At 42.7% G+C, this 144,179-nt stretch overlaps 2 protein-coding genes across 3 annotated transcripts in view; one reads left to right on the top strand and one right to left on the bottom strand.

The window, feature by feature from the left end:
- The window catches only part of ITPKB (inositol-trisphosphate 3-kinase B), a 93,967-nt gene extending 46,251 nt beyond the window's left edge, over positions 1 to 47,716 (top strand). Inside the window, exons 3-8 of the mRNA XM_044436262.1 lie at positions 31,439 to 31,538; positions 33,290 to 33,503; positions 37,414 to 37,618; positions 40,037 to 40,138; positions 44,376 to 44,447; positions 45,070 to 47,716. Of these exons, the coding sequence (XP_044292197.1) occupies positions 31,439 to 31,538; positions 33,290 to 33,503; positions 37,414 to 37,618; positions 40,037 to 40,138; positions 44,376 to 44,447; positions 45,070 to 45,285 (909 nt within the window). The 3' untranslated portion in view covers positions 45,286 to 47,716. The remainder of the gene's footprint in view (positions 1 to 31,438; positions 31,539 to 33,289; positions 33,504 to 37,413; positions 37,619 to 40,036; positions 40,139 to 44,375; positions 44,448 to 45,069) is intronic.
- Positions 47,717 to 79,066: 31,350 nt separating this feature from the next.
- STUM (stum, mechanosensory transduction mediator homolog) lies at positions 79,067 to 132,416 on the bottom strand. 2 transcript variants are annotated; one of them, XM_044448268.1, is made up of 4 exons: positions 132,212 to 132,416; positions 86,815 to 86,994; positions 84,007 to 84,015; positions 79,067 to 79,605 (listed from the first exon to the last, which is right to left on the bottom strand). In XM_044448268.1, exons 1-4 carry the CDS (start codon positions 132,414 to 132,416, stop codon positions 79,565 to 79,567), a joined length of 435 nt encoding a protein of 144 aa, XP_044304203.1. In that variant the 3' UTR covers positions 79,067 to 79,564. The 2 variants fall into 2 exon arrangements, with proteins under 2 accessions (XP_044304203.1, XP_044304195.1); XM_044448260.1 differs by lacking the exon at positions 79,067 to 79,605 and adding an exon at positions 83,610 to 83,835.
- Positions 132,417 to 144,179: the final 11,763 nt, after the last annotated feature.

Below are 144,179 nucleotides of genomic sequence, written 5' to 3'. Positions count from 1 at the left end.
CTCTTCTCCCTCTAGTATTGCACCTTCCCTGTATGAACTGTGCTGTCTCACCTGCTGTAATGGTTCCTGGCCTGGTTCATCCATCACACATACCCAGGGCCTGCTTCAAATATCATGGCCGTCCATGGTCCAGGCAAACCATGGATAGTCATAAAAGAGTGGGAGTGAGCAAGTGTGCGGATTCCTGGCTGCTTGACCATCCCTGAAGCGAATAACCAGCTTCTAAAGTCTTGCTGGTATACCTAACATGAGGCAATGACACTGGAACTAATAAAGACCCCAGGAATCATTTCTGTTTGCAACTGCCTGCTTAAAGCTTCTTTTTGAGACTCTGTTTTGCAAATTCAAGATTCTAGAGAATTGGGTTTCAGTACTGCTTTCTCATGCTAACCCGGTTGCAATGTGGAATGTAATTCTCCCTGTAACTGAACAAACAATTGGGATCATGGCAAGAGTCACAAACCACTGAAGCAGAGCCATGCTGCAGCAATTGCCTGCTGTGCTGTTAAGTAGAGCCACTGAAGGCAGGCTTTGTCAAAATGTCACTAAGCAAGCTAGTAAAGCACTCTTTGCATCCAAGCACATGGGGAGACCTTAACAGGCTATGCTCAGACATGACAGGCAAGCAGGACCCAAATTAATCCTGACTAGGAATGTTGCCCCAAACTGTTCACTGTTTCTTTACTGTGGTGCCCCATCTTGTATCACTACGATCTGCAAGATAGGATGTCGTGTTGGCTCTATTGTTGTGTTGGGAAATTCTTCAGGCTACGTTCCACTGTTCATGCTCACCCCACGCATGAAGTATGGAACAAGCCATGTATGCCACATGTCAGTGTGGTCACCTGAAGCCCAAGGGCAACATGCTTGTGCTTGTTATCAAAATGGGAACCTTAGGAAGGCCTGAGCAAAGGTGAAGAGTGGGGAGTTGTTCCAACAATATTGTTTCTTTAAAGCTACTGTTTGCATTTCAAGTAGATTGGGGAGACAAACTTCTCACATACTGGATATCCAAAAACCTTGCCTATAAGTTCCATCCTCAAAAAGTCACATTTTCTTTGTGCCAATATCCTACAGCTGCCACCGCTGCCCCAGTAGTTAGCCCTTGGTAGCATGCCTGGGCTTAAGTGTCTTTCTAAAGCCCCCCTTCATTTAAGCTTGACTTCTTCAACCTGGTATTTTGGATTACAATTCCCATGATTCCTGACCACTGGCTATACTGGCTGGGCTGAGGAGAGTTGAAATCAAAAATACCTGGAGGGCACCAGGTTGGGGAAGAGTGTTTTAAACCTTTTCCCCATGTACCTTTGAGCACCCTACAACTGCCTTCTTCATAGAATAATAGAATAGTAGAATTGGAAGGGGCCATGAAGGCCATTGGGTCCAACCCCCTGCTGTTGCAGGATATCAATTTACACCATTCCACTCTTGTTACATGCCATCAAGTCATCCCCAGCTTAGGGCCACTCTATGAATGAGTGCTTTCCAAATGTCTTGTCCTTGGCAGCCCTGCTCAGGTCTTGTAAACTCAAGGTTGTGGCTTCCTCTATGAAGTGGATCCATCTCATATTTAGATGCCCCTTGCAAGCCAACAAACCATCCTGCATTCTCTTGGTCCAAGCATCTATCCTTTAGCTTTTCTTACCTGACCAAAGAAAAAGAAAGGGAATTGCAAAGGGATGCCAATGCAAGGCAAATTCTATCCTGCTTAACACCTGCATTGCTAATTTAGACCAAATAGAGGAGGTGAGACTGAATTTGTTGTAGGCAGCATGCTAATACACCATTTTGGTGCAGATTATTATCATAAATAAAACTTGCCTAATTCTCTTAACTTTGTTATACTATTTAGAGTGGCATTTTTGGCCACCAAGTACTGATAGTAGTCAGCTGAAATGTATCATCTTATGATTTTTGCAGGGCTCTTTTACTGTTGAAATGTGCCTACCGCTCTGAAAGCCAATTAAGAGTGTCTTTCCTAGTGAGTCTAACAGTTCAGAAATATGTGATATTTTGTGACTTGCGGTTTCTGTTATCTTAATAGCAAATCAACACATTTTATGTGCAAGATTTTCAATTTTTACTTTCCATTCCAACACTAACAGGTATACTAGATAAATCTCCAGGCAGCAGTCACGCTAGTCCGTTGAAGAAAAAAAAACAACAGTCTTGTGGCATCTTAAAGATACACACATTTATTGTAGCATAAGTTCTTGCAGACTCCTATCTTTCAGCTAGATGAAGTGTTATCCTGGGTTTAAAATATGTTTAGGGGAGCAAGAATTACAGATCTTGAAGTCACACAGATTTAAAATACAGTTAAGGTGATAATTACTTTAACAGCGCCCATTTACAAATCAGTTGTTGGGGGAATAATACAGACAACTTGCATTGGAAAGTTAGAGCACAGTTCTGTGCATATTTAGACAGAAAAAGGTCCTGCAGCTGCCAGTATTCCCCAGACTGTCCTGTTACAAGGAATCAAATGACTTTTTCTAAGTATGCATAGGATTGCACCTTAAGGCATGTGGTATAATTTTAAAAAACAGGTAGTATTGTTTAAAGTACCACGATATATCTACAGCTGCAGCTGAGAGTCAGACAACATTTTCACTTTCAGCTGTTAAAGTTGCCATGTTAAAAATAGAGCAGGTGTTCATTGTGATTGCATGTTAATACAGCATTAAATATATGAGTTGATTCAGGTGATTCAGCTATGAAGTTGGTATGTAGTCTTACAGGGAAGGATCATAGCTCAGTGGTAAGCACATACCTTCTGCAGTTAAGTTTGATGCTACTTAATCACTGGCCATTGCAAAACTTCCAGAGCATGAATGGAGTGCTTCTTCTGGTGTGAACCAATGTATATACTGCATTATAATATAAGATTCCCCAAGGTATCTCCTCTGAAGGGGACTTAAAACATAGCAACAAGGGAGATAACCTTGTTAGTCATGCTTTTCCCCAATATGGAATGATCTTCCCCTTGAGGCTTGCCTGGCACCTTCATCGTTATTTTTTCTGAAAACCGTTAAAACCTTCATCTCTCAGGCCTTCTTCTCAATTGCCAAAGCAGCTTATACTGAGATTTCTAATTAGGGTTTTCTTGTTAATAGTTTAAAATTGTATATGATTTTGTAATTTTAAGGTTTTATTTTTGTATAGAAATATTATAAAACAGTGGTATAAAGGGATCTCTCCTTTGTTGCTCCTCTCCATTATGGAACAATCTCCACAGTGAGGCCTGCCTAGCACCTATATTTTTAGCTGTTGTTTTTCCTTATATCTACTGATGACTCTAATCCTGAGCAACAGAAATGTATTTGAGCCACTATTGCAACAAATGCCTTCACAAAGGCAGCATACAAGCTGATTAAGATGCATAAATTTGCTAAATTAATGTCCTGCTTGTTTTTTTTACTAGCATCTTGGTATTGATTAATCTTTTCAATATGGTTAACTACCACTTATAGCTCTTCCAATATGGCTAATTGCCAGATCAGGACTTCATGGTTATGATGACAATAATGGGGTTTTCATATCATCTGCTCAACTCATATAGGAGGAACACATATGATCTGGTTTTCTTGATCTGAAAGTGGTGGAATTAACAACCATATTGTCATGGCCAGATCATTTCCTATTGGGATTTAGTCTCAGTTATTTTTCCCCTCTGCAATGAGAATGGCCCATTCACAGAGGCTAATGGAATCCAGTGGAATGTCGAGGGCTCTGGGGGATTTTCCTGATGGTACAGCTAGTGGTCCTGTCAAAGGTCACGCTGTCGAATGCTGAGTTTATTTGGCAGTAGACACAATTGTACCCAAGCACCCTCTCCTGAGCAGAGTCTTGCCTGCTCCTTGGTATAAGACCTGAGCTGAGGGCAGTGAAACAAGGGAATATGGCTAGAATGCACCTGGAGGAAAACTCATGCCAGATCTGACCAAATACAACTTAGAACTCATTATTAAGCCTACTTTGTGGCAGTGATGGTGACAAAAAGGGAGTTCTTTCCTACTACCATTGCACCTTCTTAGCGTTGTCCAACAGAGTTTTTCTGAGGGGTTTTTTGCCTGCTACAATCAGGGCTTGGGACCACAGTACCTGATGGAATGCCTCTCCCACCTTCAGTCTACCCAGATGCTACCACCTGCATTTGGGGCCTCTCTGACTGCCATCTTTGGGCAGTATAGAAATTTAAGAAATATAAGTGGGAAGATTTGTAGCATTACACTTTTAATTTTATGCACCTTCTGGATAGTTTTGGCTGTTAGATATGAAATGAATGAAGAACAGCCTTCTCTAGAAAGGCTTCGCTAGGGGATGCCTATGACTATGCTACTAGTTGTGTGATTGCCATAGTGAACTTGTATATATATTTACACCAGTTTCAATTACAAATATATGCAGTCTATTTACTTGTATAATATTTTTCCTTGATTTGCAGAAGGCAAATCTTGCAGTGGTTTACCGATGGTCTTGTTGGTCAGTGATAGAGGGAGGCTACTACCTAAAAATAATATTCTCAGTTCTTGGAAGCAAAAAATATATTGATTGAATGCAGCAGATGGAGATGTGCAGAGCAAATTGAGCATATATTTTCTTGAACCAGCTAGCTGTTAAAAACATTGCATACTTTTAAAATAATGTGGGGGAGCATTAAAATCACTGGAATAGTCGCATCTGTCCCTGCAAAGTGGCTGATTTGTACTAAAGTCACCACAGATTTCAGTTCTTAATACATGTTCAGAATAACCACTGCTGTTAACAATGTGCCTTTTGATTGCTGGAGGCAATTATCAGACCCAATACTACTTTTGACCCAGTTTTCATATAATGACCAGCCATGGTTTTTTAACCCATGGGTAAGGACCCGTGGGGGCAGCTGAGCTGCTTCCTGACTGCTTGTTGTTTCTGTTTTGTTTGTGGTTTACAAAACAACCCCCAAAGACCTGTTTCCTAAGGTGTGCCCTATGGCACGTAAACCTGGCAATTTGGGTTTTTGAGGGAAAATATCCTGGTGTTTTAACCTAATAACAACACATAGATTAAAACTCTGGGTGATTCTCCCTCAATAACTCAGGTTCACACATCCTGAAACAGAACCCAGGAATGGGTCATTGCTGCATAGGTTTGTAATCGGGAAACAAGTCAAAAGTGGAAAACAGTCTGGAGGCAGCGTGCTTGCTCACTGCCATGTGCTCACAACAACCTATTTATTGAGTAAGTAATGCATAGGTTGTTGTTACATCTGCACTGAGTAACTTTTCACACCTGGAAGTCTCCCCGAGATGCTAGGCTGGTCATTGTAGAGGTTGGAGGAAAAAAATCACCCTTGTTTAGATTAAGCAACACCATTTTTATTTTCTTGTAACCCTGTGGCTGTAGCTAATGGATTAGCTAAAGGCTCCAGCCTAGGTTGCAGTCCCTTAACAATATTGCATGCCCTTTAAATATCAGTATTAATGGCTCAAATGGCTCTTGCTGTATCTCTCACTGTTCAGAGGATGCATGAGCTTTTTTATAGGATTAATAGTGTTAGAGGAAAGTTTTTAGTTTCTTGTTTTTAAAAGCAAGGAGCCTTGTTGTTTACACAGGTGGAGAAATAATATTCAAATTTCTGTTTTGCAAAAAATAAAAATGAAAATACTACCTTTGATTTCCAGGTTTTACATGCACTACTTTACATATGACAAAAGTAAAAGGCATTCTTTTCCTATGCAAATCCCTGATGTCTCACATTTTAAAATCTCTCCAGGCACTTAGAACTATGTATTTTTATTTTTATTTTTAAATTGGGTGGGTTAAAGGTTATGTATTTGGAGCTGGAAGGCCTTTGAATTCATGCAGGATTTAACAGCTGATAAGGGAAGGAAATTCTATAATGTTCAAAGGGAGTTCATGGCCCCATCCCCACCACAGCCTCTGTTCGCACACCGCTACAACCTATTGTAGGTAGAAAGCCATGGCGGATTGGTTGTCCTTTCCACAAATGATTGGATTCGTTCCTGGTTGTTGGCTTCCTTCTCTTCCTCGATCATGCCATGGGTGTCCCAGGGGATAGTGCAGGAGTGAGTTGTGTCCCCCACCCCCCGCCACCATGAACCATTTCAGACTTCCTGTGTTTTTCCCCCTTTAAACATTACTTTTGGGGTGGGGGGAGATTGTAAAATCATCTGTCAAGCAGGCTTCCCTGATCCTCATTTGGATAGCTGCAAGCCGTCCTTTCAAATGGTTCCTGGAGTACATTGGAGGAGTTGCTCTGCAGCTGCCCAGCCTTTAAAACACACACACACACACACACAATTTATTGCAACAAAACAAAACAAAACAAAAAAGCTGCACTTGTACAACTGTGAGGATCTGAAGCCACAGCTGGGGCTATATCCTGAGAGCTGCATGCTGCCAAGGAGCATCAACTACCAGCTCCAAAACCATTTCCCATTCTTTAATTTTAATTAACACCTTCGGAAAGCACACTTTCCTGAAAATACAAAGGTACAAAAGATCTTTGACTTTAAAAAAACTGGGTTTGAGGGATTTACACCCTCCATTATAGCAAGAGCCTCATTTCTACCTCCCTGTTAGTTCCTACCCGGGTGCACATTTTGCACTTTGGCCTGAGCCTTCAGTCAGTGTGGAAAGGGTGCCCTACCCCCTTTTTCTGGAGGAAAGGGTGTTCTCACTGTTTTGATAGCTTTAAAAAGAACGTTTTTAGTGGGAAATGGGCAGTTTTGTATTGCAACATGTGCCCAGAATTCAAAAGCACACAGAGACGTATCTCCCAGTTTAAAGCCAGTTTGTAGTTGCACAAGTGTAACTACATTTTTCAAAAGCTTGTTTTAAAAAAGACTGGGCAACCATGGGCAGCCCTTCCAATATGCCGCTGAGGTGCACTGAAGGGATTGCTTATAGCTGTTGAAATGCGGATTGCAAAAGCTGACATGATGGCTGGCTTTCGTGTTCTTTTCCCCACCTCCCAGGGAAAAAGTTTAAAGGGAAAGAAAGCTGTGAGGAACCTGAAACAGTTCATGGTGGCAGCAGAGGTAAGCCAGTGCCAGCTACCCCAATGTGCCCCTTCAGCACGTCAGAGGCTGCAGGTATCAGTACTCATCTGGTAGCCCCATGGCAAGAGAAGTAAGGGCCTTTTGCTGCTCTTGCCATGAGGCTTGCTAGCCAGTTACTCACACCCTTGATGGGGTCAGTCATCCAGGTTCAGACAGCTTAACAACTGACTGTGGCTACCATGACTCCTACAACATGGGGTAGTTTTCTGCCCACACACAAATCACCCTGGAAAATTGGTCTGGGCTCATGCAACATGACAACCCATTGTGGATCCCAACCGATGTTGTGATGTTGCTTGAACACAGTCATTTGGGGTGGGGGGACTTTGACTCTCACGTTCTGTTGAGCTCTGAGGGACTGTATTCGGAGCTTTATATGCAGTAGAAGCCAACATCTTTTGGAGTAAAGAAATGAACCCCAGAGTTCTAACACTGCCATGTGAATCCTATATTTCCATCAATTCCATCCCCCTCCCAATTCTTTATTGATTTGTGTATCTTCGGTGATAAGATGTCCTCTGAGTTTCAGACATCGCATAACTAGCACACTTCGCACCAAAGAAATAAGTGGTCTTTTTAATACATCTAATGGAAAAATGGTTCCTGATGAAGCACTGCATATTTTCTGAAATGTGATGGGCAATAATAAAAGACTTTCTGTAGGCAGCTGAAAGTCCTTTTTCACTCTCTATCACTGGTTCCTCTATTCTAATATTTAATGGCCTGATCTTGCAGAATTTTCTAATTAGTGCAGTAAAGAAAGGGTCCTATTCCACAATTAGGGCACAAGGAAGGAAGGATGGAAGGAAGGTGAAGGCTAAGTAGTAGTTAGCTTCCATTAAGCACAATCTCATCTATAAATGGAGCTATGTTTTTAAAAATTAAGTGCTACTTGATGGCTTAGGAACTCATTTGTTCAGTAACTTAATTAGAATCCTAGAGTTGGAAACAACCTTGAAGGTCTCCTAGTCCAAACCCTTGCTAATGCAACAAATTGCTATTGGATAGTTATGCAGCCTCTGCTGAAAAGGACAGTGACCTTCCACCTTCAGAGGCAGCAATTCCACTGTCAGCCATCCCATCAAGAAGCTCTTGCTATTATTTAGCTAGTTTACACTTTATTGTAATTTGAACTCATCCTATTCACTGGCACAATAGCAACCCATTTTGTTCTATCACCTATGTGATAGCTCTTCAGATATGTGACTCCTAATTTCTTCTCCTGTCTAAACATGTTTCTAGTCCTTTCTTCATCTTTGCTGCCCTCCAGCAGATCTAATTAGTTAGTATCCTTCTTTAACTCTTTCGCTCAGTATTAGACACAATACTTGACATACGGTCTATGGAACAGAGTGGTACCATTGCTTCTTGTGGATGTCTGTGCATGCAGCCTAGAACTGCATTAGTCTTTGCAGCCCCTGCATTGCACTGCTCACTCAATGTGAGTGAGCAGTGTAATGTATTAAATCTTTTTCACATGTACAGTTGTTGATCAAGGCATCAACTATCCTTCCTTTGTATCCAAATTGGTGGCCATCACTTCTTCCTGTGGCAATAGTGATAGTCAACAATTCCATATTTTAACTTAGTGTGAACAAGTCCTTTCTGGGTGTATCTTGCATTTATTTCTGTTCAAGTTAATATTGTTTGTCTTTGTCTAGTTCTCTGTCAACTCAGCATCAACCCAAATCCTATTTCTGTCTTGTAAGTTATTAGCTATCCCTTCCAGGTTGGTGTCATCTGCAAATTTAGTTATTTGTTCTTTGAATTCTAAATTTGGTTTAGATCCCTCATGAGCAACAGCTATTACTTTAATTGTGAATTCTGCTTAGGTGCAATTCTGGTATTAGTTCTTTATTTGGAGAACAATATACTTTCTTAATGTATATTTAAAAGAAATGCACCCCCTAAAAGTGAAAGCAAGAGTATTCACTTTGAACGACGCCTGAACCAAAATGGCCCACTTCAGAGTTATTCAGGCCTCTTCTGAGGCAACCTGTGCGAAGCTGCAACAAGTTGTTCCTGAAACTTTGAGGCTGCTTTCAAAAATGCTTAGCTTCAATATTGCATAAGTGACAAAACACAAGAGAACAGGAAAAGAGAGATGTTGGTATAATTTTGTAACTGGCAGCTCTAACTTCCAACTAGGGAATGACTTCTCTTAGGCTCTCCACTTTTTACTTCCATTAACAGGTCTTTGGAGATGGATGTAGAAAAGCAGAGGTCTTGTGATCAAGACCATAGGTCTTATGATCAGTTCTCCCCATAACCTGCCCACAAAATTCACATACTTTTTTCATTCATCATAACACCCAAACCCCTACACCTATCTTTCTGAAATGTTGTAGGAAACTTACCTAGGACATTTCTCTGATACATCTCATGTTTGTGCAAATTATTCACAAAATCATGGAGGGAGTTCCATTTTTAGAGTGTGTGTGTGTGTGTAACTAAACTTTGAAGGTTTGTCTTAACCAAACTGTGCCTGAATCTATTTTAACAAACTATCCTCTCAGAAGGGACTACTATAACTCTGGATTTCATCCATTTCCCCCCAAAAAACAAGCATTAACTTTCCCTGTTCTGTCAATGGGAAGACACAAGTCACTTGACTTTTCTCAATATGAGGCTCTGTTTCTCATCCAGGCTCAAGTCAGTTGTCACCCAAATACAAACAATTCAGTATGTGAAGACATTTTTGTTATGGAAATGCTAAGGCAGCTAGATCTTGAGTCATAAAAACAGCTGTCTGGACCAGATGACTGGTCCATTCACTCTGTTCACATGGTGCTGCTCACAGGATCCTTTAATCAAGATGCGTACAAAGGTTCCACCTACCCACGCTCCTCAACAACTGCTGTATGCAGGCATACCTCCTCCGATAACAGAAGGAGCACATAGCCAGTAAGGCTTGTAGCCATTGATAGGCTTCTCCTCCACACATTTGTCCAGTTCTCTTTTATTGGTGGCCATCACTATTTTCATCAGCTTCATGGTATGATCCTGGGTTCTAGTATTATGGAAAAGAGAGAAAGATGTCTCCCTTTCCACCTTCTGCACACCATGCATAATTTAAACACCTCTATCATGTTTCCTCTTACTGTTTTTCTAAGCTAAATCCTCACCAGTTGTCAAAACTTTCCCGCATAGGGGGAATTGTTCCAACACCTTGATTGATTTGGAGATTACATGAGCGAAGCCACTGCAGCCGGGGGGGGGGGGGGGGAGTCAGGAGGCCCCTTCTGACTTGCTTTGTTTCTATGTTTTAGTTGTCCTCTGCACTATTTCCAACTCAATAATGTTATTTTTCAGGTGTGGTGACCAAGACTGTGTACAGTATTCTAAGTGCAGTCACATCAAAGATTTGTATTAAGGAGATCTTGGCAGTTATATTTTCTATACGTTTCCTAATTTTGTCTAACATACTTTGCCTTTTTTCACAGCAACTGTATCAACATTTTCATCGAGCTGTCCACCGCCACTCCAAGATCCCTTTCTTGATCAGTCTTGTTCAAACTGAAGCAGGACTCTTTGTAGTAGCGATGCAGTTATAAAAAGAAAATGGACTGTATAAGAAATCGCACTATGTCTCCCCTCTTAAAAACATTGATATGGCTTCATCACTTAATTTGCATCATTTCAGTAGTAGGAGTTTGGTCAACAAGTGCTGTCATGCTATGCACAGAAGCCATCCTTCTCAGGGTCAATTTATGTGATCAGGCAGTTAATGCCCTACAGGATCTTTGTAATCTCTTGCTGATCTCCACAGCGCTACAGCTTGCTTTAGGGACTCCTCCTGTTCAGGCTAGCAAGCCTGACTGAGGACAATGTAATGGAAAAATGTAGAAATGGGTAACTTAGCAACCGACCACTGCCGTGAACTTCTTCTTAATAGGCATACTTGCTTGTCGGCTTCTGCACAGGCTTGAAAGTGCAATTTGTGTCCCTCCTACCTAGCCACATTCACTGAGATGCCAAAGAACAGGGAAATACCAGGGCTTCCTGGTGTCCCAGCAGCAAGCTTTGTGCCAACAGCGAAGCACTTTATGAGCTATGCCAAGAATTTCATTGGCTTTCAAACGGGCAGAAAATGTTCAACAGCTGGTTTTTGGTGCAGTGGGTTAAGCTTCTTCAAAATTGCAGTCGCATTTCCTGTTTCTAACTTAACAATGCACATCATAACAGCTGAAGAATTGTTTAGATTGTTTTGTAGTAAATCTCCAGTAACAGGAAGTTGGGAACAATTGGGGAGTTCAGTGGTCTGTGACTTTCTATTTTTGTAGAAAAGGACATCTCTACATAATTGCAAACTTGCTTGGAGTTGGCAGCTTATCTCTACTTGCCATTTGGAGAAAAAGGTAGAAAATTCAATTTCCTTTCCTTTTGTTTTGTTTTGCTTTTTTAACTATACAAAGTGCTTTAAGGTGCAATCCTCGCATGTTAAGGCAGAAAAAAGTTCTGTAGTTCCCAGCACTCTCTAGCCGGCCATCTCTAGCCAGAAAAAACTGGGAGGAGTTGTAGGACTTCTTTCTGTCTAAGCTTGCACAGGATTGTCCGCTTTGTTATCTTCAGCCTCACAGCAATGAAACGATAAGCTGAGATAGTGACTGGTGAGTAGAGCTTTGTGGCTAAACAGGAATGCTGACATGGTTCTCGTAGGAAACCTCAATACTGTCTCCATTACATCAGCCTTCCCCAACCTACATAGATTGTACTACAAGTCCCAGCATCACCAAGCATTATGATCATTGACCATACTGATGGGATATGATGGCAGCTATAGTTCCATACACCTAGAAGGATCAGGTTGGGGAAGACTACATGACACCACTGTAGCCTGTGGAATATGAGAGGGCAGGTTGTGGCCCTGCAGATGTTTTGATCTACAACTCTCATAGCCTCTGGCCAGCATAGCTAATCCTGAGGGATAAGGTAGGCCAGACATATCTGCAGGACCACAAATTGCTCTCCTCTGTACTAGTGTAAGTCAGAAAGAGCAGGCATAAGCCAAATGCAACACCAATATAGCTTTGAGGACACTGTATAGATAGGATCTCATCTATAAAAAGCTTGGCCTTTTCAGAATATCTTGCTCCATTTTGTCCCTTACACTGTGCAGCCACCAACTAGTGTGACTGAAACAAATTGTTCCCTTGGAAATTGTTGCTTGGAAAGTGCCACATCAGTAAAATCAGAGATAGTAATCTGTTTCCATATCTGCTACATCTGCACACACTAGAATGAAATGGAAACAAGGTGATCGAGTCAATGTTTTTCACTTGTAAGAAGGACTTGAAGACACAGCCATTTTCCCAGGCCTTCTCTAATTTGCCAAAATGTTAACTTGGTGCCCTCCCTCCATATGTCTATATATTTATGCTGTAATCCCACAGAAAGGGTTTTGTAATGTAAGGTAGGAAGAAAATCAGAAAGAAATGACTTTGTTTTTGTCTGGATTGATTCAGTGAGGTAATGGACTGGATGTGGCCTAATAAATCAAGACTCAGTCCAGACAAAATTGAGAACCTTCTGCCTTGGGTTCCTTGCAAGAAGAATAATGGGGGATATAACTGTAATGTAGTAGTAGTAGTAATACTATTAGTGGGTGCTTTGTCTGCCACACTGGGTGGCATTCTGCCTGTTCTGATTGCATTCCCTTCAACGATCAGGTTCATTGTTTTGAGGAGTTCTTAAATTCAACATTGACACTGTTCAAACAACACCCCAAAACTAAGGTCCAGGTGGCTCAAAGTATCTTTTATCAACATAGGCTAATATATTAACTATAACCCTGTTTGGACAAATATAGTCTAGTTACAGTTATCCATGCCCTGGTAACTTCTCATTTGGAGCACTGCAATGCATTATACATGGAACTGCCTTTAAGAAAAGCTTGGAAACATCAATGGGTTCAAAACTGGCAGCAAGATTGTTAACAGAGACTGGCCAATATGATCATATTGATCAAATTAACCTTTACAGCCCTGAACAGCTTAGGGCCTTATCTATCCACATGTTACAGCATGGAGCCTAACCAGAGGAGATTTCTGGCCCTATTAAATGAGGTGGTGTGGGTGGCTACTAAGGAAAAGACCTTTTCAGCTGAGATATGCATTGACTGCAAGCTTTTTAAAGTTTCTGTAAAACATCTCTGATCAGTCCCAGTTGAAGATTGTGAGCATGAGAGTTGTTTAGGAAATGAAAAACTCAGCAACCACCCATCAAGAAGCCCGTGGTTAACCACTGTGTAGCTCCTGATCATCTTACTGATGCAGGTTCATACCAGGTGGGTGTTTGGGGTACTATCTCTATTCAGGGCAATTGGAAGATATTTACAGAAAATGGGACTATTTTACATGTAGCATGTATCTGCCTAGGTTGTGGATTAATTGCCACCCACAGTTTGCCACTGAATGCCACTGCCAATCCCTAACTCTGATAATGGTAAAATGTGCATTGACACATTTCTCTGGAAAGATTTTAACAGTGTTAATATGGCGAAAAGGTAAACTGTTAGGCTTGAAATGAGATGGTCTGTGTTTAGACTTTGGGTCTGGGCCTCATCCATCTTTATTTTCAGGCTGTTGATCTCCCTGGCAAAGGAGTCTAGATGGGTTTTCTGTCTGTTGACCTGCTGGCAAACAAAGGTGTTTTTACTCAGGCAGACTTTTGGCATATAAATTTAATCTCAGTCTTGTTGGTGACATTGAGCCCCATCTTTTGGTGAAAAGGAAAGGAGTAAATAAAAAAAAAAATACACAAATCAACAAATCATAAAGCTTTCTTGGTGGGATTGGGTCAGCCACTGTTTCTTAGCATGGCTTATCTCACATTATAAAATTGAATAATTGAATAATTCCTGTTGTTATGTTAGAAGGTCCAAATACAATGTGATTGGTGGGTAAATTAATGAAAATGGACACACCCTATTCAGAGTAATCAATTTTGTGTTTCTGATCTAATATTGCAGCATTGTTTCATGGATTTGCAAGCATCTGCATGTGTTTTGGATGCTGCTTTATTCATGTTTAAACATTCCACTTTCCTGTTTCCACTGACAGTTTCCTCTTAGAGGAATCATTTCTTTGATGCACAGTAAATCAGTAGAAGCTCTAGCAAAGTTGAAAATGCTGTTGTTGTAAATGACTTTTTAAAAGAGGCTTTAAAGTTCCAAAGTGTGAATCATTCCATGCCTTATGTCTGAATGGAATGCACAAATGGTTTCATATTTTTCAAACTTCAAATTCTTCAGGAATGCAAGAACATAATGATTTTTAAAATTTCCTGCTCATTTCTCAGATCATTCTGGGTAGATACCACTTTGACATTTGGCTTCCAAGAAAGTGTAAAGCCTCTGAAATAACATTAATTTCCCTTATGTTGAATATCTACATGTGTTTGTTTACTTTAAATGGCAAAGTACCTGAAAGGGGCATAGTAAATACTGCTTTCTGTGCTACAATGGAAAGCCACGGGAGCACTTGAAGTATTGTATGAGAACAATGCTGAGCTGTTTCTGCACCTCACCTGTTGCATTATATTTACAGACAAAGCAAGCTGTCCCCAACACCCACATAGCCTCCAGTGGCTATATTGAAGCACAGCTAGGCAGCTCTACTACTCTGTAACTAGTTCTGCTTTCTGAACTGTTGTGCATATCTTTGTGAGTGACTGCTGATTTGGCTCAAACCCAACTGGAAGGTTGATATTGGACTTAGCATTACATCCAGATGCCCATGCTCACTGCGCCCTTTCTATTGGAAAGATGGTCCTGGCCAACTTTGTACATGACCCTCATTTTTGAGCAATGAAATGTGTTCAAATTGAGGTGGCCCTTGAAGACTGTTCGGAGCCTCAAAGGTTTTGGTGGCAGCCTGGGTCCTTTCATCACTTGGGCAGCAAATAGATTTTAGTGGTTGCTAGTTAGCTTTCCAGTCACAGTAAAAATAGCAGTTTCTTATCCTTTAAAACCTAGATAGTTTAGGACCAGGTTACCTAAATGAGCATTTCTCCCACATGGGGAACTCATTTCCCGGTAATTGAGGTTGTTTTAAAAGTCACTCCTGAGTGCTATGGGTATCAGAAGCTTGACTGATGTTTACAAGAGTGGTAAGGCAGAAAGTAAATTAGGAAAAGCTGGTAGATCTGCGAACAATTAGCAGTATATTGCCAATAATTTTTGATTCCCAGTTGTTTAATAACAGGTACATAATGATTGGTACTTGGATGATCAGCTTGTGTGTCATGAGAACCAAGCCGGATTGGGGGTGGGGCGTGGGGACAGGCCGCCAGCTTATCTCACCGGACGCGGCCAAGCTGGGGACAGAACTGGGCCCCTCTCACCCCCTCCCTCTGACCACCTGCTGCCGCACTGCCATCGAGCCGGGGAACACCGCGGGGAGCTCCACCAGACCCCGGGGCCCGTGGCCATCACTGGACCCACCGGGGCCGGAGGACGCTGGCCGGTTGACGACGCTGCTGCCGGGGAGGATGCCGCCATCTTGCTGGCCAGCGAGTGCCGGGCGGCCGCCCTTGCTCCTCTGCCCCACTGGCGCTGGATGAGAGCCATGCTGGGTTGGGGGCAGGGTGCGGGGATGGGCCACCGGCTTATCTCGCCGGACGCGGCCGGGGCTGGCAGCCTCAGGCCGGTCACCATTTGGGAGCCGTTCGGGGGTCGTGTGGGGGCTGGGCTGGCCAGGGGCTATGTTGTCGGCCGGTGGGTGGGATTGCTAATTAGATTGGGATGTGTTGGTGGGTGTTTAAGTGTGTTTAGGTGTTTTAAATGTGTTTTTAGCTTATATTTTTAATGGAGTCATTCTCGGCTATGAATATGGGGTTGCCTGGGGAGCGCATGGGCACCGCCATTGGGGTGGTCATGGACAATGGATGTTATGGCGTTGGGGGTCTAACGTGTCCGCATAGAAGAAGGAGGGACAGATGGCTAGCACCTGTTCCTCTTTCTGGTTATTCCCCCAGCCTGAGGGTTCCAGGTAGTCCTGTCAACCACCTCCAGGGCCTGTTGCTGCTGCTGTTTAATGCCAGGTCAGTCCACAATAAATCTTCCCTCATCCATGACTTGATTGTGGATGAGGGGGCCGACCTGGCTTGCATTACAGAGACCTGGGGGGTGGGGAGACATCTCCCTCTCTCAGCTGTGCCCGCCCAGGTATCTGATCCAGCACCGACCACGCCTGGAGAGGAGGTGAGGGGAGGGGAGGGGAGGGGGGTCGTTTTGGTTTACCGAGCCTCTATTTTCCTCACGGGGCTTCCTGTCCTCTCAAGGCTGGGTCTAGAGTGCCTCTACTTGGTGTTGGGTGACCGAGACAGACTGGGAATTCTGTTGGTTTACCATGCACCCTTCTGCCCAACAGACTCCCTGCCTGAGCTGACGGAGATCGTCTCGGATTTGGTGTTGAAGACTCCCAGGATGTTGGTCCTGGGAGACTTCAATCTCCACACCGAGACAGTTCTGACAGGGGCGGTTCAGGACTTTATGCCCTCTATGGCGGCCATGGGGCTGTCTCAACACGTCATTGGCCTGACCCATGAATGTGGACACACTCTGGACCTGGTTTTCTCGACGGGGCAGGAAGAGGGTGATCTGAGGGTGAGGAACTTGTGTCTGACACCCCTGTCATGGTCAGATTACTTCCTCGTGAGGTTTGAGCTCGAGAGCAGCCTTTCCCTCTGTAAGGGTGTGGACCCGATTGTGCTGGTCCACCCCCGGAGCCGGATGGATCTGGATGGATTCCTGAAGACCCTGGGGGATTTCCCGGTTGATAAGGCTGGTGCTCCTGTCGATGCCTTGGTTGAACTGTGGAATGGGGAAATGACCAGGGCTATTGACACGATCGCTCCTAAGTGTCCTCTCCCACCTGGCAGAGCCCATTCATCCCCTTGGTATATGGGTGATGAAGCAGGTTGGGAGACATCTAGAGCGTAAGTGGAGGAAATCATGGGATGAATCTGACCGAACACACTTAAGAGCCCATTATCGGGCCTATGCTGTGGCGGTGAGGGCGGTGAAGAAGAAATTCTTCTCCGTTTCCATTGCCTCCTCACAATGCCGTCCGGCGGAGCTCTTTCGGGTGGTACAGGGGCTGGTACACCCGGGCCCAAAGAAAGATCTCATGCCACCCTCGAAGGCCTGCTGTGACGACTTCGCCAAGCATTTCAGGGAGAAAATCGCTCAGATTCATCACGAGCTAGACTCTACTAGTGAATCAGATTCTTCTGGGGAGGTGCCAATGTTGCCGTCTGGTCCACAATTGATGGATGAGTTTCATTTGTTGTGACCTGATGATGTGGACAAGGTGCTTGGGCAAGTACATCCTACCACCTGCTTACTGGACCCTTGCCCATCTTGGCTACTCAAGAAAGCCAAGGACAGGATTGGGACCTGGGTCCTGGAGGTTGTCAACGCCTCTCTAAGTGACGACCGTGTACCTGCCCCTTTAAAGGAGGTGATAGTCCGGCCAGTCCTAAAGAAGGCATCCCTGGATCCAGAGGTGGCCGCCAATTACAGACCGGTGGCCAACATCCCATTCTTGGGCAAGGTGTTAGCGGGTGGTGGCAGTACAACTCCAAGCACTCTTGGATGAAACTGATTATCTGGACCCATTTCAGTCCGGCTTCAGACCCAGGTACGGTACTGAATCTGCCTTGGTCGCCCTATATGATGACCTGTGCAGGAAGAGAGACAGGGGGAGTGTGTCCCTGTTGGTTCTCCTGGACCTCTTAGCGGCTTTCAATACCATTGACCATGGTATCCTTCTGGATAGGCTTGCAGGATTGGGTGTTGGAGGCACTGCTTTGCAGTGGTTTCGCTCCTATCTCAATGGCTGATTCCAGAAGGTGGTGCTGGGGGACTATGGCTCTGCGCCATGGCAGCTATGCCCTGGAGTTCCACAGGGGTCCATTTTGTCCCCCTTGCTATTCAACATCTACATGAAACCTCTGGGAGAGGTCATTAGGAGGTGTGGGCTGTGGAATCATCAGTACGCTGATGATACCCAGCTCTACCTCTCGTTCTCAACTAATCCAGGTGAGGCGGTGGCTGTACTGAACCAGTGCCTGGCCGAGGTAATGGGCTGGATGAGGGCCAATAAACTGAAGCTCAATCCAGACAAGACGGAGGTCCTGTTGGTAGGTGGGTCGGGCTTCAGGATGGGGGACCTTGACCTTGTCCTGAGCGGGGTTGCACTCCCTTTTAGGGACAGGGTTCGCAGCTTGGAAGTGCTCCTCAACCTAGAGCTGTCATTAGAAGCTCAAGTAACAGCGGTGGCAAGGAGCGCCTTCCTTCAGCTTTGGCTGATCCATCAGTGCGTCCTTACCTGGAGAACGACTGTCTGGCGACTGTGACACATGCATTGGTGACTTCCCGATTAGACTTCTGTAATGTGCTCTATGTGGGGCTGCCCTTGAAGATGGTCCGGATACTTCAATTGGTGCAAAATAGAGCTGCCAGGTTGCTGACGGGGACTGGGCATTGTTCTCATATAACCCCAGTTCTCCGTCAGCTTCACTGGCTCCCCACTGAAGTCCAGGCCCAATTCAGGGTGTTGGTTATCACCTATAAAGCCCTCAATGGCTTGGGACCTGGCTATCTAAAGGAGCGCTTGCGTCCATATATGCCCTCCCGCCCCCTGAACCCTCTGTGAAGGATATTAGGAGGGTGAGTATCCGGAGAAGGGCCTTCTCTGCGGTGGCGCCCCACCTATGGAATGTGCTCCCCAGAGAGGTCCGCCTGGTGCCGTCGTTATTTGTTTTTCGGCGCCAGGCCAAGACCTTTTTATTTAAACGATATTTTAATTTTTAATTGTTGTTTTTATTTATTGCCAAGATGCTCCAAATTTTTGATGTTATTCTATGTTGTTTATCTTCTTTGTAAGCCACCCCGAGGCTTTCTGTGATGGGTGCGGCATAACAATTGCTATAAATAAATAAATATACAACTTTATTTTGAATTCATTGATTTGAAATGATTAACCAATTGTGGAAAGGTATGATTTAGTGCTTTGCATATCTCTCTCTCTCTCTCTCTCTCTCTCTCTCTCTCTCTATATATATATATATATATATATAGTGTTATATATAGTGTGTGTGTGTGTGTGTAGTGTTATATATAAAAAAAAAACACTGAGTTTTATGTTTGAGTTTTTGAAGTACTTTACACATTGCCTCTGTGGGCTTTATAGACCCCATATAGCAGAGGTGAAACCAAGTCTGAGGACAGTTCTTTGCCTAAGGCTACACACAGCAGCCTTACAAATAAGTGCATAAGTTGTTAGTTCACTAAAACTGTCTCCACACATTAATGGTACGTGTTCCTGAAGAGAAAAAGAACCAGCTCTTACTCCCCCTTATTTTCAGCACAGTGAGGCAGTCAGGAAGTGATTGTTCACAGATATAATTTAGCGTATTTTGGCTGAGGAAAAATATGAACTAGGATGCTTTTTATCACCTCTTTGCTGTTTTCATGCATCAGCTCTGCATCTCAGATGGGTGCTGAGAAAGCAGCTCTCTTTATACACCATCCCCTCTTTGTTTTTAACATGTGTCACACTCTCATTCAGTTGAAGGCCTGGACTGAAATGAAGAAGAGAAGTAGACACAGAGGAGAAATTAGGTTCGTCATCATTTTCCAACCTGGTGCGCTCTCGATGCATGGACTACGATGCCCATTGGGTTTTATAAGCCTGCATCAGGCAAGCTGTTAAGTCAACTTTGCTTGGCTTAACTAAAGCTACTGTGACCATAAAGAGCTCTTTTCCACTCTTTATCAGCACTTGCAGTTTTCCATTCCCAATGTCTGCAAAACAATAAAACTTCAAATAGCATTTTAAATTGTTAAAGTGCTGTCCAAATCCTAATGTGTATAATCCAAATATAAACCTCAGGGAATTAAGCAGCCTTGAAAGGAATTAAAAGGTCGAGGCTGCTGAGCAGTACTCAAGTCTGTTTTAAGGTTTTATTTTGTTTGTTAAAATTAATGTAGAGATATTGGGAAAATCAGTTCTTCTAATCTGTTGTTCTGTACTGAGAAGTGTTTGGAATTTTTCTTTACAAATGAATGTTGGAGAACAAACACTGACACTCTGTGATATTTATTTTTTTGAAGTGAAACTCTTAAAAGCCCAGATGACTTTTACTAGGGAGATTCTGTCAGTTTCATAACTATCAGTATAAACCTGTATAATTGAATATCTCAGTTTATGGACAATTGAAATATTAGTTAGACATGCCCTTGCTCATGTAACTTCTAAATAGAGAATCCCTGTTGTTAATAAGGTAGTGCCTTCCTTGAGTGCCTTCCTAATGGGAATTTGAAAATAGAAGCTTTTGATAAATTTTAAGATTGCTGGAATAGGCAATGTTCCAGTTACCATGACTCACCTCAGAAAAACCAAAGGCACTGTACATTGTAGGCAGAAGAATTTGTAGACATCTGACTCTGCTAGTAGACAAAGCAAAAGGCCTTTTCATACCACAGTTCCATGTGCACGGGGCATTTGTGTGATTGGAGAGGGACATGCGAGCAAACCTGATGGATGTACCACTGATCTTCAAGCATTCAGCTGAGCCTTTAAGCACAGCCTGCTAGCTTTGTTATGTAAACAAGAGCTCTTCCATATTGCTTGTTTTTTAACCCACCTAATTATTTGTAGCAGACTTCTGTACAAGAAGTAACCTTCGAGTTCAGAAAAAAATATGTATCTTCGCATGGCAGGTGGGTGATTCACATGCCTAAATATTTCTAGCCTCCATTCTCTCCATGAACAATTTCATGCAGATAGAAAGGTAGTACTGCAAGCAAAGTTTTGAACTTGCCTCCATGATGAGTTCAGATTATATGTTCTCTTGTATTTTAAATGGATAAGCATGACACTTGCCCTCTTTGACCTTTGTCAAAATCTTTTTTGTGCTTTTAAACCCTTCCAGGCAATTTATCAATATTGCAGTAAAATTTTCTAAAGAAATCATAGAATTGTGGTGTTAGAAGGGGTCAGAAGTCCATGTGAAGGGCCTTGTTTTTCTGTCCAAAGATGCATAGGTTTCTGGCCTTAGTTTCCTTCTAGTTTTGTGGCAATAATTCATTTATTTGCAAATCTGCGAGGAGAAAGCAGCACATTGCGAACATGCTTCTATAAATCAGATAGCCACTAAGCCTTCATCAGATTTTATTTTGTGGTCTCTTTGACCTGCACAGAAGGGTGTATGTGCCTGTGCAGAACAGTGTTTGGAACACTGCTGGAGATAAACAGCCTAAAAATAGTTTCATATAATCAGTTTTTCTTCTTTCTTTCCTTTTCCCTCCTGCTTTCTGGGGTATTAACAGAGGGGGTTTTTTCCTTGTTCCTTCTTCTTTCCTATTGTCTTGGAGTTTTTCCTCCTTTTTTCTGCCTTCACTCCTCAGGGTTGCATGGCTCTGAGACTGATGCTCACAATTACAACAGATGCTTAACTTCAGGGCTACTATTCATGCAGGCACATCAACCAACTAGAGCTCCTAGCTATGGCAAAAGCCTTCTGAGCATTTTACGTCACCACTGTGGGACATGCCATCCAAACCGCGACAAGCAATAGTTTTCTCATTTTCAGGATCAAGCAGCAGGGGGGCTACACAGTTGCTCCTCACTCTCTGAGGAGTGGTCTGCACCACTCCAGTTATCATTCATCAACAGAACTTCTCTGTTCACTAGAGGAAGATTTTAAAGTTCTTTTGCTAAAGTTCTTGGCACTCAGCGTGCCATTTACAGCAATCAAGATTGCCAACATCACAATACTTACCTTATACAAAACTTGCTTGCATCTGCTTAAATGGATTCATGTCCTTAAAACTTAAAGCCTTCGTTTATTCTTCTTTAAAGCCACAAGCCAAAGCCCTACAACTCCCAGAATTCCCCAGTCCGTATGGATTTGCACCCTAAGATGTGACAAGTTTGTTGATGCCACCCATACTGTAACAGCAGGGAGTGACAGACACCATAATTTCAGCTCCTCATTTCTGTGTGACAGTGAACTAAAGTAAGACTTTGTAGGAGAGAAAACAATCTAATCTTGCTTGGTCAAAACCAGAACTGGCAACCAAAGTTTTTCTGCGAGCTTTGCCACCTGGTACCCATAGCTCAGCCCATGTGTCGGACTACAACACCTGTCTTCTCTGGCAGGCATGGTCATGCCTATTGAGGATTATGGGAGTTATAGAGCAGAAGTAATGAGTCTTACAATCCTTTCTGTAGGGCTAGACTTTGAATGACCTGCCAGAATGAAATCCTTCAGAAACCTTTCCTGACTAGAACTAGGTTGCCAGCTGCCCAGAAAAAAACTGTTCTGGGCTGCTTCTGTGCCAGTATGACCTGCCTGTATGTGCAAGTGAAGCTCATTGCAACACGAGGGTACTTCTGCACCTATTAATCTCTGCAGATGGAGCTGCTCTTAAAAGGCCCAGGAGCAAAACCAGGTGAAAAAAGTGGCAGTCAGTCCAGCACTGGCTCTCCTCTAGTGAGCTGCTTAAAAAGGAAAAAGAAACAGGCAAAAAACACAACACAAACTGCTCGCATTATGTGTGTGGATGTAATATTGCTTTTAATCTTGAAAGACTGTGGACTTAGACTTTGTGGGGGTCTTTTCTGTTTCAGCAATTGGAATTAGCTTGTGTATAGGAGGAACAGTTTGCATCTCTTTCTCTCAGAGGCACGTGAGAAGGGCAATCAAGTGTTAATATTCCTCCTCCCTTGTGGCCCTTGTTATAATGTGCCAGCCAAGAGATGAACTTGAAATGTTGACAACTTCCCAGTCACAGCAGCTCAGACAGCTGTGAACACCCTCTGCTTGTAGGGAAGAAAAGATTGGTGATTGGCCCAGAGCACTGTCAAAGCCATCATCTTGTTTGCTTGATCTAAGCACACCTCTTTAGACAAAAGAAGAAGCCCTTTTTTTCCTTTTCCTTCCTCTCTTTGTATGGTGGTTCCCAGACATGGGACGACTGTGTATATCATTTGCACACACTCTTAACCAGAATCTTGGGTTAGGCCTTGGGAAAGCTAGCAGAGGGCTTTCCCAGCTTTTAGAGGCTGCTGCTGAAGACAGGTAAGGAAAATGGAAAAGCAAAGCTGTAGTATAAGAGGGATAATGGCTTTTGCAGTTAGCATGCACTAACATCCCTGGGGTCATGTAGTATTTGGATTGAAGTCTCTGTTGGGATTTCTCCATATATGCCACAACATTCCAAGGGACTGGAGCCAGGTAAAGCAGCGGCTCCAGAGGGAAGCTGTTCAGCCAAATGTTTCCACCTGCCAAGGCTTGCAGATGAGTGGAGTGGCCTGCTGTTCCTTGTCCCTCAGCAGTAAACAAATTGTTCCTGCTTATTGCTTTCTAGGAGGGAGAGAGGCAGATATATGCATTAAAAATCATTGCAAGAATTTTAACCCGTTCCTAAAAAGCTGCCCCTCTCCTGCTAAACTTGGGATGGTCTTGCTCACCCCACCCCATATATCCATCAGCTTGGCTGCTTGCATTGCATAACCTGAGAAATAGGTTGATTCATTTCTAAGCAAACATTTTGGTGATTCTATAGGACTCTTCTGGATCGTCTTAGAATCAAATGTATTAATCCTACACAACAAGGCAAAATCAACTTTTGCATAGCAGATGGCTGATTTTAGCCTTCAAAGATTGTTTCATATAGTTAGACTAATGAATAATTTTTTGATACCTTACCAAGCCTCTGACCTTCCTTAAATTCTTCTGAAAAGACAAAGAGAAAATTGTAAGGAAATAAGAAATCGGCTTTCCTTATCTAGCAGGTAAGGTATTCCCTCAGTAGGACTTGCAAATGAAAATTCCCATAAGACCAAAATCAACATGACATGCCTTCAACATTTGGCTGAATTTGAATATTTGCCCAGTCAGGAAAGACTATTTGCTGCTAGATAAATAGAGAGTTCTTGGTTTAAACAGGTCATTTTAAGACAATTGCAGCTGCTGAGGTGGATAGGGGTTCATGTGGAACTCTTTCCTCAGAGAAAAATGTCCCCTGAGGCCTCTCTAGCCATGCTTGACTGTAAATGCTGATCAAAGAGATCCTGGTAGGTGGTGAATTGTCATACACATGGACCTTGGTGCACAAACCTGTTGTTATGTGCTGTCAAATCATCACCAGTGCTTGCTTCATTTCATTTCATTTCTATACCACCCATAGCCAAAGCTCCCTGGGCAGTGTACAACAAAATATAAGAACAATAAACTATAATAGATAAAACCAGTAAGGAATAAAAATTAATTTAACATAAAAGAACATTAAAAGAAAATTTAAAAAACAATTACAAAGACCCGACCAAAAGTGAAAGGCACCTGGCTAATTGAATCAAGCCCCTGAAATACCAGGGGGATCTTTAAAGGCCTCTGCAAAGAGAGCTATCCTAACCTGGTGCTGAAAAGATGGCAAATTTGGTGCCAGGCAGGCTCTTCCAAAAATGGGGGGCACCACCAAAACGCCCCTCCCCTTTTGCCATCCTCCAAGTCTCTTGAGGGTTTGGCACTTGGGGAGGCCCCAGAAGCTGAATGTAGTCTCTGGGTAGATCAGGTTTAGGGTTAGAGGAGGCTCTCCAACAGGTATTGTGGTCCCCAGCCATGTAGTCCCAAGACCAGCACCTTGAATTGGGACCTGAAGCATACAGGCAGTCACCACAGGCAGGCCAGAAATGGTCTTACATGTTTGGATCTCTGGGTCCCTGTTATTGTTCTGGCTGCTGCACTCTGCACCAGCTGCAGCTTCTGATTTGGAATCCCAAACTCCAAGGACACACTCCAGTGGGTAAAATATAAAGAACATTTTAGGCAGAAACACATGGATGAGAGAGCTCATAGGAGCAGGTATCTCAATTTTTATCTGGAAGAGTTTTCTCAATCGGATTCAGTTCCAGTGAAAGCAATCGGATGCCTTCTAGATGTTTCAGATTATGACTCCTTAAACCCCACGCAGCATAGTCAATAGCCAGGATTTGTAGAAGTTATGACCCCAGACTTCTGGAAAGTACCACCCATGATTTAGTTGAACTGAACAGTTCGTCTTTACAGAAGTGTGATGAGTTCAGCAGGATGTCTCAGTAACCAAACATCTCTGTGGAGATATTTGTATGAGGCATTAATACATGGAGAGCTGTGTGAAAGGGTCCTCTTAAGAAATCAATCTTTTAAAACAACTGCAACTTCAATGTAAAAACAGGCTGCCTATCAGTGAAAAGAAACGAAAGCACTTTCTTCCGTGCTCTCTTACTAGGGAACTGTATCAATAATGTTTCTTAGGAACCGTGTTGTGCAATACGATCAGCCTACTTTCATTGAAGAGGCATAGTTTACCCTTCCTTCTGTTCTTACTGAACCCTTATAGAGAGCATCTAAGCTAGAAACTTGCCAGCCCAGCCCCTCAGTAAATGTGTCACTGGTCTTGATACCATGGATATACCCTTTAGGCTCATAAGAACCATGATAGAAGTCAACTTTTCTTGTGTGCAGGCTGTTGAAAACTCCTTCTCCATGGGCAGCAGCGTGTACTGAAATGTAAACATTTAAGGGCTCCTTGTCTGTGCATTGCCCAATTGTGTGCATGCACTGCCGCTTTTCCTTGGGAACAAGTGCTGGTAAGCATATTCCACACAGTTGGGCAGTGCACAGATAAGGGAGTCCTTAAAATCTACATTTCCTCATGTGGTACTGCCATGAAGGGTTCTTCAGTGCCCTGAACAAACGAAAGGCATTGTTTGAACCCACCCTTCTTTTCCTTTATAGCATGGCTTAGAGCATTCCCAGCATATATATTCAGGATTCTAACTTATCACTGGCACGTTATTGACTTAGGAACAGAAAGATTTGGCTAAGCATGAAGCCTGTTTACAGCATTTTGGGGGAAGCTATCATAATAGTTAGCACTATTCCTGAAGCATCTTTGTTCCATTTAGCTCTGGCTTTGAAGCACCTCAAGGTTTTCTTGTGCTATATTACTTGCTAACTCCTGAAGAAACAAAATCTTGGCTCCAGACCAGTTACAGCTCTGGCAGTCACTCTTATCCTGGAACTGAGTGACTTATGCTTGTGTTTTTATAGGAGGATTCCTCTTCTGGGCAAGTTAAGTCTTATTGATGTGAAGCCCAAATTCCCTTGGAGACTCTCCTTTAAAAAAAAAAATTACATCAGTCAAAGTGAAGTGCTGTTTTAAAAAAAAGAAAAGAAAATAAACATAAGCAAGGGGGAATCCAACGGTGCTTTCTGCCAAGGAGGAACAAAAGAGCCAAAGTACAGAGCTCTTGGCATTCTTCTTGGAAACCCACATGTTGGTATAGGAAGATGCCTTCAGAAACATTGACAGTAATTTGGCAAATGCTACAACTTTGAATAGATGTGGACTTGACAAAGAGGGAAGGGAGACTGCTAGCAAGATCATTCAGCTGCTAAATGGATTCTCCTGGTCCTTTTCCTGGCCAGTTTCGGTGGCCCTACATACATGATGACTTAGAGAACAGATTATCTTTTTAAAATTTTGGAGCTCTTGCGTACTACATGCCTTGCACTCCAGATTATTTTCTCTCTGAATCTACAAGTATGGCTAAGATCCCAAGAGTCAAACTAGACATTACTTTTATTGCATGGTGACATGTGGAAAAGAGAGGCCAAGTGGAGGTTTTTTCCTAAGGTTTTTTCTTCACCTGGAAGAAAATTCTCAGTGGGGGCATGATGGGTAGAAACAGGTTATATCGCCTCTTCTTGTGTGCCATGTTCCAAGGATGAAAATCATGTTTCCTACTACGCCCAGTATTAAAAATGCCTAAATGCCAAACATAGTTGTTAACCCCATGCTTTAAATAATTATTTTAGGGCTTTTCCCCTCCCCTGCAGCAGCCCCCTGACAAGCTGCTCTAGGAAGGGCAGGGGACCCCCCTCCCCCGCAAATGTGGAATGAGGCATGAAGAGCTATTGAAAGAGGGAGAATTTGCCCAAATGTCTGTCCAGTTTTGGGTGATTTTTCACTCACTCCTCTATGCCATCCTACTTTATTCTGGAGGAGCCCCTGAACCTCCAGAGTTTTTCAGGCCATTCAGTGCAGAGAAGTGGGAAGCAAGTTTGCTTCTTTGGGTTTCTTTATCTAAGGATCCGAGCCTGTATATTCTTCCTTGGGAGAGCATCATGATTTATTTCTGAGTAGATGCATGTGTAGGATTAAAGTATACAGCTTAATGTTATGCATGTCTGCTCTGAAGTAACTCCATTTAGATCAGCGGGGTCTACACCAAGGTGGGGTGAATAGAATTGCGGTCTAAATTTTGACTGAGTAACCAGTCCATGGTTTTATGTTTGCAACCACTAACACAAAGCATACATTCAAAGGGTAGTGGATGAGGAAGAACGTACCTTTTCCTTCTTTATTCATCTTGTTAAGATTGGTGCTTGAAGTATGCCAATGCTTAGTACCATGGCAGGAGGGTGCTGCTGTACTCTCTTGCTTGTGGATTCCCCACAGGCAGCTGGTTGGCCACTGTGTGTCCAAAATGCTGGACCTTTGGTCTGATCCAGCAGGGTTCCTCCTACATTCCTAAAGTGCAACTAATTGGTCTAATGATTGTGTGTATCGCTTGCTTCATCTATACCTCCCCACAGCCAAAGCTCTCCAGACCCACATCCAGTCCACTGTCAGAACCAGGCCCTGGTTTAGCACAGCCTCACCCGCTGCTGGTGAAGAGGAGATACAGAGCTGCGTGTCATCGGCATACTGAGTGCAGTGCAGTCCAAACTCTGGATGACCCCACTCAATGGATTCACATAGCTATTCCACGTATATACTTGTATGGGCATACAAGGGACACTGTGGATGATCCAGTTGCTTCACTTGTTATGAGGCAGGATACCCTGTAACTTAGATTGCAGAGTCCACCTCCCCCCTCCACCAAAAAAAAAAAAAAAAGGTTTTTGCACCTTTAGGAGCCAGACAGAGAAATCCCACCAGATGTGATTCTGCTGTGATCGAAGAAACCACATCTTTTCCCCCCTCTTTCCCTTAAGCTACCTAAAAGGCTGGGCCTGGAAATTCACAAGGAATCTGTACTTAGGGCTGGAGCACAGTTCCTCTTGAAACATTTTAATAATATTGTGTGGGTAAAGCTGGACATTTGTTTTTTTTCTGAACCACTTTGTAATATAAACACAGTACTTCATGGTCATGGTTTCCCTCATGTTTATTCCTGCTTTGTATTTCTCATGTCGCTAAGTAATACTTTATTAAGGGAGGTGAGGATGAAAGCTGATCTGGAGTGATGTTCTGCTGCAGGAATAATAAGCAGTGAGTCCCCATTGGGCCACCTGCACCCTCAGGCACCTCTCTCGGGTCCTGGCAGTGTGCCCTACCCCTCCTACTTAAAATTAAAAAATCAATACTTTTTCTTACTGGCATTTAGGATGGCTTTGAAATATCTTTCTGTTAGTCCTAAAAACTGGGTTCAAAGAAGTTGTTTTGTTTGTTGGGGCTCAGATCCCACCATTGCCTTTTGGGCAGGTTGCTTGTTCTTTGCCAAGCCTCCCATGGCAGCCATATTGTGGCTTCTCAATTAGACTAATGTGTCCAAAGATTGCCTACTCTTGCTCTACTGCAGGTTGTGCTACTATCACCTCCATTTTCCTCCTCCTCTGGTCTTTTCATGGAGAAAGTCAAAAAGTAAGAACAGGGAACCTGGTACCCTTCAGATGTACCTTCCAGGGATCCATCAGCCTCAACCACTGATAGTGGTCAGGTGCAGACAGACTGTCTGCACCTGACCTAGAACAGGCACTCCCTTGGATTTTAAAACTACCTCTGCAATATTTTGATACTGATAGGGTAGTAGATTTATGTCTGCCTCTTGCAGACTCTCAAAAATGGAACATTAACTACCTATGGAAGCACCAAGAAGTAATACAAGGTTGGGCAACTTGTGGACCTCCAGATGCTTTGGCCGACTACTCCCACCATCCCCCGTCATTGCTTATGCTGGCTAGGGCTGATGGTTGAAGGCCAGATCTCCTGGAGAGCCACATTCCCACCCTTTTGGCAAAAGAAGAGGCCTTTCAAACTATACTTGACTGGTTCTGCTGCCATGCATCACTGAACCAGGAACAGTATTTCCCCCAATATGAGAAGGAAGGGATGGTCAAAGCTTCATTTGCTAAACTTCTGTGTTGAGCTGTAGTTAAAGAAACAGAAACAACTTAATTTGGAAAGCCTTTGAAAAATGGGGGAGAAAAAACCATGGTTAAGTTACAGGTATAGAGGAAGATACTCTTATCACTTAAAATTCACCACACTGCACATGCCATTGGCACTGTGCTCCTCCTAAAGTCCAGATGGAGCACAATGGTTATGGGCTGGTTTTCCTTTCAAAGCTTAGTTTTCCTGCCTTGTAATCGGAGGAAAACAGTGATGTTATGAGCTATTAAGGACTCTTAGATCATCCTGTATATGGAATGGGAGAGGAGGTCTGTCCATAGTAGCATGTTCTAAGAATAGTATGCAATAATAGAGATTCCAATTTTGCTCAGGATCTTAATTTTTATTATTTACTTGGCATAATGACCAATTCATTATGTAGTTATTTCCATGTATATAAATTATTTTGTCCTTGGTTCAACTTTTCAGTGTGAACTTTGAATATGATTCCTGACTGATCTGAGTTAAAATGCTGGTTGTCTTGTTTTGTGCAATGGCATTTTCATCCATTGTTTTCTGTTTGTGCATTGTCTTCCTAGAAGGTTTACTCAGCCTTCTGGCTTTGAGATAAGAAATGCCTCAGCCTTAATTAGCAATCTATTCCATTTGAACAACTTGCGGGAAATAGTTTTCCTTCAGGAAGGACTGAAGCTTTCCTCTGTTTTTAAGTACAGCTTTTCTGATGCCCTTGGCTGACATTCCATTTTTCTGGGAGGATCCACAAATGTGTTCCTTCAAAAAAAGAAAAGAAAAGAACCCTGTTTGCATTTTTACTCCAACCTGAAGTTACTTTGCAAGAGAAAAAAGACTTAATATTCAGGGCAACTATCAAGGGAAGGAATTTAATACACATGCCCTGTCGCCGCTCATAGCTAATACCTTGTCACAGCCCTCTGTTGCCACGGCTGTTTCTGGTTTTAGGGACTAATTTCAATCCCTCTGATACTTTCCTGGAAGGATAAGATGACTTGTGCAGATTATGTCCCACCTGCCTCCCTGCTTCAGTTGGGCTTGCAGCACATTTGCTCCCAGGAGACCCATCTTACATAAGTAAATGAACCAAAGGTGAAACTTTTCTCAATATTAATTTGCTTTGCTTGGTGAACGAGACATCCATGTAATCAAAACAGATGACCAAAGCAGATGTCTTTCCCAGGAATACAGAAATAGGGTTTTAGATCTAGGGATATGGTAAAAACAAAGGTCAATTATTCAAGTGCAAAGAATGGAAGGACATTTTTAGCATGGTTCAATTCTTGCCAGAAGAGGGAGATAGGAACCTTCTTGAGACCTTCACTTGTCCTGATATGGCCCTATCCTTTTCTTTGGAAGTAAGCTTCTTCCTCTTCCCTGCCCCAAGTATTACCTATCTGTGCAGAGTAAATAATGCAATAAGGTGGATTATGGTAACCTCACCATCCCTTCTTTGCACATTTCCATTGCCCTCATCATGTGGAGGACAACATTCTCAACTTTATCAGTGGACACATTTTACATGTTTGGCACCCTGGAATCTACTTGTGAAGAGCAGTGGTAGCACATGAAGAGGGTGCAGTGCTCCTATTGTGCTCTTCTTTATTGTACATAGATAAGGAACGCATCAGTAGGGCTTGTGACCATGTCAGGCATGAACATCTGAGCATCTGTACAGTTCTACAGGCTATATGATTAAATGTATATCCTGTCTTTCTTCTTTCATGAAACTTGAGGCATTCCCAGATTGTCTGCCCTCTATACTGTAATATTATAATACTGTATTAATCTATCATTGTACTTTATGTTGATTTTTATCATTATTGTTTTATATTTATTACTGTATTTTGTAAACTGCCCAGGGAGCCTTTGGGCTGATGGGCAGTGTAAAAAATACAAATGAATGAATAAATATTGATCAGCCCCAGACTACTTAGCTTTATCAAGATGGCTGCCTCATGGTTAGTCCTTATTGGTTGGTTGGATTGGTTAGTCCTTGAATTATTTAGATGTTGTTTTCTCTAGCCTTGGTGTCTGGCTCAGCTTGTTCTTCCACCAGAATTTCCTCTTTCATATTTAATAGATATGATCATATAGTACTGGGGGTACAGTTTCCATGGTCTACTTAATTTATTTCCTTCCTTTCTTTCTTTCTTTGACCTAGAGCAAGTCATGGCGGAAAATCAAGAACATGGTGCACTGGTCCCCCTTTGTTATGTCATTCAAGAAGAAATATCCTTGGATTCAACTAGCAGGACATGCAGGTAAAGGAGATCACATTGTGCTGCATAAATCTCAGAAGAAAACTTCAGGGTATGATAGGAAGGTGTTGAGGAAGTCTCTTGGTAGATTTAAGATAATTAGCTACCTTGACATAAATTGCTTCCGGAAATTGAATTCTAAGTGCTTGCATCTCATCCTACTGTTACCTCTACAGAGGCAGGATAAGTGAGTGTGACCATGACTCATAATGTGCAGGCCCTTGGAAAACCTGTGGTATTTAGGATAGATGATTTCAGTTTTCTCCAGTTTTAATTCACATGTTAATGGATTGCCCATATAACAAGGACACAACTTTGCTGCAATCAAATGATCTGAACTCTTTATTATAGCAAGCCTTTGTTCTGTCCCAAAACTACAGACCTCTATTTTTCCACCAGATCTGAAGGGAACCAGTCTAATCTAGCTCTCTACTTGCTTAATCAAGATATCCTGACTCTATAGCCCCAGCAGACTTCCCTCTAGTTTCCACCTGCTTCCAGATGATAGGCGTCAACCTCCTTCCAGGATTTCCAGTTGTATAGCCTACCACCAAAGTACACTTTGTTAAAGTACGCTACAGAGTATCTGCTATAGGATACCTAAAGAGTACCTATAATGAACACTAACTGCTCTTTAGAAGGCCAGATACTGAAGATGAAACTCAAGTACTTTGGCCACCTAATGAGAAGGAAGGACTCCCTGGAGAATAGCCTGATGCTGGGAACAATAGATGGCAAAAGAAGAAGGGGACGGCAGAGGATGAGGTGGCTAGATGGAGTCACTGAAGCAGTTGGTGTGAGCTTAAGTGGACTCCGGGGATGGTGGAGGACAGGAAGGCCTGGAGGAATGTTGTCCATGGGGTCGCGATGGGTCAGACATGACTTCGACTAACAACAACAACATAATGTTAATTTTACCTTGCATGTCTAACCATCCTCTGGCATCCCCAGCCCAGTGAATATGCATCCCACACCATGTAACTGAATGAACTGAAGGTGGTCATGAGGCTCTGGGTGTGGTAGTAGTGGGCACACATTTCGTTTCATGAGTCTTGTCCCATTCGCATATGCAGCAGGGGCGTTGTACCAGGTAAAAGGAACACACAAGCTGAGGAATCCCTTATGAAAGAGTCTAGGGCAACAGATGGATGCTCCCCCTGCAATACCTTACTCCTCTCAGCAAGCTGCCCAAGCCACATTTTTACACTCCCATTTCATTTCCATAAATAGAACCAAGAACTGAAAAGTGCTTGGAACAAAGGGACTTCAAGGCTATAAGCCTTGGATCTGGAAACATTCCTGTTATGTTGTTTGGTCTTCAGGAACTCAGTGTAGTGACATACCCTGAACACACCATGTTCAAAGGAGTGGCTGTTAAACAACTTTTAATTGTGAGGTGCTTCTGAGTCTGAAGAAAAGTAGTGTGTATTTAACAGAAAGGTCCAGGTTTGGGCTGCTTGGCACACATTGGGGTGGGGGAAGCATCCATTGTTGCCAACTGTGTGTGTGTGGGGGGGACACTGCACTGGACACTGCCTGAAATCGTTGTAACTGCTCTTGGAGAACAATAGTGTAATCTTATTTTCACATCCCCTTCCCAGTTGAGGCTTCATGTAATACAATCTGGCATTTGCTGAACTGTCACTTAACCATTTTGGAATAGGGATAAGATATTCTAGAGCTATGTGAAGGCTGCCCAATGAAGAACCTGTTTCGAGTGCCCCCCTGCCTACCACCCAGCATCTGCCTTTCAGGTAGCTTCAAAGCTGCAGCTAATGGGAGGATACTGAAGAAGCATTGTGAGTCTGAACAGCGCTGTCTGGACCACCTGATGAGCGATGTCCTTAGGCCATACGTCCCTGCTTACCATGGAGACATCGTGAAAGATGGGGAGCGGTACAATCAGATGGAAGATCTCCTGGCTGAATTCGACTCTCCTTGTGTCATGGATTGCAAGATGGGAGTCAGGTCGGTTTTCTTTGTAGCAAAAGGCATGAGCTGCCTCTCTCCAGTGCCATCCAGGGGTGGTTGTGCTTAGTGTTTCCCTGCTCCAGTTCAGGGGATGCTGTTTTCAGAAAAAGTCAAGTGCAATGTCATGGTGTTGTGCATTTGTTTTACACAATGTTATGCGGGGGCCTGATTTCTCCCATAATGTCCAGTTTAGACCCTAAGGGTGACACATTTCTCCTGCTAGTGCCAAATGTACATTTCACTCCTCCCCACCCCCCAGAGGCAGAGGAAGTGCAGAGAGCAGGAAGTATGTGCACTGATTTGTCTCGGAGTCCTGGCTGATTGTGGCTGCTGTTTGCACTAATGTGAATGTGCAGTTTAGTTGTACATCAGATGTGCTTGCCGATCCCCTGAGGCCAGTTGTTCATGTGTGTCTGAACCCTGGCTGAGATGCTTGTTCCTGAAAAAGCAAATGTTTCCATCTTTGACCTTTAGGCATGAATTGACAAGTTATGACTCCCTGAGACAAAGCTCTGTTTTTTCCACTGGAGAATGAAAGGAACAATCTAGGGCAGGCGTGGGGAATCAGTTCCTTTCCCATTTCCTTGGACTACAGTTCTCATAATCACTGACCACTGGCAATGTTGGCAAGAGTTCATGGGTATGGTAGTCAAAGACATCAGGCATTTGCCTATCCATGTTCTGAATAACAGAATGTGTGTAGCTGTAGGTTGGAAGCACAGTGACCAGGATGAATGCTCTTCTGCATTCAGATTACTGTGGGAATTCAAAGCAATTTGGGACTGTAATGGTATGCCTGTGACCTGTGGGTTTTTTCACAAGCTAAATGTGTAATTCCACCTCCAGTAGGTAAGATTACAGTGCAGGCCTCGATGTAACCTGTGCAGAAAATGTCCTGAATAAAGCACCTATTTGGATGAACGTTACCTGTAACGGCAGTCAGTATATTGAATCGAGCTTTCTTCTCCTGCCTCTCCCCCACTCCAGGATAAAGAAATTTACTGTCTTACTGTCCTATGCCATGATGAGTTTACTCTTTGTGAGGGAAAAGGTTGTTTGCTCTGTTTGGCTTGGAATCTGCTTGCACTCAGGGAAAGCAAAGTTCAAATTAGCTGCATGAACAAATGGAAAAACATTCTAAGCTGGGCCAACCAGTACTTTTTCCCAAAAAAGTACATCCTTGTCAGGGAGATAATGGAAGATTATTACTTTGCCGTTTGCTTGACCTAGAAGCAACCTGTCGATCTGGTGCTCTGCAGAGTTTTAGCCTAGTGCTTCAAAAGTGTTAGTTGAGAGCCAGTGTGCTGTGGTGGTTAGTGGAGGGCTGGGGACCTGGGAGATCCAGGTTCTAGTCGTCACTCAGCCACATAGCTCACTGACTCTCAGCCTAAATTGCCTCACAGGTTTGTTCTTATAAAGATAAAAAGGAAGTATGTAAGCCACCCTGGGTTCCTTACTTAGGAAAAAAGATGGGATACAAAGCATTAATAATAATATTAATAATAATATAGAACTTGGATGCCTTCTGAGAACCTTGAGTAGCCAATTCAAACTGGAATAGATGCTTAATTAAATATTAACCATCGCTGACTCAGTATCTGCTGGAACCAAAGTGCTGAAGAACTGGAGGATGTGACAATGAGCAACAACTATGCTGCCAAAATATAACCTTCCCCAACCCGCCACGCTCCCTGTGTATTGGATTACAACTCCCATCCTCCCCATCCAGTACACTATGCTGGAGACATGCTCTGCTTGTGGGCTTTCCACAAGTTGTAAGCAAAATGCTGGCTTAAGTTGCAAGCTTCAAGCTGAGAACTGTGTAATAGTTTCCTGTCTCAACATGCCTACTCAGCCTTCACCAACATGGTACCCGCCATGTGTTCTGGACTGCCACCGCCTGTAGGTCCTACACAGCATGGCCAATGGTCCGAAATGCTAGGAGTTGTAGTCCAGCTTCACTTGAAGGGGACCAGTCTAGGGAAGCGTGCCTGAAACCCCAGTAGCATGTAATGTTAGAATACAGTATCTCATCTGATTCCCATGCGCTTTTCAGCCAGGCGAAGGGTCAGTCTGCCTTGTCTGAGACATAAAAACTACTGACAAGTAGTCAGAAACGTTCATGTCTGAAAGTACACTTTCTATCAAAGTTTTTATATGAGTTTGGCTTCTGAGGTATTGTGATCCACACAAATTTGTAGGTGTCTGTGAAATTTTTTAGATCCAGGATCTTAAGCTGAAGGCATGTTTGGGACGGTATAAGAGTCACTGGAGGGAGACTGGGCAATGGCATGGCATGAATTTTGCTGAATTAGGAGTGCTTCGGCAGTGCGCGCTGTTGCTGTTAGAAGGCAGAGACCTCTAGTGGGCAAAAGGGGATGCCTAACTTAAAATAACCCTTGCCCTTGCATTTTTAGTTCTTGCCCCACTCAACCCCAAGGGGGGCTTCAATTGGAACAACAGGTCAGTAGCGTTCTCACGTGCCCATGAGCCAAAAGACCAGCCTTCGTCAGCTTGATGTTCTCCAGTTCTGTTGGACTGTAACTCCCATCATTCCCAGCCAACATGGGCATCTTTGCTTTTTGAACCATATTAAGTGCTTGGGTCTCTGAAGGAAACACAAAGCAACATGTATGGCATGGGTCTGGATCAGGCCTGCCATGGCCTTCCATTCGGCCTGCGCCGCCATTCCCCACCTGCAGGCGGGCTTGCTGCATGGGCGGGGAGGTGGGGGCTCGCTCGCTCAGAGGTGGTCTCCGAGTGAGCAAGCCGCCGCCACCTGCCTCCCTTATGGAAGTGGTGGCTCGCTCACTCTCTCGCCCGAAGATGGTTTTGGATTCACTGGGAGATCTCCGAGCGAGCGAGCGAGCCACGTGTGCCCGATGCGGCCTCACACGTGCCTGATGGCACCTCACCAGCCCATGACGGTCACCGCAGCCTTTCAACTGGCCCCCTATTCAAAAGGTTTGAGGACCCCTGATGTGTGGGATATAAGGAGGCACAGAATAGAGGGTAACGGAAGACAGAGCAGCCTATTTGAAGCTTTGGTTCATTTCACCCGGCAAAATGGACATGCAGTGCTATATTGCAGCCAAATGCTGAGACATAGTGACTTTCCCTCTGCTATTTGACACCATTTTATAAATAAAAGATTATGGATAAAAAGTCTCACTTAGATTAAGAGTGTGGGATTTGTTGGGTGGCTCAAAACAGTGCTTCAGACTGCCATACAGAAATGTGTGCATCCCAACTTCACCTACTTAATTTTGCACAGAACTATTGCTGCCACTGTGTGCGCCAGTTTTTACCAGGCACTGAATAATCCTACCAAACATGCCAATTTTCACTGGGAGGAATTTGGGAAACCTTGCAATTAGAGGGATACAACAAAACATCACAGTGTGGAGTGCTTCTCTTCATGGCTGCAGCCACTCCAGTCCATTCTCTTTTCTTCCTCCCAGTTTTCTTTTTCCCTCTGATCACTGTTTCATGACTACTGAAGTACTCAGTTCTCACTGCAATGTTTTGAGGGATACCCCCAGTGGATTTTTTATAAAAGTTTTTTGTACTGGAGTAAACTTCAGAGTCTGTCTTTAGCTCTCCTTTATACACTGGCAGTGTGATTTAGGCTATATAAGTAATAACATCCCAATACTTGACTTAGGGATGATCCTAGGACTGGAATGAGGAATGTGCGACCTTCCAGATATTGTTGAACTATAATATTCATAATCCCGCACCATTAGGACTGATGGAAGTTGCAGTTCTAACAACATCTGGAAGACCCCATGTTCCCCATCCTTCTTCTAGAAATATGAGGGAAGCTGCAAATTTGACTACACAATTATTATGATGGGGATAATGCTTCAGTTTCTAATGTTAGTGGTGATGCACTTTGTCCCTGCAGAACCTACTTGGAGGAAGAACTAACCAAGGCCAGAAAGAAGCCAAGTCTGCGGAAGGACATGTACCAAAAGATGATTGAAGTCGATCCCGAGGCTCCAACAGAGGAGGAGAATGCTCAGCATGCAGTAACCAAGCCTCGATACATGCAGTGGAGGGAAACCATAAGTTCTACGGCAACTCTTGGGTTCCGGATCGAAGGAATAAAGGTGAGGCTGTTGAACCCATTCAGTGCATAGCAGAGAGAAGAACCCAGAGAAAATTCTCTTAAGAGCCATGACGCTATGATTAAAAATACAAATATTGTATGTGCTTGCCCAGCTAGGCTAGATGTTAATGCAGCTTTGTAGATTAAATTAGAATGAAATTCTGGTTGCATGGAAGTTAAATGAACTGTTCCATCACCTTCCATAAATGACAGTTCTGGGGAGTATATTGTAGGAAACTTTGGAAATCTCCTGTTAACTCATTAAAGGTAAAGGTTTCCCCTTGACGTTAAGTCCAGTCATGCCTGACTCTCGGGGGCGGTGCTCATCTCCGTTTCCTAGCCGAGGGAGCCAGCATTTGTCCGCAGACAGTCTCCGTGGTCATGTGGCCTGCATGACTAAACACCAAAGTGCATGGAACGCTGTTACCTGCCCACCGAAGTAGTACCTTTTTATCTACTTGCATTTGCATGCTTTCGCGCTGCAAGGTTGGCAGGAGCTGGGACGGAACAATGGGAACTCACCCCGTTGTGCAGATTCGAACCAGCGACCTTTTGATCAACCAGCCCAGCAGCACAGCAGTTTCAACCACTGCGCCACCTGCAGTCCCTGTTAACTCATACACACACTCTTTTCCCTCCTGTTCTGCAACATAAATAGATGCTGGTAGATGGTGTCACATTCTACTGGCTCTGATCCCTTGGTTCTTCTCATCCATCCCATGTGCCTGCATAATTGGGCACTCGCAGAGCTCTGCTTTTTAAAATAAACATTCATGTGCTCTGCTCAAGCAAGTGACCAGACTTGTGCATAGAAAAGTCTGCAGCATAACGTAGTGTGTGAACTAAGAAACTCAGTGTGGATGCAGGCAGAGACTCAGGTTGCCTGTAGCCTTCAGCCTGGCAATGTGCTGAGCATTTATCTTCTCTATTGCTTTCCCGGATATCCCGAGAGCTCCGTGATGCTCGGCTTACCACATGGCTGCAGGCGGCAGGCCTTACCACACTCTCACAATTGTGTGGATATCTGGGGAAGCAGGAGAAGTGAGTTGCTGTGAAAAGAGAACATCCTCTTCAGACATGCAGCCAAGCCCATGACTGGAGGCTTCAGATACCAGTTCTCCACACAGCTAGAAGGGCCAGGCAGGAAATTTTAAAGCAGCCCCTACCTGGTAAATTGTTCTCTCACTCCACACTTCTGGAGTGTTGTTTTAAAACGATTTTGCTAAATTGTAGCCTGGCCCTTCAGCTACTTGACCTATCTCAGTGCTTTCAACAAGGACAGTGCGAACATGAAAGGAAGCTTCTTTCAAGGGGGCTGAAGTGGAAAGCACAGATGTAAAAGGAAATTGTCTTTTGTCCTCTCCAAATTTAAACCACATTGACCTGCTTAAATTAATATTTTCTAATTTGCATTTTTATAGCAATCTCTCTATGCCTTTTTGGAACCAACTAAGGTGTTTACAATTAAACAAAAAAGTAAACCAGTAGAAACATAATAAAATATTTAAAATGACCTTGAAACCTTAACAACAGAAAAAGTCAAAATATGTATTCTGTTCCTCTTATTTATGTGTTTATTAAATTTATATCCTACCTTTTTTTAAAAAGAATTCAAAGTGGCTTACACCATTCTCCTCCTCCTCCTCTCAATCTTATCCCCACATTAACAACAACCCTGTGAGGTAGGTTGGGCTGAGAACCTGTGACTAGCCCACAGTCACCCAGTGAGTCCCATGGCTGAGTGGGGACTAGAACCCAGATAGCCTGAGTCCCACTCCTGTGCCACATCATCACACACACGGGCTCTAAGGCTGCTGAATGCAGAGAGTGAACTTTCATGGTACAGCCCTCTCCTGGTTTTGTCTTTTATATAGAATACTAAAAGGAGAGATGTGTTGTGAACATCATAGGTTAGATTGTGTCGATTAAAGGGATCTTGCCTAACAGGGCTAAGAAAGACCCATGCCCAAGACATTTATTTATTTATTTGGAGTTTTTTATGCCGTCCCATTCACATAAGCCTCGGGATGGCTTCCAGCATAATAAATAAACGTTCATATAAATAACACTGCTGCTAGTAGGAATAAACTGCATTGCGCTGGATGGATCAGCGGTCTGGCTTTGTGACTGGCAGCTTCTTTTGTTCAAGCACTTTCATATGCTTGCATGTGGCGCAAAGGGCTGGACTCCATGTTCAGATCCTGTGATCCCCATGCCTGAGCGTGAAAAAGACATACAACTTTGCCATTCTGCCCTAGAACTCGGCAAGCTGACCAGTCTTCTTCCTGTTGCTGATTTTGAAAGTACAGCCATCTCGTATATGCTGCCCTATCTTAGATTACCCCATATCCTGTTTAATGAACGGTAAAGATGTGTAACTCCAAGTAATAACCTTGGGTTTTGTCATTGCCTTTTAAAGAAAGAGGATGGCACTGTGAACAGGGATTTCAAGAAGACAAGGACAAAGGAGCAAGTCATGGAGGCCTTCAGAGAATTTACTAAAGGAAACCGTAATGTGCTGGTGAGTCCCCACAGCCAGCTGTGTTTTAGTTTCTTGACCCAGATTAGTTCACCATGCATAACCACGTGTGGATGTGAATCAGGGTGGCCCTCCTTCTCAAGAAGGGAAGCAGCCACACGTGGCCACGAGGGTTTTAACCACTCCAAATCTTGACGTGGCTATGCAAGTTGTGATGACTCGTCTGTAATGGAACCGTAGAAACCTAAAGGCCGAGAAGGTGGAAAGGATTTACAGGGCCCGGCTGACAGAGGGAAACATCTAAACTCTGCCAGCTTCCTCTTTGCTAAGCACTTTGAGGAGGGACGATAGCATTGGAGTGACGCCAGCCTGCTTCGTTGGATATATTCCAGATCCACAAGTACAAATCATTATCCTTCCCTTTTCCTCAGAATTGAGGCAGAGGGAGGGAGGACTATGAGGCCTGGCTGGCAGCCCAGGTGGGTGAGTGAGAGTGGCAGCAGCCCATTATGAGTGACTCCTCTGAGGCCCGGTGACTTTTCCCCGACAAAGCTGAACGGCGTATCTGTAGTGTTCAAAGACTGTTGCAAAATGCCATGTGTGCCGCCACCACCCCAGCTTGCCCTTGCTAACTTGACAAGCATCGTCTGAATGAACATGAAATGGCTCTTACTGCTGAAGCTAAGCAGGTTTGGTCCTGGAAGCAAGATTGCCTTGAAAATGCATGTGTAAATTGCTCTCAGCTCCTTGGAATAAGACCAGGGTATAAACGAACAAAATATTTATATCAAGTTTATATCATGGCTTTCCATTTTAAATAACTGTCTAAAAGGGTTTATATAAAAACCAATGCAAAGAATTGACAAAGGACATCTTATTATCCTAATCACAACCAAATGCAGCAGGCATAGATTAAAAGAAGAAAGACAGCCTGAAATTGCAAGATGCCAAAGGTCTTGGAAAATAAAATAGTTTTTACCTAGTACCTAAAATATAAGTGATAGCAATGCTAGCAGATATAGACTTGTCTTAATAAGACTTTATTATGAAATTTTGTTTTATTTCAAAATATTGTACCTGTTTGCAATCTGATCAAAAGTTTGAAGGACTTCAACACAGGACATCATGGCACAGTGCAATGGAAGATTTCTTATGCCTCCGCCAAATTTTGCTTTGCATTCTCTGTGACTCACATATATGGGCTTTGCCCCTGCCCGGAACAGCATTCAGGACATTCTACAGCTAAGCACAGCTTTTGGCAAGAGCGCTGCCCTCTGCCCTGCACACACTCCAGGCGTGGCTCCCACTTGCTGCTCAGCTCCTTCTTTTCCACCACAGCAACAACCAACATTTTGGAATGCTTTCTGCTTCACGACCTTTAAAATATCTATAAATGTTATTTTCTCTTCGCCTCCCTTTTTCTACTGCCCTCTGAGGCATGCAGCAGATTTTCTTCTTTTCTTCTTCTGTCCTATCATCTCTGAGATTTTCTGTCCTTCCCTTTCACCGCTCAGGGGCACATGGGCCTCCAAGCCCTTTTTCAAAAAAGTGCTCCAGCTGCAGTGGGAAAATCCCATCAACAGTTGGACACTCAGAATGCCTTGTGTACTTCAAGAGACGCCCACTGCAAAGTCTTTCCTGAACAGGCCAGAAGTAGGTCTGCCTTCCTCCACGACTGGGAGGCAACACAAAACCAGTCCTTACTGCCCCAACCACTACCTGCAAGAGACTGTGCCCCTCCTCGGTTGATGTCATGGAGGACACAGGCCCAACCTGTCCCTTCTAAGGCATCTACAAGTCCAGTACTGACACCTTTCTTTGGTCCAGCATCTTAAGACCTGTCCTCAGAACTCACAGATGATACTGAGCAAATCAAATAGACTAAATCCCATTCAAAATGCCGCAGATACTAAGGTTTTGTAGCCAAAATGAAAGAAGCTACTTGTCAAATCAAATCTGACACAGAACTGGAACTTCTGTCAGCTACATACCAACCACTTGGGTATGATGAATAACCTCTCCATCTTCATCAGCTGCCTAAGGAGTTTTCCTCAGGCACTGATAGGATATGTTGAGAGATGACCATGCTCACTATTGCTACTACCAATACTCTTTGTATTGCTAGAGAGACCTCCCCCTATGAGGTTACTGAGTGCTCTGTTTACTACCAGCACCAACCATCTCTTCTTACTTGGGAATCTTGGAGTCTTCTTCACACACAGTTCTGAGCCTCCTGAAACTGCACCTTCAGCAGAGCCTGCTTTAATTGTTTCAAGTACCCTACCTCTCCTTCAGCTGCCATGTCTGGACAATTTCTTTCAAAATTTCATTCCTAAGAAAGCCCCTACTATGCAGTCTCCACTGATTATTCAACTTGCACAACTTTGAGATGTCGAAACACCAACTCTTCCTCCTCCAGCATCAGTCCCCTCGCTGGAAGTTGGAGTAGGGACATGGAGGTATCCATACCGGGGCTGGGAATCTCATGGATTCCCTGGGCTCCACTGAACTTTGTTGTAGCCCCAGGTCCAACTTCCTAGTGAGGGTACACAGCATTTGCAGGGTGCTTACCTGGAATTGAACCCCATGCACTGCTTTGTGTTGTTGCACCTTGTTGCAAAAAGGGACTTCTGCTCAGCTCACTTCGCAACACCAGGCCAAGCATGAGAGGAAGTCCATGAATGCCAGATTTGAGTGACTTTCACCCCAGCCCCATGCTTAAGGTGGCACCATAATCCCTTATCTGCCTCAGACAATATCAGACCTCACAGAGAACAGATTCTAAGGATGACTAAATCTCTTGACTAAATCTCTAAATGACTAAATCTCTTGGCCTGGAGATTAAGCTTCCACTGGCTCCCATCACTAACCCATTATTTATCAGAGTTCAAATTGACATGACACCGCAGGGGTTGATCCAGAAGTGGCTGACACCCAATCCAACATTGTTTGCTTGCTGCTCTTGTCCAGTAAGCTTATACTTAGTTTCTCAGACATGATTGATCTGCTCCTCTTCAGGCAAGAGTTTGTGCTGTCATTGAGAAGAATAAAGCCGCTTGAGATTGTTTTGATAATCTGCATCATAGTCAAGTGGGAATGAATTGGACCTTTGGACCAAAATTGGCCACTTGACACATCAAGTTGGCTGCTGCGATTCTTGACGACCCTTTCTCTGCTGTAGCAGTTGGAGCTAAAGGACCAAACTACAATTTAGGGAAGGGCCAGGTGGGCAGGGGATCAGTGACTGTGTGTCCGTGCACATCTGTAATCTCTCACATTGCAGACCACATAAGGCTATGTGTAGCCCTTGGCTATGCTGTGACATGCCTTGCTCTAATATCAAAATTAGGAATGGCGCTCCTATTAAAGGAGCAAAAGTTGTGAATGACTGTGAGTGGGAAACCTTTTGATTAGAGGAAAATGGCACCTCTTTAAGGAAACAGTTGGATATGGGGTACCTGGAAACTGTAAATAAAACTACCCATCTTTTATAAGCTCATGTTTTACCTGCTGGGAATTAGACATTTTCCTAAGGGCTGACTATTGTAACATACTTAATGTGGAGGTGACCTTAAAAAGTGTTCAAAAACTTCAGTTTGTACAGGCTATAACCATCCAGCTGCTAACTGGGCCAGGCATTCAGTTCACAATAATGCCTATACCATACTGGTTGCCTTTGGTTTCTGGACTGGGTCCAGTTTAAAGTGAAGATGACCTTTGAAGCCTCCACTGTTTAGGACCTGATTATTTGAAGGTCCTCCTGCACCCATACAACTTTGCCCACCCTTAATACCAGCTGTGGAGACCCTGCTCACTGGCCCACTGCCAAGGTTCCTTGCAGGAACTGGAGACAGGGCCTTTCCATGCTCTGTAAGGCCACTCACAAGTCACAGGGGTAAGGAGAGGTTAGGTACGCATATACTGTAGTGCACAATACAGCAACGTTTTTGTCCACTTTGGATTTCACTTTTGTTATACTTGGCAAAAATGTCGGCAGTTATTTCCTTAGACCCTCCTCCACCCCCTGTGCATTTGTGGCACTTGAACTTGGAAGTGCAACTTGCTTAGTTTGTAATCTTAATTTAACAGTGATCATTTGGCTTATACAGCTCTGTGTGTGTGTGTGTGTGTGTGTGTGTGTGTGTGTATCTCCTTTTAGTGTATGATAAGAACGTTCAGCATTTTGCCTTTAGCTAACAAAGTCAGTGCTTGTGTGGTAGAAGGCACAGAGTGATAGTTATTTTGAAGATTTTAACATTTTATATATTCAAAATTTCAGAACAGTTACCTTAACCGGTTGAAGGGGATCCGTGACACCTTGGAAACATCACAATTCTTCAAGACCCATGAGGTGAAACTGGCCGCTTTTCTTTGATTTTTTTTTAAAGTCCAGACCTGTCTAATGAGTGCAGTTTACTTAAAGAAGGGAACGGGATTTACTGGAAAAGGCTGGGAATGGCGCTCCCATGCCACGTGCAGCTGTTTCTTTCTTTCTCCTGCCTGGGCCCCTGTGTATGCATTGAGAATACAGGGAGGCATTTTCACAACTTGCTTGACACTTAAGGAAGCTGCATACCCCTGGACGACTGGAACATGACCTTTCAATTTAGGCCAACATTCAATGGTCATTTTAATTTGCTGAAATAAATCGGGCTTTTAACCAGCCTTGAACCTTGGGAGTGGGAGGGGTGGGAGATGGCAAGGATAGTTTCAGCTTTACTAATTGGCAAAGAAAAAGTTTCAGATCCTCCGATGTTGCGTACTTTAACTTCTCTCTCTGGCTATAAAAGCTAGAAGTTTGTGTCCTTGCAGTTAGTAAAATTAATAAAAATTAATTTAATTTAAAAGGTGGTTAGCGTCAATTCAACACTAAAGTGCAGACCTGTGTTACAGTGCCAGTTTCTGTCTCTGGATGGATGGCATGCCCATGGATGGTGTCTGATCATCAATCATTTTCTGTTTTTCTCTTGCAGGTAATTGGGAGCTCCCTTCTTTTCATTCACGACAAGAGAGAGCAGGCCAAAGTCTGGATGATTGATTTTGGGAAGACCACCCCCCTTCCAGAGGGACAAGTCCTCCAGCATAACGTGCCCTGGATAGAAGGGAACAGAGAGGATGGTTACCTCTGGGGGCTGGATAACCTCATTGCTATCCTAGTGGAATTGTCTCAGAGCGAAGACTTGCTTTAAGGCCCGACGTTCGACTCCGTCACTACCCGGATCCCAGCCCCTCAAACTGACTCTCTGAACTGCACTACAAGACACTTTCCCCCGACCCTTTTCCTTCCAGTTCTAAAAGTTAGAAGCCCTTTTATTTAAGGTGTAAATATGCAGTTACGTGTCAGAACAAATGCTGAACATGAAGCACAATGTAGGCGATGAAAGTGAGTAGCAATAGTGGCCTTTCTAGGTATTAGCAGTTACTGACTCCAGTCTCTGGCCAGCCAAAGGCATAACTCCTCCCTCAGTAGAATATCTAGCTCTTAGGTCACTGGTGTTTTCCCACACAACATCTTCTTGTGTTCGGGCGTACACCATTCCCATACACCTCAGCAGAATGAAGATAGTGCCATAGTCTTGCTGAAGTAATATCTAGCACATAGATCCCAGAATGGAAGATACATTCATTTATAGCTATCTACTGCCCTCTCATGGCCAAAGTTAGTATACAATTTGGCCCATTACTGTTACAGGCATGGCCACGTAGAGCATAGTGTGTGGTTTCCAGGTGGTCCCTTTTCCTGTGAATTTCCCACATAAATGAGATGGTAGAGTCCAGAACTTACTAAGAGAAGAACCTGAGAGAAAGAGAGATGCATTTTTTTCTGTGAGGCAGCAACTTTAATTTACTAATCTCCTTCAATGTAAGAATCTGCATATAAGAGCTTATAGGTCTATTTCATATCAGCTCTACATTTCTATGTACTCAAGAAATTTCTTGTTGGCTTATAACTACTGTGCAATACTCGAGTGGCTGCAGGGATTGCAAAAGTCTGCTTCTGAGGGTTGCCTTTGGTGGTGCATCTAAGTTAGCTACTGTGGTAGGTTTGGGCTGCTTGGGACAAGATGTTTGGATCCTTTGCTCTAGGCTTCAGTTGCCTTGGAGTGACCTGGTAGTGTGTCAGCAGAAGGGCTATAATACCAGTGGGTTGGTAAGGACGACAATTGTCATTGGTGAGGTATCTCTTTATTAGCACTGTGGACCCTTTCAAAGTGGCAAACAGATTCTCAGGTGTGCACTTGCAAAACATTCCAGTTATCACATCTCAAAGTGTGGCATTAACTCAGCCTAAAAAAAGCAGCATTTTAGAATGGTGGGCTGCACACAGCTTTCCTGTATCTTCAAGGAATGTGAAGGAAGTGTGTCATCCTTGGTAGGGTGCAGTTGATAAGGCATTTCTCTTAGTCCCTAAAATTTGTAGCTCTTCCCATATGCCTGGTTTTTTTAAGAAGGTTGTATCTAAGGATTTGCCACTTTCAGTCTTGCAAAAACATCTACTTCTCTATTTTAGGGTGGAGGCTATTTTATAACTTCCTGGAACGTTTAAACTAAGCAGATAGCTTGCATAACAGCCTGCCTGTTAAAAGGTCAGCATCTGAAAGAACTGTGCAGAGGGGAAAGCTGCTGGTGCATTTTGTTTTCTTGGGGAAAGAACCTGGAGAGGGGGGACTGTGCTGAGTTTAGGTCACAAATCTTCCAGAGCTGTTTCTCTGGCTGGTTTCTTTTCTGACAAGTCCATAAACCCTTTTGTATTCATGGTAACTCAAAAGTCCATTGCTACTAGTCTTTCCGGTAGAATTGCTGTAGCCCTGCTTGCCTGGGCCATGACGCGGTTTCAGTTTCTTGCACTGGGAGGTTCTGCTCTTTCAACAAGGGAGCATGTGTGTTTTGGAGGCTGGGGAGATGTCCTTTGGGCACTGGTCAACATGCCACCCCTGTGCAAGCCTTTCATGAGGACTCAGCCCTCTTGGAATTCCTTCAGTTCGTATCTCACAGGGCACATGTCGCTCATTCTTCAGTGCTATTGTAAATAGTTGCTTTGTTCTGCCACTTTCCCCCATCAGGCTTCCTATGCTGTTTAATAATAGCCTATGTGGAAGTGCCTTATGGACCAGTTTCGATTCCATTAGTGTCATGGAAAAGCATTTTTGGTTGTTGTTTTTTTAAGTTCTATTTATTGCCATCCTTTTTTTAGTTGCCTAGAACACTAAGTCTTAATGCATGGAATCTTTTAAAGAATAATGTTTAGTTTTTAAAACATCTTTTTCCACGTTTGTGGAGGGGGAAAATTCCATGAAGCAGCTTAAGTTTATACAATTTTTGAACTGTATTTAGCTTTTAAATTGCTTTTATTATATACATTTTATTTTTTTTAAGCCTGTTTGTTTGCAAAAGCAAGATACCTTGCTTTGTGGCTTTAAAAGAAGTGACTTATTTCTCCAGATGTCTTTTAGATCTTTTTGGAGGCTGGAACTGTTGCTGTGAGGTAGTTCTCCCCATACCCTTTGCATCATTTCTCTTCAATTAGTGATGTCACACAAACTTGCAGCATTATGAAACACCACCAATGCACAGTGCCTGTAAGTAAAATAAGTCAAAATAAAGGCATACAACATGTTTGCTTTTGTGTAATTATTTTGGTCCCATAGCAAATGTACATCTTCAGCATTTAACAGGTTCCTGAGCCTTGACTTGTTTGAACTCCTGAATGCTCAACTTGTCCATAGACTGGACTTAGTAGCTCTGTTGCATTTTGCAGTGAAATTAGCTGGCAAGGCATGTGTTTGATCAGTCGCTTGCGATTGCTTGGAAAAGGGCAACAGCCCTGGCCGTGTCTTATGTAGCAATGAGCCTGCACAAGGCAGAAGAGGCTAGAACATCACCTGGCTTCCGTTGTCTTGTGCAGAATAAGGAGCACTCTGCTCTAGTATCAGTCCCTCTAATACTGCCTAATAGAAAGGAAAGAGCCTTGCATTTGGAACTCTGACAGTACACTTACATATACATGTGCTGGTTTCACACATGCATTATATCCATCGCTTGCTGTCTCCTGGTTGGTTGATGGCAGTTGTACATAAAGATCCTGTCTGGGACAGTATGATTCTTATGCCAATAGTGTTGGACCGTCACAAATACATGTAATTATTTCATTTTATTCAATTCAACAGGCAACAAGCATCCTAGTTTGAACTAGGCTTAATGACCACAGAGTCCAATCAGTGAGGTGTAGATCATGTGTCCCAGATGGAGATTTTCCAGTTTTATTAAGTTTTAATATGAACCACATAAAAGAGAAAATAAACTTCTTTGCAGAAATTAAAACATGCATGCATGAATACTTTTGTATCTCTGTAAGTATATGTAGGTGTGTAGTGATACAGCTATCCATAGAAAAAGTTATGCATAACCTTTAGAACAAGTGGACTAAATACCTCTATATTTAACCAACCATAGGTAGTGTTGAATACCACCTGTTCAAATCCTCAGTCCATTGCAAAATCAGAGGTGGGCATTCTCTTTCCAGTGTTGCAATATCACTCTCTGGTTGCCAAAAGGGCCTGGAAAATCCACTTCAGTGATCCTTATGATAAATTCCATACAGCAGATTATAATTTAGAAGAACATTTGCTTTTCAAGTTCCCTCATACAGTTGAGCACTAAGTAGACAGTTCAGGTTATTGTACTTCTTTGTATATTTAGAAATATTTAACAGATGTATAGTCAACCTTTGAGGTGCAATCCCATGCATGACTGAGGGCACATCCGCCTGCCCAGACCATGCTGAGCCATCAAACAGCCTGTTTTCCCCATGCAAGTGAACGGGGTGGTTTCAGATGGAGGTGATGCTGAAACCCTTTCCCTCCAGACTATTTTTGGCACAGCTGCTTCCCTACTTCCAACTAAGTTTAATAGTTTTTCACTGACTTGAGGGTGAGATGTCTGCCCCCAACAAAGGTGCCCATGGTGATTTCTAAAAATGTCAAAGGTATCTACAAGCCCCAAGTGCCCTCCATATTTGAATAGCAACCAGTGACAGACTGTAATGTACCTCTTGTATGAGTGAATCAGTTCTTTCTGAAAAGTTACCTGAAAGAGACAAAACGTTGAAAATAAGTGGTGTTTAACAGCACTGAATGTAAAGGGAAAGATGTAGGAGGATCACTAGTAAGTCTACTTTAAATGTATATCACAGGAAGGGAAAATTGTGACCTCTCCTGCCCAGGTTATTTGTTACTCATTTTCTAAATTGTCAGCAAACACGAGACATTGAAGGCAAAAAAAAAAAAAAAACCAGAATAAATGCAGCTGGGGGAATTCAAGCCACTGAGACTGGGATGAATTTGGGCAGGTACCTAAAAGATAGGACCAAGGGCATCTGGGAATGCTGGCTGACTAGGCAAGGAGTGCCACAGGCTGGAGCCATCACAAAAAGGACCTTAACTTGCATCCACCTGCTGAACCTGAGTGGCTGTAGCTGGGTGGTCTAGATCGTTAAAGCGGATAGTGCTGAAGTCATAGGATATGATTCAACTGCTAAGTCTCTCTCAAGGTGCTGCAAGACTCTCTCTATTATTTTTACTTAATTGAGCTGTTTGAATGTATGCTAATACCTCTGAATCTGTTCTTACACTGGGCTCCTGTTTCTAGTGTCAAGCATCTCGCTAAATTTTCCATGGCTCCTCCTTGGCTCTCAATGCAGATATAGTACAATCTTCTCCAACCTGGACCCCTCCAGATGCTTTGGTTTGCAGCTCCCAACATCCCCGATTATTGGAGGCTGAGGAAGTCCAAGGCGTCTGGATGGCACAAGGCCAGAGAGGGCTGCCATAGTGTCTATATATTTCAGATTCTAGGTAAATTCTTTAAAACATCCGTATCTGGTGACACAGCGAGTGATTGAAAAGGACAAGAAGTTCTTTTGCTTCATGAGCTTTGCTTTAGTGGAGGTTCTGATTGGTAATCCCTCTTTAATTGTACTGTGTGTGCAGAGGCAAAAAACAAAGACCACATGTTCAATCCCTGGCTTTCTCCTAACCAGTGTTGGCTCCAGAATCGTTTGTTTTCCCTTTTTCCTTTTTGGAGTGTGGGCGGGCTTGGACAGGATGTCTACAGTAGGCCCTCCTCCATGAGAGCTATCTCTTTGCCTCTCCACCCCACAGCCCAAGATGCAGGGTAGGGCAGGCTAGTCCTCCTTCCTCTGGCCACTTCCCCCATACTTTGGAAGGGCAGGTGAATGGGAAGCAATGGTTAAGAAGCGGAAGAAGGACGGGTGCTCTGGGGGTATGGACAGAGCCCCCTTCTGGGCTGTGGCAGCCACACAATGGTCCCAACCCCAAAGCTGGCCCAGACCCCACCCCTCCACTTCATCCCTTTAGCTGAGGTTCTACAACACACTCGATGTCCTAAGGCTGACACACGGGGAAAGATCAGGAAGCCTGGCCCACCTTCCAAAGTGTCCCACAACAAGGCAGGTGGTGCTTCTTTTTGCCAAGAGGGGGCAGTGCTTGGATAGCTGGCAGGCTTGCTTCTGTCCCTATTGGATATACTCTGTTTCACTTTCAGAAGACTACAGTAAAAACAGATGCAACATTTACTTGGGCTGGAAGATAATGTCTGTACCAAATGAGGCATAATTTCCTGTAACTGCTAAGGCGGCACCACAAACACCTCCCCTAAATGTGAAATTCTGCCAATCTCGGGAACTAATTTCTGAAGGTTTGCATATGCTAAGCACTTCCCTTCTCCCCATATCCAGCATTGTAGGTGATTGGTCCTTGCACTGTAAGCGCAGAAATAGGATCCCTTAACCGGAGTCAGGCTGGGAGGAAGGAAGCGTTAAACTTTTGCCACTGCTGTGGTGTCAAGCCAAATTGGAGGATGAGGCATTCTTGGTATTTGTGTTTTGTTTTTCTTTTTTAAAGTAGACATACAAGTGTAATTACATGGCATTATAAGTAATTACATTATGAATAGCAATGTCTAGTTTGGCCCTCAGACATCATGCTGCATTTAAGTTTCTAGCTCATAAAATTGCAGCAATAGTCTTAGAATTTCTTACTGAAATCTAGCATTTTCAGGGCCCAGCACAGTACTTAACTTCTCTTAGTAATTAAAGGATAGGTTATACAAAACAAGAATATGTATGTATGTATTGATGCAGGATTGTTTTTTAATTGCAAGATACATATTTATTATTTGAAATGCTGATACTCTGCCTTTCTGTATGTCACACTGGTGGTTTAACAGTGCATGTAAATAAAGATTTGTAAATCAACTAGCAGTAAAAGCATAAATAAATTCACAATGTTACAGCAGAACTGGCAGTAAAAAAGAGTTTTCAAAGGTAAGTATTTGGCCTTGAACTCCATTTTGCCTTCAGTCCTGCCCATCTCTGGGACATTGACCCCAAGAGCTTCTCCCAAACTGAACCTGTCCCTTGGTCTGAAGGGATACAACATGCCTAAGATGAATAGAGCATTGTTGCCATAATATTGAACTCCCCGGATTGATCAGAACGCTTCATTAAAAATACAGTGAAAGTCCTTAGCAAATAGTAAGGAGCTGAGAATTTGCATCACTCCGTGAGTAATTAATAGCTCTTTTTGAGACAATAGAAAAAGCTCCATCATTGCAACCCAGCTGAAAGTGAGCCAAACTGCAGCGATTGGCAGCAGAGCGCACTAACTCTGTACAGGCTTTTCCCTCACCCTTTGCAGTTCTGTGATGAGAAAATACGTCTTCATTCCAAATCATTAGATGATGTCCTCAGGCTAAGTATAGTGAATCATATTACAGGAGTTAAAACTCAATTATGCACTTTTTGTTTTCTAAATAGCTGCTCAAATCGGACATGAGCTTTTGTTCTTTAAATAGTGCTGAAGCTAAGAGAGCAAGGTGGACTTAGGAGGAATTTCCTCATTCACTTCCATGGAAGGGACAGTTCTACAAGTGGTAATCTAGTTGGGGCACATGGATCCAACTCACTCCAGTGACGTGAATGAGAAGTTGTATATCAATGAGAGATCTGAATACAGACAGTTCTCGGTTTACAAACGAGTTCCTTCCTGAGAAAACAAATTCATTTTAAGTCATATTTGTATGTAAGTTGAATCACGTATAGTGGGCCCTCCATATTCGTGGGGGTTAGGGGAGCAGGACCCCAGTGAACTTGGAAAAAGCACGAATATCTCTAGGGCTGCCCTGCCCAAATTCACCAGTGTCTCTTCTTTGCAGCAAGGAAAAGCCAGTGAGATTTCCCTCTCCAAATGAGCAAGGCAGGAAGGTTTGCTTTGGAGGCCTCCCCTCTCTCCCCGTCTGCTTCCTCCCTCTCTGTGGCATGGGTGGTCCGTGGACCAAATACGGCCCGCCATGCTCCTTTATCTGGCCCACCTCAGAGCTTTTGGACTTGCTCGGAGAAAACAATCTCCGAAGACGGGCACGTTCATGATCATACTTGGGAGGGGGAGATGGCTGCGATTGTGCTGGGGGGGGGGGGAGATGGCCATGATTGTGCCCGCCTTCCCTGCACGAGTGCACCCACGATCTCGCCTGCCTTCCCTGCATGCACGATCGTGCTGGGGAGTGTGGGGCGATGGCTGCGATTGTGGCCACCTTCCCTGCACGAGTGCACCCCCAATCACACCCATCTTCCCTGTAGGAGCGCAATCACGTTCGTCTCCCCCTGCTCCACACATTCGCAGACATTGTAGCTATGTCCCTTGAATAAGGACATGCTCTTTCCCACCTCATTTTGGGCTTCTGCTGCAGTCCAAGCGAGTGGAGCAAACATTTTTTTAGTTTTTTAAATTATTTTTTAAATTTTAATTAATTTTAATTAATTTTAAAATTTATCTTAATTTTAATTAATTTTTAATATGCAGTGTGCATAGAAATTCGTTCATTTTTTTCCAAAGTATAGTCTGGCCCCTCAACAGTCTGAGGGACATTGAACTGGCCCCCTGTTTAAAAAGTTTGAGGACCCCTGCTCTATGGTAATGACAATTTTTTGCAGTAATTTTTAAAAAATAGGCTTTATGGCCGTTCTTTCATAAGAATGGGTTGTTCATAACTCAGACTTTCATCATCTGGGGATTGCTTGTACCTTGGCGATCCAATGCTCCCAGCAAATCTGCAGAGCAGGACTAAAGCTTCTTAAATTTTGTAACTTGCGCAGCTGTAGAGAGAACACATATGCATTCAAGTCTGCCATGTTCACAACACAGTTGCGGTTCCCAAACTTGTTGAACTTGTGGGCATACTGAGCAAGTGTGCCAAGGTTTCCATCACAAAATGGCTGCTATATGGGGTGTCCATTCATAAAATGGATGTTGTGGTGGGCACAACCAGTCAGAAAATAAGCATTTCACAGAAAGGCAAACTCATGAAGATAAAAGATAAGTAACATGCCCAAGAACGTGAACAGAAGGCACAGTATTTATTCTTCTTGTCACCAGCCATCTCATACCTTCATCTTTGGAACACGCTGGATCACCATTCCTAAACACACAGAAGACCTTTTTCATTCTTGTAGCCTCTTCCCCCACCCAGATCTGCCCTGGGCTCCCTGAACCTTTCCAAAGCCCCCTGCCAGTCTCCCACTGCTCTTCCCAGTTCCTCACCCATCACTCTGCTTGTCTACAGAACCCTATCAGCCTTTGTGGCCATACTCATGGACCCCTGAAAAGAGAAATGCCACAGGCAACCAGGACATGCCACAAAGGAAAGTTCAATGCCACTGACATCTTTATTTTCTAAGACTATCTCTGAGCTCAGTACCTCTGTGTCCTCCTCCTATAGACATACATCGGGGGTGGGGCGTTGCCTATATAAACGCCATAGGCGTGCGCGTGCACACACACACACACCCTGATGATCCCTCTCTAGGTGGTTGCTTCTGCCCTGCTGAAAGCAGACAACATGATAACCCAACTCAAGGGTTGTGTATGAGTTGTTAATGAACTGTGCATTGTAGCTGAAACATGGGTTATCATGTCTGAACTCAGCCACACTAACAAACCATGATTGGTTAACCACCAACTCAAGAAGAGAGCCCATGTTTGTTGTAGGGTTGTGAACTGGACAGCACGATAGCCCACATCTCAGCCACCCACAATTCAGTGACAAACAACAGGTTGTTATGTTTTCTGAACCCATTGTCTGTGCAGGATGTTGGTGTCTGTGAGTATGAGAAAGGAGGAAGGAAGAGTGCTTGGCTCCATCTTCCCTGCCTCAAGCTGCTGGGCTCATCCCCACAACCTGCTGTTGGGGATGAAAGGGACAGTTCTTCTTGGCACATGTTCTGAGATCATGCAGGTATGGACTCCTCAAGTGACAAGCAGTGATTCTCAGGCGTTGAACTGGAAGAAGTGGTGGGGCTTATCTCAAGGGCATCCTCTCAAGATGTCCAGGTGGATGCTGGGAATAGTCAGGATGAACCATTGCAGGGAGGGGGCATGGGAGAACAGTTGCTATAGCCAGCTGAGCCTGGCATGACTCTTGACCCCATGACGCATTGTTGGGATGGGCTGGCCAACTAGAGGGGCAACCAATGGGGAAGAGGCTTGCCCAATTCCGAAAGGGACATCCCAGAGGAAGTGGCCCCAGGTCTACTCTAAAGGATCGTGTTGGGAAGTAGTGTTAGATTGGGTTCAATGAACCAATCTATGCATGCTCAGAGACTCATTCTTTGTTGGTCGTGCTTACTGAAAGCTTTAGAGAATAAAGTGCTTTTGCCAAAATAAATGGAGATAAAGTAAATGTCCCAACAAACAGCTGGGCTTCAGAAAAACATGTTCAACAGCTCCCTCCAGGGATCCACCTGCAAATCTTCTCAGTGGCAGATAAAATTGTCTTTCAAGCAACATCAAGACTCTAAAATGCAGCTGATGTTTGGTTTTGTTTTCAGTATGGCTCAGTGCTGCTTTTTAAACTAGGGTTACCTAAGGTTTTTAAATCTGAGGACCCATTTGGCATTTTGAGAAACTCCTTGACAGCATTGCAAAAGAGTGAGTACACGACAGAGGGTCCGGCAAGGGGTCTGAGTTGGAGCAGAAAACAAAATAACTCCTTTGGAACCACAGCTGGTAAGAAAATATGTGTGTGTGTGGGGGGGGGGTAGGATATTTTGGAGATGGTCTAGGCATGCTGATTGTACCTTTGGATTTTAGAAATAATTTCCCAGGTATTGTGTGGTCCAGCATGTTTCTACAATCAAGCATTAGCATTATGGCATTTGCTTCCAGGTTTCAGCGTGAGAATCTGTAAGGTTATTGTTTGGATAATGTTTCTATTTTAAGACATCCTTGGAATGATGTTCATAGAGGTTAAAGCAACTTGACCCAAAATGCCAAATGCACAGTGTCATCATATTTCCTGCACACCCTCAAAAGCAGAAAGGCAGAGTAACAATTCACTATTTTATGCTGGTGACAGCCTGGTTAAGTTGTTGACCTCAGTAATCACAGCTGTCTAAATTTTATCTGAAAGTACCCTGGACCAGCCCTGTGGATCCTGAAGAGCTCTGTTCCTGCTGTTAACCTACTAGCACCAGCACCAGTTCCATCAAAAGGCTACAGGAGTTTTTGCCTAATGTATAAGGCATGTCATATTTCATACTGCATTTCTCAGAAGGATTCCATAAACAGGAAAGCAACCCTCACTCTTGAGGCATGAAAGAGACAGGATCCCATTCCAAGAATCAGGGACAGCTTTTCCAAGTTCAGCAGGGAGCTGGGCTCAGAGGCCTGGGATTTTGATAAAAACAATCCAAGCACAGAGTTTACCCTATTTTAAGAGGCCTAAAATAATTTCAAGTACAAGAATAAAACTAAACTTGATAGATGTACACTGCAATTCTGCATCTGTCTAATGTGAAATAAATCCAACTGACTTCAGTGGGACCTACTCCCACGTAAGCATGCCTGCATCCATACGGTTTGATATTCCAGTTCTCTGCCACAAGAGAGGTTCCCTTCTTCCTTCCAGAAGGCCCCTTTCCCCGCCAATTCGCTACAGGTCCAGAGGTCCCTCTCTTTGATGAACCAGAGACATGCCGAAGGACTGGCCTTATCAAGGAATGGACCTGATATGAACACTGCAGCATGCGGCGAGTGAGAACAACGTACTTTCATACATGGGAGAAATGTGTAGCATTTAGGGATCTGCACTGGAATATGTTCAAGACGGAAAAGGCTTCCCTTCTTGAAAAGCACTTGTGGTTAGATTTTTTCAAATATGCATGTCATGGCAACTGAAGCAGTATTATCAACACTGAGCAGTCATCCTTTCGCTGCAAGGGACAAAGGCCACCAGCTTGATGCATGGTTCCCATGAAATGTGTTGCAGCAACGCTGTAGAAGCAGAACTTGTCAGAGCTGTGGCTGCTTTGGAGGAATACTCACATGGGGACTTTAAAGCTCCTGTCTCCTCCTAACACTGCCAGAGGCATCCAACCACTCCAGCAGAATGACAGGAGTGTCCCCATCTGGTGTGCAGAGAAAGATGATGATGATGATGATGATGATGATGATGATGATGATGATGATGATGCCCATTTCTATACCACCTAACAACAGAAGCTCTTTGAATAGTTCACAACAACTTTGCAGAGTACAGCAATTAAAACACACACAATAAAATGCAGTCCCAATTGTAAAATTCCAATATACAAAATCTAAAACTGCTTAAACCTCTAAAACAATTTGAATGAAGCTCGAGCTGGTAAAACAACTGACATATGCCATTAAATGCCTGAAAGTAAAGGGTGGTTTTAACCTGATGCCAAAGAGATTACAATGTTGGTGCCAGGTGAGCCTCAAAGGTGGTGAACCTCCCATGGTGGATCATTCCGTCATGGGAGGTTCACCACTGCGAAGGTCCTCCTCCTCGGTGCCCCTTTCCAGGGCTTTCTTGAAAGTGGCAGTCGGAAGAAGGTCTCAGACACAGATCATACAGTCCAAGTAGATTGAGGTTGGGAGGGGCGTTCCAGCAGGTCTTGTGGTCCCAACCATGCACAGCTTTATAGATTGGCACAATTTATATAGATTAGCACAATCTATACAGCTTTGTAGATTGAATTGAGTTTGGACGCATATAGGCAGCCAATGCAAGTGGACCAGAATTGGTTTTACATTCTGGACCTTCAAGCAGTTATAAATCTGCCTGCTACATTTTGCGCAAACTGCGGCTTCTGATCAGGCATCAGGGCAGCCCCAGTGCAGTGATCTATTTTAGAGATTACCAGAACAATGATTATCCCTGCCCAGAAAGTGATGCAGCTGGGCCACCAGCCAAAGCTGGGAAAGGCACACCAAGCCACTGAATCCCTCAGCCACAAGTGAAAAAGGTGACACAAAGAGCACCCCCAATCCATGAACTTGCTCCTCCAAAGGGAGTGCATGACCATTTAGAACAGCTTGAATTCTCTCCATTTGGCCAGAAGAACCACCCTCTAATAGCATCTTATCTGGACTGGATTTCAGCTTGTTAGCCCTCATCCAGTTCATTGCCTCAGGAAGGCACCTGAAGGCACATCCTTAGCCTCACCTGATGAGGATAAAAAGGAGAAAGGGAGCTATATGTGAACCCATTCAGTGATTTCACATAGATGTTAAATAACACGGGGGACAAGCCTGACCCCTGAAGAACTCCACGCTGGAGAATCCACAAGCAATATTCCCAAAGCACAATCCTCTGGAGCCAGCCATCCAAGTAGGAGTGCAATGCTGTGCCCTCCACTCCCAACCCAGACAGCTGCCAAAGGAGGATGCCGTGCTTAAGAATATTGGGAGTTGCTATGAGAGCCCGGTATTTCAATAAAGTTGCACCCCTTGCATCTTCCCCTCATAAGCCATCACATGGGGCAAGCAGGGAACGCTGTTTCTGAGCTAAAGCCTGGCTTGAAGCCAGGTAATCTGTTTTATCTTACCCTCTTTCACGACGCTTCATGAAATGCCTCAAAAACCTGAATCCTCCTATCTAATCCATCATCCCCAGTTGGAGTCTATTCGTAGTGTTACATGTAACGTTGACGCCACCATTGGAACCACTTGCTACTGTGGATCTTCACCTCGTCTCTTGGAGGGCCTCCTTGCTAGTGGCCATCACCTCGGCTCGTAGAGTGAGCAAAGTTTTGAGCACTACGGATATATTCTCTATACTTGAGTTTCTGCTGGCCCTGCGCTGATATTGGTGGATAATTTTTCTCTTTCTTTACCTATTTACATAGCAGTAGGACAGTTAAGAACCTAGAGAAAGGGCAAACATCAGTCTCCAGTTGGACTGAGAAAATGGCAGGAGCCCACCTATTTATATAACAGGGAAGGGAGGGCAGGGTTCCCGCCAAAACTTCTAGACTCAGCTACATTGCACTATGCAGGTGTAGCACCCATATGTGTGAATGCACAGACGACCACTTGAAGAAAAACAGTTACAGGTATGCAACCTGCCTACACCAACTACTCCCTGTCCTTGGTTATACATGCTAGATCAGTTGCAGACCTGTAACTGTCTATGATACCATTAGATCATGCATTGGATAAGTCTCGTTCTGCACCAATCTGACATTTAATAACAGCATTCAGAGACCCAAAGGCAGGCTGACAGGGCAACCATCAAAGCTGTGGGTGCAAGGAGAATCAGAAAAGAGCACAGCCAATGACTGCCTAGGTTGCATTCCCCCACCTAGCCAACCCTTCTCCGAGTGACATATTTCCCTTTACCCGTCACTCTCCGAGATTGTCCCAGTTGGCCTATCTCTTCCCTGTGGCATGGGCCACAATGTAGTTTGGATGGGGCTGCATGAGCATCCCATCTTTCAATCCAAGCTTGTTAGGTTTCTGCAGCTGTTCACATGAGGCTTGAAGGAACTGATCTGGAGGATCTCTTTGTCCCATTGCTGTGCCCAAAGATCAAGAATGTACCTTTGAAACCAGGAAGGGAAACACAGAGGAGAAGGGCATTCTCAGAACCCAGCCAAGGATTAAGACAACACGATAAGCCATGGTGGTTTTTTAAATTGCTGTTGGTCTCTTATGTTGTCTGAACCCAGTCATGGTATTTCACCATGGTAAGTTTGGTCTTTAGAAACCAAAAACACCAGACAATGGTGTTTTTTTCTATAGTTTCTCTGTACCACCATGCCTTGTCATGTTATCCGAATCCAGGATCATGGTCTCCATGGACCTGGTATGCAACTACCACAGAGTTTTCTGGAATGAGCACCAACTGTAGGAGTTGCTCCAGCCATCCAGCCTCTACATGCGGACCAATGAGGAATAGGCAGGCAATGTAGGCAAGGAGTGATGCACCTTGGGAATGAACTTCAGGCACAGTGGGATGGAAACCAAGTTGAAGTAGAAGCCACCTGATTGTCAAATAGATGATGGTAAAAAAACCACAAACCATGGTAACCATGTGGGGTTGCTTAGCATGTTGCATGAATGCAGCCACATGTCTCTTCCAGATCGTGATGCTGAAACATTTAGCCCCAGACACCTAGTGCATCCCTTCAAAGAAGCAGGGTGGCCAGGTGTCCAATTTTACAGAGGACAGCCCTTGGCTTTGGAGAGCTGGTAGAGGATTGTCCTCCACTGCTAGGCTGTCCAGTTGAAATCTGGGTTAAAGCCTAAGAGTCACAAAGAGAGACGTGACTGGCCACTAACACATGAACAGCAGCAGCAGCAGGAGCAGGAGCGGTCACCTGGACGCATGAGCCGGGGCGGTGAAGTGCTGAGCTGGGGGCCCAGGAGATCTGGGCTGTAGTGTCCACTCAGCCACGAAGCTCCCCTGGTCCATCTCTCACTCTCGACTTATTTTATATTGTTAACTTGTTTTATATTGTTAATTTATTGTATTTTAATGGATTTATTCGTAAGCCGCCCCGAGGCTTCGGCGAATGGGGCGGCATAGAAATTTTCTAAATAAATAAATAAATAAATAAATAAGACTTCGCCTACTTCACAGGGCTTTGGAGTGAAGGAGAACTATGTAAGCTGCCTCGGGTTCCTCACAAAATACAAGAAGGTGGGATATAAATGTAATGTAATGCAATGGAACAACAACAGTTCTATTTAAATTATTGTTATTATTGTGAAAGGTACGCCTATTCACAGTGCTTTTTTTGTAAAAAAAAAAAAAAAGGTGCTGGAACTCACATCTTGGGGTCACACTTTTACACAATGGTCGCCGCTGGCAGTAAGCACTCAGCGTGTGACCACACAACCGATCCCAAGCTGAGCAGCGTCCCAAGCTGAGCAGCGCCCTCACAATCAGCGCCGACAATCAGCCCCGACACACAAGCAGCCCGCAGGCACTATGTTAATGATTTTTGCTGCCGATCTGCTACACCCAACACGACGATTCACAATCACTTGGAAAAATCCATCAAAAAAGGGTGCCAGGACACCATTCTGGTGCATTCTATGACAAAAAAAGCCCTGCCTGTTCATATCAATTAGCATAGGCAAAGGTTATGCACACTGGGGTCCTCTTCAGTCTTCTTGATAATTCCTTGTGGGGGGAAATGTGTAAGTGGCCACCCTAGAGAAAAGTTGCTCTGGGGCTCCAGGAATGTCCATCTCCTCCTCCTCAGATGCCAATTTCTTGGCCTTTGGCAATCCTGTCAGGACATTCCTGTTCACACAGCTCACGCCTGCAAACTTCTGCTGAGCAGCACCCCTTTTGCAAGTGCCCCTGCTCAAATCTTTCAGTTTCCCAAAGGCTGCATGGGGTACTCATAGTTTTCAGGAGAGTTGCCTGTTTTAGTCGCTGTTTGCTGCTACAGGCAATCCTGTGGAGCAACATTAAAACAGGGAAAATCTGTGTGTAATACTGAAGACCTTTGCCAGGGTTAAGCTTCGTTAATCAGAGCTGACAGATGAAGACCACCAGGCTGCAGAGGACATGGATGCAGTGCCAGAGGGCAAGATGGCCAACCTTCTTGGAAATATACATGGGCGGGGGGTGGGTGGGTGCCGTTAACACACACACACACACGCCCACACAGAGTTCCAGCTGGGCTCAAGCCATTGTCTGAGCCTACAGTAAGCATCTGGCCACATGTCAAGCCCAGTGACATGTTTATTTGTTTTCCCAGTTCAGGCTCTGCTACCAGTGGTTCTATTTTTAACTGCAGCTCTGACAAGGCGAGACCTTTTGGGGGAGAAACAAAGGCGCTTGCTGAAGAACCCAGGCAAACAAAGCCAGGAGAACAAAGAACAAAGCAGAGGCTCAAATATAGTCATTAGGTTATGAAACTGTTTTCCCCACATCGAAAAGCCAACAAAGGGTAGCACAATAAGTGCCAAGATGGCTCTGTCAGGTTGGTAATTTTAAAACATAAAATTGCTGTAAATGGGGTTTTTCTCTCAGTAATCTAAGATCGTAAGGAGCAAAGCTTGGCAAACAAAGCGAATTACCACCCTTTTTCTTTGATCTTACTGCGATGCAGGTCCAATTTAGACATCATGCCCTCCAAACTTTGATTGTATCTTCCCACCTCACATCTTCTGGGTGATCCTCACCCCCAACCTGCCAGACATATGGTTTGCTGACGTTTTCTGACTGAAGGGTTGATCTAGACCTGAACGGCCAGGTCCAAAGACTGACATCTGGTAAATTACCCCCAAAGTAGTGATCAGCAACTAGTCTGCCCTGGGCCAGATCCAACCCCTGATTAGGTAACCAATCAGTTTTTTATCCACCTCCTTCCTAGTACTAGATTTGGGATCATCCAAGGAAAGTGGAGAGGATTCAGGACAGACAAAATAATGCGCTTCGTTACACAACATTGATGGGATTCACTGGCACAAGATGTCTTTACGTCTACTACCACAGATCTTTTAATGAAGGGCTTAGGGAACTAAGTGAAGGACTGATGCACATCAATGGTGATAGGCTTCAGAATATCCTATGCTCAAAAGCAGCCATGAGGGAAGCTTGCTTCATTTTGAACCCTGCTGACGACCCTCCCTATCAGTAACAAGATGCTGGGCTAGGCACGCCTTTGGTTAGATGCAAGAGGTCTCACCAGGTTGTCAGTGCATGGAAGGCTGTGTCTTTGCATCTGGCCACAGATGAATCACTGAAAGGAAGATAAAAGAGTGTGCCAATCTGTATACACATTGCATATGCCAATTTAAATGAGCAGATGCAGATGTAGACCTTATCATATTTGAAATAGAAATACAACACTTCTCCTCATAATGTGACAGCCTGTGAGCAGTGGGCCCATGTCAGACTGTGCTCCATCTGTCGTTCAGGTGTTCCCTGTTGCTGGGCAGCTTCAAAGCTCAGCTCCTTTTTTCTTGACTGCCTTAAGTTGGACTTGGAGCAGGCAGCCTCTCAAACAGGGGCACTTTCAAAAGAGATGGCAGTCCTTCTCTGCAAAGGAGGATGTGTGCCCATCCCTGGAGCATGCTAGCAGGCGTTGAGCTGGTTTGGTACTGACACTCTTGCTTCTCGATCCTTTTCCAATAAATATAGCCAGAGCCTTCAAATGGAGGCCTAGGTGTACATAACTTTGAATGCGTCACTAGAAGCAACATTCCAGGGTTTGTTCACTTGAAATTAAAAACAAACAAGGGAGGCTTCCAATCTGGAACTGAACTGTAGCAGGGCAGGAGGACAAGTTTCACGTGTGCCTTCCCGGTCCTGGGAAAAATCTCACCTCCACATGGCAGACAGGGGTAGTAAAACCAGAAGCCTGCCGCTGGCACTGATGGAGGCTCCCACTCCCCAGTTGCCACCTGTCGTGGAGTAGGGGGCCAGGTCAGGACTGCCGCTGCAGAGGATGCTCCCTTCCCCATGCATTGCGGGCCTGTCTGTGCTTGACTGCACACAGCAGAAAGAAACCTGGACGTTGCTTCAAACAACACATATTTGATGACAAGCCCATAAGAACATGCTACGCATGAGGGTCATCCCAAACCGAAGCTAATGCAAAAGCCATTTGTTTTGTGCATATGGAAAGTTTCTGGTTTCCGACTTGTGTCTGGCAACTTATTATGCACTCTGAGGTCACTTTACTCCCACTGTGGGTCTTTACTCCCGTGGAGTCATAGCTGGCTTCCCAGAGAGTCAATTGACTCTCTGTACTGGGAGAAGAGACCATGCAAATCAGGATTGAGCCCAGTGAGTCCCAGCCAGCATCTTTCTCTCCAAATCAGTTCAATAAGAGACAGAACAAACAGTAGACCGATGAACGAGTACAGCATTCTGAACAGTAAGTACAGTTTTTAGGAAACTACATAACTAGTTTAAATTGGTTACATTTAAAAAAGAATTTACCAGGATATTTCAAATCTTTGTGATTATGGAACATCAAAAGATTGGAAAGAAGGAGTGTGAAGGGGCTATACATATTATGGCACTATTAAACCTGTGATAGAAGAGGTGCACTCTCTCTCTCTCTCTTCCTGCAATTACAAAGTGCTATTTCTGCTTTCTATTCAATAGACTTTGTCTGCCACATCATACAATGCGCTTTCTTCCAGAGACAAATCACAGCCATACAATGTACCATGGACAAAGAATGCTGTCGGAATAAGGAACAGCACTATGAGCCTTAAACATATTGAATTAGCCAAAGAGTGGCCCCAGGTGAGCAGCTTCCCACAGGCTGCTCTGATCACTTTCACAGGTTTCATTAAGGCTCAGCTTCTGAAGCGCCTTTTTTACTGGCTCCTCTTAACTCAGTCAGATTAGATCACCCAGAGAACGCATGAAGTTTCCCTTTACTTCCTAACAGATGCTTAAAATGCTGTGCAGTGAGTGAGTGCACCTGGAGGAAGGAATTGGTCCTCAAAAGGACTGCAAAACACACAGAAATGGGTCATGGCAGGTTTCAGGGTTGATTAACCAAAACCAAAGGCCAATCTGGTCTTAATGAGGACCCCTCCTTTTTTTCTGGGTAGGATTCCTGTTACAACCTTGACAGACAAATATTCAAGAGGGGTTGCTTTGCCATAATAGGCAGTTCAGAAGTGGGGTAGAGGAGAGAGAAGCAGTGCAATGTCTGTCTGTCTGTCCTTGAGTTCTTAAACACTGCCTGAAAAGTGGCGCCCCTAAATGTGAACTGTTGAGGGCACTGGCCCCCAACTGGTGCATCAGGCTCCCAGCCAGCAATCCCGGTGGGGTCGCACTGGTCAGATGCCCACCAGGCACATATCTGAAAAAAGTGAGTCCCCTCCCATAATGCATGTTTGGGCTAAAGGTGAATTCCAGTTATTTATTGATTTAGTGAATAGATTGATACACTTATGTCCATATTTTAAAATACCTTGAAATTGTTTACAAGAAAATTAAAATATTAAAATATTGCATTATATCCATTAAAATCCAATTAAAACACAGAATTACAAGAGGGGAGTTCATTCCACAAGGTGGGTGCTTCCTGGTTGCCTTGAGATGACAGCCCGTGGGTGATGGTGCAACAGGCAAGACCTGCTCGCATTATCTTAATGATGGCACAGGTTCTTTTCAGTGAAGATGATCCTCCAGGTTATGAAAGGTTTAGGGAGATGGTGTATAGCTATACGGTTGAGCTTACATGCCAAGGCAACTTTGCCAAGCTGGAAAAGTGCAGGCCTACAGCTGAATGGGTGACCACATGTGGAAGCAGAGCTGGTGGTCGGACTCAATGGCTTACTAGGCCCGTTCTGTTCTGTTCACAGGCGACATAGTTAGGCGACAGCATACAAGTGTTTGAGGACTGTAAAATGGTTGAGAAGAAGTAGTTTACTAGCAGAAAACTAGTAGATGCTCTTGATGTCTTTCCAGAGCAGAAGAAATCATCTGTTCCTCTCCCACCACTTTGGGCCCAGATGATCTTAGAGCAGGGCTGGGAAACGTGAACCTCCACATGCTGTTGGACTGCAGCTGCCATCATCCATGACCATTGGGATCAGTTGGAGCTGGTGGGAATTGGAGTCGAACAGTGTCTGGGGGACCCACCACAGCAGATTTGGAAGGTGTGTGGAAGGATTCAGGGAGTAGCTGCAGAGGAGTGGCTGTCGTTTCCTTCCAGCGTGATTCTTTTGCTGGCCAAGCAGCAGTTCCAGCCCCAAAGATGGCATAGCCTTGGGCAGGTCCTCATCTGGAAAGCAGATGAATAAATTAGGCTATTCCTCATGACAGCATTTTAAAAGGAAGTGCTTTCAAAATATATGTCAGGCTGGGCAAATAGAGAATACTGTTGTTAGCAACCTTGTCAGCAATTTAGCATGGGTAATTAGTAAGCGAAGAAAAGAATGAAGTTGCTGGTATAAGTTTTTGTTTAATAATACCAGACCGAATAAAAAGAGCACTCCTTTGTATAATTGCTAAGCTTCTAATGTTCTTTTGCAAAAGCATTCCCCCATGAAATTCCTTTTAACAAACCCTTCATCTTCAGTTTCTGAGCAGGAGGGGGAAAAAGCCAGAATCTTTGTAGCTTCTACAAGGCAGAGCAGTGGGAAACTACCAGGGTGCTAGAAGTTAGGATAACTCTACTTGGTTACTAAAATTAGTCCCTGCTGAAATTAATTGCTCACAGCATGTTTGGTTTATTTCATTTGAAGGGAAGGCATAGAATCTGTCGGGGAGTATCAGCCATGAATACTAAACTTTTCATTTCATTTTCTTGCACAAAGTTTGCACGGGTTGAAGCATGGACAGTTCAAAGTCTTCTCAGTTCTGCCTCTTTCTAGGAGTGGCTTCCCAACCATGTTTTCTTTGGATAGTTTGCTTGAATGCTTTCTTGAAGTTCGTATTTCTTCCTTGAGCTTTTCCACACAATAACATCTACTTTAAAGGCATGTCTGTGTGTGTGGGAATATACATTCTGTATTATTATGGTACTTCTTGATAAGCTAAATTAAGGGATGTACAGAAGGCAGATAAATACCTATAGGTAGGCCTCCGAAGGATTTACAGAGGATTAGACTAGGTTTAGGGTACTAGCTAAATCTGGGTGTGAGAGGGGAGGTGAGACAGGTGGCAAATAGGTAAAGGGCCTTTTCCACTGCTGCTCCCCATCTCTGGAACTCCCTCCCTAAGGAAATTTGCCTGCCACCATCTTCATTTTCTTTTCAGCACCAGGCAAAGACATTATCTTTAAAAAAAAAATAATACTTAGTCCTTGGGAATGTTGGTGGTCTTTTTATATTGTTTGTTGTATTAATGTTTTATTCTTTGAACTGTTTAATAGGTTTTAATATGATGTTGTTGTTGTTGTAAGCTGCCTAGGAAGGCCTTTGGCATATTTATGGGTGGCATATAAATTTGTGAGTAACTAAATTTCACATTCTCAGTTTTTTAACAATGGCAAAGACAATATGACTCTTCCCAACTCCCCGCAAATATATTCTGCAGTGTGTGTGTGTGTGTGTGTTATTTTATTTTTGCAGGGGTAGGATGTCATCATTAGAATTTGGTGTGACAGGTCCCTCACCTACATTCAGTGTTGGTATTCAAACATGTTCCTGGGCTTGGAATCCTTTAATTCTAAGTGTACCAGGCTCTGGTTGGTAGAGCCTGGATGGCGGGGAGGGGTGTGTGTGTCTCCCTAAATGTAAAATAGATCCTTCTCTGCAGAGGTGTAGTGGAGTCACGGTTTGCAAGGCTGAAACATAGAAACAGAGCAAATCAGAAGGGGCCTCCCGGGCCATCTAGTCTGACCCCCGGCTCCAGCCTGAAGTGCCAGGACCTTTTGATCACTAGGGATGATGGGGCTCTATCTTCATTCCCTCTGAGCACAGCTGCGATGTAGACAGAAATAGGGCAGGAAATGGTTGTTCCCAGCCAGTATGGACATCAACTCTCTCTGTTGTAATGCAAATAATTTTGATGTGTCCTGTTGATGAATGTAATGAAGATCAATTAGCTTGAGGCAGGTGGGAATCATCTCCTAGTGGAGACAAAAACAACAGGAACTGGTTGATATACATCAGCTTAGCTGCCTGTTTCTTTGGACTCTTGGGGATTGTCATGATGAACTCCCAGTTGTCCCAATTTACCATGGCCTGGAAGGCCTGAGGACTGCCCATATTTGAGCGAGAACCCTAAAATTTGGTCCACATGTAGCTTGGGGCAGTGGCTTTGTAAAAAGCACTGAAGGTGACCCTCTGTGCATCAATCCCCCGAAACGGGGGGGGGGGGGGTTCAAAGCTGTGTATCCCTTGGACTCAGCAGGGCCATGGCTGTCATTCATATCAATGCTATACAACCAGCACAAGTACATACTGTAGGTGCCGTAAGGGCAACACTTTGTAGGAGTCCAACAGTGTGAAGTGTTTGTGCAGAGGTTTGTCTGAATGTTTACGGGCCGGTCCAATAGATATAATCGGATTCCTCCTGCATTCAGTGTTCACCCAGAACTATTTGTGGCCCACAGACAGAGTATTTTTCGATGACTCAGAAAAATAAACAATTGGTACCAAAGGCCAAGGACAAGAGGAATGAAGTCTGAAATGGGGCACTTGATGATCTGTCCCTTCAAAAGACAGGCTAATGGGTAAGGCACTTTCCAGTACCTTATCAGACAGAACTTGGCACAAACTACCTATGACATTTCTATGAATTATAACGTCTAGAAATTGGATATTTTGGGGGGGGATCTAAATAAAGTGGAATAAAATTTGTGTTATAACTGAACAGGGCAGGCCTCAAAGACGATAGACTTCGAGAGGCTGCAATTCCGTTGCTTCTTCAGGCTTGGGTTTGTGGGAGGAAATACAAGCACCAGCAACCAGAAACATAAACTGATGCTCACAGGTTGCAAGTTGGCCTTATACACGCAACTTTAAAAGCAAAGTGCCTTTGCCCGTGGTACAAGAAGTGGCTAATAGCCAAAGTCCTTGATTTTACACATTAAAAAACGAATGTTGTAAAAAACAGTATATTAACTGCCAACCACCTCCTAAAAAGAAGATAAAATGCCATATGGCAGTCAAAGAGAGACAGGTTGTGGCATTTGTGTGAGACCGCAGGACTACAGCAGAGAAGTTAATGATGTAATAATACTCAGCAGTGTTCAATAAATGTCACTTGTGCTGGCAACAACTGCTCTAGTTTATTAAATATGGGAACCTAACTGGAGCTAGGATCTCATCACTGTGACAAGGGCTGCCCCCAGTCCAATTGCCAAGAGCAGCTGACCTGTGTATTCAGCCCGTAACTTGAACATAGACTCCCCTGGATCCCGAGTGACAACTCCCCTAACCACTTGTGATATATGCTTTCAACCCCATGCAAGTATCTAGATTTCTGGCCAGCTCACCCTTTTCTGCACATGGATGGTTTCTGTAACATCTAAATGGCTCTGTGACGAAGCAGTCCAGCAAAAAGTGCAAATACCTTTGCATTGAAAAAGTGTGTATGGTGTGTGCAATTGTTTGACTGCATTTATGAAATGCCTATCTCATTTACTTGGTATATCAGATAACTATTGGGCAGTATAGAAATGAGATAAATAGGTATCTCAGATATACTTCCCAATAGTTAAAGTTTGCTAGGCAGTTAACAATTCGGCACAATACAAATACACTAAAAACTGTGTGCACTTGCAGAATAAATTTTAGTACAAAATTCACTTAAATTTACAAATTTAAGACAATTTGAACAAATTAAGATGCAATCTTATACCTCCTGATTTTTATTTATTTATTTACAATTTTTCTAGACCGTCCCATTACCAAAGTCTTGGGACGGTTTAACAATACAAAAAAATATTCTGCATGGATATTGATGCCCTCCAGTGCCAGCAGCCTTGGGGACCTCAGCCTTGCAACTGTGCCTGTCTCTGTCAGATGAAGTAAGAAGACTGCCAGGGTGCGGGTTGGCCAGTGCGCCACAGAATCTCCAATCCGTCCAACCCAAGATGCAAGCACTCCAAACGAGTAGACAGGAAGGGAGCTTGGAGAGTGGGAGAATTCAAACTAGCCTAGCAAACCCTCTCCCTGCCCTCAAGTATACCCTAAAACTGAACCAAGTACCCTGGAAGGCAGAACTGGGCGATACAAACTCCTCGCTTGTTTACCCAGATGGGCAGCCCCATCCCCTATTAATCTGTGGATGTGGGTGAGGGTCTCATATTGGTGCGGCAACCACCAAACCTGCAAGTACTAAATGGGCTGGTACATGGAATGACTGTACTCATCACTGGGAATGAGTGAAGCTTGTTTCCGATCAGGTACAGGCATCCACTTGAGAGCAACTCCAACAGCAAAGTTGGAACATTTAATATTGGGCGGATGCAATGATCCCTCCCTTGGAAAGGGGTGTGAAAGGGGTGTAATGTGTAGTATGCTTTAGGGAGAAAAAATGGAATGGAAGATTGCAGAATCTTAACAAAACCCCACATCAAAAAGGCCTGGAAAGTTTAGGAAAACATATAACAAACACCATCAGAAAGGTCACAGCTGTGTTTATTATCTATAAAGGGGACAAAGATAGAAAAGGGTATAATTGACAATAATCATGTACATAGAATATATTTCCTTCATATGAACGAACATGCTCACTGGAATCATGGTGCATTGCTGGAGTTGCACGGGGGAGTTCTCCAGAAGCGCCAGGTAAGGAATTTCCGAAATTTCACCCTGAAGCGAAATTCAAAATGCTCAGGCGAAACACCGAAAGGGTTTCGAGGGAAATCACAATGACTGCAGAGGACGCAGGTGGGTGGCAAGGATGGAATTAGGTGTCCAGAACTGAGAGAAATAGCATGTTTCAAATTAAATGCCTGCACAGGAAGTTCTAGTGATTCCGGCATCTTTCCGCTGATGTGTGACTTGGGGCGGGGAGGGACAGAAGCCCTAAGAGCTGCAATACAATAAGATATATAAGATTCTGACTTTATTAGTTAGCCAGTCAAAGCCCTCAGGCAGCAATAGGAACTTCTAATGCCTAAATTTGCATCTTTACTCAGATGACTTGCATCTATTCCTAATTTTCAATGGCTCACCTCTGAGAGAAGTAAATTCATTCCCTTTCCAAGCTTGTAAGTTGCTTGGCCATTTGGTTCAGAAACATAAGAATCCACTTTAGCCAGGTAAACAGGCAAGGAACTTAGTAAAATGGGAATAATTCTATTTAAATAAAGCCAAGCCTGTTCATTAAATTTTCTTATATGAGTTACATTGCCTTACCAGAAGTGGCCCGAAGTACTGCCAAAGTTAAGCCTCAAGTTAACTATCAGAAAATCTGACACTGGCATTCACAGTGCAGAATAAATACAGAGCAGCCACTCATGAGGAAAAGCGATTTCATTTAAATGTTAACAAGAACTCAAATGCCCTCTTCACCAAGTTCTTGGAGATTATTCCTTAACAAAAGGCTCAATTACCAAGAAAGTTGTTTGCTATGCATGGATAGATTTCGCTTTGGTAATAAAAAGAACAGGATCTTGACAATGCCTCCCTGCAGGACCCAAAATGGGAGTGAAGCCTGGCACCAAACTGGCTGACTGGAGTTCCCTAGATCAGTGGTTTCAACCTTTCCACAGCTGGGGACCAGCAAAAACAGGAAAACCACCTTGTCAAGTGCTGAGGCAGAAACAAAAAGCACCATGCACACGATACAGCATTCTGTGTATTACTCCCCAAACATAATACAGAAAAAATGAAAATTTTCCAAAACAACCAGAAACCAAGTAACAAAAAATGCCAACAAAAGAAGAAAACACCGTAATCGGTGCAGCGTGGCTCCCAGCTGAGCCATCTCTCCCCTCCCTGGTCCCCCTGGCAGCACCAGTGGAGCCCCCATGAATGCGATGCCAACTGAGGAAGAGGTGGTGGAGCACAGCCAGCCCCCTGGCTGATCTGTGGTGAGCGGGATGCAGCCTTCCCGTGGACTGGCAGGAAATCTCTCTGGACCAGCTGTTGAAAATCACTGCTCTACATGACCCCATGCCCTTCCTCAGGTCCCCGCTCCTTCCCCCAACCTCCAGTCATCTGTGCAGTGCCCCCCACACCCCAGTTCTAAAAGGTTGAAATGCCATTGTTACGCCAGTCTTAAGGGGGATCAGTGTTTTATAGTACACCCATGCCCTGACTGACTCCTCAAGCTGGCGCAGCACTGTTCTCCTTGGCCTTCACTGCCCTCCCGCCATCCTCTTACCGGAACAGGAGGAATCTCCCCTTTCTTTTTAGCTTCTAGAACTTCTGCAGAGGAAAGCATCAGTCCACCAGCCTCATTTCCTGTGAAGGACCCTGAGCCTACATGGAGTCCAGAAGTGTACAAGGGAAATGAAGATGCTGCCATTCTTCCATACGCTGAGTCATGGAACTTTCCATTCGTTTCAGAAATAGGTCGCATTCAGATAACTTCCAAGTCTCACTCAACATATGTACATGGGCCAGTGCAATCCTCAGTCCTAGCTAAGCATTGCCTCCAGTATTCAGGCAGCTCTGAGTTAGACACTAAGCAATATTCCACGGAAGAGAGCATGGAGCAAGTATTTCAAAAGGGAAGGGGCTATTTTCATGGTAGCTGCAGAAGCATTAAGGAAAACCTAAGTCTCTTATTTTTCTTTGGCAGCTCCAGAGTACTATTCAGATAGCTGAGTCAACAGCACGAAGGATTAATCCACCATTAATTAAAAATGATTAGACACGAATGTTTGACAGAAAAATTTCTTCAAAAACTATGGGCAAAATCTGGTATCTTTTTACTTAAATTATTCCTTACCTCCTTTTATACTTTAGTCAAGCTGAGCAAACACTGAATTAATACCATTGGTTTAAAAACAACCCTGAAACTATACAACAATAGTATTTACATGCAAATTATATGTCCCAGTATCAGATTGTACTATGCATGATGCTATCTTTGCCAACATCATTAAAGCAATAAAAGCAGCCAACACACAGGCGTAATTAAAAGGATGCAGTCTCAGAAGACACAAGGCAGCCCTTAGGAGTTCGAAATTTCCATAGCAACTGTCCCTTGATTAATCCTGCTTGCTAGAACACACAGAAATATGTTGCAAGAAAGCACCCAAAACATCCTCTGCCGAAAGCAGGCACACTCTGCACTCCTGCACTGTTCCTGGTCATGCAGAAGCAGCGCTTCCAGCATCCCACTGCCAGAAGATCTCGTGTTCTAGAGAGATGTATCCAATGCCTCTTAGGAGACCAGCCTGGGGAATGTCTAGCACGTAAGACAACATATACTTACTTGGCATTTAATAACCTTTTTAATAAATTAAAAAGTATAATATTGAACTCAAAATAAATGAGATTCTTTTTGTACCTTTTAAAGGTAAAAGCGAGAGCACACCAGGGAGTTGTCCCTGTTGCTGAAGGGGCTGAAAAGGAACCGATGGAATATCCAATCAAACTTGTTGGGCCAAGGCAAGAATCTAAAGTAAAGAAGTGGTGGCTGCACCTGTACTAAGGAATTCTGTCTGCAAAGAAATGCACCACGCCTGGCTCATTCACAGGCAACGTAGGGAGTTAAAAGAGAAATCAATTGAAGTGCAATTTTCTGCATACAGGAAAAAAACCTACAGCAAACTGGGAGTTGTAGACCTTTTTTCTGTCTAAACATGCATATGATTGTATCCTTCCGCTTCTGAGAATGACTTCTTATCCCATTTTGATATCAACTGATGCTTGTTTCTGAGTTTTGTGTTATTTTTAATTACTAGCTTTTCTGATGCTTTTGTGGATAAAACATAAAACCAACCTTGATAACAGCAAAAAAAAAAAGTTCCCATCAACATATCAATTACTTTTTTAATTGCAGAATTTCTTCAATTGTGCAATTAGAAGCTCCTTCCTATAGTTAAACCTAAATATCCAGCTCTGTAACACAATCATTGCTAGTGATTTTATCCTCATTAGAAAAGTAAGTTACACCCAGACCAACAAGAGGAATCAAGCAGCTCCAAACACCATCGAACCCACAAAAGGGGCTATATTTACACACACACACACACACCAGTTGAAAAGCATATTCTTTTATCTTTCAGCAGATGCTTACTGCAACACCACTAAGTGCTTGTACTCACATCTCCTCCAAAATGGCCGAGTTTATTTGTAATAATTATACTGCTTGATAAATCATGTATTTCCTTGAGTTTAGAATACTGCCCCACCCGAATTTACCAGGCTTCCAAGAATTTTTTTTGATAGAAACTAAAGACACCCTTTTCATTACCTTTCAGTATGCAAACCTCATTTAAACTCATTTTATCCACTGTATAATGGTGGCTTTCAACCTTTCCACAGGAAAACCACCTTGGGGACCACTGAGGCAGAAACGAAGAGCTGTGTCTCCCCTCCCTGCCCACCCCCCAGCGGCACGGGCACCCTCCCCCGCAAGAACGCAGTGTCAACCGAAGAAGAGGGTGGAGAACGACCAGCCCCCACTCCGGTCCATGATGAGCTGGATGTGGGCTGGCAGTGGAAAGTCACTGATGGACAGCTTCTTTTTGTGCTTATTGCTGCTAGGCTTGTGATTTACTTTTGTTATTGCTCTTATAAAAGGGGGCACAGCCATTTTTCTTAACTTGCACTGGCCCTGCCATTGGGCAGAGTGAGCCAGCTATTCCAGGTGGCATGTAATGGGGCTGGTATTGCGGAGCACTGGCAAAGTGCTGGGGGGCAGAGTTGCCTATGCCCCATAAACTATTCTATTGTTCATAAAGGCAGAGTGGAGAATGCCGTCCTATTTTCTGCATTGAATTAGGATCCAAGTGTGTAGGATTCAACTCTCAGTTGGCTTCTCTATGAGAAATCACTGTTGGTATTTGGTCTTTTTCTCAAGCACCAAAATACTTTGGGCCGATCTGTAATCATAATGGTTTGATTACATTGCAGGTTGCCATGGATACTTTTAGTAGGGAATAGGAAAACATCAGAAATAAACTTCCATGTTATCAGGATTTTTAAGTTTTCCTTGAGCAATTGTCACCTCTCTATTAGGACTCATTTTTCAATATTGGATGACAAACACCACACACATTCTGCTCCTGCTTCAGGTGTCTGCTGTCTACCACCTTTGCATGGGAAAATCCAGTTGTTCTACAGATCTATTAGCAGTGCGGGCCTATCCAGTTAGTGAGATTGTGGGGTTTTTGCTGCATTTACACTGCCTTTTCCCTTTAATCCATGTCCCTTTGTGCTTGCTTACCTAATGCAACTTCCCTCTAGGCTGTGATTATATGAGCTGGAACATGTGCACGGTCTGGTTTGCCAACTGGCAGCCCACAAGCACCATACGGCTTGTGAAGATGATTTTGTCCAGCTTCCATGAGCAACTCTGCAGAGCTCTTTCCAGCCCTTCCTCTATTGAGGATGCTGGGGCTTGATGTCATTAACAGAAAAATGTTGGACCAAGAGATGGTAGCAGGAGGAGCTGCCACGAGAGAGCAGAAGATAGTCAGAAGGTGTGAATGCATTTCCATCCTTGCTGAAGTTGGCTACACCAGCAATGACTTTTGGATGAGCAGACTGTGAAGTTGTCCAAAGGGCCTCCTAGGAAGACGTGAAGAGCATAGGACTGTGTGCACACTATTGTTTTAGGCATGAGCCTTTCGAAGAGAACTCACTACAAATAGGGAGAAGATGCATAAAGCTAACGCTAAATATTAGAGTTCTAACAAGTCAGCAATAGAAAAAATGGACCCCTCTCTATTGACATGAGAACATAAAGTGATGTGTGCACACGATTATTTCAATGCTACAAGATCAAAGAACTGCCTTCTGCCAAAGAAATGGACAAAATCACAAAAAGCGGCTGTTATGTGTTTCACTAAATTTGATTTGCCCACAGAGTTTCAGAAGTTGCACACACTCTTCAGCTGAGTGGGATCACATTGAGGGAAACACCTGCCATGCTGCAAGTAAAAGACACTTGTCAAGAGTGGTTCTGAGCAGACAGAACTGTGACTTAATGATTCTCATTCATATATTTCTTCTCTCCACCCAGCAGCATCAACTACTTAGTTTTTTCTTATTTACAAATGCTCCCTCATCTGTTCTCTTCTATCTTTTTTGTCTTATCATCATTGTCTAATATATTAACTGCATTAAAAGTATGGAAAATAAGACATTACATTCAAATTTAATTTTTGAAATAATCATTCATGTATTTGAACACACACCAGACAAATCAGAATGTAATATATTGTCATGAATTGGAGACTTGCATTGAAAAAGGAGAAATAACAACAGGAAAAATAACCCACTGAGTTTCATAATTAGGAATAGATACCAATCCCTTAAGTTTGCGGCTACCTAGAAATTAAGGTTCCTGCTTCCCTCCCCAGATGTGCAGGGTGAAGTCTAAGAATATAAATTATTTCCCCAGCCACAGGGCTTCTCTACAGGATTTGACCTGCTGCTTCACTGAGACCTCTTTTTCCATATTTGTTGCAAGACTAAAAATGCATCCTTTATGCAGGGTGCTTCCCTGCATGGTTTGCATTTCTCAGCTTTTCTATATGGTGGCACTGTGGTCGAACTGCAGTACAGCAAACTTGCTGTACCTCATAAGGCCTTATCATTATTTAAAATTTAATACCAGACTTCCCTCTAAAAAAACCAGAACACCAAAAAGCAAAAAGAAAGTTCCATATACTTCATGCGTGCAGGATCACAAGCGTACAGTAACTGCCTTGTGTAGGGAAGTCCTTAGTAAGCCATGCTGGAGTACTGTATTTGCCAAGTTGCCTTACATCTCCATTTATCCAGCTCTGCTTCCCCTGCTATGATTAGCTCACAAAGTATTTGAGACTTAAAGTAATAGCCCTCTGATTAAGATATGAAAATATTTACTAAGTCTTGTATTGTGCAGTGTCTAATGAAAACCATCTGGAAAGCTTTTCCCTGGGGAACTAATGCACATAAAGGTTTACATGTCTAATCTATTTCTTTCGAAACATTTTACCTTCAGTAACTACTGGTAACTGGACAGTGATCTTGTTCAATTCAAGCAGAAGGCGCCTGAAAATATAATCAAACTCATAAAATGGTGAAATATTTCTGAATGTTAATACAATGACAAGGACAATTCATTTCTTTTGTTAGTGATTGGCAGCACTGTTGAAAGAAGTTTATTTGTCTGCCAATTACATCCACTCACTCTACTCCTTTGCTGTGTGTGGTTTTGTTTTAAACCCCATGTACCTCTAAAATCTAAGACAACAGATCTAGTCTGTGCAAGGCTGATCCAGAGGAGAGCAAATAAGCATCCAGCAGTCATGGTGGCTTTAAAAACAGTTTGGGAAAAGTTAAACATTTTAAAATTCCAATAAATATAGTGGAAATGATAAGCACTTGTTTACATCTCTTTCATTAAAACCAGTGGAATTTTAAAGTGTTTAGAGCTTGGGGTGTATCCATTATAACATGCTTTCAAGCATTCTTTTGGTTCATATAACTAGTTAAAGAGCAAGTTCTTTCCCCGTTCTCAGGATGGCCATATCAAAGCAAAATAACTAATAACTTGTCTTTAAACATCTCCCCAGATTCAACAGATTTCCATGTGCAAGGACTGAATGATCAACATATTGGAGCCAAGACGTAATTTTCCCTTTAGCTGGAGATGTGGTCCTGAAGCTCATAATGCTAATTGCAAATAATGCAGTATTCACAACCCAGCAAACCATGGGTTCTGGAACTGCATTAACCCATAGTTACACCTCAGTGCAGGTTTGCATATAATGATAACCATTCAATGACAACCCATGATTCAATGACAATGCAAACTCAGGATTGTCCTTATGTGAGAACTAGGCTTGTGGCTTAAGCAGGTTTGCTAGAAGCTGCTGGAGCAACTGTTTTATTTACACCCCATTCCCTTGTGATGGTGTTCAACTCTGACAGGAGAGGGTTAGTGCTATGGGGCACACCATTCCTTAAAAGGGTTGATTCCACTGTGACTCTTTTCCCATAGAGAAGCTGCTGAACAATGCTTCCATGCAGTAGTGTTAGATGTTCCAAAGCTTGAAAACGTCTTGGTTAATAAGAAAGTAACAATCCAACCTGAAAAATCAGAGTACAGCAAAAATAAATCAAGAGTCCTGTAGCACTTTAAAGATGGGAGGCATAAGGCTTCAAGTATGGAGGATTCCCTCTATCCAGTACATGGTGTAAGGCAGGGCAGCAGCGATCGTCGCAGCCCTGCATCCTGCCATCGATGGCCATTTTGGGGTGTCCAGATCAAAAGCCACAGAGAGGGAGGGAGGAGGCAGGGATGCCACTGGGATATGGTGTAGCCATCAGCTCGCCCCCCACCCACCTTCCCCAGGTATGCCCCTTTTCCTCATTTCCAAGCCTAATTTATGGCCTTTCCACACTAACCACATCAGGAGGCTGTAGGATTAGAGCTTTAATACACTTTGTTATGCATAAGCTTTCATGGACTCTAGTCCACAAAGACCTCTCCCATAATAACGTGTATTCATTTTAAGGTACTGAAGGATTCTTTGCTGAATTTGCTCAACTCATTAACAGATTTGAAGGACCAGTTACTCTCATTTGATCCTGCCTGTGTGTTCAGAGCAGGGGTCCTCAAACTATGCCCCACGGGCCCAGATGCAACCCGCCAAGGTCATTTACCTGGCCCACCACAGAGCTTTCAGACTTGTTCGGAGAAAACAATCTCCGAATGAGTCCAAAAGCTCTGAGCCGGCAGGTGTACTCTGAAACTCTCAGTTTCGGAGACTATCAGAGAGCTGCCAAATTGTGACAGCTCCCTTAAACTGTGCGTGTGCCGGCTCCCCCTCTGCTAGTTCTGACTCGTTTCTGCTGCTGTGCTGGTCTTGCCAGCGTGAATTGCATACGCGTCGGCTCTTCCCCCTGTTGCACACATGCATTGGCTCTACAGAAGAGATGAGAGAGAATACAGAAGAGAGGAGCGAATATGGAACCAGACATTGACCATCTCATTAGCCAAAAGCAGGCCCATACTTCTCATTGAAATACTAATAAGTTTATGTTGATTAAAGTTGCTCTTCATTTTAAATATTATTCTTTTTTCCTGGGTTTTTTTTTGTACTACAAATAAGATATGTGCAGTGTGCATAGGAATTTGTTCATATTTTTTTTCAAACTATAGTCTGGCCCCCCAATAGTCTGAGGGGCAGTGAACTGGCCCCCAGTTTAAAAAGGACCCCTGGTTTAAATCCTTGTTGGAAGCCCCATTTCCTGATCCACCTTTAAGATCTGTCAGGTTAGAGGACACTAGAAATATGGCCTTCTTGGTGGTGGCCCATATCCTCTAAAGAAATATATGGTGGGCTCCATGAATTGTGATTTTTAAGAAGGATTTTTTTCCCTTTAAAAAGAAGTTCCTTAGCTTTTAATTGAAAAGTTCCTGTTATATACCCCATGTTATTATCCATGGGTCATTCTTAAATTTAAATAAAATAAATAAATTTTCAAGATTTAAAATTATGTTTAGGTGCAACCCTCTCATAAGTTAACAATTACGTTTTAAATTGTAAACTGCATTGGGAAGAATGCATTCTTGAAAGACAGTTAAGAAATGTATAAAATAAAAACATTTTTCACTCTGGAAGGTTTAAATCATGAGATCACGTGTTTACAGACCTTTCTTTTTCACCAGCAGCAGTGGGGTAGGACTGAGTTGTTTGACCTTTCTATCCCTTAGCCTCATACTCAGGCTCTGTGTGCGCACACCTAGGCGTGTACATTTGTTGTGCCCATGGCTAAGCATGTGGGCATGTGTGCTGGTAAACAGACAGAGGGACACTTTACTGCACACAGGCTACAAATACAACCTGCTATAAAGGTAAATATACACTACATTTCCAAAGTATAGTAGCATTTAGTGGCACAATTCCCTCGACGAATGTTTTGCACTGCCCATAAAGCACAACATAAAACCTGCCTCCATCCCAGAACAAAACTTCTACATGAAGCCACGGAGCGTTACGATGGCTTTCAGTGTCTTGCTTCCCAGGCAGTCAACAGTTCAAAACGGCTCTTCTGTGTTCCGCAGGCAGAGGACGGCAGGCGGCACTGATAGCTGAGCCAACGTTATTACCTGAACGACGACACTGGATTTACAAAAGCAGCACAAGACTGATCTTCAGCAAGCACCAGTAACACACACATTCGCAAAGCCTCCTGTGCCCGAGAAATAAACAAGGTTGTCTCTTAGGAAAGTGCTTATCTTAGTAAACTTCTTTTTACTTCTTGCACATGTACATATAAATTTCTCCACGATTTCTTTGATATTCACATTTCTTTGATATTCACATCCGTGAGTCACAAACAAGGTGAAATGTTTCCAAGTGCTCCCCACCCAAGGAACGGTAAGAACAGCCCCGTCTCTTAGTCCGCAGGTCCCCTTCCATTGGCTGCCTGCTCAATGGCCATCCTTCTCAGCAACATCTCGGCCTAGTCAGTGGCTCACTCCTGCCATGGGAACAGCTTGCCTGTCTTGCTGGTGTGTTGGTCGTGCCAGTCCGAAAATCTGTGTGCTGGAGGCTCCAAGGTGGCATTGGCTGCTGAGTGATCAGTGAAGGTCACTCTCGGCTGCTCTGCATCTCCGCTCCGCTGGACAGGTAGAAACACACCAGGGGGCAGGGGGAAGAGAACAAAAATCAAGTTATCTCAGTGTTCCATTTGTGCACAAACAGCATCACAAGTACTGGAGGACCCTATCGGTTTGTACCTTGAGAGAAGTAGAAGAAGTGGGTAAAACACATTATTTTGTTGCAAATATCCAAATGAAAATCATTGCTTAAAACAATACTACTAAAAATCTTGGCTCTTTGTAGCATTGTAAAATTGCAAGGGAGGGTATAAATTAGTTAGAGCAGAATTTTCTTAAATTCATTTTCAGAGGGATCCTTAAGCAGGACCATGTAAACTGCTCTGAGACTGCAGCGTTGAGCACCAATCAACAAATTCAATGCTATGAAAATCTCCTTCTATTTATTTTAAACTGATTTCTTTAACCTCTGGGGCTACAAAATACAGGTTCAAAGGACTTTCCAGATGAGGAGTGCACCGCACAACCCCTGTCTCAAGCACATTTTACGAGGGCACCAGATGACAATGTCTATTCTTTATAACCTTCCCATGTTTTCCCACTGCTTCTTCCACCATTTTTCTTACTATAGAAAGCCCATTAAAGTTGGAAAAGCTGCACAGTGCCCTCTCATTGGCAGCGCTAGTAGCTGGCTGTTGGGAAGCCCTCAAAGTGTACAGACCATACCTGGTAAAATTACCAAGGCAGGGCATTGGGCAGAGACAGAGCATTTTCAGGAAGTGACCACATGGCCCTTGCCCATTCTGGGCCAAAGGAAATTAAATTATACAAAATGAAAGCACAGTGTGCATCATTTTAGGCAGGATACAAAAGCCAACTTTTCATTTTGTTTTTAAAGGCACACAAAGACTTCAGCTCTGTTGATTTAAAATGTACCCCTTTAACCCAGGCTTCCCTGATGTGGTGCCTTCTGTATGTATCAGACAACAGCTCCCATTGCCTCCAGCCAGGAAGACTACCAGACCTATCATCTCCAGAGCCAGCTAGGACTATGGAAAAGCTGATTCCACTGTTAACATAATTTTAAGTGCTTTTTCTGAAAGCATATCCACATAGTAGCTGCATACATAAGAAAAGCTAGAACATGTGGCCTAAATTTGAGGTATCATGATACACCTAAATTTTATATAGTCAGGGCTTTGACTCCTGGAACTCTGCAAGCACCATTTCCCCCAAGTGTCACAATTCCTTGCATGTAAGTTGGGCTAACAAGTGGAAAAGTTAGAATGTGAAGAAAGCATCCAGGTGCTTCTCCCTCCACTTGGGTACCATCACATGGAAGACAGCTGGGCTGCGTGGATGGATTGCGCCCCCGTCAACTGCTGTTCATGTCTTGGGGAAGGTCTGGGGTGGGGTGAGAGGCCTCTGCATTCGTTTAGGCTGTGCCTATGAGTGTGACCAGGATTACACCTCACAGGGACAGCCGACACGTGTCACGCAGGAGGTGACAACAGCAGGGCAGGACTAGTGCAAGCTCCTGCTCACCACACAACATAACTCGCACGGACAGAAAGATACTCAAATAGAGCTTGGGTTCCCAAAATTGCCATTTTCAACATCAGGGGGCATCCTGATAGCGGGCTCCCAGCAGTATGTAATCACTGCTGCTCTTCCACTGAAAGCTACATGCCAAATGGGTATCCACTTTCCGCATCCAGCACCTTTTACCAGCATGCCGTGTGCTACGCTCCATCCGTACGCAGGGCAGGACAGAGCTGTGTGGGCAGGGAGGGGGTAACTCAGCCGCTCCCTCTGCTTCTCATCTGATTTATTTAGTGTATGGCATATATTTCCAGGTCTACAATGTTTACACACAGTGGATGTTCTCGTGGCTGCAGTTGTCATTCTGTTGATACGCCATGGGGAGCAAACCAGTTGGTCAGCTGAAGTCAGTTCTTGTTGAAGTCAGTTCATTCTGGGCTTTTCTCCACTGATCCTCTACTAAGAGCATCCAGGCAGATCCAGCCCCGGTGCTTGCTTTCATCATGAACGAAGCCAGCAGGTTTTCCCACTGAGGAATGGTGGTCCCTCTTTATCTACTTGCAGGTGGTATACCTTTGAATTGCTAAGTGGGCAGGAGCTGGGGCGGACAACAGGAGCTCACTCTGTCCCGTGAAGCTGGGCTTGAACCGCTAGAGTGTTGACCATCTCTGACAGTTTCAGCGTCATTAAGCCACTGTGCCACCAAGTCCCCTGTCTGTTTCTCAAACAGATCGGTGCAGCACATGCTCACACACTAAGGTGAGAGGCTGCATGAGAGAGATTTCAACTCTTCCCACTCAAGTGTAGTAGGCTTAGTGCAATTTTCCCTTCTTTCTTAATTGAGTGTGTGGGGGTGGGGTTGCCTTTTCTCTTGCTGCTGCTGAGTCAGTCAGGCTCATCTCTCCCAGGCTTAGCTCCTCCAAAGCTGGGCTGAGGGCTGGGGCTGAGCGACTAAAAGGCTAAGTTCTCAAATCAGAGACAGCAGTGTTGGCCCCAGGTTTCTGAGGCTCCTTCAGTTAGCTGTGCTTCCCATCACCACTGTCACCAGCTGTCCTTACTCCACACCCTCTTTCATAATTGCTGCTACTCTGAGCAGCCCAGGGTGCAAACAGCCTATGATGTTTTCTGCTCCTCACCTCCACCATGGTCTGGACCCAGGGGAGAGGATGCTGGACAAGCTGTCTTCGGAGTGCACTCCTAGGTTACACTAAATAAGACACATCAGAGAAGGAGGTGGAGTAGGGCTGGCAATTTGGGGCTTCAGACTCGGAGATGGAAGAAGCAGAGGATAACCTAGATGTACAATTATTGGGAGGGGTCCTGGGAGAGGAGTTCTCAAAGCTGGACAACTCTTGACCCCATGACATGGTGTTAAGAGAAGGACTAGCCAACTGGAGGGATGGTGTACAAGAAATGATGTGCTCACTTCCAAAAGGACCCTCCCAGAGGGGTGAGGCTCAGTCATGCTCAAGAGGAAGGTTCCTGGAAGTAGTTGGTAGATTGAATGCAACAAAACCACTCTGTGCATGTGCAGCTATTCATTTAATGGGTGTGCTTTGGTGGATAAAGAACTTTTGTAAAGGAATGGTCTGTAGTGTTTGTCTGTGCAAAGGGAGGAACACCTGGCCCTCAAGCACTGATGGGACAGTGAATGCAGAAAGACCAAGAGAACTTGGATCGGTGGATCTCCCCCAGGGATACAGGAAGTCAAGGATTTGTTGGATAAATGGCATGTGAGGATCAAGAGATTCTTGGTGTGTGAATGCAGAGAATGTATTCCACTTCACCATATATGATCTCTGTATTGACAGTCTGAGTACTGCATCAAGGACTGCCTGTACTTTGGGTCAGAGAGCTGTGTTCTAGTCTACTGGATGATCTTCCATGTTGTGAGGCGCAGGGTAGCAACGCTGGAATGGAGGATACTTGAGATGATGCCCGCGTTCAATGGAATCTTTTTGTAAATGTGCATGTAATAAGCTTACTTCTCTCTCTCTCTCTCTCTCTCTCTCTCTCTCTCTCTCTCTCTCTCTCTCACACACACACACACACACACACACACACACACACACACACACCTGGTCTGATATAAATGTTAAAAACCCTGTGAGAATCTTACACAAGTTAAAAATTGATATATTCAGGATACTTTTTGAAGTGATCGCACAAGTACATATTTAAAGGCCAGAAAGCCAGTTAAGGGCACCATCCTTTCTCATCCATCTGGCTGGAGCATCTTAGAGCAGGAGGGAAGGAGGCTGGAGCAGCTTTAGGATACCTTGTATTCTGGCCAGTCCAGTTCCTCCCATTCCTGTCCCCTTTTCCCACTTTTTGAGATCACTTTCCTGACCCTCAAGAGCAGCTAGTATGGTTATTTCCATATTGGTTGCAAGGGGGCAGGGGAAGGAGACTGCTCCAATTCCCAGCTCCAAGATCAAAGTGCTCTCTCCAACCTCGGAGCTGAGAATCTGAAAAACCCTGTGGCCCTTCAGTCAGTTTATAAAAGCCTATAGCAGGGGTGGCCAAACTGAGGTTCATGGGCCACATGCAACTCTTTGAGTTTATTTTGAGGTTTGCCACCTGCAGGGTTCCACGGGCACCACTTGCTGCTCACTCTTTGCTGCTGTCACCTATGGGTGCCTGCTTGCTGCTCTCAAACATCTGACATTTACCATGTGAGGCTCTTCAATTGAGCAATTCTGGCCATCCCAGGTCTATAGGATCACAATCACCTCCATCCCCCAGTTCATCTGCAGAAACAGTGTGATATCAAGATTTTATAGCAAAATTAGCTCAGAGATTCAGAAACACAGGTTTATCAACCATGCATGCAAAGAACCCAGTCATTTATTCTGATTTCTTAAAAGGTAACCTTAAACTTTTCAATTAGTACCAACAGATGAATTGAGAAAAAGACATACCTTGTGAAACTTGTCGATCAATTAGAGAATGTGAAAGAAACATGAAAAGATAAATGGAGAAACATAACTATCAGTAGTATTCATAGCATTTCATTAATAAAAAAAGTTGAATAAGCAGAGTGATATGCAAATAGCGACGAGCTATCTCAACAATTAAAGCATGGGTATGTAGGTCTAAGGATTTTCTATTTTCAGCACCTTAAAGGAATTTTCATCTGGTTTTCTCTTTTTTGGGGGCTAAATAAAGGAATTTACTAGAAAGTTATTAAGAGTGGATCATAAAAGCTAGTGTTATCTTATGCATTTTAGTTAAAAGTGAATTACCGGTTACAGATCATCAGATAAATTGGTTGGAACCAATATAAAATTTAATGCCTTTACAACTTCTACAATATGAACACACTTGGAAAGCTTTGTACAATTCTGTTCTCTACACTTCAAAAAGGATATTGTAGAGCTGTGAAAGTGCAGCGATGAGAAACCAAAATGATCAGGGGATTGAAGCAAATTCCCTATGAGGTCTTCCAAGAGATGAGGGGAAAATCTATGGGTGGGACTTAAGGACCAGCTTCAACGAGCATCTTCTGCCTCCTGTCTGGTGGCCTTCCATAGCTATGTGAAGACCTTTCCTTTTCAGCAGTTATTCGATTTACTCATCAAATAGGTTTCTACCATGCAATTTTTTGCATGACTACTCAGATATAAGTCCTACTGAGATCAATGGTGCTAATTCCCTTATTTCCTTAGGAATTTATTATGAACCATGTTTATCTTTGTATTTGTCTGCCATCATCATTTAAAAATGTAGCTGTTGGTAACCATTTTTAGCATTTCAAAATAGAAAAGCAAGTTAAGTGTAATTAATGAAATCCAAGTAGCCCTCAGCACAACTACCAAAGCTGTATATAATGCACCAATGAATTATATACCACTATTCTTCCAGATGTGGTCTAGCAAATGGAAACATGACTACTGGTAGGGCTGCCATGCAAGCACTAATGAGAGGAAGGGAGCCACTTCAGAAAAACAAAAAATGACCACCCAAGTTGAATTGCTAAGACATATTTCTTTCAGAACCATGAGATCCAATTTAAGCATGTTCATTGCCTGAATGGGCAGATCATTTAATCAGATTTAATGCTGCTTCAAGAGAGAGGTGGTCCAACTGGCAGGCTTTAGGGACTTGAATTTATAGCACATTTGGTTAGGCATGTTTGACCTGTGCTCTGTCTGCACACAAGTTACAACTTCAGTGTGCTTCATTCTTCATATGAAAAACGGAGTGAAGAAAGTGGAGAAAAAGTACTACAGTGCCATCTGGCAAAGAAGGTGACTATATGGTGAGCATTAGTTACAATTAATACTTGAATTGATAAAAGCACAGTAAAGCATTTCAGAAAGTGTTCATTTGCATGGGTTCTCAGATGCCTGCAGAGCAGTGACGTTTCACATAAACTTCCTTCTTCTACCCAAATCATGAGAATTGAGTAGTTGTGGGGGAAAGTTGCATGCAAGGAAAGGCCTGTCCCTATTTTGTCCCTTTTCAGTAGAAAGATGGACATATACATTGAAAGCAATTACAAATATGTATTACTTCCAGCTTCCTCAAGGCTTCATCTGCCTGTTTCAGGCAGACAGTTGGTTCTACTAATTTCTTGAGTCTTCCATAAATGTTATCCATCCTCTTTTCATATGTCAAGTGTGGGGAGGGAGCCTCTGTTGCATTAGCACCCGGCTTATGATGCTATAGGACTTCAAATAGTGGGAAGCTAAAAACATGGCCCCCATGCTCTCCTTCGACGCCCTGACACTATTTTGAGCCAAGTGCTGCCCCTCTGAGTGGGACCAATTCAAAAATAGGACTTGTTTCTCAATGCTACTCAGTCCTTCCTACAACTTTGCAACCATCTTCCCAAGAGGGAAAGAGCTATTGGAAGGAAAAAGGGACATTAACCTATGGGGAACATGAGGGATGAAATTTTCATTCCTGTTTATTGTTCACATAATAGGCCTCAAAATGTGAAATTGACCAAGCAATGGTCACTTTCCCTATACCCCATAATTTCCCCTATATCCCAAGAATGCTGCTCCATTCAAAATTGTACACTTCTGAAAAGGCATGCTTGTGCTAATATACACTTCCAAAACAATCCTCTTCGAAACAAAAACTTAATTTTCATGCTTTAGCCTATGGGAGTATGGGTTTGAAAAAGTGTACAGGTTTGGTCTTTGTGCGAAATGAATGCTGGATTAGACAGACCCTTGTTCTAATCAAGCAGGGCTCTTATATTCTTACCAGATTCCTATTACTAAACAGAGTGCTAGTGCTACATCACTGCAAGCCCATTGCACCTGCGGTCCCAGCTCCTAGCTCATCTGGGTGTCAGGGTAGCAGGTGCTCTGCCAATTGAAAGAAGAAACAGAGGGGCCAACCCCAAACAAACATGAAGCTCAAGAACAAGTTTTCTTCAGCACCTAAAACCCCGTGAACATTCTACTTATGTATACAGTTATAAGCTCAAGAGAAAACAGAGAAGGAGCAGGGGATCTACTTTTGGGGACAGTTCCTCCTCAGAAGTGGCAGTGGGAATCCTGATGTTGTATGGTTCTCATGGGAAGAACAGAGTGGGCAAAGTTATAAGGAGAAATAACCGTCAAAGACACAAGCAAACAAGCCCTATACTTAACCCTCCTGCAAATAGCTTGCAGTTACCGGACAGCTGCTCAGCTTAGCTTCCCTAAGCAGACACACCTTCACCCCGGTAACAAGAGGAAGAGAAAAAACAGAAGAGATTGTGCACTACTTACTGGCAAGAATGACCATGTCCATCCCCCAAAATATACTCATGATCCAGCCAACCATCACAATAGCCGTGAGGATCTGAATCAGAGCTGCTGCAATGTTCAACCAGAACACACAGCAAACATGCCTGTCGGGGAGATCAGTCCGGGCGCCACACAGCACTGTGAAGGCAGACACAAATGTCCCTGTGGAAAGAAAGAGCACAGTGAATCCTTGGAAGAAAGCAGAAAGTCAGAAGCAAAGCATGCGCAGCTAGAAAATACAAAGTCAATGTAATTACTGAACACACTCTCAGGAATATTCCACATTTGCTTTCAGGGGCACGATCATCAATCGGTTTTGAAAGTGTTTTGCTGACATTTTAAATCTATGAAAAAACACTGAGGAAAATAAAAGGTTGGGTTAACAGGAAAGTGGGATTGGACCACTGTTAGCCAATTACTACATCGGAAACCCATTCACAATACAGATCTGTTTCCACAGATCCACCCACATAATCTCACACACTATCATGGATCTCAATATTCATAGAAACATCAGGCAGTTAGGTACTCAGCTTCTTTTATGACATTTCTACACTACATATGTATTGTTAGCATGGTAACATGGTAGTAACTTGTTTTACTTTTTTCAAGCAAGTTACTTGTTACAAACAATGGACAAGTGGTATCTTGTTTTCTAGGTTCTTTACTACTGCTAGAAGAAATGCTCAGTTTGTGAAGTTTTCCATTGTTGCTGTCATTCAGAATATTTCTTTAAAAATATTCTAAAGATAAAGACCCAGACTTCATGTTTCTAATACATGTAGACACTATAGATACTATTTATTTATTTCTACTTCTATGCTACCTCATAACCCAAAGTTTCTCTGGGTGGCTTACAAATACTAGAGCAGCATACAATTCAGTTGATAAAACAATTAATAAAGCAGATAGAAACATAGAAACAGAGCGAGTCAGAAGGGGCCTCCCGGGCCATCTAGTCTGACCTCCGGCACCAGCCGGCTCCGCTCACGACATGCCCACCATGTGCATGTCCAGCCTATCCTTGAACACCCTAACTGACGGGGCTTCAACGACCTCTCGTGGAAGACCATTCCACATCCTCAGGGTCCTAACTGTCAGGAAATGCTTCCTGGCATCTAAATGGAACCTTGGTTCCCTGAGCTTTGCTCCGTTGGAGCGTGTCCTGCCTTCCTCTGCAGGGGAGAACAGGTCTCTACCCATCTCCATGTGACATCCCCTCACATACCTGTATGTCGCCAACATATCCCCTCTAAGTCTCCTCTTCTCCAGGCTGAAGAGACCCAGTTCCCTCAGTCTCGCCACATACCCCATCCCCTGCAAACCAGCCACCAACCTTGTGGCCCTACGCTGCACTGACTCTAACCTGGCTATATCCTTTCTGTAATGAGGGGCCCAAAACTGAGTACAATACTCCAGTTGCGGGCGCACCAGAATCATATAGAGTGGTAGTAATACCTCTCTCGATCTAGAAGCCACACTTCTGGCTATGCAACCAAGGGTGGCGTTCGCCCTCTTGACCACCACATCACACTGCTGACTAATGTTTAGCCTGCAGTCAACCAGTACCCCAAGGTCCCTTTCACAAGCGCTGCTCTCCAGCCACTTGTCCCCTAACCTGTACTTATGACACCTATTCCTATGCCCCAAGTGCAAGACCTTTTACTTATCCACATTGAATGCCATCCTGTTGTCTCCTGCCCACTTCCATAGTCTGTCCAGATCCTTTTGGATCTGGAGTAACTGCTCCTCAGTTGTGGCCACTGCTCCAGTTTTAGTGTCGTCTGCGAATTTGATCAGCACACTGTTCACCCCTTCTTCCATGTCATTTATGAAAAGACAATAAAATAAGAGATAAAACCATCACATGATAAAATACAAACCACACACAGCATAAATGCAACCAATAAATTAACAAACCAAAAATTACATAAATAATCCAAAACAAAATTATAAATTAATTAATTAACTGAAAGCTTGTTTGAACCAAACTGTTTTCACACAGTGCCTAAATGAGAAAGAAGAGTTGGTGCCAGCCGTATGTTCCTGGGGAGTGACTTAAATAGTCCAGGTGTTACTGCCAAAAATGCCTCCCTCCTAGCCCTTTCCTCATTGATCTCACTGGGGGGAGTTTTTTGGAGGAGGAGTTCTGAGGAGGATCTAAGTGTGCAGGTAGGAATATATGGAGAGAGGCATTCTCTCAGGTACCCTGGTCCCAAGCCATTTAGGGCTTTATATGCCAAAGACAAGACTTTGACTTGGGCCCAGATTGGAACAGAGAGCCAATGCAGCTGACGAAGGACCAGTGTAATATGCTCTCGCCAGCTGGTTCTTGCAAGTAGTTGCACCACCCGGTTCTGTTTCAGTTGTAGCGTCTGGACTGTTTTCAAAGGTAGCCCCATGCAGAGCACATTACAGTAATCCAGGCAAGAGGTTACCAGTGCGACTACTATTGCAGCCAATGGATGCATGGGTGGACAGAATAAGCAGAGGTGAAGACACAGGGGGTGAGCTTCAAGCATGATCACTTTGTGAAAGGGAATGCCAGTCACCCACGCCTTTTGGAAAGGGAATCAACCATGAATCAAAACATCAGGAATGACAAATTGTGACACTGCTGCCCTTTTTTTAAAATTAAGCTTTCTACATGAAGCTTTCTTGTACTGAGAAACATCAAGATATCTCCCTTCTTCCTTTCTGCTGCTGCCTTGATTTCCAACTCCCACTTTCTTCTAAAACCTCTTGAAGTTAGAAAAGCAGTTTATGAGGGGAGCAGAAAAAAAGAGTGGGTGGGAACTGCTGATGCCACAGAAAGCAGCTCTATATTAAAGCTGGGAAGATGGAGGAAAAGATCGTAGACATTTACTTTAATGTGTGAGTATCTCTCTGGTCTCTACCTGCCTAGCATTCATCAAATGTTGAAGCCTAAGACTGTAGTGTTCCATTCTGCAACAGTTACCTGCTTCCTTTGAATTATCAGCTCTTATGTGAAGCAAGAAAAGTAGGACATACTATCAGTTTCGGACAAACTTCATGATTTCTCCATGCAGGAACTGTGCCTTATGTTGAATGGGGATAAATTCATCTATTACTTGTATTTTATTTCTTACAGAGCATCATAGAGGCCAGGGCTGTCATGGTGCCTCGCTCTGCCTACGAAATGCCAACCAAATTATAGTTTCTCAAACTGAGAGCGAAATGAGATCATGCTCATGGAGCACACAGCACATCTGTGTGTGTTTCAGATGCCGAGTGCACACTTGCACATGCAGTTCACATGCAGGCACTGACCAGGCATGTAAGTTACTTGGGCCTGAAACTCTCCTATACCATCACCTGTTTGGCACTCATCACTCCCCACCATTTCAGGCCCGTCTGGCATAATGATTAGCAGCAGATGCGATCATCCCAGTTACAGCAACCCTACAATGGAGCAGTAGAACCCTCTTCTACAAATACACAAAGGGAAGCTATTTGAACATCAGGTGGAGCCTACACCTCTAAAGGCATACATACAAGTTCAAGTTCACAGTGGCCATAAACACTCAGATTTTTATTTTATCTTTCATTTGATAAACTCCTTTTACCAACTGGCCAAAGGAAACACTTATCCAACAGAATGCAATTTGTAATAAATTATGTTGCACTAGCATAACTAAGCAAAATTAGAAATAAGATCAGCAGAGCATAAATAGCAACAGAAATGAGATCAAAGGAGACTAAATTCAGTGGTCTCACCACTCCAAACTCGTACACATCTACCTCAGACTTCTGGGACATCAGCTAAGACAAGGGTGTTGCATCTCTTTCAGACTGAGGAATACATTCTTTTCTGAAGCAATTTTGGGAGGCCACACTCTAATGGTGGGAAGGCTGGAGGCAAATGCCAAAAGCCAAGAGCACGAGGCTAAAAATACCAGCACACTGTAGCTTAAAACCTTCTGCCAGAAAGGAAACCTTAGGAGAGGCATTTCAGCCATTGAAATGGCTGGGACAATGGCTGAGACATCGAGAAGAAAACGTGCAAACTACCAAATGACAGGTGGCCAGAGGAAAGGGAAATGGCATGAGGCTACATGGAGAACCTCAAAGCACCAGATTTGGATTTTGGGCTTGAGGTTTAACACCCTGAACTGAGGTCACCACCCTTACAAGTATTGAGATGTCAAAGAAGAGTTCTGTAGGTTCTGTGCAGTCTGAGTTAAATGGAATATTTCCTAATAGCTGGTTCTATTCTGCTTAACTTGTGCTAGTTCCACTTTTGCTACTTATTTCTCTTCAAGTCTCCACTCTGGAAGGCAAAAGGGAAGCATCTTTATTTCCAGGGATTTATCGGGAATGTGTCTCAGAAAACTCTAAGACACATTCAGGAGGCACTGGTTCAAGTTAATTCCTCTGCTACCCTTTGCACGTGAACTGTACTTTCTAAAAATGTTCACACTGATGGTAGGCTAATATTATTATAACCAACCAAAATATCACAAAGAGTGAGCAATCTAGCAAGTTCTAATTCTTCCAAGCTAGATGTTATACCTGGAACGGTAAAGTAGGTGGATGGGGGAGAAATAAAATGTGGGCATGATATTGAAGCTGGATGTCTTTACAGTCATGAAGCTATGGCTTTTGATATTTTTAATGCTGATATTAAATAATACTTGATGTTTAACTATCAGCATTTGATAGGATACAAATATTTGTTGTGCCCTGGTTGATGGATGCTTTGGACTTACTTTGGAAGATGTAGGCTTTAGAAGAATAATGCCTTAATAATTATCAAATATCAGTGGTTGCTAGTTTCTAAAGTAACTGGCTGCGGGTCAAACATGTCTAAGAAATAACAACATTCTGCTGAAAGCTCCAGTTCATAATGGCAAGATAAGGAAAAGATGGTTGTAGCTGTTCAGGTGTGTTAGAAATACACTCTGCACATGAGAATTCGGGTGTTCCAGGCAGAATAAAACAGCTTCCAGACATGAGTACTAGGAAATCTGAGCACAAATCTGAGCATAAATGCTGGCAATCAGTATCAATTTATATTTGAATTTCCTCTTTAGAATCAAAATCAAAAACTTATTTGAGAGTTCATATGCTATATTTAAAATCCAGTACTGAAAACGGCAAGTGGAACTGGTTGCCAGGGAAACTACTGGTTTAAAAGTGAGAGAAAATAGTCTGAAATAATGCATTGGTTTGAACTGTGTCCATGTTCCTCTAAAGATATACGTAGCTAAATTTCATCAAATTTTGGAGATCAAAATTCAGATTTCAAAATCTGAAAAACTTGTGAAGTTTTAAACATCCAACTCTTATTCACTCCTAGCCTTTTTTAATCAACATGGAGAAGGGAGAAATTTAGTAGTTACGACTTAAGAGCTTAAGAAGAGCCATGCTCAAACCAGAGATACAACTAGTCCAGGATTCTGTTCACACAGTGGCCAAGCACACTTCCAAACAGAACATGAGTCAATGCTTTCTTCCCACCCATGTTCTCTAGCAACTAGTATACATAGGCAAACTGCCTCTGATACTGAAGACAGCTTATAGCAGTCTGTACTAGTAGCCCCTGACAGCCTTATCTTCCATGAATTTGTCTAAGCCCTTCAAAGCCCTCACTACATCTTATAGACTCAAATTCCATAGTTTTACTATACACTGTATGAAGAAGTACTTCCTGTCTTACCTCTTAGATTTCCCACCACTCATCTTCATGGGTTATCCTCTGACTCTACTATTAAGACAGAATGAGAAAAAAGTATCCCTATCCACTTTTCCTATACCATGTATAATTTTGTACACCTCTGTCACGTCTATCCTTATTCACCTTTCCTCCTAAACTAAACAGTCCCAGATATTATAAACTTTCTCTCACAGGGAGCTTGCTCCAGTCTCTTAATCATCTTAGTAATCCTTTTCTGCACTTGTTCCACCTCTACATACTTCTTTTTAGTTGCACTGACCAGAACTGGCACATCATTCTAAGTGTGGCCATACAACAGGATTATTTTGGTGGTTTTATTTTCAATTCCTGTCCTCCACTTGAAGTCATCCATTATTATAACACTTCTTCATTGGCAGGCGTCCCTGTTTTTATTTTCCATCTCAAGATCACCTTGTGCATTCTGGTCTGGGGATAACAGCATGTTCCTAGTGCTAACTTAGTTTTGAGCTTGGAAACTTGTTACTACAGGATTCATTTGCCTCTTTTAGATAGTCTTGCCTGCTATACTCTCCTTGACAAACAGGGCAGGATGTCCTTCAGGATGTCCTGCTCTGCCCTTCCTGTAGAGTTTACCATACCCAACCAGTTCCCTCCAATCCACTGATTTGGGTAATGCCTACTATCTAGTTTCTCCTTTAAAATCAGGTCCCCCAGTTCTCCCACATCATATTGGAGGATTCTAGCATTTGCCTAAAACTCCCCATACACAGTGTCCCTCCACAGATCTTTCTGGCATATGCATCATCTTCTATGGCACTTAGGTCTCTTTGGCAATGATGTTTCACTCATGTTTCACTCATGGCCTATTTCCCATCCTTCCACATACGGGCAATCAGAAACATTTTCATCTCCACTTTCAAAGCATGATTCAACCCAAAGCATCCTTCCAGCTCTTGTCAGCTTTCCTCCATGTTCACTTTAAAACCTACTCTGCTACCATTATTCCATTTGGTGTCAGCAATGGCAGTAAAGTGCCTTTTTGGTTCAAGTGCAGCCTGCCACTCCTGTACATCTTTTAATGTTTAAAAATTACCTAGGATGACAGAGGAACTAACCACTGGAAGATTATGCTGCTTCAGCCATGTTTCCTCAGATATCTCAGCAGGAAGTTAGCCATAGATAAGGAGGCAGGAAGGAGACAGACAGCAAGAAAATGCATGCCGTATTATTTCTAATTGGGAAAATGCAATATCCCCCCCCCCCACAAATCCTCATAATAAACTTGTAGAAAGAAAGATGGGTCCCCTCTAGCAGTTCTTCTGCTATGAAGCTACTTCACAGACAGCTCCTCAGAAATTCACTTGGGTGGACGTTGAGATTGTTGTGTTAATGTTCAATTATTAAGCCACGGCAGATGCACTCATGTGCTATAGTTCTTACTGTGCTATATAGTTCAGCTACTTGTGGGAATTTGCATATATGAATGCACACAAGCACTGCCAACGTAAAACTAGCATATCAGGGAAAAGGTTAGAGTAGTTCACTAGTTTTCTGTGTGCAGTGCAGTACTCAAAATGGGGGTGGGGGGTGGGCTTTACATTTTGCGTAATGTCATGTTTCCCCTTCTTTCAAAAGGCTGGAAAGAATGAGTTAGCTAAGTGGGGCGAGTCAGAAGGTGGAGCTTGGGGATTTTATTAAGGACCCTCCTCTTCTCCCCCCCCCCACCCCAAAGAAGCATTTGCGTAGGGACAGCACTTAAGCGATGATTCTCACCTGTAGTCTAGACTCTGCTGACTGTATAGCTCTGTTCCTATACCAAGCCACCATCTCTTTAACCTTCTCCAAAATATGACAGTGAGCACTGCTATCCTATCTCTAGGCTGTGAGAAGCAAAGACATGTATAGCAAAAAGCTTATTTCTCTGAATAACAAATGTTTCATTGCAATAATCCTTTCTCAGAGCGGATACATTTTGAAGCTCACACACAGATATGAATGAATATACATTTATGCTTGTTTTGCCAATTGTTCATTACAAGATTCTTACTGCAGCTGGTCATATCCTTCAAGGATCCTGATTGCATTGCTATGTGGTTGCTTTGACTAGTATGATACCACTCCCCCCCCACACACACGTATCTTGTGGCACAATCTATTAATATTAACAACATATAATTCCACTACTGGCTGGCTGTCCACTAATGGGTCAAGTTTAAGATTTTAATACTAGTAAATAAGGTCCTAAAGAACGTACTCAGGTTATTTAAGAGACTGTCTTGCCCCTTACTGCCCTGTCCTACTCCCTTTGGTCACCGGGGGGGGAGGGTTACTTTCAGTGGTTCACAAGTTTGTTTGTTTATTTAAAGTTTTTATATGCCGTGCCCTTGCTACATAGCCTCGGATGGATTCACTGGATTCATCTGATGACCACTCAAATAAAGGGTGTTGAGTGTAGTGGCCCCTGCCCTCTGGAATACTCTGCCCCATAAACAAGGCATGCCCCAAGGACTGTGCCTTTCAGGGACGTGTTAAAAAACATTTCTCATTGCCCAAGCTTTCCCAGCTCACTCTTTATTGACCAAGTGGGCTGCTGGTCATTCTTAGAGATTCAGATGCTACAACTGATGTTTTATTGCTTTTATATTGTGTTTTTCTGCACTTTGTGCACTTTGTGATTGTTTTTTGTACTGCACACTCTTTCCCTCATTTCATTTGTTAAATGGTATAAAAATAGTAGCATTCCTTGCATTCACTGCTTATGGCTACAGAGGAAGTAAGCCCTAATAACACTGTCACTGTATTGACAAATGCTGCTTAGCATCTCACAGAAAAACAGGAAGCTGCCTCATCAGACCATTAAACCATTTGGTCCATGACTGACAACACTGACTGGCAGCAGCTTTCTGACAAGACACCCAGGATTGAACCCGGGGCTTCTGCAAAAAAACACACGCCCTGTCATGCAGCAATGGCCTCTCCCATCTCAGATGCATCCACTGTGGCACAATCAGCAGTACACGTACTCCATCAATACTATCTTGACAGCACTGGATATCTGCTAGCTTGAAGGTTACTTGGTACTATTAACTCTTTGTTTCAGGAATTTCTATCAGTCACTTTGGAGGCCTTTATCATTGTTCCTCCAGATATTCATACCAATAAGGATGCAAGTAAACCAACTAAACATACACACCATTTGTTTTAAAGACTGAGTCAATATTATATCAACATCCTTAAGCTGTAAGAGCCATCATCAAAAGGGACATGAGCTGTTTTTAAAACAATGATAACAAAGAACTGGGCCAAAAGAGCAATGACTACAGTGCTGTTCACTTAATTTCACTAGCCAACAGGGTATGGCAGTAATCTCAACATTTAGCTATGTAAACAAAATGCAAACAACCAGAAACAGAGAAGTGCAAAGGGAGAAGGAAAAAGAGTTTTTAAAAAAAACCCATTACCTGAGTGGATCAGATGGATTCCAGGTGTTCACATTGAAATATTTTTCCAGAGAAGTGTTTGATATAAATTTAGATGTTTTTCTTAAAACAAGTTCAGTCAAAGGTAAACAAAGTAAGGAAATTTTGGACAGAAGCCTTATCTTCTGCCCCATTGTATCCTCAGAGAGACATTATCTTGAGCATGTTTTAGAAACATGGAACAGATTTTATGGACATAATAAAACAACAACAATCAAGAGCTTGAATGAAAAACAACATTCCTGATTCCGTTGACTCCATCCTTGTACCCCTTCAAACAGATATCAGTAGAATTATTTTGAGCGCCTCATTAAATTAAGCAACCCTTCCATTCAATTTTACAAACAGCAAGACAGAGTGGAGTAAGTCAGGGTATGTCCAGATGTCACTGCAGCTGAAAACACTCCTTCTGTGCCACTATTCAGAGTTATCTTTATTTCTTACAGTGAATATAATTTATATCTCACACAAAGTGGCAGAATGCAAAATGCTGACTTTACAGATACTGAACTTGTGCTTCCCTCCCCCATAATAATCACCCACTCCAGCTCCAGTTTCTTACAAAACAACATTTTCCCTAGAAAGGAAAGACGGGAAGAGATGCTGAAGGAAGAGAATGAAAAGCCCTTTCTATACAGCAGGAGTAGGGAACCTGGGGCCTCTAGATGTCTTGCTCTGCATCTCCCATCTGCTCTAGCTGAGGCACAATGGCAGTTGGAGGTCAAAACAGGTTGCCCACCCTTGCTATATAATCTACTGTGACCAACACAAGGGGTACACAAATGCAGTGCATTTCCTTTTCTCTTCCTGTTCCTCTCCTTATGAGTGGCAATCAAAAGCTTCCAAAGAGAGTTGGTGAGGAACCAGAGTTTGCTATTCTATGCAAACCCAGATACCCAGGGCTCAGATTAAATGGCAAACTACGCATTTCCAGATAACACTAAGTAATCTAGAAGTGTGAAGGGAGGGCATGAACTCAAGGTTTGTGTCTAATCAGTCCGGTGATACTAAGCCATGGTTTACTGCTGCATCTAATCTGCCCCAGTGCTCCAAAACTGCATATCCCCAACAGACAATGGCATGAACACAGGCATTATTTTCTGGATGCTTTAAAATACCTAAATTCCCTCCCAAGTCTGCATCTTTTCCAGAATTGTCACAAAACAAAAACAAAATTGAGCTGACTTATAGTGAGTAGGTTCAAGCAGGTATTTGAGTGTTTTAAGGCACAAGTCCACTACATGTTTAGAGAGAAAGAAATCCTACAGCTTCTATTGTTTCTCAGCTGGTGGCAGGAAACTGGGAGTTGTGGGGTCTTTTTCTGTCTAAGCACGCAAAGGGCAGTTCCGTACTTGTGACTTTTCAAGTCTTTTGCATTTTGTGCTTTTTTGACATTTGGGTTGAGATACACCCCAGTGTGAATTCTCCAAGAACCCTTGGGCTTGCCTAATCTTTACTGCAACACATTAATAAGGCAAGTTCTGTTCCAAAAGCCAACAGCTCAGTAAGCACAAGTAACCAGACACAGAAGAAATTATGGCAGAAGCTCAGTTTCCAGAGCCTGCTATTCAAAGGCCTGTTCCTGAATCTGCTTCGCTTTCCAACAGCCCTCTCTGATTATCATCAGCCATATAGATGTCTGTTTTGGGAAACTAACAGTGCAGATGACATTTTATGGCCTTCAGTTCATCACAGCCACTGGATCCCAAAATATTTGACTTGCTGCTATTCACTGTTGATAAGACTGTCTGTTTCTAGTTTTCCCTTTCTTTGTACTTTCTTTGTACTCACTTTGTATAGGCACCAATATTCTTGGGGAAACCCACTCCTCTGTTATAATGGGCATCCACATTTTGAGCATACTGACAGGCTCTGGCTGACTCAACATTTATCTTTATTATATTATATCCTACCTTTTTCCTGCAAGGACCTAAAGCAGATTACATAATCCTCCTCTCCAATTTTATCCTTGCAGCCACCCTGTGGAGTAGAGTAGGCTGAGAGACAGTGATTGGTCCAAAGTCACCTGTTGAGATTCATGGCCATCTGGGGGACTAGGCATGGTTCTCCCAAGTTCCAGTTCCTAACCTCTGTATCTCTCACATCCCAGTTTCACCATTATTCAGCAGTGGTGTAGTGGTTACTGTGATTTTTTCTTTAGAGTCAGGCAGTGTGTGTAGCATGGTTTCAAACATTGGGGCGTAACCTATGCTTCTCCTTATGCTCCAGTAAAGAGTCTTACATACTTTAAAGTTTTTCAAATTTATTATGGTATAAGCCTGCAGGGACCACAAGTTCATCAGATTCACAGAATGCAGATTTATATATAGATGTTGTAACCCCCCTCATAATCGAACATGCAGCCAGGGCATGGCTCTTCACGGGTAAAAGAAAGCATGATCAGGGTGTCCTGTTCGCGTGAACAAGAACAGGAACCCCAACAAATGTGCACGCTACGCAAGGATGAAAACAAAGTAGGCTACGCTCAAGCATAACCGCCAACGTCACGCCCTTGTACCCTCGCTTGCTTGCCTTAGCATGGGAAAAGTGCAAAATGTGCAAATGTAGCTCAGTGGGGTTCCCCATTGTCCGCTGTTATTCAAGCACCTGCATAGCTGTAAGAGAGTATAAAAATAGCTGCATTCGTCTGCTCGGCACCACACTCCTAGAGTGCTTGGTCCCTGCAGGTAAATAAACCTCTCTCGAAAATTCCAACCAGTCTCTGGTCTTGTTCGTAAAATCGCGGCATACAACAATAGACATGAATGTAGAGGAACATGGGTGCCATGAGGAAATGAAAGGAAAAAAAATATAGACATTGATATGGACAGCTTGAATGTATGTGAAATAATCAAACTGACCATCCACAAAACAGTGCATTTGTGAATTAATTAACAACTGCAATGGGAAAAAAACCCATACTCTCAATTCAAGCCACACATGCCACAATTTAATTTCTTGATAAGCTCTTTATAAGTATTCTGAATGGTTTTGTTTAAGTGGCATCCAGAAGAGCAATCTTGCAATTAATTGTCACCTGCTGGGACATTCCATATGAAATAAAAATTATCCCTCCTTTTTTGTATGCAGAAATCTGGTGTCATTTTTATACACCATTCTATATTACCCTCTTCATCAGGCATGGTCTGAAATCTCAGTGACTTTTTATGCCTTAGTATCAAATTTTGAGATGAAACCTAAACTGCAGACTCCATGGCCACAACAATGGACCTAATTCTGGGACATTTCTTTGCTCACCCCTCACTTTGCGTAGCCTGATAAAGGACAGAATCCAATAGCATCATCCCACAAACATTTGGACGGTGCTAGCTCCACTGAATTTTTCCAATGTGGAAGCAGTTGCCCTTTATATTTGTACGACTGGCTGTGCATCCATTTGTTCAATGCAGCTGCATTAAGTGGTTGCATAATGAGTCACACAAATGTAATTCACTAGCGTTTCCACAAACATAATTTTAACTGGATTCTCTAGCTGTACATATTTCAGAATCTAGTTTCTGCTAGTGCAATGTCATGGGATGATACAGTGGAATACCACCCAAGGAATTCTGAGTAACTCAAAACCTCCACAAACCTTTCCACCTGGTCTTAATAATGCTATTGTTCAACTATGGTTTCTGAATCCACATCCAGTCCCCATGTGGACATCTGGTTTAATCCAAAGAACTATGGGCCCTCAGCATCAGAAATTTACCCCTCTCCTGTGACTTACTGAAAGCTTTCATATATAATAAGAATGATGAGAACCCATCTGTGTGTACAACCCATGCATCATGCATGGTGATAAAAAACCACATGATGAAGGCATGTATGAAGAGGTCATTTGTGATTGCCTTACAACTGCTCTGGCTTTTAGTGGCAATGAAATTCTCCATTCTTAGTCTGCCAAAAAGGAATGTTCTCAAGCTTTTAGAAAGAAGTTCAGGTCAGCATAAATGCATACATCATTTTATTATTTTTATTTATTGATACTGTTACTGGTTTTATGATTATTCTGGGTTTATTTTGATTATTGTTTTTACTATTTTATTATTATTATTCCAGAGCCATTTCAATACAGAACTGCATTGTGTCAAAGAAATAGAAGTGTACAGTGTTCTTCTCCTCTGGCCAGAAGAATTTTCTAGTCAATTAACTGACAACCTCTGATCTGCCTCATGGGAAGACTGAAACAATGGACTTCATGGCACTAATAACTCCTGGGACTGATACGTTAGCAACTTACACAGTCTTAGTCACTTAGGCTGCTTTTTGTAGACTAATGCACCAAAAGCTACCAACAGCAAGGAGGCAGGAAAGAGAAAGAGCACTAGATATAAAGTATGTGAAAGGCTTTCACTGAAGTACCAATCAGCACTTTGCAACTGAGGGATTTTTCTAGATTTAACTCTTAACAATAAAGCTATAATCCATTCTCCCCCACCCCCCACCCCATTCTGGGGGAAAAAAAATAAAAGGCCACTTCATGAAACTTACATCCTGATTCTCTTCCAATTTTTAGTCAAATCATACTGCCCCAGTGCCTCATAAAAGCAATGACTGCAGGGTTATCACAAAAGCAAGCAGAAAAGGATCTCTGGTCCCCATAAATCCAGAACTGTTCAAAAGAAGGGACTCTCACAGCCCCTGGCTGATGCCAGTACCGCTTACCCATTGCAAAGATGTGCTTATTTAGAGTTGAAACCAAGTAACCAAGTCCTGCGTATCAAGTCCTGTCTGTTCTGTAAAGCCTGTGAGGTTAGTGAAAGATGTTTACCCTTCAGTCTTTACTCTTCAGTCCAGGGATGGACAACAGGTGGGCTTTCAGCTGCATGTACCCCCAAATGCCCCCATGGCAAAGAAGGAAATTTTGCTGCTGAATGTTGGCAGCAAACTGGTCGCAGAAGGCTAAAACGGTCAAACCTGGCTTGTTTTCTAGCTACATTTAACTGGTTTAGCTTTCTGTAGCAGTCTGGCACAAAAAGTCAGGACGCTTCACTTCCCCCAAATATAGCAGTGTGGTGGAAAGAGTGCAGCCCATCGAGGGGTTCAGTTCGATGAAACTGCCTGTGAAGGGGCTTGACAGGGGGATGAAAATGGGCCCTGGACACCCCTCCCCCAATTGTCCATCTCTGCTGTAGCCTCTTCTGGAAAACAGCATTGCCACAATTTCAAGGTTTTAAAAATAAATACTTTATATATCCCTGTTGTTCCCATATGATTCTACTTTTTTAAAATACTTTTTTAAAATACTCATTCAAAAGGCAAGAAATCAGGGTACCACTTTGCAAAAGTTCTGCTCCTATTTAACAGACCAGTAACAGAAAGCAACACTGGACAACCTCTTTTAACTTATGGACTTTATCCTACAAGAAACAGCAAAGTTTCATTTTGTCTCCGATACTTTTAAGTATCTATACATAACCTTTGTAGCAGGATTGTCATGTGTTGAGATGTCTTGTCCCTAATATTTTACATTTAGCATTTTATACAGTATTTTAATGAGCTGTTGAGACCAGCCAGAAAGCCTTGGCTTTTGGGTGGCATATTAATTAATTAATTGCACAAGACCACCCTACAGGACAAACCACATTGAACGTTTAGCACAAGCAAAGAGTCATCCTGGAAGTGACATACCAATACTGTCACTTTACCTCACACATTTATTTGTACTGTGCCTAAAATATACTAAGAGCTTTACAAAAATAGATCCCTGTCCAGATCACTTACCACCAAATAAGGGGTAAAGCATCTGTATGGGATAAAAAAGAAAAAATGGGATAAAAAAGAAAGGCAAAAATATAGATAAATTGAGGGAAAGTTTCATTTGTTTGTGTGTCTGGGTATGCATGCAAAATGTGTGTGTGTGTGTGTGTTTGTGTGCGCGCATGCACACATATGGGTGTACTTAACTGTCAACCCAGGGGTCATCGTGCAATATGTGCCAATAAAACCCAAACAACAGATAAAGAATTGTTCCAAACAAAACATTTCCCACTAGAGTTAAGAAAACCCAGGAGAAATGGAGGGTGCTGATCCATATCTAGGGTTTTCTTTGTTTAAAACTATAGGTCTCATGCATCTGGCTTTTATCAGCAGTACCAGACATGGTTCACATATTTATAAACATATCTGGAATGACTTCCAGGAAGCACTTCAACTTTGAATAAAAAGAAATTGATTAAGGGGAAATGGAGGCAGGCTCCAAGATTCATTGTAAAAAATTGTTCATAATAGCTATAGGAATGGAAGGTCAATTTCTATAAAAAGTTAGCAGTACCTACTTTCATAGAACAGACGTCTTAAATGTAGTTCAGTCCTATAGGATGCAAATTGAAATGCAGAAATAAAACTTTCAAATGATTACTTCCCAAACTAAAATACTCTTTACTATCTTCTTTGTATTTGTATCACTGTACAATTTGTTTTTAAAAAGGCACATATGCTTAAAAATCTGAAAGTACTGCTAATATAAACTCTTCAAATTAAGAGAATTTGATTGTCTCCAACTTCTGAAAAGAAAATCCACTTAGTCCAGTGCCTACAGTATTAGGGGGATGGGGAGGGGGGGATATCTGCAGGCAAATCTACCTTTGGGTGCATTGCTCATGCTGTTCCTCCTATTCATCCACGTCAATCTGCTATTGTTTCATTACAGTTCCTTCTCTGAAAGCTAACAATAGCCAATCAGGGATCCTGTGCTGATCATAACAATATAGCATTGCAAATTCTGGTTTGGTAATTTGGTTATGTCACTGTAAGCAAAGAGAGTCCACAGCCTCTTTTTGCCGCCACTCTGAAGACTGAAGGAAGAGGAAATACATCCCCAAAGTCCAGACAATAGGGCTGACACTTTGTGTCCTGCTGCACTACATGGAAAGTTTCATGGTCCATCAGTTTTGTGCCTGAGCAGGAGGACACTACTGCATTCATATCCTAATTGTGGATATATCCTTCCACTGGCAGCTTTGTGTGAAGAGAATGCTGGAATAGAGGCCTTTGGTCTGAATCCCCATCAGACACTAGTCACAACTAGGTTATACATGAGTGACCAAGGTCAGAATGGGGATTCTTAAAGTAATGCTCTGATGGGACATTGAGATGCAAATCCCTGCTCATTCTACTGCAAGGAGTTCGCAAAGTACAACAATGTAAGAGTGAGTGATTAGCTCATTTGCTTCAGCAATGGTGTCCTGTTGCATCCGTCTTTTCCCAATAACTTCTAGTCTTAACCTAGTGCTGAAAAGGGCTGTCTTAACCTAGTGCTGAAAAGATGGAAAATTTAGTACCAAGTGGGCTGTAGCAGGGAGGTTATTGCAAAGAAAACCAAAAGGCCCTCCCTCTAATTGCTACCCTCTTGGCCTCTTGAGGGGTTGGTACCTAGAGGAAGGCCCCAGAAGCTGTGTGTAGTATCTCTGAAGCTGGGGTCAACTACTTAGGAGATAGTAGCGTGTAGAAGATAACATCTTCATTAATTGTGAATGAATCTTACTATGAGAACTCTTACTATATTAAACACAACATCTTGCCCCTGAGTTGTAGAATTCTGTACAAACACACACAATTTTAGCTGTGTTATATGCAATAATTTGATGGCAGAAGCTTGTTACTGTCATTCAAAAGAAAAATAAATGTGTTAATTGAAAACTTACCTTAACTGTTATGCACACTGCGTTCTACATTGTATGCATTAAATCTGCCTGTTTCAAATGAAATTCACTTTGATTAAATAGGAACTGATTAATGGCACTGGGATAATTTAACCAATGTAAGTTGTCTTGGCTCTGGAAGAGACTGAAACATGGTCATAGACCAGCAGAAATTGTGTTACAGCTTGCCCAGGTGCAAGGCATGTCATGAGCAGAGCCAGCTAGAGCTGGGGGTCAGCTACATGGCCTGGGAGGCCCCTTCTGCCTCACTCTGTTTCTATGTTCTAATACAGTTATCAGCTTATCCAGACAACCAATTCAATGTCTGCTTCCAGTCCATTTCTTGGAGCAATCAGTGTTGATGTTGGCCTTTAAAGCCCTAAACAATTTGGGATTAGGGCTTTAAATGTAGTGCTCTATAATATGCTAACATCCAAACTAGTATATTTCAGTTGTTTTGGACTACAACTCCTAGGATTCCTGATGAATGGACATACTACCTGGGACTGATGGGAGCTGTAGTCCAAAACACACTGAGCACAACAGACTAGAGAATGCTTCAGAGACCCTCCTTAAGGTGCCCTGCCAAGAGACGTTACCTTCTTAGTCATGGCACCCTGTTTATAGAATGTCCTCCACAAGGAACTCATCGGGTTTTCACACTTTTATCTTTTCAGGAACGGGCAAAGACATTCCTTTTCAACTAGACATTTTAGAATAGCTTGATTTTTTAAAATATATTCCACAGCCTTTTAATTTTTGTATTGTATTCCTTGTCTTTGCCTACTTTATTGTGTGGGACACCCTGAGAACATCTTGTTAGATAGTGGCATATAAACTGAAATAAATAAATAGTCTTTATTGGAGAACCATCCCATAATTATATAGCAAAACTTGATTCAAAGGCAAAAGAGCTATAGTATTCCTAGATGGAATTACTCAAAGATGGAATATTAAATAACAATGCAATTCAACAGCTCTATCGGGTTTTGTTTTGTTTTAAACTGAGTAATGTACTCTCCAACACACATCACTCAAGAGAAAGAACAGGTTTCTATATGAATGAAGCCACCTGTGTGCCAAGCTTGGCTGGTGAGTCCCTTGTTCAGATACCTCCAAAGACCCACAAAAAGATAACTCATCTGAAGGCTAACTATGAATCTTCCTGTTACTTGTTTCTCTTTGGTGCCTTCTATGAACTGCCTTGAACACAAATTTCTTTTGGAGGAAAGAAGCATACAAATGAAAGAAAATCTAACCATAATTTAAAAAACCAACATGATTGTTCCCATTTTATTCTTTAAAGCAGGAGCTGAGGAAGTGTGAGGCTGCCTAGTAGATAAATGGGCATGCTAGAGTCATGGTGCTCTTCTCCCAGAAACACCCAAAGAATCTAAAAAGAGGAGAAGGAGGAGGAGGAAGAGGAGGACATGTCTGCCTGCTCTTCTGATAAACACCTACTTTTTTACTTCCTGCCTTTTGCTTCCAAATTCATAACATTCCCCAACATCAGCTACTATTTAAAGCAGCTGGCTAGGAAGAACCATGCAATTAAGCTAAAAACCTGGGAATGTGGTGGATAGAGCAAAAAGATGCACTTCCTCCATTTCCTTTTAACCCACTGCAAATGGCTGAAGTATCAAAGTTCCTCTGGGGTTGTTTTGGAAGTTTTAGCAAGAAACTCTACTGAATGGCTGCAGGGTAAACAGTGCAATTATATACAAGTCTACTCAGAAGTGCATGCCACTGAGCTCAAACAGACTTATTCCCAGGAAGGTTCTGCCTGCATGATAATTAGAATTCAAACAATACTTTTCCGATTTGTTTCCTCACCCCAAAACAAAGACCTTTCTCCTCATCCAAAATGAGAGACAAAAAGTATTTCCAGAAAACATTTTTTTGCAGAATTAATGGTTATTGGTTTAGAGGCACTATTAATTTTGTACTGTTCACAGATATTTATAACTATTTGACTTTTCTAAACTCATAAACCTCTGAAAAAAATTGTTTCTTTTCTTGGTGTTCTACTTTTAAGTCAGCTAGACAAGTACAGCTTAAAGTTCACAACCTCCCTTCTAGCCTAAAAGAAACACAGACCAGCTTGGGACTCACATCACTATCTAGAAAACATGTAAAGACTCGTGGTTTATAAACCTTTTATAGTAGCTATATTTGGGGACACTTTTGTCAGTCACTCTCCAACCTATCCCACAGATGTATTTGCCTGCCGTCCTTTTAAGAGAACTGGCATCAGTTTCTTTTTGGCTGTCTGAACTGGCTTTCAACCAAGTAGTAAGTTCTTCATGTTTCTCTGTGGTGACTGTTCTTACCTTAATGTCCTTGATTTCTCTGTTATAGTCTCTTGGGTTCTGGAAGATTTCTCATAGTTTCTTGTACCACACTAGCTTTTTCCTAGGCTTTCCACCCCCAACATTTATAGCTGCTTCATTCTTCAGGGCAGCTTTTTACAACACTGGCATCATTCACAAGGCTTAGATGTGCACTGTTGCTAGGGAACAAGTCCCAACTGTGCTTTTAAAACCCAGATTTTAAAACATACAAGTCAGGAAAATATTGTGCTTTTCTTCCAATAAATTGGGAGGGGGAATGTGTGAACATGAATTTTTACCGTTTTATTTTTATTCTACGACACTCTGAAGGCTGCAGAGACTTGGCAACCTTCTACTGAAAGGCCAGCCATCTTTCTAGTTATATGTACATCACTGTGCACACAAATGTCACACCACAGGAACAGCTGTCCAGCACTATAATTAGGGAGGAGGGGAAATGACCCAATCCCATATTGCTTCCTTCGTCCATTCAGTAGAAATGCAATTATCCTCTACAGTAAGGGAGGAAAGATGTAGTGAAGAACATTACTTAAGAGCTTTTAAGAGCTTGTTCCCACCTTTCATTCAGTATTTTCTTTTAGTCTTGCATGACGTAAGATAACCAACAAGGAACAGCATAACTGAATTATGTCTTTTAATCTTGGAGCTCTGAACTCTTACCATCACAGGGCTTATGCCTGACATGAGGCCAGGCTTATAAATATGCTGATCACATACAAAAATAAAAGTCTACAAACAAATAGATAAAGCCACACTGTCCCTGATAGCTTAAGAGTTGCTGTCATTTTAAAACAAAGTTCAACTATGTGGAACTTATGTAATGCTTATGTGAAGTACGTCTGCTTCCGTGAGTGTGAAATATGTCAGCTTCATGGCCTCTCTTTGATCTAGACTTGAAGGCATTTCTCAAAGCCTTGTAAGGAAGCACTGCAAATGAGCTTGGGAAGAAAATCTTAGGACCGTGATGCAGAACACAATACTAAGAATCCTCCTTGTGGCTATTTTAGGTCCCTCCCAGTCTTCCAGGAGTTCCACAGAAAGACAGAAGAAGTGAGATGCAGCTTCCAGTAAGTGGAGCAGGAGCAGGAACCCACCCCAAAAGCAAGAAGCAGCCATGGTGCTCTCCTGGCCAAATCAGGTAAGCTGCTTCTTGCATTTCAACACTGGAAAACAATGCCATGAAGAATATTAGAATCAGGAACACTGTCACCTTAGCCAGACCAACTGGGTCTGCAAGAACTGCTTGCAAAAAGCAAAGTCCGTTGACTTAAGGACTTTGAACAGGGGATATTCCTGTTCTGGCTGTGGCATCTACCCTCTGTTCTACATGATCAGTGAGAAAGCAGCAAACAAGGTTGGTGTAGCTCTTGTCCAGGTTACAACCCAGAGTTTGAGTGAGTCACATTTAAGGGTGAGTATTCTCTGCATATAAAAAATATGTGCCAAGAAAAGCTGAGTTTAACACCTTCAGTATAATCTCAATTGAGAAATGCTAGCAAATGACTGTTCATTTTGCAGGGTTGATCTTGTACCTACTAGGCAAGGGGACTGGCATCAACACAAATGCAAAGCACTGAAAAAGGCTCACACTCCAACCATTACCCTCCAGCATTTCTCAGAAGAAAACTGAGACACATTTCAAAAACCTCCTTTTGTCATAAAGAAACCCTTCTGAGATTCCCTTTGATTATTATGCATTGCTAGAAGGTTCCAGTCTGCCCATTATATTCATTTATTCCACAACAGGCTGTCCTCTGCAGATTTAAAAACCAAGTTCGTTGGTTTCAAAGATACACTGTCACGGTCTGCGTTCACATATAACAACCAACCATGGCAGGAAAAGCTTGTTGTTATGTGTGAATTCAGCAAGCATTCAGAATGGCATGCTTGGTTACCTTGAATCCCCACAGGGAATCAATGGATTATTCTAAGGTTTCCACATTTCAGCACTGCTTGCATGTGTGAATTCAGTTACAATGCTTTTCTGTAGTTTCCCCATTTCTGCCACTGAGTTTGGTGGCAAGAGTGGCACAGCAGTAGCAGACACTCCAGCCTCCATTTTCCACTGCCCTGTTTTGCCTAGCTAAACAATGGTGCTGGGCTTGGTGCCCTGTTAACACATATGTATATATATTCACATGCCCTAAAAGCAAGAAAAATCCTCCTTCCCACCTCAAATGGTCTGAGCCAAACTAAACATTCTGCCAGTCATGCCCAGCAGAGCTTACTTGGGTATAAACAAATGCAGTCCAAATTTGGATTTGGATCATGGTAATTTGGGAGAACAGCTGTAAGCTTTCACCCTCCCATTTTCAGTTTAAAGTTCCACTGTGTCATGGGAGGTTTTCACAAATGAAAATATATCCCCACAGGAATCAATGCTATGAATGATCAGCAGAAACTTTACTCAGCCCTTTTGAGTCCTAGAAACACCATGAAAGGAGAACCCTAATCAATGAAGAATTACAGTGCCTTGCAGAAGTATTCCTTCACCCCCACCATCCTGCCTTCTCCATAGTTTGTTGTGTTACAGCCTGGAATAAAGTGGATTTAATTCATATACACAAGATACTCAAAACTGTAAAGGTGGAAAATAATTTTACAGTGGCACAAAAGTAAACAAAAACAAACTGGCACTTGTTGCCAATATTCACCCCTTTTACTGTGACATCTCTACATAAGCTCCAATGCAACCCACTGCCTGCAGAAGTCACATACGCGAAGTAGTTGAATGGGCCATGTGATCTCACAGTAAATATACTTAGTTCTTCAAGGTCTTGGAATTTGCTGGCAAACATATCTAAACAAGCAGCATCATATATATAGGGAAGCTATAAAAACTACTTCAAGAAAGAGTTGTGCAAAAGCATCAATCAGGATGGAGATGTTTAAAAATCCCAAATTATTGCACTGTTAAATCCCTTATTACAAAATGGAAAAGTATGGTTAAATCATGGTTCTACCTCGAGAAGGCCATCCACCACATTCACTGACTGGGTAGGAAAGGTATTATATATGAAGCCAAGAGGTCTATAGTAACTCTGAAGGGACTAGAGAGATCTACAGTTGAAATGGGAGAACTATAGAACTGATGGTTGTCCATCCATTGGACAACCATTAAACAAATGTTCCACAAAGCTGGGATTTATGGAAGTGAGGCAAGAAGAAAGCCATTGCTGAAACAAGCCCATATCAAAGCCTGTTCGACGTTATAAAGACAAGTGGGGGACACAGCAAACATGTGGGAAAATGTGCTCTAGTCTGATGGAACTAAAATCTACCATTTAGGCCTTGCTGAAAGATGCTATGTATGGTGCAAAGACAATAGCACTTATTGCCCTAAGCACACCACCCCCATGGCAAAGCAGAGTGGTGGCAACATCAGGTTGTGGGTATGTTTCTCTTTGCCAGGGCCTGGAAAAATAGTAAGGATTGAGGGCAAAACAGTTGGAGCCAAAGTCAGGGCAATTTTACAGGAAAGCCTTTTTCAGGCTGCAAGGGACTTGGGACTGGGACAGAATTTTACTTTCCAGCAGGAGAAATTATTAATTCATTTACAGCATTTCTACACTGCACCACAACCAAGCAGATTCTTGGGCAATGAATTGTATAATGTTAAAACAAGTAAAATAGCAAAACTGATACATTAAAGACATTAAAAACAAAATAATGTTAAGACCGTGGGTGGTCAGCAAAAGAAGGCTCCCTGGAATAAGAGTGACCTTAGCAAGCACTAGAAACAACACAGTGACCCGAAGTGCACAACTCTGGAGCAGTTTAAAAACAAGCATCTGAATGTTTCAGAATGGTCCAGTTAAAGTCCTGACCTCAATCTGACTGAGAATCTGTGGCAAGACTTGAAAGTTGTTCACAAACTATCCACCTGTCAGAGCTAGAACAGTTTCCCCAGGAGAAATGGCAAACACTGCAGAGTCAGTTCTGCAGAGATGACAGAACTTAACCAAGAAGACTTGGTGCTAAAGGTGTTTCTAGTGTTTCCCTGGGATGTGAGTGAATATTTTAAACAACCAGCAAGTGTCCGTCTTTGTTTTTGTGCAACAATAAGCATATTTTTCACCTTCACAGTGTTTCACCTACATTAAATAGTAATAATGCCAATTAAATCCTTTTCAATTCCAGGCTGTAACACAACAAAATGTGGAAGAGTCAAATGGTGCAGCAAATACACCGTCGGGCCTGGGACCTCAATAACTAATGGAATGCCTCTCCCAACCTCATTCTACTTGAACCCTGCCGTCTGCATCTGGAGCCTTCTTCCAACTGCGACCTCCAAGGGAAGCCCAGAAAGAGAAATTGAGGATGAGGGCCTTTTCAATGGTGTCCCCATAATTCCGGACCTCTGCACTGAGGTCCACCTGGCACCAACTCTGTCATCTTTTCAAGTTAAAACTGGCTTCTATTTCCGGGCATTTAACAGCATACTCATATGTTGGATGATGTTTGCTGTTTTAACTATCTATAGTTTTTAATCAAAATATTTTAGATGTTAAACTATTTTTTTGGTATATTAGAACTTCAAGCGGTTTTAAATTTGCATGCTGGAATTTTAGACGTTTTATTGTATTTGTATTTGTGTTTTTGTTGCACCTTCTGTATTTTGATTGTTATGAACTGCCCAGAGAGATTCAGCTACTAGGTAGTATAGAAATGAAACAAATAAAAAAGTACATTTGCAAGTCACTGAATGGATCCTCCATGAATTTGCCCAATCCCCTTTTAAGGACATGAAGTTGGTGGCTGTCATTACAACTTGTGCCAATGAACTGCACAGTTCATCTAATCACTATGAAATACTTCCTTTTAACTGTCCTGACTCTCACCAAACACCAGAAAATGAGGTCTGTGCCTGGTAAATAAGACAGCTGAAACATATGTCACTAGTGAAGAACTACTTACTTGAACCGCATTTTTACCAGCGTTCATACCTACATTTTCAGATCTTTTGCCAATCTCTTAATGATGCTGCAAAATATCCTCCATCACCAATCCTTCATCGCATAGTCCTATACATAGTTACTCAGAAGTAAATCCCACTGTGATATGTGGTTTATTCCTTATTCCTTAACAAATTTAGGAATACAGTACCTGTCTATTTCTGCTGAGAGCACAGCTCTCACTTCAGTCCCTTAGATGTTACAATATAAAACAATTAACAATAGCAGAAGCCCACTAATCCACCTACTTCATAACTCACACCTAAGAATTGGCAGTTTCTACCCACTAGTTAGCAAACCTGCCAATCATGGGGAAGAGGCCTTGTGTTGCTAAGATTCTATTTCCCCCCCTTTACACAAATTATTCTACAAAACATTTAATGTGAAGTATCTTAAACAATTAAAAATGAACTGTGCTTATTAAATGAAGAATAGATAAAATTTTACAGTAATTATGCTTGGATTTTAGATCTTGGCTGTTTGCTCATTTGGAAGATATAATTCACAATTACTTTTACTATTGAAAAGTGGAAACTTTTATTACCCCCAACCTGGCTCCAAACTAATAACTAAATACTGTTTGTGAGACTTTATCTCTGGCCTGAAAAGCAAGTCAAGAGTAGGGATGTATAACTGGTTATTTATGTGTATATACAGGGATGTACACTGGTTAATGGTTAGTATAAAACACTAGTTTTAACCTGGTTTTGATCAGAATTTACCTGATCTGCACCTTCCAGACACAACATGGGCTCAGATATAATCTGTGGCGATTCCTGGCTTTCACAATGCAATTTGCAGACTTCAAAATGTTTTCAACAGTATGCACACATTTAGAAATGTGCATAAAACCATTCACTTTCAAAAAAACATGCACAAACATGTCTCAATAAAGGGGTAAGGTTGTATCCATTTCAAAAATGCATACCACTGATGTGTACATTTGTGAAAATATGCATGAAATTTTACATGAAGATTTTTAAAAAACAAAACTTGCAAACTGATACAGACCTGAATCAGAATTAACTTTGAGGTGTAATTCAGAGAACTTAAGTTTTGTTGATTTGCACATTCTTGGTCAAGATACAGGATAGTTACATTGGTTTCCTCCCACCTTACCATCATATTCCATACGATGTCTGAAAACCAGCACCTCAAAATACATGAAGCTGAAGCGACCTTATATGAGTATATATTCAGACCATCTCTCATCTAGCCCAGTGTTGCTTATTCTAGCAGTAACCGTCCAGGGTTTACTGCAGAAAGACACTTTTCCCAACACCTCTACCTGACCCTTTTAACTAGGATTGAACCTGAGACCTTCTGCATGCAAAAACTATGCTCTATTACCAACTATGACCCCTTCATATGAGTAAAATTCTATTGTCAGCAACCTCAATTTTATATTCAGTTTGTCAGAGAGCAGCTGTCTTCACCAAACAGAAGGGACTCAAAGAATTATGACAATGGTCTTCTCACCACCCATTCCGCTGCACATTCTAGGCAGTGCTATTTTTGCCTAGTTTAGGTCACATGCACATCTGGACAGACGTTTCCCTAGAAGCAGCCTTTTCTTCTCTTCCCTTTGCGGTCATTATCAAACAATTATGAGACATCAGTGTAACAGTAAACCCACATCAGCACCAAATGGAGTTTGCTTAGATGTTTCCAATTTAGCAATATTTTAGATTTTAGATTCCTTTCTTCCACTTTTGGTATAATTTGTTTTCTTTACAAAATCATACACAAGAGAGTGTTTTTGTGAATCACAAGTTTTTGGCTTTCACTACTGTGAACAGAGTCAATATAACTTTTCCCCCAGATGTAGCAACATAAATTAAAATATATCAATTTTGATGCATACAAATGAAATGTATACATAGGTATAAAAATTTAAAATAAAAAGGCTTTCTGCATGGGAAGTCTCCCTATCCCTTATTTTGTACTTAAGAACAGAAGAGTGGGAAAAGTTGCATTTTTACGTTCCAAGACAGGAAAGCCAAATGTCTACCCCAAAATCTCTATTCTATTTCCTGAACACTGCCTATAAAGAACCAAGTGATTCCAGAAGGACTTTGCTTGATTCAGTTTATTTCCCATACATCCGGAAATGCAATTCCATGTTTCACCACACTTACTAGCTGTTGTGCTTTGACCTCTATCATATACACTGTAAACTGACATGTCAAGGGCTAAGCTAGATATTATAAGGGGTACACAGGGTTGTTGCTCTTCCATGTCTCCTGCTCTTGGAACACCTAATGCAATCATCTCATGCAATGGGATGACATGTCCCTGACTTTGCCTAACTTCATTGGCTGGCAAGGAAAGTGATGTCTGAAAGTGCAATTAAAGCACATCATTATTTATATCATACAAGAAAAGAAACAAAGAACTAGGGGCAGATAGTTTGGGCTTCTTATACACCTGTAGATTTGTGGTACTGTTGCTTCTATTTCAGAGAGAAAACTAGCAAAGCATTACAATCCTAAAAAACAAAAGTTGAAAAATGAGTAGGAGTTCCTGGGGAAAAAAAAAGATTCCAATGGAGTAAATCGAAGAGGGGACATGACCCCAGCAAACAGAATTTTGCAAGGATCCTCCACCAAATGGCAGAGGGCTGTTGCTTCATCCAAATCTTGTTGTGAGCACGGTAATGTACATAAGGTAATTTGACAGGAATTTGTTCTCCCTCTACCCATTAAAAGAGTACCTTTGTAGACACCAACGCAGCACCAGCAATGTTGGCCTATATGACAGTGCAGATGAAATGTGTCAGTGATTATGGATACAAAGCATATGAAGAATAGAGACTGTAAGCAATGATTTAATTTGATTACATGTACGGTGCAGGCCTTTAATTTGATTAAAGTATGGTAACAACAGGCAATATTAATATCACCGATATCTTATACTCTTTACTGCACAAGTATACCAACCTGCTTGTGCCTTACAATCTTCTCTTGCCACCCTTGCCAGGAGAAGCTCTTTTGTGTAGGAACTAAGCAGAGGTCCTTCTCTACAATGGTGCTTTCTCCTTTTGAAGATTGACTGGTGCAGATATGGCTCTTATTTCAGGACCACTTAAAACTTACTTGCTCGGGCATCTAAAAGTATTGTGCTGGCTACTACATGGTTTGCGCTCCTATTTTTATCCTTCTGATGTGTGCTTATTGTGATGCTTTATGGTTTTCTTGAAAAATCAGAACACTTAAAATTGTAACCAGTTAGAGAGATCATGTACACATAATAAAGATTTAGAGCCATCTTTTTAATATTCCTAATGTAGTTTTTTACAACTAGAATACTCAATTGTGCTGCTGTTTTGATGTACTGTAGTAATAATTTGTCCAAATTTCACATTTTGATTAAATTATACTTGTTCTATGCTAAAAATGTAACGGACTATCAGATCCATATGAAAACTATGTTCTGTTTGTAAAATCTGGACTATTTAAGACTGAGCTAACATTTTCGAAAGCTTATCTTAGTATACTAAGCCAAGGATTCTTAGAATTCCTCTAAAACCGCTGTATTTTTCACTACTGGGAAAAGGTTGTGATCAGGAAGTGGGACAGCAGCTTTTCAGTGGTAACACCCAGAGAGTGGTGCTCTCTCTCTATCGCAACTGAGGAGTTGATTCCATCTCTTTTGAGCTTCAGACAAGCTGCAAAGTATTTGATATTTTTGTTTGAGCTAAAAACTCCCTCCCACCACCCACTAATAGACTGCATTTTTAATGATCCTATTCTGATCTCTTAATTATATGTTTAGGGATTGGCTTGGGGATTTCCAATATAATGGAATACTTCAGCTACTAGGAAGTTTAGTAATAAATAAATAAATACTGTATTTATTGTAAACTGTTTTGGGGAACAGGCTAGTGCCAAAAAGCAGAATATCAATGCCCTTATAAAATGTCATTCGTGTACATCTTGTACCACTAGTTCTGTACCAATATCTTCAATTCACTGTCCTCAAATACAGAATAGCATCTACAGTGTCAAATAGGTGTACACACAGACACACACAGAGAGAACTATGTTTATGGAAATGAAATTGTCATGGCAACAGGAAATGTTTCAGAAGTTTTAAAAATAGCAAATTAACTAGACCCATTTATGAAATCCAAAATCCATTCTTTCATAAATACACTTAAATGCTTTTCCCCCAAATGTAGAAATTAAAGGTTTGCATTTCCACAATTTAAAACCTTCTCAACCTGGTGATTTGATAGCATTAGGTAATTTAAAATTTAGAGAAGCAATTACATGAACAATATTTTATTTGTTTAAGAAATGTCTTCACTGTGTTATGTAAAATGTGTTGCACAGATTGCACATTATTCTAATTTTCAACCAAGTCTAGAACAGTGATTTGGATTATTTCTCCATTTTTATTTTTGAAATTTCCATGAGAAAACATGTTGTATAGTTTGCAGTTATGCTATAAATATGCACTTGGGTCCACTCTTATATTTAACAATGCTATGTTATTGAAAATAGATCAAATCAGTTCAATTGTTTAAAGTTTCCAGTATGCTTATGCACACTCATGTGGGTGTATCCTTACTGAACACACAACCTTTTTTTCAGTTTTTTTAGTAAAGTTGCTTAGATCCAGTTTAACATGTTAATTAAACTAGATATTATAAATTCCCAGTTTTAAAATCCTTCAATTCATGGCCAGTTCCCCAGAGGGTGGAGATGAGACCTGAGAAAATGACCCCCAGCAGAGCCAAAGGCTGCACCAGCACTCACTCACTCTCTCTTAGCACAGGGAGTGGATGGTCTCCCTCAGCAGCATTTTATGATTCCACTCATGACCGGATCTGCCGATGAGACGGCAAGGAGGCGCAAAAGAAGAGAAGAAAAGACACACAGTTGCATGGCTTCCAGCCCTAATTAACAGCAACTAAAGTACAGTGGTGCCTTGTACTTCGAACTTAATTTGTTTCAGGAGGCTGTTTGATGTCCAGATCAAGTGTCCCCATTAGAAATAATAGAAAGTGAAGGGTAAACAGATGATGTTTATGCTGCGACTACATTTTTTCACTTTGCATGCAGTTCAAATGTAGAAGCATTGTTCGAACTTGGGAGCAATGTTATCTTAACTTTAACTTAACTTTAACATTTGAACTCTGGATCATTCAATGTTAGAGTCATTCAAAGTATGAGGCACCACTGTCTTGTGTTTTTGGAGTAGCTGACTGACTTTTGCATGGAGAAAAGAGGAAATGGGGGAGAGAAAAACACCCAGCCAGCAAAGAAAATAAACCTCCATGGCTTGTTTCTCCTGCAGTACATCTGCTAGCCAAATTGCCCTCACTAGCATGGCATGCCATGTCTTCTGAACCTCAGCAGCATGGCTTGTCAGGAGAACAGCAATGCTCAGGTAAGTCAAGAGCAGCCCATGGGCAACGTTTGCAAGTTGCTGTTCCTAAAGAAGTGATTTTGCCTGGATTTGGACAATATGAAAAGCCACCCCAGCTAGGGTAATTAAGGAAATCCAGTCTGCACCTGCAGCAAGATTAACTTGGCTTGTTAACCATGCTGCAATCATGCGAACAAGTGTGAAAGTGAAGCTGCAGCAGCAGGTGTCTCTCTTAAAAAATGACCCAACAAGGACTCAGCTTCAGACCAACCAGACACAATGATCTGGTGTCTTATATTAACTGCAGGGGATGTGGAGGGAAGGAGGTTGCTTTGTTCCATCTTGTTTAGATTTTAAAATCAATTCAATATATTTGATTCTTCAGCGTGGCTGTGTGCACGCATGGAGTGCATATGCCTACATCGTGGAGATGGAATTATGATGGAAATAAATGCACCCAAGTTGGCTGAGTTAAACCTTAAATTGATTTGCTTAGCAAGAAAGGAAAATGATACAGAGACAATTAATTATATGGGAACGGAGGTTGCTATGTTATGTACTAAAATGCCATAGGGCTTGTTTAAAAGGAACACCATTTGCGATTGTCCCTATGTGTAGGGGGGCAGTCTATATGGGTAAGTCATGGGGAGGTTAATCTTTCCTGACAAAGGATTCACCAAGTTGGCTGATTACTTAAAAAATAAAAATAATTCACTGGGTAGAATGTATTATTGAGAAGGAAGGACTCACTGGAGAAGACCCTGATGCTGGGAACAACTGATGGCAAAAGGAGAAGGGGACGGCAGAGGATGAGGTGGCTAGATGGGGTCACTGGGGCAGTGGGTGTGAGCTTGAGTGGACTCCAGGGGATGGTGGAGGGCAGGAAAGCCTGGAGGAATGTTGTCTGTGGGGTCATGAGGGGTCGGGCATGACGTTGCGACTAACAACAACAAGAAGAATGTATTATAATACCACCTTCCTGGATTTCTACTGTATTGGAGTTAATTTAGTCTCATGTCCGGTTTGCAGAGTGGATAATTTTTATATGTCATGAATTCTACTTGTTTAAATACTTGTGCTCATCTCCCATGCCTCTTTGCTGCAATTCCAAACCGTGTCTATTCCCAAGGTCTGCCTGAACACCTGGGGATAGCAGCCTTGAAATAAACCCAGCTTCCCAGCTCTTCAGATGAAGAGCTGATGCCACACTGGTCCTGGGAAGTGCACCAAGAATAACTGCCTCTTTCATTCCCCAAAATTTGTATATTTACCAGTATATAACTTCTGTGTTAGCCCTATTATTTTTTCTACCCAAGAAAACAAAATATCAATAGACCCACCAAAAATCCCACATATTGCTTCACATCACAAGTCACCCAAATAAAATAACCAGCTATTGTTGTACACTGGCATGCATGAATAAACATATATGCATGTGTAATTTATGCACTGAAATATAACAGCTGTATTCCTCTGATCTTTTCCTTGAGCATGTATAAGCTCAATTGGTGGAAGGGGAGGATACTACGAATGCTCATGGTTTTCTTCTATAATCGCAAGGTACCAGAGAAGAATTCATAGACCAAGAACATAAACATTACAGGGGCTGGATCTTCTGTGTTAGCTAACTGGTGAACTACACTATTGCTCTTCTGTCTAGGGCATAACAGGCAACAAGACCCAGACTATTATGCTCGCTTGCTCGCTTATTTATTAAAAGCTTTTCTATCCCATTCCCTACAGAACATTTCAGGACAGCTTATAATAAATAAGTGGAATAAAACAAACCCCCTAACATCTGACCATTAATATACTAAAACTCACATTGAATGTTAAAATAACGGGAAAATAAAGAGTTTTGCCTGATGCTGAAAAGAATATAACATCGGTGCCAGGCAAACCTCTCTGGAGAGCGTATTCCATAATCGGGGCACCACTCTTCCAGGTACTCTCCTTTCTAATCTCCTTCAAAGAGGGCTCCTGGAGCAGGACCTCCACCTCGGATCTCGAGGGGCAGGGCGCATAGGGAAGAAGGTGCTTCTTCAGGTATCCTAGACCCAAGCCATTTAGGGCTTTGTAGGTTATCACCAGCACCTTAAATTATGCTTCCATGTTACTCTACATGCTCCAGCAGTCATTTAGAAAAAGAAAGCAGCTCCATGGGGTGAAATGGGACACAGGTACTTTAAAACTAAAATATAACAAGCTCAGGGTGCTTACTCTTGGCAAAGTAACAGGAGTTAAACATTTGAAAGAAACCACCTGTAAACCAGAAGAACTGACAGAACAGGGAATCAAATGTGGATGTGGTAGTGGACCTGGAGAATGCATCTGGAAAGATAAAATTTTCTGGCTAATGAGAGTCAACTCACTGTCAAGTGAAATAACCCAGAGGACTGTTTTCTGTGAAAGTGTTCTCCCTCCCTCTCCCTCTCCCTCTCCCTCTCCCTCTCCCTCTCCCTCTCCCACACACACACACAGAGAGAGAATGCCTCTAACATGGAGGGTAAGTTCTCAGCACTGCAACTGTGGCATACAACATGTCTACCACCTAGACTCAACCGCTGCTCAAGATCTGCGGCCACTGAACATACTCAGTCCTCACTGGACTGATTCTTGGTGAGTGAGGTTAGGTTTCTTTCCCCTAAAGGTTCTTCTCTTTCAACAGACTGGCATACCTTTCCTGTGTTTCTCAGCAGCCCTCTTCTGGCATTGGATCAAAGCACTACATGTGCCTGTATATTTACACATACACACACACACACAGTACACACTAAGACCCTGCCAGATTTGTGCAAATCAACTTATCTTTTTTTCTTTTAAAAGAAAACCTTAATAAAAGGCACCTTTCCTTACCATTCACACCATTCATCTTTTTAACCTTCACTGTAATCTTTGCAATGCATCTGGTTCACTTAAAAGAGAAATTAGATGAGTATATATGAAGCCAGTGGTCGTCCTCCAAGTGTTCTCTCTAATCACCATCAATGACACTCCATACATTAAAAGTGCATATCATCATTCGTTTATAAATGTACTTATTTCTGGAACATTCTCTACAGAATCTACAGCAAAGGCACTACAGTGCTGAGGTAGTACAGACAAAAATAAGGTATGTAACACATACTTTTGAAAAGATGTTATGTAAGCTCAGAGAACAAAGTAACAAGCAAGCCAATTCCCATTATGACTTTTACAAAATCACAAAAAGAAACCTGCAGGCTTGGTTATTTGAGGATTCTGACAACACAACCAAAGGTTCAAGAAGTGTTTAATATCTTTTCTGTGTTTTATTCTCATAACGGTGGCTGAAGAATATTACCCTGAATGATCGTGACCTCCCAAACATTATCTAGAGAGCTTGAGGACTGGGCAGACATGCCAGCTGGGGTTTCCCTTGTCAGGAGAATGAGAAAGGCTCTGTACATATCAAGATCCGTATGTACAATAACACCTCCCTCATATACATATTTGAACCAGTTTCCCTCCCAAAGTCTGAGGTGAGTTATGCAATGCAAATTACCACCTCCAGGTATACAAAGAGAATGTTTATGGAACTGAATGATTACAATATTTTAAAAGTGGTTCTTAAAAGGCATTAACTGCAATGCCTTCATGTGTAAACTTACATCAGGATGGGGAAAGCATGGAAGGAGGCAAATGCATTGACTCAGAAGCACACCAGAGCGCCAAATCTGCTTCCCACGCTGACTGGCACACAGCAGCTCTACAAGGTACATGGTCTGTCAGTTGTGGGGTACAGCCAAGTCTTCCTCTTAGCTCTTATCTACACCACACAGCGGAGGATACAAGCTACTGAGACCAACAAATGAGCAGCAAACACACCAAGCTGAACTTTCTTTCTTGCCCTAGCAAAGCTATGTTGTATTAACATTTAATGCTGGTGGCAGTTCTAGGTTTTTTGAGGGCTCTTGGACAAGACCCCTCAAGAGGCTCCTTCCCTCACAGAGTAGACCTTCTCCTGACCATTGCGATCAGCTGCTATTGCTTCGCCTGCTCAATTTCAGAAGCCAAAGCAGAGCCCCAGTGGCATTTACAGCGGTCATGACCCAGACCAGAGCAAGGGACAGGTGAACCGGGATGGTAAAGAGGAATAACTCCAGGGTTCTCCTGTTAGTAGGGTCTTACTGGGAAGCGGGCTCTTAATGACGACTATGCATTATGTAGGTCCAAGCATGCCAAAAGCAAGAAATAGGGGACCTGATTTAAAGCACTAAAGAAGAGCTCAAGGGAGGGTTGCCGAACCTTCTCCCATTTTATGTCAAACCTTCTGGTAGTCTGATATTCAACTCAGATTTCAGCTCAAAATGGGTCGTGGGGGAGTATTTCCAGGGAGTGGCCAAAATCTGAATCATGCTTGCAGCTCTTCTCAATCTTCCTAGCAGTGGTTCTTCAAGGGAAAAAATGTGCAGCTGCTATGAGCAAGGTAAAGTTTTTAAAATAAGATGAGGGAAAGAAATGACCCTGCAATTTGGGGGCTCCAAAGCAGGCAGCAACTGTGGGGTAGGCGAGTAGCAATTCTGTGCAGCATCAATTCAAACTTATTTTGCTTCCACTAGGCTCAGATACTGGAATCAACTATCCAGGAGGAGTGTAAAAGCATGGATGGAAAGAAAACTGACTCCGGGTCAGTAAGCTACATTAGGGTTTAAGCTGCATATCTTCCTACATTTTTCAGATCTATTATCCCTTTTATTGAGAATTAGCAAAATCTCTAGCAATTTGAGACTTTAGGGTAGAATCAACATTTGAATTGCAAACCACATGCAAAGATCATGAAGTATAACCACAGTTCAGTGGGAGGCAAGGCCAAAATCCTCCATGCTACTATATTCCCAATCACTATATATGGGTGTGAAAGCTGGACAGTGAAGAAACAAACAGAAAGAGAGGTGATACATTTGAAACATGGTGCTGGAGGACAGCTTTGAATATACCCTGGACTTACAGAAAGATGAACAAGTGGGTCCTAGATCATACCAATCCGGAACTTTCCCTGGAAGCAAACATGACAAAATCAAGGCTGTCGCACTCCAGGCATATCATGAGAAGGCAAAGTTCATTGGAGTAGACAGTACTGATGGGGAAACTTGAAGGCAAAAGAAGAAGACTAAATATGAGATGGATAAATAAAGGAAGGTACAGCCTTGGCTTTACAAGGGTTGAACAGTGCAGTCAAAGCAAGGGCATTTTAGAGGGCATTCATCATAGGGTTGCCATAATTCAGAGTTGATGACACATACAATAAAAAACAGAGGCAGGAATTTCCAGTCTTTCCTTCACAGAAGAGCTAGAGAAGAAAACGGGATGAAGCCATGCACAACCCTGCAACTTAAGCACCATTTTCTTGGTGGAAAGGTGAGGTATGAATCAAATAAACAAACATCTTAACCTCTCATAAAATTCTGTAAATAAGCAGGGCAACAACTGGGTAAAAGGCTTGGGTGGAATTACCCATAGTCTCTCAACTAGTATCTCCTATGCTGCTGAATCATGCAGGCCGTGGAAACATTTAACTTAAATCATCCAGATTCAGATTTGTTAATTTCATTTTCATTTGCAATAGCAAAATATTTCCTAAATCAGACTTCCCCAACTTGATGCCCTCCAGATATGGTGGAATGTATTCCCAACAGTCCCAACTTGCTGGCCATGATGGAAGCGGCATCCCAAGATTTCTGGAGAGTACTAGAAGCTTAGGGAGGGTTGCTCCAAAGGAAGAAGCTATACAAGGATCCACAACCTGAGGCCCATGGGCCACACGTAGCCCCCAACCTCTTTCTGTGTGGCCCTCCAAACTGTTCATTTACTGCTATCACCCTCAAATCATTTTCCTGAAGACCCACAGTATTCTTCCTGCCTCAAGTAGCACCATGTACTGCTGTTTTGCCTGTCCCTTGCTTACAAAAAACACAATAGCAACACTGTTTCTTCTGGTCTCCTTCTGTTAGTCCCCTCTTGGTCTTACCCTCCATGCTGGGTGCTTTGATAGCCAGCAGAGCTCAGCTACTAGTACCATTCATCTTTTTCACTCCCCCTCTCCATGCATTACCATGCTGAAGGCCACGTATGTGTGTAAAGAAAACAAAAGGGCCACGTATGTGTGTAAAGAAAACAAAAGAGCTCCATGGGCACATACAAGAAATGTCAAGAGAAGAGAAGTTGGGAAAAGGAGAGTAAAAGGCCTGGTATTTTTGCAAAAAGGATACAAAGTGCTTTGCATGCCGAACATTTCTAGAGGCTCCACCCATCAAGGATCCTCCAAGTGGCTTCCAAGGTTACTGGTAAAGTTGCTGCTTCAGGCAAAAGCATTCTTCCTTCCTCAACAAGAGCTGGTTGCTCTAATTTTTGCCTTGCTTCCTTTTGTCTCTCCCGGCTAGTTTTCTCATGCAACTGAGATTGCAGGAGTCAGTGAATAGCCCCTTAGGTTGAAATGCAAGGAGTACTTTCTTAGCAGGGAAACTTATGGGATCACACTCCCCACTTCTTCCTCCAGCCAAGTTCCTTTCCCATGGCTGCCTTTTTGCCTGTCATGATTGAGGATTGGCAGCTGGCAGTGATGTCTACATACACCCTGCATATAACTGGAAGCCAACTTAATAGCATATCCTCTGCTCCAGGTGGGAGGCTGCCCTTTCATTCGCTCTTTCCCTCTACCTGACCTTTTCTGGAGGACCCCCCCCCATTTTTAAAATATTAGCATGTACAGATTTAAACCTCAAGGCAGTGTCCTTATTGAGAAATAAAGCTCATAGTATTCAATGTACTTAGGATTACAACTCTGCCATCTGGTAGGTCAGATACATAATCCATTTTTTAAACAATTCTTCCTAGCCTGTGCATATGGCCCAATATTCCTGAGAACTGTAGAGGCAGGGGTCTCTTCTTTTCTTTGCCATAGCCAAAATGAAAAATCCCAGCTAACAGCAGCCAGAGTGGGGTGGATTTCATGGGAAAGGGAAGAGTTAGACCCTTTAACTATACTTCTCATATTTTTATTTATTCAAGGATAATATGGAAACTCTGCAACTGCTGCTCTGCTAAAATTCTGTAAGAAGGTGTCCGCAAAAGAAAGTGCTGTTTCAAAGAAACAAAAATTGCAGATGAGCACTGTGTCTTTAATGACAAATGGACTATGGAGTACTTCTTTGTTTTAAACAATGATAGTGGAGTTTGCCTGATATGTCTTGAACCAGTCCAGGTATTAAAGGAGTACAATGTTAAAAGACACTATGAATCCTGTCACAAGAGCTACTCAATATATCAAGGAGAGGTGTGAATGAACAAGATAATTTTCTTTAAAAATAAGTGTTTTTGCAGCAAAATAGCTTTAGAAAGCATGTTGAGGAGAACCTGTTGACTGTTAAAGCCAGATATCATGTTGCTAAATGTATTGCTAAGAGTGGTAGGCCATTCATTAATGGTGAATTTGTTAAGAAGTGCATGGTTAAAATAATGGAGGAAATGTGCCCTGATAAAGGTATCTTGTGTTAGTTGTGTCAGTTTATCTGCATCTTGAGTCACTAGGCATGCTGAAGAACTAAGAGAAGGCTGCACATGTCACTGATGGTGAAGGCAAAAAAAAAGAAAAAGAAAAGAAAAGAAAAGAAAAGAAAAGAAAAGAAAAGAAAAAGAAAAGGCATTAGATGAGAGCAATGACATCACAGGCACTGCTCCACTACTGATCAGCGGAATAGATTCCAACTTCAGAATTACAGAAGAATAAGGTGCACTGCAGAGTCTGAAAGGCACTACAACTGGAGAAAACATTCTTGAATGTGTAGGAATTGGCAGATTTTGATATGAGCTGGGATAAATTGAAAAGCATCACAAACAATTGTGCAAGAAATATGGTAGAAAGACAAACTGGTGTAGTTGTAAGAATCAATGAAGAGATATTGAAATTAAATGATGTATTTCCCATCCAATTTCACTGCATCAGTAAGCCTTGTGTAGTAAGATTCTTCAGCTGGAAAGTGTGATGCAAATGGTTGTATCTAGCATTAATTACATAAGGCGTCATGGCCTTACTCATCACCAGTTTCAAAATTTTATCTCAGAGATAGATGCAGAAAATGGAGATCTATTGTACTATGCAGAAGTCAAGTGGCTTAACAGAGGCCAAGTTCTGAAACATTTTTTTCAGTCTCTGTGATGAAGTTAATGTCTTTCTCAAAGAGAAAGGAAAAGGTCAAGAAGTACTTTCAGACTCTGGATGGATTTTTGATTTGCTTAACTGATATCACAGAGTATCTGAACACATTGAATCTAAGGTTGCAGGGAAAGGAAAGCTTGTGTGTGGCATGTATTCTGAATTGAAAGCTTTTGAAGCAAAACTAAACATTTTTGTGAAGCAAGTTAATGAAAGTAACTTTTCAAACTTCTCATGCTGCAATGAACTAAAATTTGAGAAGGACAGGAATTTACAAATCCATGTTGAAAGAGACATCAAAGCACTGAATCTATTACAGGTGGAATTCCAGATCAGATTCACTGATTTACATAAGCATGGGAAAGAAGTAAGAATGTTTCAGAATTCAATTGAAGTAGCACCAGAAGATGCAAGTAACTTTTTTTCTGATGAAACTAATTGATTTGCAAACCAGCGATCAGTTCAGAGACATTTACAAAGAAAATAGTCACTAGATTTCTATCATAGTCTACCCGATATATTTTTCAACCTAAAAACATTTGCTGCAGGCATGTTCACAGTCTTTGGCACCACATACATCTGTGAACAAACTTTGTCCAAGATGAAAATTGTGACCTCCAAGTCTAGGTCAAGACTTACAGTTGAACATTTGCACAACATTTTAAGCATGTCTGTCACAAACCTTGACATGGACAGCAATGCCTTGGCTAATTGAAAACGGCCACAAAAATCACAGACTAGGTAAGCATGTGTAGCTAGATAAAAGGGTTCTACAGTAAAATATTGTTCCAAAATGGATTGCATTCAAGTTAACATTTCTTCATTGACCTCTGAATGTTTTCTTTTCATCTAAATCAGTAGGTTAATAATTTCGCTACATTCTGATTTAAGATGTGGCCCTCTTTAGGGTTGGGGCATGTTAATGCAGCCCCCATGTCCCAGAAGGTTGGGGACCAATGAGCTATACCAGGAAAATCAACTGGAATCAGCTGCATCCCATACTCTGGTTCTGGAAAGGCTCAGGTTAAGGAACTTGATAGCCTTTATTTAAGTAACAACCATTAGTAAGCTTCTTGTCCTACTTGCCCTTTCCATGTCCAGACATCTTTCTCTAGTAAAAAATATAATGGTAGAAAATGTACTTTAATTTTAAGCAGGGAACAGAAAACACTTCAAAAAGGGCTCATTAAACAGAAGTGATTAAACTAAGCAAAGAGAAGGTCACACTACTGAGTCATTGAAATTCATACCTCTGTGCCATAAGACTAGAATAAAGCCCTTTTCCCCTCCAGCATTGACAATTCTTCCTGAAATAGTTTTAATTAATATCACACTCTGACATAACTCACCGCTGAACACCTTTCATCATGGGTATCCCAAGGCATACATACATATAGTCTAAGAAAGATATTGGAACAGGAGAAGCACTCAACATGGGCAAAAAAGGAAGAGAAGCAAGGCAAAAAGTTTTTCACTCAGAAATGATAGTTGATTAACACATCCAAACTCTGTCAAAATCCAAGAAAGGGAATGCCTTCAAATTTGCATTTTGAAATGGTAGCTAGTGCTAATCTTTAGGTAAGTGTAATTTCTCCCTAAACTATTTTTTCAATGTTGTAATATCTCAGTGACTGATAATTAATTGTATCCAAGATCTAAGAAATTTGCAAGCCCAGGAAAATGGTATGGTATAGAAACATAGAAACAGAGCGAGTCAGAAGGGGTCTCCTGGGCCATCTAGTCTGACCCCTGGCTCCAGCTGGCTCCGCTCACAACATGCCCACCATGTGCATGATATGGATATTATGTATAATACCATATTTTCTTTAAAAATACAGAGAATGTGTTTCTGTCTTTCAGAGACAAAGCTTAGGGGCCATAGGACTGTGCCTGAATAATATTATGTGAATTTGTGGTTGACTACTTCTACTTTCATAAGGAGCTCTGGGGTTAAAATCCCTGCCAAAACAAAGAAATCACTTAAAGAAAATTAACTTAATGGTAGTGGTATTCAAAATATTTTAATGCATACTTTATGTTATTTGACATAATTTGCTACCTCATGCATTTTTGTTGCCAATTGCCAGGACAGTGACATACATATAACCACTTTCTATACAAATCTACCTTTGTTGATATGTCTCAAAGCCAAAGCACATCAGAAAGTCTTGCCCTGGTCAAATTCAGGTACCCAAACCATATTCTTATTAGTGGCTACAGAGACGATTCAGAATGCTAATGTGCTAGGAGCCGAGACTTGCAGAGAGATGAATGGTTTTGCTGTTGCTTTTTCTACTAATGAAACTACTTTTGCCATAGTTGCAAACTCAAGTTCTTGTAGACAATTCATATCAACCGCACAGCCCAAATAGAACAGATGTCAAAACCGGTTCTGTATGTAACATATTTGAATTTCTTTTAAATTCCTCCCCTCCTTCAGCAGATTTAGTATCAGCAATCTAAGGACTTGGGGAGAGAGGCTGTCATCCCTCTGCTTTTCTATAGATTTAACTAAGTCTGACCCAATCTGAAAGGAAACCAGCCCACTTCAAGCACTAGATAGCATGGTGATATTGTTTACACTGCAAACTGGTGCAAGGCAAAATAATCAAGTGACAACTTTACTACACAATAAATAGCACAAAATCCTCAACATCTCAGCTTGGTCCTCAGCTGAGCTGCTTATTTATTTTTCTATTTATATCCTGCCTTTTTCCTACAAAGGGCTCAAGGCAGCTTACATCTCCTCCTCCATCTTATCCCCACAACAACAACGCTGTGAGGTAGGCTGGGCTGGGAGTCTGTGACTGGCCCAAAGTCACCCAGTTGGCTCCATGGCAGAGCAGGGACTAGAACCCAGATCGTCTGAGTCCCAGTCCCATGCGCTTAACCACTACGCCACACTGGCTCTTATGGGAAGACCAGCATAAAAATGAATTGAAATAAGCAAACAAAGTGATCAGACTGACACAGGATCCCCTACATAAAAGGGGAGGGCTGTATTCAATGCAGCGTACTCCCCAAGTAGGCACATATAGCAGAGGTTGGCAACTTGTGGTTCTCCAAGGGATTTAGCCTTCAATTCTTATCAACGCCTAGCCAGTACAGTCAATGGTGAAGGATAAAGGGAACTGTAAGTCAAAACATCTGAAGGACCTCAAGTAGTCCATTCATGATGTATATAGGATTGTAGCCAAAGACATGAAACCTAGGCTACAAGTAGACTGAAGGGAATACTACTAAGTAGACATATGGATCGCAACCTAAAGATCTTAATGTTACATGCACCATTAGTGGGAGCATTTTTATGGTACATCCACCTGGCCAATGGATCAAATAATTCCCAGTATGGCAGGCCCCCAAGAAACAAGAAACTCTTAGCCCTCCGCCAAAGGGTTAGAGCTGGGAGATCAGATAAGATTATAACTGGGAACTGCTAGAATTATTTGCTCAGCTCACCGAGCAGCTCACTTTTCAACTATGGTTTGAGAAGCAACATACATCATTAAGAAAATTACATATATACATTAAAATCCATACAATTAATACAAAACCATCCCAACTGGATCTGGAGCAAGCACTGACAGCTGCCTCCCTCTCTTATGCGTACCTCCACATATAGCACTTGATTTTAGATAATTTTCAAAAGAGGGATGTTGCACAGCTATTTTGCCCATTATTATCCATTAGTGGAAACACAGGAGTCAATTCCTCTACCAGAACTTCTCTGAATGTTCAAACCTCCCTCAAAGTTAAATTTCTCAGGTCTGATTCAGTGCCAGCCTAAGTTTAATGTTTAGAGGTATGTGCATTCCGGTTTCGTTTCAAGACAGATAAAAGAACACAAAGTGGTTTCAATTCACTGATTATTAAAACAAGGTCTCATAAAGAGATGATCATTCTGTAAAGGTTGACCTTCGTGACTTAGAAGGATTTTCTAGAAACCAAGAACTGGAGCTCTTGGGTTGTGCCCTGTGTTAAGTCTAACCTAATTCCCATTTATCTTAATGGGCCTATGCTATGCAGGATACTAACATTAGAGTCAATGCACTGATCCTTTGTTCTACCCTTAAGCCAACACAGGGTCAATGCTAGAACACACTACAAAAAAAGAGGGTGAAAATTCTTATATTCTAATTACAAATAAAACATCTTTTCTAGATTGTAAGCCTGCTTAAAATTGCTAGTCTCCACTGTGAGGCTTTACAAGGGAGACAGTTAGATGGTATTTGGCATCGTTTCCCAAATGCTTTAAACATTCATATTGTGCCATTTCCATCATTACTTTTAAAAACAAGTGAAAGACATCTATTAAAGTACATGCTATTAATTCCTGTTTCAGCATATGGATGGGTAAATATGCTTTTACTCCATGAAGCAGAAGATTTTGATGCAACCAAAGTGACATTCTGCTGTTTCCTCTCCCATAGCTGTGCTCAGAGAGGTGCGACATGACAGACAGGCAAGCAAATATTGCTAATTCAGTCTATATGGTAGTTTCTTAAAAGGCATTTTTGACCATCTATTTGAGGGAGGGTGGTAGTTCATTGCAGAACAACATGATTTGCATGCAGAAAGTGCCAGATCCAACCAATTAGGTTTGGGAGTAACAATTCCTGCCCTAAACCTGGAAAGCCACTTCCAGTCAGTGTCAACAATGCTGGGCTAGATGGACTGATGGTCCAACTCAGTTAAAATAGCATCACACTATCCTAATATACAAAATAGCAACCATGCTTCATTTCATAACACTTTAAGAGAACTCGCAGAGCAAATAAGACGACAAACATTAAAGTGGCACTTTCTTATGAGTGAGCTTCGGTCGACTCCAAAGAAACATGCATGGGATCAGGATGAACCTATGGCTGCACTGGGATGTGGAACAGCAGGGGGAAGAGAAAGGACGTGTCCTCTCTTGGGAAAATTCCACAATACATACATGCAGGTATAAGATTACAGTAACAACAGTGAAACATTTCTTCATTTCAAATAGGTTAAACAGATGGGTTGCTTTAAGTTGTTGATCATAGAATTGATTCCCCAGTGATGCGTGCAATCTCAGACTCTGCCAACAGGATGGCTTCATGAATGGAATCACCAGGCTATGCCAGTGTTTCCTAGTGGTTATATTGACAGACCAGGGACAGGAAAATCCAAGTTCAAACCCCAAATTAGCTATCAGTGCTATGAACACGGATGACTCTCCTTCTCTCAGCTTAACATATCACATAGGGTTGTTGCAAGTATAAATAGGGCAGGGAACATCTTTTAAAACCACTCTGAGCTCCTTGGAGGAAGGATGCAATAAAATAATAATAAATAGAGATAAAATGGATGTTTGGTCATAAAGGATAGAGAGACAAAAATGAATTAGGTAAGCCATTTGTAATGATAAAAATAAGTCAAATTAAAGACTTAATTGTATTAATGTGTTTCATTTGACTCTACAACCATTTAATATTATTATTGTTAGTATTGTGCTTTGCACAAGTAAAATTTGGGAACAAATCACTATTATAGGTATTGTTTTGATACTATACTGTATGAGCAAATGTTGTGGAATATTGCTCATTTTTCTTCCTTATTCATTCCACAAAGAATAAAGTATTTAACTTCTCACTAGAACTGCTGTCCTTTAAATCCAACAGCAACAACCATTCTAAAAGCTATGTACAAGGGGGCAACATAGCATATCAAACAGAAAGCACCTCATTTTTGTTAATAACATCAGTAACACTTATCAAACAGGTTGCTAAGCCCTAGTTACCTTGTCTCAGTAGGAGCTCTGCCAATTATGCCCCGAGAATTTAAAACCGCTTTCGTATTGTTCATGGGCTTCAGTCATCCTTTTTTCATATTACTGCAATTTCTCTTTCCCTTTCATTGTAACATACTGTAAGTTCTATCATTTAAATTGTAATCCCTGTCACATTGCCCCACCAAAGATATATACATAATTTTAAAACTTGGCATACAGCCCAATGGAAATGGAAAAGACTATGTGAACACAAATAGCATGCTTATAAAAGGTGTAAGTTTTGGGGAAACACTGAATCTTATTCTCAGGTTGCAACTTTTCATCCAAAAGATGTACAACAGGTAGAAATACAGCCGATGGAGCTTTTTTCTAGTATAAAATAGGTTTACCCACAGCAACATTTACTGAGTTTGAGCTGCTATGAAGCTACACAGTATACTTCTATGCATGACACCTCTTACAGGAATGATTCACTCTGATTGAGGATTTCTACAGCTGTGCAGAGCAGCTCATCCACTCATGTCACACCTGAAATGAAGCTGTTCCCTTCCTTGAAAAAGTACTGTTTTCCCCCTCTCTTCAGTCAATACAGAAATTCTTGCAGATACCAGCAGACCTGCCATGCCTTTCCATATGTGAATACCATGAATAAGGGTGAAACCAACAGAAAAAGGTAAAGATGTTTGCCCCATTAGCTGAGATATGCAAACTTTAACATCTCTAAGATACAGGATTCGTGTTAGCTATTGCTTGTCATCTCACTACAGAAGCAAAATTTGTTTGCACCTCTACTTACCTAGCCATCTACAGATGTCCTAACAAAAATGGTATAAAGCAATATACTATGTATCAATGAGCTCACAGCTGTGCTTTTTGGATTCAATAATCCTGAATATAGAATACACCTGGCTCCAAATTCAAAATCACAAATGCACATTAGAACCACTGCATATGCTGCAAGAAACACCAGCAGTAGATTCAGAGCAGACAGAAGAAAAAGCTTCTGTACACAAGTTCACATTAATGGATGTATGGGATTTGATGTCATACTTAGGTAGTGATATCCACTACCTTTAATGGCTTCAAAAGGAACACATACACATTCATGGAGAAGAATTATCTCTTGATAACTAACCAGATGTTCTGATGGCTATATAGAACATCTAAGATTAGAAGCAGTGTACTTCCACCAGTTGCAGGACAAACAGCATCAAAGAGAAATTGCCTTTAGGCATTACTCATGGGCTTTCTAGATACATTTGGTTTAGCCTGGGTAGGGGACAAGATGGACTTTTGGTCTGATCCAGCTCCTAAGAGGAAAGGAATCCCACTCTCTACAGAGCATCAGGTCTTTCACCCATGTCTGCAGAAAAGCTATGAAGAAGGAATTTAAAATGGGCTAACTTATCCGAGAGTGCATTCCTGTGCATATTTAACCAAAAATAACTTGCCAGGGAATACTTGAAGTAGCAGTACTTTTTTCTGACTAAAGATGCATTGGACTGAGTCCTAAATGGTATATATAGATCTTTCAAGCCCCCACCCCTTCCAATTCCTCAGCCTCATAAGAAATCCTAACTACATCCCTACTTCCTAAATCCTGCTACATGATCTTACATTCATAACCACTTCCCTTCCACGACCCACTTTCGCTTCTTCCAAGTAACAGAGAGCAGCAGGCTGCGGGGAATTAATTGATCGCTAGTAAGTAATATTAGCCGCCAAAAAGCGTTTCCCCAACGCGCGGTTTCTCGCCGCTCGGCATCATTCCGGAGCGCAAAGGCGACATACCAATGCAGGCTGGAGAGACACGCTCAAGCGCGGGTCTCCCCAGCGGCACAGCTGCCCTCCCGCGGCTCCGAGCGCATCCCGCTCCCCACACCCAGCGAGTTTTGCCCACGCCGGTGTCCAAGCACCATCCGCGCGCGTGCAACGGTTCAGCGCCGATAAAGCCCCCCGCCAGGTCGGGCTTGCGCGCTTACCTAACCCCGGCACGAAGGTGTTGAGAAACAGACAGAAGACGGCCACTGGGAACGGCATGTAGGGGATAGCGGCGCGCAGGGGGCCCTTCTTCTCTCGCACTTGCACCACCACGCCGCCGGAGGACGAGGCGGCGGCGGCGGCTCCCCTTGGGGCGTCCCCTGCTGCCCGCCCGGCAGAGTCCCCTTCTTTGGAGCCGTGTTCCATGCCGCCTGTTGAAGCGCGCCGGCAAGTACGAAGGCAGCGAGGAAGGCAGAGACGGCTCGCCCGGGCGCCGGGAAGGTCTCCGCGCGGGCGAGCAGCCTGGGCGGGCGTCCGTGCCTGCCTAAGGAGGCGCCTGAGCTGCTGCAGCGGAGGGGGCGCGAGGCGGGCGAGGCGCGGAGCCGAACACGCGCGCGGGCTCTCCCGAGTGCACCACTTAAAGGGGCCGCGCCGCGCTCGGCTGCTCCCTCCGTCGACTCGCTGGCTCTCGCACACGCTTCCCTCGCGCGCGCCGACTTTCTCCGGCTCGCACGCCTTGCGCACGCGCGCTTCGCCTTCCCGACCAGAAGCGGCGCCGTGCCTCGCTCGCTCACGGCCTCCCCCCGCCCCCCAGTCTTATCCCGCAAAGAGTTGTCGCCCACCGCGCACGTGCCTGCTGCTCTTGCAAAGACAACCTTAGCGAAGCTATTCACTTGTCAAAATGAGTGCGGGGGGGGGGGGCGGGGAAATTTTCTTAAGACTTCACGCGCTTCCCCTTACCACTACCATAATCCCATGTGTTTCCACGGAATAATATCAAATCCATATTTTAGGAGAGGGGTCCCGAGCCCCTTTGGGTCAGTGTCTACATTTGGCTACAGTGTTATGGGCTATCTCCCAAAATAGCTTCCATGCGGGACCATTCTTTGCTATGGCGGACTGAACTGGTTATAACATGCGGCTGTCCCAGAGGGCAGACTGGTGAAACTACAAGAAAAGAAACTTGACGGAAGTCTTCGGTTCCAGACAGAGGTGAGCTATGAGTTCTTTGTGACCATCAAATCCCAAAGGGCAACGTGCTACTTTTTGGCATGCCTGTGCCCCAGTTTAAAAAAGCAATAAATTTAAAAACCTGAAAATAAAATTAAGGGAGGCAGCAGTATAATGGGCAAGAGAAGTAGGTAAATGTCAGTGGTCACCAAGAACAGAGCCTCTGAGCAGAAGAGATCCTAGTACTTGGATAACATATTTATAAGTCTAACTCAAAGAGTGTGCAAGTTTTTTAGTTCTCCAGAACTCTTTGTTGGGCTAGATGATAGAATAAAAGCAGGGAATGGCCGTCCTTGAAGCCATAGGATTGAATCCAATGTTAGTCCCATCCAGAATGATCCATTGAAATGAATGTGGGAGGAGGCTGCCCGGATTCAGATAAGGCTTTGGGAGTGAGAATTGCAGGAGACACCCACCTGTTCCCAGGAGAGCTCACAGATGGAGGCACTTGGCATGTCCAATCAAAGGGATTGCCTAGCTAGTCATTCCAGATTTTCCTTGTAAGTAAAGTGATGGGGAAAGTTGTGGTGAAATACAAGTGCACCTCCCCTCCCCCAAATATTGTGAACGAGGCATGGTGATTGCACAATAAAAGCCTTGCCTCAAAACAATCTAGGACTGTTGGGATGAGAAAACAAAGGATTCATTTTGTGTGGCTGCTCCCCACTGGGTTCATGATTTTACAACTAATGTGCTTTGCATCTCCTGTCATATGGACTTTTTGAGTTTCAAAAGACTTTTGTCCCAGTGACTCCTTGGCCTGCAGAGGTTTTGGACTACAATTCCTAAATTCTGGACTATGGGCCAATGTTGGCTGTGGCTGATGGCACTTGAAGGCTCAAACAGTTGGAAATCATGAGGTTGGGCAATGTAGATCTAAAGGCATGACACCAAGAAAAAATCTGGTGAGAGGAAGGCAAAAATAAACTCAGCCACCAATTCCTGAAGTTGCTTTTGTTTAATGAACAGCTGAGCTGAAAACAATTAAGATAATCTGATATTAGCAGACAGGTCAGGGAGAAGAGAAGCCAAAGTCACCTGTGGAGAAGATGGTAATGGTTCCAGAACTTTTATTTCCAAATAGCAGCATACTTCTGATTTAATGCATATCTACTTCTTTAGATATGGGCAAACCACACAATATTCTAGTGCAGGGCTAGACAGAATTGCTGAATGGAAGAGCCACATATGGTGAATGTCAGATGTTTGAGAGCCGCAAGTGGGTGCCTGAGGGCAGTGGCAGCGAGGGGCAAGCAGACACCCATGGGCACCAGTGTCGGGCAGCAAGCAGCAAATGGGCAGCAACAGGCAGCAGAATCAGGCAGTGAGTGGCAAGTGGAAGCCCATGGGCAGCAAGCCACAAGGAGCCACATGCGGTTTGCAAGCCTCAGTTTGGCCACCCTGTTCTAGCGCATACTCGGGTAACTGAATGGCAGCAGGACTAACATGCCGGAGAGGAGGACCAAATAGTGCTTCCTGTTTACCACCACTTTCAGTGTACGAAAACTGACCAAACTGGCAGTTGAACCTTACATCAGCACCCCCAGCAGGACAGCATTCTTCACTAGCTGGATGTGAAGTAGTTTAGAAGGACAGACTGTGTGGCACATGAGCTGTGTGCGCAAGCAACTCATATTCCCTGCCTCCCAGTAGATGCTGTCCAAAGCAAACCCTTCGTTCTGCCTAAGGAAGGGTCAGTGAAGAGGAGTAGCAGCAATGTTGAACTCCTTACAGTTTAGCTTGTGTTTTCTTTAGATACGTCAGTGTAGAAATTTTTTTTAAGGTTACTGGAGCAGTGAAGACCAGTAATCCACAAAGTGCACAGCAATTGGTTTAATCACCTCTAGTACGTATTGCAGACTGAGGTGGTAATTAGGTCACTGTGAGTGGCACAATTCACAAAAAGGCAGTTGTGTTATTAAGCCCTCCACAATCTATAGTGCTTCCTCTTTGGATTTGCAGGTAATATTTCCTATCTGTCTGGTTTAGCACTGGCATCAGAAGACATTTCAGCCTGTTTGAGCAAGCAATATAAAGTCCATGAGCATCCAATTTTGTCAAAGGCAACTTTGATACATCTATCTAAATGTGCAAATACACGATCAAAGCCATAGTCATTCAGGCTGCCTGACTCTATGGAAGGAAGCCTGGCCATCTGAAGGCACAGCTATAAAGATTATCAAACTGTTTATAGTTCTTGCAGATTTCAAACAGTAAAGGTACACACTTCACCTTAAAGCTTGCCAGGATGAATCTCTTACATTGGCTCAGTTAACAGAGAAAAGTCATTGTTAACAGGATTTGAAGAACGATTGAGCAGGTGTTAGCAAAGATGTTCCAAAATATATAGTATTTGCTTTGTTGTAGCATACATGCCTTTTGCTTGCACTTATTAAAACACAATTACTCCGCTGAGTTTGGCCCACCTACACTTTCGCATATGATTTTTCTTGGTTGTCTCCCACACAGCCAGTCATTTCGTTGCATGTATACACCCACAAAGGTTCTCTCAGGGCTCCCACACAAGGTGAATTTCCTATATAAATCTCCTCACCGCACAGGAAGTTTGAACCCCATGCGCGCACTGTCGTATGTGATGAGTACCTATGTGGCTATTTCAGTATGGGTACATGTTACAGGAACGCATTGCCACACGTGGCTCTCAACTGCCTCTGAGACTCAGCGGGGTATAGCTGCCCTAACCGGGTGCCTTCCAGATGTGTTGGACTACCACCTTAATCATGCCCAGCCCCATGGTGGCCATGCAGACTGCAAAGGATGGAAGATCTGAAAGACCTAATGCAGCATCAGGGTGGGCTGGTGCACATGCAGGGTATGGACGTCACTGTAGGAAATTTTAACTGAAATTTTAACTTGAATGATACCCTGATGCATCTGATTTGCTGCTTGCTATTCACTGTCAAGATAGATTTGCCAGGCTTGATTCTGTTCTTGATTAGACTGACATCAAGTGGGGTCCCAAACCCTTTTTGGATCCATGGGGACATTTGGGAATCTGAGAAACTGCTGTGAGCATCACTACAAAATGGCTGCTATAGAGAATGTAGCTAGTCCTACAATGGCTGCCTTGGGGGCCTGGCTAGTCAAGAGGTAGTAGGGAGGGAGAAATAGTGAGGCTAAAAGCTGAGAGGGAGGGCATAATGGAAAGAGCAGCTGTGGGCCCGGCCAAGTCTTCCTCTGTCCACATGGAGCATTGCTCCATCTCTCTTCTCCAAGCCTCTAGCCTTGCAATTTCTCTCACCCTTCTTTGCTATTTCTCACCCTTCCCTTTCCTGAGCATTTCCCCCTTCCGAGCCCCTATCCTTGCTTTCCCTCTCCCACTCTCTCCTTTATCTGACTATTCCTTTTCTTTCCACCCTCTAGCCTCACTATTCATCCTCCCACCTCTTTACTTTGCTGTTTTCCACCCCTCCTAGACTGACCTTGCTATTTCTCTCCCATTGTCCTTTGTTTTGCTTTCTCTCCCTATGAGAGCACTTCATCAGGAACAAGAAGGGAAATGTGGTACTCTCTTTTGGAGGGGGAGAAGACACAAAGAGTTTTATGGGTGTCATTAGAGGTGCCCATGGTCTCCATGTTAGAAGTACCCTGGACTGAAAGAAAGCAAACAACTGGGTCATAAATCAAATCAGGCCAGAGCTTTCCCTAGAAGCAAAAATGACAAAACTGAGGTTGGTATACTTTGGACACATCATGAGAAGACAAGACTCCCCGGAGAAGACAATCATGCTGGGGAAAGTCAAAGGGGAAAGACCAAAGGGAAAACCAAATATGAGATGGATTGACTCTGTAAAGAAAGCCATCGCCTTGATCTTGGAAGAGCTGAATGGAGCTGTCATGGACAAGGCATTTTGGGGAACTTTCATTCAGAGGGATGCTATAAGTCAGAGATTACTTGATGACACACAACAACAACAACATAAGCCAATACTTTGATGTTAACTCATTAGAACACTCTCGCAAGAAGAGAGATTGCCAGTGGAGAAGTAGGCTCATGCTTTTCCTCAAACTCACATTCAGACTAGGGCAGCCTTTCCCACACTTATGCCATCTGAATGGTTTAGACTTCAGATCCCATCAGCCTTGGCCACTTTGGTCATTGATCAGGAAAAGAACAGCAGGAGCATGCCAGATTGGGGAAAGCTGAAACAGAGGATGCAAACCAGTGCCTTAAAAAAAGTACAAAAATTCTAGGCAACACAAATGAGGTAGAATGGAGTCCCATGCAATCACTCCCGAATACCACGTGTTCATGTGAAGACAACCTGCATTGAACAATACACATGACATAGATCAATGTCCATGAGACTGGGAAACCTGGAAAGGACTGGCTCTTTCTTTCGAGAAGAGGATCCTATGTAGCTGTAGCTGAGCATACAGCCTGCAGCTTTAGTGTCAACATGGGGGAAATGAACAGGCACAGTGTAGTAATCCTGCTCTCCGCCTTCATGTTTTCAGATAAGACAGGACCTTAGCCAAGTTTGGTGGCTTCTGCTCCCTTTGCCTGGTGCATTTTCCTCTGCAGTGAGGCAGGGGCTAGTTTTACTTATTTATATAAATACTGAGATACAGCAACAGTGGATGCAGGGAAGCACAGCAGCAGCAGCACACTAGTTTAGCCATCAAATGCTGCTGCTGGCACCTTTCAGTGCCTCTTAAGTCACCATGTGGCACCATGCCAGGGCATCAGCTGTATGGGTCGTAGTGCCCAACAAGGGATAACCAGCAACAGGACAGTACTGAAAGAAGTCTCCAGTCTAGAAAGCTGCAAACAACATTTTGATTCAGTGGAAGGGTTAGTGGCAGGTTAACTGAGAATTTGGGCTGTTGGGAGAGGTGAAGCAATGCTAAAGGCTGGTGCTGTTTGGACTACTTGAAAGGAGCTACTAGACTAGAGGGTTGTGGAAATCTTCAATATATATATTTAGAGTTGCAATAAATGACAGTGGCACTTGCCCACATTCACTGCAGAATGTCCTAGGCTGTGAAATGTTTGGGAAGGGCGGGAGAAATATCAAGACGATATAGCAAGGTATTTTATGTGATTTCATTAGTCTCTGTGTGAAAATTGACTGCAGTGCACAAAAACAGTGTCTATTTCAGCAGGTGGGAGATAGGGAATGTGATATGTGGATTTAAGCCCATAAAAGTATAACTTGTCATTTGGTAAATGTAACGTCATTGTGCTTTCTAATTTCTGAGTTATGGGCACTAGAAATGCATCCAATTGGTTTAGTAAGATTAAAAAAAGCCTCTACATGACAGATAATTGTAATTCACTCTACAGCTTGCTGAGTAGAATGTTAAAAGAGCATTAAGTTGTTTGTGCTTAGAAATGACGACAATAGTCATCACTGATGATGTAGCTGAATTAAACAAACAAAAAAGGAAACTATTACAAACATTAATCACAGAGCAAATCATAAACATGAGACAAATTTTGCACCCTCTAGTAGCAAACAATGCTGAATAACTTAACCCTTCCACTCAGCTCAAGTTTGAAGCATGGGTCCTCAAACTACGGCCCGCAGATCGAATCCGGCCTGCCATGCCCATTTCTCCAGCCCGCCTTTAGATTATGCGAGCCCAGGAGCAGCCAGGTCAGGGGTGGCCAGTCCCACACCTGCCGCCTCGCCACACCTGCACCTGCCGCCTCACTGTGCTATGCCTGTGGCCGCCACACCCACACCCATCGTCGCACCTGTGCCCACCGGAGCCGCCACCTCACTGTGCCATGCCCGGCCCACGCCTGTCGCTGCCTCACTGGCCCATGCCCGCAGCCACCACCTTTCAAATGATCCCCTGTTGAAAAAGTTTGAGGACCCCTGGTTTAAAGTATCCACCATAATACCATGCAAACTATTTATGTTCTTTCATGTATAAATAATTTAAAGATGGAAGGAATTAGATATTGATACTTTTTCTCAGGTTAAATTTTGACATGTTAAAATCACCATAGAATGACTTTATTAGAGCTTTACATGCTGGTTTAGCAATGAAGAAGATATACAAGTGTGATGCAGAAACAAGTCACAGACTCATTCATGTCATTCCTATCACAACATAGAATGTATTATCCAGTAGACACATGTGTAGGTGTATCTGTGTGTGCAACCACACAGTTCTGTGCACGTGATCTGTGTAGGCAATGGATTATGTGCTTCAGTTTGTTCCACATTTCATGACTTTTTAAAATAAAGGGGGCATGCACAAACCTGAGTTATTTTGCTGTACTGCACCATAATTAGAATGTCAGTTAGTGCATTACTAAGGTAGTTTCTGTGATACATACCTTGTTTGATTATTTGTTCATGTGGTGAACACTCTTTTCAAGAATAAACATTTGGAAATTAGATGTATCACCTGGCTTCACATAAAGATGTTTTTTTTTTCACAAAACCAGATTACATCTTGTAACCTAATCTCAATAATTCTTAAATAATTATTTTTAAATCATTTAGGGGTGGGGTAGGGTAGAAAATATTGTAAAGAAATGTTTAAAAGACTTTGTGGCAGAACTGTACTTTGTAAGCAAGCCACAACAGACCTCATCAAAGATTAATTCAAGCAAACCTTGATATTAATATATCCATAGTTATGTAGCTACATTTTTGCTCCATATCAGGCCATGCATTGATGAAAATAGACTTTAGCTCTGAGCAACTCTGATTTGTATCTATGCATGAAATAAGCCTGTGTGCTTTAATATTATGTAATTAGCTTGAAAATTTATTTAGTGGATCTGGGATGAAAACAACAATATTATCCCCATAGCCAATTTGACTAGCCTTCCTGATGCTGACATGACTTGCCCTTATAACAATCACAAATGGGTCAATTAAAAGAATAAATAACAGCAGAAAAAAGTATATATAGGACTGTTAAACCCCTTGAAATTAGATAAATGCTTCTGTTAATAAGGTGATTCAGCAGATGAAAAAATACATATAAAGAAAGGTTAAATCCATATACCATTATTTTAACAAGACCATTCAACACAGTCAAATGCTTTTTTGACATACATGAAGTAAAGCAGATGCCATGAGCAAGTCTCTTACCCATTTTTCCTTCCTGGCTAATCAGAATAGAAGGCTTTTAAAATACAGTCCTTTATGAGAGCTTGATAGGTTTCATGTTGCTACAGGTGTTTTCTATGAAGGTTATTAACAAGTAGTGCCAATCAAGATAGCCATCCCTCCAGCTTCTTTCCATGTGAAGAGTTGGTTCCAAATGGAAAAGACACAACAGACGTGGCTTGTGAGATCTACTTTCACTAGAATCTTGAGATAATCAACCAGAGCCAGGTGCAAGAAAACATAGATTTAGAATGAAGGAACAGGGAACTTTCCTATTCAAGCCTTGAAATCATATTCATTACCAGACTGATTTACCATTCCTCTACCCACAAATCCATTCCTAGTTTCCCCCCAAGCTTTCTACACTTCATTGGCTAATTGAATTGTGCAGGATTGGGGACATTTCCATTGTTGTTATTGTTAAATGAAGCAGGTGTGTAGACACACAGAAGAATGGGCAAAGTACACATGTCTTAGAGCCAAATTGCACCACTTGGTCTAGCTATAGAACTTTACATGTGCATTCCTTGAACTTGTTTTTGGGTGACCATAGCTAGGGAGATAAACTGGTACCTCCTGAGTTCTGGTACAGCTCCCAACTGAGTCCTTTTAGTAGGAGTGTTTGGTTCTATGCATAAGGCACAAACTTGACCACTGAGTGGCCATAAAGACCACATGAAATTTCTTTCTCCTGGTTGTTTCTGTGGCTGTGTGGCAGGGTGACACTCTGGAGAAAGAGAGCTAGGTTCTAGTTCTGTTGTTTCTGTCTTTTCCATCTTCAGTCATAATTGCTGGCCAGATCCCCACAAAGGTAGACTTGCTCTTTACTCTTGCATTGCTTATTGTAATGCTATTGTATTGCTTCCTGGAATTGAAATAAGAGCCTTCCCATCCTTGTGTGCCCCTGAAATTTTCCCAAACAAAATGGTGGTTTTGACAGGTTGCTGCTGTTTGTGTTATCGAGGAAAATGAATGGGAGGTAAGCCCCTCCTAACCACTAGGCAGCCATGGAGGCATCTGATGGAGATATTGTAGCCTCTTCCTGGCAGCCCACTCCTTGGTTGTGTGTTTGATGTCACTGCATTTTCACTTTCTCCACATGTTGCCTTATCAATTATGGGGTGAGGTACAGGCAGGAATGCCAAGCTGACTCTTGCTATTACAGTTTTGTGCATTTGACTTCATTGCTGGGAGTACATAGCTTTGTGGGTTTATTTTGCTGGTATTAACCCAAGGAAGTCTGCAGGTTACAAACAAGTTCCATTCCTGAGAAAATGGAAATTTATCTTTAAGTCAAATTTGTATGTAAGTTGGAGTGTGTGTTCTTGGCTCTCCACATTCATGGGGGTGAGGAGCGCAGGACCCCTATCAAAGTGGAAAAACCACAAATATTTCCAGGGCCTCCCTGCCCAAACTCACCAGTGCCTCCTCTTTGCAGCAAGAAAATGCCAGAGATGGGCAGGGCAGAAAGGCATGCTCTGGATGCCCTTTTGCTTCCTCTTTCACTACCTTTCTCTCTATGGTGATGATGATGATTATCCACAATATTTAAATTAATGGACTTTATGGTAGTTTGTAAGTTAAAGGTTGTTCATAACTTGGATGTTCATAACTCTGGGATTACCTGTAATGGCTGCTGAAGCAGTGGAATATTGGACTGGTTTGTTATACATTGATTTGTTTTCATCATATATCAAAAGATATCAGCATTTTTTAGTGCTCAGGGTGTCAAGAACACCAGGATCAGGAGGAAGCAAGGCAGTTAAGAGCAAGAAAAACATAGGAAGAGTGTGAGAGGCCCTGCGCAATGGAAGAGTTGACTAGCTGCACTACTCTGCCTGAAAGTTGCTGTGGCATCAGGAGCTGTCTGTCAGATGCAACTAATAAGCCCAACCTACTGAGGGAAAATGTAAAAATGTGATGAAGGGCAGAAAGAAGGGGATTTGGTGAGTGTTGTTTTTGGTAATGCTAGCTGAGCACTGGATTAAGTTATGAGAAAAGTGTACTATCTATGATGAGCTAGCTAACTTTCTTTTAAGGTCAAGCTGGAAAAATATTTAGCTTTCTCACAGAGTCTGAGAGAGACCACGCTGTCTCAGAGAAGCATTATGTTGAAGAATATATCACAAAGAGCCATGCTAGACCCGACCAAAATGGAAGGCTTTTGAAAGACAGTCCTTTATGAGAGCTTTATATGTTTCTTGTTGTTACAGGGAGTTTTCTATAAAGGTGGTTAACAAGTAGTGTCAATCAAGATAATGATTCCTTCAGTTAGTCAAAGTAGTTTCTGCCCATGTGAAGAGTTGATTCCAAATGGAAAAGACCCCCTCCTCCTTTCCTTTTCCAAAAGCCCTGACTCCATCTGGCCTGATGTTGGTTGGGCTTGCAATGTCACCTTTGATTAATGCAGTCTGCCCTGTAACTCTTTTGGCAAATATGCTGTCTTGGAGCACAGGAGAGAGAGCTCTGGAGTCTGGCCAGACAGTCTGGGACTCTTTTTGTCTTACAAAAGGTAGCAAAATCTAGAAAGATGAAAAAAAAAAGAAAAGAAAAACAAGCTGTTAGGCATCCTTGGGAACTGCTTGGTTACCACTGCACCTTTGCTTGCTCTACAGACATCCACTGGAAGTGCAAGCAACTTAAATGCAAATACAAATTACAATAATTAAATCAAAGCTTAAGGAAAGAGCATTTCTCAAAATAAGTATCACAAAGCCATGAAATGCAAAAACCAGCCAATACGTGAAGTGTAAAAAGAATACTGATAGCTAGAGCACTAAGATGAAACCTTCAGGATTGTGAAGGATGATGAGTAGGTGGTGACCATTCTTTGCTAAACTGATTGCCTACTAATGCTCTGAAATTATCAGTGTTCCTTCAACAGGAGCTAAATAGTGGTGATGCTTCCATGAATGGGCAATTAACCTGGAGGTTGAATTTGACATTATTGTTCTGCCAGTAGGGGTTGTGTCCAAAAAGTTTAAATGTAGGGAGAAGTCCCTGGAGCTGAGAAATTTGAGTTGTGGTCAATGGTACTGCAAGGCTTGAGGGGACCCTGGCAAAATACATTTTCCTTGGTGTTTAGTCTCCTTGGTTTCACTCCCCTTTCATTCTTTCCAGTCTCCCATGTATTCTTCCACTCTCTCTCTGTCCTCACTGTTTCCAGTGCCTTCACAGTGATTTTGCCTTCTTCATCAGTCTTTCAACCCTGCTCTGGAAGTGCATTCTTCTTCCATCTCCTGTGTTTACTTGCTGTCTCCTTACTTTGATCCCCCCTCGACTTGATCTCCTTTTCTCTTTCCCCTGCTTCCTTCTGCTCCTTACCACGCAGCAGCAGAGTCAGCAGACTTTTCCTTTTCTTCCAACTTACAAAGAGTTTGCACAGCTGCAGAGTGGAGCCGAAGTTTCACCTGGCATCTTGCATGGAGAAGTAACTCTGGGGAAATGGAAGCAATGGATGCAAATGTGGCTTCATTCCAGAGAATGTCCAACTTCTTTGTTAGTTTAAAAATTATACTACAGTGTTGAGAAAACTGTTTGTGGACCCTTGGACCTACAGGGCCCTAGATCAATGCCTAATAGTCCACTTCTACCAGTTCTTCTGGATGGAGTTGGTGAAAAGTGTGAAAGGCTGAAATTTGTGGGGTGCACTTTTCTTTTGGAACTTGATGCAGGATTAGTGTCTGTGCTGCCTGTTTTTAGGAATTCATTTGTTCTAATATGCTGTGGCTGCATATCTGTAAAGGAATTGATTTTAGAAGAATGCCAACATCCACATTAATTTAATACCTTTATCAAGGCCAACTCAACAGTCACAAAAGTGTGCAAGCATATGCGCTCTCTGTGTTTCTTCCTCAGGTAC

The sequence above is a fragment of the Varanus komodoensis genome, unplaced genomic scaffold, assembly GCF_004798865.1.
Source record: "Varanus komodoensis strain SLA01 unplaced genomic scaffold, ASM479886v1 scaffold1, whole genome shotgun sequence".
Lineage (NCBI taxonomy): Eukaryota > Metazoa > Chordata > Lepidosauria > Squamata > Varanidae > Varanus > Varanus komodoensis.
Note: the sequence above shows the minus strand (reverse complement) of the source record. Positions and strands in the feature narration are given on the sequence as shown.

What these genes read in the sequence shown, in the direction of transcription:
- STUM (XM_044448260.1), bottom strand. Translation starts at nt 132,416, where the DNA reads ATGGAACACGGCTCCAAAGAAGGGGACTCTGCCGGGCGGGCAGCAGGG. An exon ending in CACCTTCGTGCCGGGGTTAG is followed by an intron (nt 86,995 to 132,211) that starts GTAAGCGCGCAA and finishes TTCTTTCCACAG; the next exon opens with GGACATTTGTGTCTGCCTTC.